General features: G+C 42.8%; 4 protein-coding genes across 6 annotated transcripts; 3 read left to right on the top strand and 1 right to left on the bottom strand.

Annotated features, from left to right (window-relative positions):
- Window positions 1-46,843: 46,843 nt before the first annotated feature.
- On the bottom strand, window positions 46,844-104,608 carry LOC311136700 (NAD(P) transhydrogenase, mitochondrial-like). Its single transcript, XM_084170938.1, has 21 exons — window positions 104,558-104,608; window positions 99,619-99,823; window positions 88,311-88,540; window positions 87,941-88,158; window positions 87,240-87,416; window positions 86,283-86,470; window positions 82,772-82,905; window positions 82,346-82,537; window positions 81,913-82,066; window positions 78,536-78,697; window positions 73,847-73,957; window positions 71,613-71,758; window positions 70,866-71,061; window positions 66,805-67,038; window positions 65,622-65,782; window positions 64,337-64,516; window positions 63,797-63,956; window positions 53,068-53,149; window positions 50,866-50,984; window positions 50,641-50,756; window positions 46,844-48,306 (listed from the first exon to the last, which is right to left on the bottom strand). Exons 2-21 carry the CDS (start codon window positions 99,776-99,778, stop codon window positions 48,160-48,162), a joined length of 3,267 nt encoding a protein of 1,088 aa, XP_084027064.1. The 5' UTR covers window positions 99,779-99,823; window positions 104,558-104,608; the 3' UTR covers window positions 46,844-48,159.
- Window positions 104,609-114,106: 9,498 nt separating this feature from the next.
- On the top strand, window positions 114,107-118,770 carry LOC311135634 (coiled-coil domain-containing protein 80-like). The gene is made up of 7 exons (XM_084169662.1): window positions 114,107-115,542; window positions 115,630-115,792; window positions 116,410-116,543; window positions 116,654-116,796; window positions 117,096-117,199; window positions 117,355-117,435; window positions 117,949-118,770. The coding sequence occupies exons 1-7, from the start codon at window positions 114,202-114,204 to the stop codon at window positions 118,260-118,262; spliced, it is 2,280 nt and encodes a 759-aa protein (XP_084025788.1). The 5' UTR covers window positions 114,107-114,201; the 3' UTR covers window positions 118,263-118,770.
- A 1,896-nt stretch (window positions 118,771-120,666) lies between these two features.
- LOC311136071 (FYN-binding protein 1-like) lies at window positions 120,667-135,034 on the top strand. Of its 3 annotated transcripts, XM_084170139.1 has the most exons (18): window positions 120,711-120,797; window positions 125,484-126,474; window positions 127,348-127,474; window positions 127,894-127,990; window positions 128,097-128,143; window positions 128,342-128,468; window positions 128,722-128,881; window positions 129,513-129,645; window positions 129,817-129,836; window positions 129,947-130,019; window positions 130,142-130,237; window positions 131,924-131,964; window positions 132,119-132,200; window positions 132,319-132,418; window positions 132,509-132,671; window positions 132,764-132,797; window positions 132,909-132,940; window positions 133,130-135,034. In XM_084170139.1, exons 1-18 carry the CDS (start codon window positions 120,795-120,797, stop codon window positions 133,150-133,152), a joined length of 2,349 nt encoding a protein of 782 aa, XP_084026265.1. In that variant the 5' UTR covers window positions 120,711-120,794; the 3' UTR covers window positions 133,153-135,034. The 3 variants fall into 3 exon arrangements, with proteins under 3 accessions (XP_084026267.1, XP_084026265.1, XP_084026266.1); XM_084170141.1 differs by lacking the exon at window positions 130,142-130,237 and having other exon boundaries at window positions 120,667-120,797; XM_084170140.1 differs by lacking the exon at window positions 130,142-130,237 and having other exon boundaries at window positions 120,743-120,797; window positions 125,481-126,474.
- Window positions 135,035-139,717: 4,683 nt separating this feature from the next.
- Window positions 139,718-141,858, top strand: LOC311135548 (ATP synthase subunit e, mitochondrial-like). Its single transcript, XM_084169558.1, has 4 exons — window positions 139,718-139,807; window positions 140,337-140,391; window positions 140,673-140,771; window positions 141,494-141,858. Exons 1-4 carry the CDS (start codon window positions 139,772-139,774, stop codon window positions 141,517-141,519), a joined length of 216 nt encoding a protein of 71 aa, XP_084025684.1. The 5' UTR covers window positions 139,718-139,771; the 3' UTR covers window positions 141,520-141,858.
- Window positions 141,859-144,179: the final 2,321 nt, after the last annotated feature.

The raw sequence follows: 144,179 nt of genomic DNA, 5'->3' as shown, positions 1-144,179 counted from the left end.
ACCAAGCACCTCAGGATGGGACAAGACTGAACATGTTCCTGCTGCTGAGACCTGTGGTGAGGTTCAGGCCCTCACGCCCCCGCACATAAGCACTAATCTATGAGCAAAATGTTAACTCAATTTGTCAGTGTTATCTTCATGTCAACAGTTCCCCTCAAATATTTATAATAGGCTCTGTGCTCAGACGACCAGTGAGAGCAGGATGAATCTGAGAATGTTCACATGTAGGGCCCAGTTTTTCCACAGGCTGCTAGACTAGTACTGGAAAATGGTACTCACGCCCAAACAACATGTTTTGTAAGACAGACGTCTTCAGGAGAGAATGAGTCATGAGTCATTTTCTAAATGACCATATCATAAATCCATTATTATAACCCTATGTAGTTGTAATAATTCATAATAACAATAATAATAATAATAATAATAATAATAATAATAATATATAATTCATACTATAGATCAGAACCACGCACAGCTGCACTGAAGTTGGGAGATAAGACAAATGCATGAATGAGATGAGTAGTGAGTTGGAGCTAGCTCTCACACAGACTGTCCCACTGTCCCACTGGGGTTGGTGACCCTGTAATCTATGGAGCACAGCAGCTATGGTCCTAATGCAGTCCTAATGCATCACAAACTTATCCCTAATCCAGAGACCTGCAGCAGTAGCAAACCCATAGAAACCACAAATCTAAACAAGCAGCACTTCCTGCTTTACACAGACACATGCACACGCACAGGCGCACGCCCACGCACACAGCACAAAGAAAGTACAGGTGCATCAAAGCTGGGAACGAGAGACTGAAGAACAGCTTCTATCTCCAGGCCATTAGACTGTTAAATAGTCACCACTAACCGGCCTCCGCCCAGTACCTTGCCCTGAACTTAGTTAATGTAACTACCCGGCTACCACCCAGTACTCTACCCTGCACCTTAGAGACTGCTGCCCTATATACATAGTCATTGAACACTGGTCACTTTAATAATGTTTACATACTGTTTTACCCACTTCATATGGACATGTACAGAGCCTTTAGAAAGTATTCACACCCCTTGACTTTTTCAACATTTTGTTGTGTTACAGCCAGAACATTAAATTGATTAAATTGAGATGTTGTGTTATTGGCCTACACACAATACCCCTATAATGTCAAAGTAGAATTATGTTTTAAGAATAATAGTCTGTGTGCAATAATAGTGTTTAACGTGATTTTGGAATGACTACCTCAACTCTGTACCCCACACATACAAATTATCTGTATGGTCCCTCAGTCGAGCAGTGAATTTCAAACACAGATTAAACCACAAAGACTAGGGAGGTTTACCAATGCCTCGCAAAGAAGGGCACCTATTGGTAGATGGGGAAAACATTTTTAAAAGCAGACATTGAATATCCTTTTGAGCATGGTGAAGTTATTAATTACACTTTGGATGGTGTATCAATACACCCACTACAAAGATACAGGCATCCGTCCTAACTCAGTTTCCGGAGAGGAAGGAAACCACTCAGGGGTTTCACCATGAGGCCAATGGTAACTTTAAAACAGTTACAGAGTTTAATGGCTGTGAAAGGAGTACACAGAGGATGGATCAACAATGCAGTAACTCCACAATACTAACCTAAATGACAGAGGGAAAAGAAGGAAGCCTGTACAGAATACAAAAATTCCAAAACATGTATCCTGTTTGCAATAAAGCACTAAAGTAAAACAGCAAAAACTAAATGGCAAAGAAATGAACGTTATGTCCTGAATACAAAGTGTTATGTTTGGGGCAAATGTTTTATTTTATTTTATTTTACCTTTATTTAACCAGGTAAGCCAGTTGAGAACAAGTTCTCATTTACAACTGCAACCTGGCCAAGATAAAGCAAAACAGTGCGATAAAAACAACAACACAGAGTTACATATGGGGTAAACAAAACATAAAGTCAAAAATACAAACAGAAAATATATATAAAGTGTGTGCGAATGTAGTAAGTTATGGAGGTAAGGCAATAAATAGGCCATAGTGCAAAATAGTTACAATTTCGTATTAACACTGGAATGATAGATGTGCAAAAGATGATGTGCAAATAGAGATACTGGGGTGCAAATTAGCAAAATAAATAACAATATGGGGATGAGGTAGTTGGGTGGGCTAATTTCAGAATGGCTGTGTACAGGTGCAGTGATCGGTAAGCTGCTCTGACAACTGACGCTTAAAGTTAGTGAGGGAGATAAGAGTCTCCAGCTTCAGAGATTTTTGCAGTTCGTTCCAGTCATTGGCAGCAGAGAACTGGAAGGAATGGCGGCCAAAGGAGGTGTTGGCTTTGGGGATGACCAGTGAGATATACCTGCTGGAGCGCAGACTACGGGTGGGTGTTGCTATGGTGACCAGTGAGCTAAGGTAAGACGGGGATTTGCCTAGCAGTGATTTATAGATGACCTGGAGCCAGTGGGTTTGGCGACGAATATGTAATGAGGGCCAGCCAACAAGAGCGTACAGGTCACAATGGTGGGTAGTATATGGGGCTTTGGTGATAAAACGGATGGCACTGTGATAGACTACATCCAATTTGCTGAGTAGAGTGTTGGAGGCTATTTTGTAAATGACATCGCCGAAGTCAAGGATCGGTAGGATAGTCAGTTTACGAGGGCATGTTTGGCAGCATGAGTGAAGGAGGCTTTGTTGCGAAATAGGAAGCCGATTATAGATCTAACTTTTGATTGGAGATGCTTAATGTGAGTCTGGAAGGAGAGTTTACAGTCTAACCAGACACCTAGGTATTTGTAGTTGTCCACATACTCTAGGTCAGACCCGCCGAGAGTAGTGATTCTAGTCGGGTGGGCGGGTGCAAGCAGCGTTCGGTTGAAGAGCATGCATTTAGATTTACTAGTGTTTAAGAGCAGTTGGAGGCTACAGAAGGAGTGTTGTATGGCGTTGAAGCTCGTTTGGAGGTTTGTTAACACAGTGTCCAATGAAGGGCCAGATGTATACAAAATGGTGTCGTCCGCATAGAGGTGGATCCAAGCTTCACAAGCAGCAAGAGCAACATCATTGATATACACAGAGAATAGAGTCGGCCCGAGAATTGAACCCTGTGGCACCCCCATAGAGACGGCCAGAGGTCCAGACAACAGGCCCTCCGATTTGACACATTGAACTCTATCTGAGAAGTAGTTGGTGAACCAGGCGAGGCAGTCATTGGAGAAACCAAAGCTATTTAGTCTGCCAATAAGAATGCGGTGGTTGACAGAGTCAAAAGCCTTGGCCAGGTCGATGAAGACGGCTGCGCAGTACTGTCTTTTATCGATCGCGGTTATAATATCGTTTAGGACCTTGAGCGTGGCTGAGGTGCACCCATGACCAGCTCGGAAACCGAATTGCATAGCGGAGAAGGTACGGTGGGATTCGAAATGGTCTATGATCTGTTTGTTAACTTGGCTTTCAAATACTTTAGAAAGGCAGGGCAGGATGGATATAGGTCTGTAACAGTTTGGATCTAGAGTGTCACCCCCTTTGAAGAGGGGGATGACCGCGGCAGCTTTCCAATCTCTGGGGATCTCAGACGTTACGAAAGAGAGGTTGAATAGGCTAGAAATAGGGGTTGCGACAATTTCGGCGGCTAATTTTAGAAAGAAAGGGTCCAGATTGTCTAGCCCAGCTGATTTGTAGGGGTCCAGATTCTTCAGCTCTTTCAGAACATCAGCTGTCTGAATTTGTGTGAAGGAGAAGAGGGGGGGGGGCATGGGCAAGTTGCAGCGGAGGGTGCAGAGCTGGTGGCCGTGGTAGTGGTAGCCAGGTGGAAAGCATGGCCAGCCGTAGCAAAATGCTTGTTGAAATTCTCGATTATTGTACATTTATCGGTGGTGACAGTGTTTCCTAGCCTCAGTGCAGTGGGCAGTTGGGAGGAGGTGCTCTTATTTTCCATGGACTTTACAGTGTCCATCATATTTTCAAGCATGGTGGTGGCTGCATCATGTTATGGGTATGCTTGTCATTGGCAAGGACTAGGGAGTTTTTTAGGATAAAAATAAATAGAATAGAGCTAAGCACAGGCAAACTCCTAGAGGAAAACCTGGTTCAGTTCGCTTTCCAACAGACACTGGGAGACAAATTCACCTTTCAGCATGACAATAACATAAAACACAGGCCAAATATACACTGGAGTTGCTTACCAAAGAGCTCTCCAAGGATGTCAGCGACAAGATTGTAGACCTACACATGGCTGGAATGTGCTACAAGACCATCGCCAAGCAGCTTGGTGAGAAGGTGACAACAGTTGGTGCGATTATTCGCAAATGGAAGAAACACAAAATAACTCTTCAATTTCCCTCGGCCTGGGGCTCCATGCAAGATCTCACCTTGTGGAGTTGCAATGATCATGAGAACGGTGAGGAATCAGCCCAGAACTACACGGGAGGATCTTGTCAATGAGCTCAAGGCAGCTGGAACCATAGTCACCAAGAAAACAATTGGTAACAAACTACGCTGTGAAGGACTGAAATCCTGCAGCGCCCGCAAGGTCCCCCTGCTCAAGAAAGCACATAGTGAAGTTTGCCAATGAACATCTGAATGATTCAGAGGAGAACTGGGTGAAAGTGATGTGGTCAGATGAGACCAAAATCGAGCTCTTTGGCATCAACTCAACTCGCCGTGTTTGGAGGAGGAGGAATGCTGCCTATGACCCCAAGAACACCATCCCCACCGTCAAACATGGAGGTGGAAACATTATGCTTTGGGGGTGTTTTTCTGCTAAGGGGACAGCTTCACCGCATCAAAGGGACGATGGACGGGGCCATGTACCGTCAAATCTTGGGTGAGAACCTCCTTCCCTCAGCCAGGGCATTGAAAATGGGTCGTGGATGGGTATTCCAGCATGACAATGACCCAAAACACACGGCCAAGACAACAAGAAGAAGAAGCACATTAAGGTCCTGGAGTGGCCTAGCCAGTCTCCAGACCTTAATCCCATAGAAAATCTGTGGAGGGTGCTGAAGGTTTGAGTTGCCAAACGTCAGCCTCGAAACTTTAATGACTTGGAGAAGATCTGCAAAAAGGAGTGGGACAAAATCCCTCCTGAGATGTGTGCAAACCTGGTGGCCAACTACAAGAAATGTCTGACCTCTGTGATTGCCAACAAGGGTTTTGCCACCAAGTACTAAGTCATGTTTTGCAGAGGGGTCAAATACTTCTTTCCCTCATTAAAATGCAAATCAATTTATAACATTTTTGACATGCGTTTTTCTGGATTTTTTTGTTTTGTTGTTATTCTGTTTCTCACTGTTCAAATAAACCTACCTAAAAAAAATATAGACTGATCATTTCTTTGTCAGTGGGCAAACGTACAAACTCAGCAGGGGATCAAATACTTTTTTCCCTCACTGTACATACATACACTACCAGTCAAAAGTTTGGACACACCTACTCATTCAAGGGTTTTTCTTTATTTTTTCTACTTTTACATTGTAGAATAATAGTGAAGACATCAAAACAATGAAATAACACATATGGAATCATGTAGTAACCAAAAAAGTGTTAAACAAATAAAAATATATGTTATATTTGAGATTCTTCAAAGTAGCCACCCTTTGCCTTGATGACAGCATTGCACACTGTTGGCATTCTCTCAACAAGCTTCATGACGTGACCTGGAATGCATTTCAATTAACAGGTGTGCCTAGTTAATTTGTGGAATATCTTTCCTTCTTAATGCGTTTGAGCCAATCAGTTGTGTTGTGACAAGGTAGGGGTGGTATACAGAAGATAGCCCTATTTGGTAAAATACCAAGTCCATAATATGGCAAGAACAACTCAAATAAGCAAGTCATGGTCAGTCAATACGGAAAATTTCAAGAACTTTTGAAAGTTTATTCAAGTGCAGTTTTTTTTTTTTTTTTTTTTTGGGGGGGGGGGGGGGGGGGGGGTAGATCAGCTTAATATTGCAGATAGATTGTAACTTCCATCAATGTAATTGTCTGCATCATTTCCAATCCCCCATGTTTAAATATATATATATATATATATATATATATATATATATATATATATATATATATATATATATATACACACACACACACATATACATACATACACATACATAAATACATACACATACATATCCTTTAAAAATATATATATATTCCCCTTTATTACTTTCCAACCCCACCACCCTTTCCCTACTTGGAGTAAACTAGTGAACAACAATGCTTAGGCCTCTACTTCCAGCTTATACCTACTATCCACATTTTATGAACACAGTCAATTTTACAATAATTATATTTTGTTTGTTTTTTCTCCAGAACTTCCTCTACTCTCAACCTCTCCGATCATTTTCATGATGTCCATCCGGTTTGCTTCTATATGCCATATCTTTCTAACTGTGCTCTTTCACAAAAGCTCCCAACCTACAACCTATATACTTATTATGGACACAGTATGCTTCCATTATTAGTTATCTTGTTATTATTTGTTGTTAGTTGTTATTAGTCCCATCCTTCAATTCCATTCAACACCTTCCATCTATCTTTTAACACCATCCATATAGGATTTCTATTTGCCATATATATTTCAACCGTACTGTGATGTTTTACAAAAGTTCTGAACCTTTCTATTCTCATTGTTTCTACAGATTGTGAATTGAAAATAAACATTTCTGCTAAAAGTATTATTATGTTATTGATCGATTGACTATGACTTTTCAGATCACACAGTAATGCTATCTGCAAGGTTAGCTCCAGGTAAATATTGCAATCCTTTAGCCATTCCTGGACCTGTGTCCAAAAACAAGCTACAAATGGACAGAACCAAAACAAATGATCTAATGATTCTGTCTCTTCGCAGCAAAATCTGCAGAGCTGGGAAGATTGTATCCCCCATTTAAATAACATTCTATTCGTAGCAGTAATTTTATATAATAGTTTAAATTGAAAAATTCTAAGTTTTGAATCTGGCGTCGTTTTGCGTATCAATTCATTAACACTATGCCATGGGATCGGTATGTCAAAAATCTCTTCCCAACTATTTTGCAATCTATATGGGACGGCTGTCAATCCTTTGGTCCTTAAATTAAACTGATATACTTTTTTATTTATCACAGTTTTCCTTAACCAATTATGTTCTTTAATGCAAGGCCGACAGACAAGTTCCTTACTTTCTCCCCCTTCCACTTTCCTCTTCCATTTTTGCGGTAAGGCTGCAATTATTTGGTTGTAATTTTGGGTAGAGTAGACATTTCCATATGTTTTTGTTAGCTGCATGTGCGACACAACTTCACCAGTCCTACCGATGATATCATTTACGAAGATTATACCTTTTTTAAACATTTTGTCAAAAAAAAATTAGTATATTTGAGTTTAACCACAATATTTGTTGCATTATTTGTTCTGTCGTTTCTGGAGGATTAAATTGAAATTGCAACCAACTTTCTATGGCTTGTTTTAGAAATAGTGATATTTGGGAGATTATTTCCTTTTCAAATAACTGAAAGTGAGTGGTTGTAATCTGAATAAAGGAAAAAAGGCCATTCTTGAACATCTTACTAATTTGCTAGAGAACCAGTTCGGATTTCAGTATAACTTTTGTATGACTGAAGCTTTTAGTGATAGGTCTAATGCTTTAATATTTAATAATTGATGTCCTCCGAATTCATATTCATTATATATATAGGCCAGTTTAATTTTGTCTGGCTTGCTGTTCCAAATAAAATTGAATATTTTTTTCTCATATAATTTAAAAAACTGTTCGCTAGGTGTAGGCAAGACCATAAGCAAATAGGTAAACTGGGATAATACTAAAGAGTTAATCAGGGTGATTTTTCCACAAATTAACAGGTATTTACCTTTCCATGGTAGCAAGATCTTATCTATTTTTTGCTAACTTTCTATTAAAATGTATTGAAGTGAGATCATTTATTTCCTTTGGGATATGTATTCCGAGTATATCCACATCAACATCAGACCATTTAATTGGTAAACTACATGGTAATGTAAAACATTTATTTTTTAGTGATCCAATACATAATATAGTACATTTGTCATAATTTGGTTGTAATCGAGAGAGGTTAGAAAATGTATCTAGATCCTCTATGAGGCTGTGGAGGGATTCTAGTTGTGTATTTAAAAGAAAACATGAATCATCAGCGTACAATGACACCTTTGTTTTTAAGCCCTGGATTTCTAATCCCCTGATATTATTGTTGGATCTGATTTTAATAGCTAACATCTCGATGGCCACAATAAATAGATATGCCGATAGTGGACAACCTTGTTTCACTCCTCTTGACAGTTTAAAACTTTCTGAGAAATAGCCATTATTTACTATTTTACACCTAGGGTTACTATACATGATTTTGACCCATTTTATAAGAGATTCTCCAAAATTGAAATGCTCCAGGCATTTATATATAAACCCCAGTCGTACTTTATCAAATGCCTTTTCGAAGTCTGCTATGAATAGCAGGCCTGGTTTCCCAGATTTTCCATATTGTTCTATTGTTTCCAATACTTGCCTTATATTATCTCCAATGTATCTTCCATGTAAAAAACCTGTCTGATTAGAATGAATAATATCCGACACTACCTTTTTAATTCTATGCGCTATACATTTTGCTAGAATTTTTGCAGCACAACACTGAAGTGTAAGGGGCCTCCAATTTTTTAAATGGACTGGATCTTTATATTTTCCACTTGTATCCTGTTTCATAATAATGAGATCAGACCTTCTTCTTGAGTGTCAGATAATCTACCATTCACATAGGAGTGGTTAAAACATTCTAATAACGGTCCTCTTAGTATATCAAAAAAGGTTTGGTATACCTCGACTGGTATGCCATCCAACCCTGGTGTTTTCCCGGACTTAAAGTGTTTAATTGCATCCAGAAGATCCTCCTCTGTAATTTCACCTTCACATGAGTCTTTCTGTATGGCTGTTAATTTTACATTATCAATGGAAAAAATATCTCTACAATTAGCTTCAGTTAGAGGAGATGGAGGCGACTGAAACGAAAACATATGCTTAAAGTACTTTGTTTCCTCCTTCAAAATATCATTTGGTGAATCATGGGTTACTCCGTCAATTGTAACCAGTTTCATAAAATTATTTTTGGTAGCATTCCTATGTTGAAGATTAAAAAAGAATTTGGTGAATTTTTCCCCATATTCCATCCAGTTTGCTTTATTTGTATAATATATTACACTTGATCTTTCTTGAATAAGTTTCTCCATTTCTTTTTGTTTTTCCTCTAATTTATTCTGAGCCTCTATGTTACAGTTTTTATTGCCATCTATCTGTTCTGTTAGACTTTCTATTTCCTTTGTTAGTATAAACTCTTGTTGACCTAAATTGCTTTTGTTTTGATGAGTACTGAATTGCATGGCCTCTAAAGGCACATTTAAAGGTGTCCCATACAATAAGGGGATTTGCTGTACCTATGTTATGTCAGAAAAAGTCAGTTATAAATTCCTTTGTCCTAGTTAAAAATAAATTATCATCCAATAGGCTTTGAATAAATTTCCAATATCCTCGCCCACGTGGAAATTCAGTAAGAGTAATGTATATGCCAATTATATGATGGTCCGACCGCATTCTGTCCCCTATCAACACTTCTTAAACTTTTGCTGCCAACGAGAATGAGATAAGAAAGAAGTCAAGACGACTAGCTTGATTGAGTCTCCGCCATATATATCTCACTAGATCAGGATATTTAAGCCTCAATATATCTACTAGTTCTAATGTATCCATGACATTCACGATTTCCTTAAGAGCATGTGGATGATTGTTTGTGGTGTGATTTCCTTTACGGTCCATTGAGCTATTTAAAAACAGTATCATAATCCCCCGCCATAATTATATTGTCTTGAATTGCTTGCAGGGTTGATCATTTATTATTCAAAGAAGTGTGGATCATCATTATTTGGTCCGTAAAGGTTAATGAGCCATATCTGTTTATGGTCAAATAACATATTTAAAATAATCCATCTACCTTGCGTATCTATTTGGACAATTTGCACATTCTGATCGAAATTACTATTAATTAATATCATCACCCCTTTTGAATTTCTTTGCCCATGGGAGAAGTATATTTTGCCCCCCCATTCCTTTTTCCACGCAACTTCATCTAGAATTGTTGAATGAGTTTCCTGTAAACAATAGATATTATATTCCTTCTCTTTGAGCCATGTAAATATTGTTCTTCTTTTGTTATTATCAGCTAAGCCATTACAATTATAACTGGCTATACTTATTTCACCATACACCATAATGAGATACAAGTTTCAAGTCTTTATCATTATATATGTTGGTAAATTTACCAATAAAAAATACCGTAATAATTGAGTGTCCATATAGCTGTACCGTGATATTTGCATTGCTACTAAGTAACCCTTCAATCGTTCTCCACTAATTCCCCCACTAAAGCCCCTCCCCATCCCAAGATGAGCCGTCATCCCAGTGATCGGCATCCCACCCACGTCCCTCCGGATCCCTAGGGCCCCGAGAGGCCAGGACCCATCCATCGACAACAGGACACAGTGCCACCCACAAAACAGAAGCAGATTAACCGCCAAAAGTACAGTGAGGGAAAAAAGTATTTGATCCCCTGCTGATTTTGTATGTTTGCCCACTGACAAAGACATGATCAGTCTATAATTTTTATGGTAGGTTTATTTGAACAGTGAGAGACAGAATAACAACAAAAAAATCCAGAAAAACGCATGTCAAAAAAGTTTAAAATTGATTTGCATTTTAATGAGGGAAATAAGTATTTGACCCCTCTGCAAAACATGACTTAGTACTTGTTGGCAATCACAGAGGTCAGACGTTTCTTGTAGTTGGCCACCAGGTTTGCACACATCTCAGGAGGGATTTTGTCCCACTCCTCTTTGCAGATCTTCTCCAAGTCATTAAGGTTTCGAGGCTGACGTTTGGCAACTCGAACCTTCAGCTCCCTCCACAGATTTTCTATGGGATTAAGGTCTGGAGACTGGCTAGGCCACTCCAGGACCTTAATGTGCTTCTTCTTGAGCCACTCCTTTGTTGCCTTGGCCGTGTGTTTTGGGTCATTGTCATGCTGGAATACCCATCCACGACCCATTTTCAATGCCCTGGCCATCGTCCCTTTGATGCGGTGAAGTTGTCCTGTCCCCTTAGCAGAAAAACACCCCCAAAGCATAATGTTTCCACCTCCATGTTTGACGGTGGGGATGGTGTTCTTGGGATCATAGGCAGCATTCCTCCTCCTCCAAACACGGCGAGTTGAGTTTTAGCCAAAGAGCTCGATTTTGGTCTCATCTGACCACAACCCTTTCACCCAGTTCTCCTCTGAATCATTCAGATGTTCATTGGCAAACTTCACTATGTGCTTTCTTGAGCAGGGGGACCTTGCGGGCGCTGCAGGATTTCAGTCCTTCACAGCGTAGTGTGTTACCAATTGTTTTCTTGGTGACTATGGTCCCAGCTGCCTTGAGATCATTGACAAGATCCTCCCGTGTAGTTCTGGGCTGATTCCTCACCGTTCTCATGATCATTGGACCTCCACGAGGTGAGATCTTGCATGGAGCCCCAGGCCGAGGGAGATTGACAGTTATTTTGTGTTTCTTCCATTTGCGAATAATCGCACCAACTGTTGTCACCTTCTCACCAAGCTGCTTGGCGATGGTCTTGTAGACCATTCCAGCCTTGTGTAGGTCTACAATCTTGTCCTTGACATCCTTGGAGAGGTCTTTGGTCTTGGCCATGGTGGAGAGTTTGGAATCCGATTGATTGATTGCTTCTGTGGACAGGTATCTTTTATACAGGTAACAAGCTGAGATTAGGAGCACTCCCTTTAAGAGTGTGCTCCTAATCTCAGCTTGTTACCTGTATAAAAGACACCTGGGAGCCAGAAATCTTTCTGATTGAGGGGTCAAATACCTATTTCCCTCATTAAAATGCAAATCAATTTATAACATTTTTGACATGCGTTTTTCTGGATTTTTTTGTTTTGTTGTTATTCTGTTTCTCACTGTTCAAATAAACCTACCATTAAAATTATAGACTGATCATTTCTTTGTCAGTGGGCAAACGTACAAAATCAGCAGGGGATCAAATACTTTATTCTCTCACTGTATATATATATATATATATATATATATAACTATTTAAAAATATATATCTATTCAAATATCCTGCATATGTTATTTTCCATCATTATCAATTAATATGCATAACAATGTCGGCAGTTCATGCGCAGGATCTCAACATACAACCCGGATTGCCATTGTATTACATTTAATTTATTGACAAGCAATTATTATCCTAGCAAACAATTACCGCGGTCCATCCCTTATATTTCCTTGTATATAATGCTCTCCCATCAGGGGGCTCTGGCTTTGTATGACCAACCCTGCCAGGCAGGCTCAGAATCCTGAGGGGGCGGTGCTGCTCAAGTAGGTCTCTGACCGCATTTATTTCTCTGTTTAGGCTGCATACTCACAGCAGATCCATAAAACAGATAGGAACTTCTCTTTGGTGTATGGGTCGCTCAGGTGGGTGTCCAGGATATAGGGTTGGGGATCTTTCCATCATGATAGGACAATAAAAAGTTAGATTAGATGTATACTATATTTAAAAATGTATATCCCTCATCTACACAAAATTGAAAGCTCTCTCTCACTACCCCTGCTCATAGACAACCGTCGGCGCTGGGATATGCAACCATTTCCCCTCTCACTCACTTAACGCAGCACCCTTCCAAACACAAAAATGCACACCACATGGTTGACTGCGGAGGAAATGGGCCAAGCGCACAAACGCACCCGCATCCCACACCTGCCGCAAGGGGAAAAAGACGCCAGGGAGAACACAGGACCAACCACAACAACCGCCCGCCAAAACAACAATTTCCCGCCAAAAAAGTAATTAGTTGTATTTGAAGATGTATTACTCTGCTTGTTATCTTTTCTTGTTATATCGTTTTATCCTTTTTTAAAATACTATACTTACTATAAAATGTTCTTTAATATTACAATCCCTATCATTGCTAGTTTTTGGTGTTCCATTATTCGACTCCTCTATTACAACTTTTAGAATAGCCATGGAGTAGTCTTTGTGTCTATGAACATTTGGTTGTCAATATATAGTTTATCGACCACCAGTGCAACACGTTTCCCTTTTAATCTATTATCCTTGAAGATTGGATTCAGAACTTTGCGCCTTTCTGCAATCTCCCTCGGGAACTGATCATTCATGCCTATTTTCGTGCCAGCAAGTCTTTTACCTAGGCTTTTAACCATTGCTTTATCCTTAAAAAATGCAAATTTGGCAACAATTGGGCGATCATATTTCTGACCTCTTTGTCCAAAACGGTGTACACGTTCGAGTTGGATTTTATCGACAGCCTCGAGTGGGATTTGAAGCGCTGTATGCAGGAAATCCTTCATAATATTCTCGGTTATTTCTCCCTCCTTTTCCTGAATACCCATAAGTACTAGATTTTCTCTTATCGATCTAGTTTGGATGTCTAGTAAGGCTTCTCTCAGAAGGTTGTTCTCCTTTTTAAATCAAATCAAATCAAATCAAATTGTATTGGTCACATGCGCCGAATACAACAGGTGCAGACATTACAGTGAAATGCTTACTTACAGCCCTTAACCAACAGTGCATTTATTTTTAACAAAAAAAGTAAAAATAAAACAACAACAAAAAAAGTGTTGAGAAAAAAAGAGCAGAAGTAAAATAAAATAACAGTAGGGAGGCTATATATACAGGGGGGTACCGGTGCAGAGTCAATGTGCGGGGGCACCGGCTAGTTGAGATAGTTGAAGTAATATGTACATGTGGGTAGAGTTAAAGTGACTATGCATAAATAATTAACAGAGTAGCAGCAGCGTAAAAAGGATGGGGTGGGGGGGCAGTGCAAATAGTCCGGGTAGCCATGATTAGCTGTTCAGGAGTCTTATGGCTTGGGGGTAGAAGCTGTTGAGAAGTCTTTTGGACCTAGACTTGGCACTCCGGTACCACTTGCCGTGCGGTAGCAGGGAGAACAGTCTATGACTAGGGTGGCTGGAGTCTTTGACAATTTTGAGGGCCTTCCTCTGACACCGCCTGGTATAGAGGTCCTGGATGGCCTTTAAGTTCCCTAACGTCCGTTTCCATCTTAGTGACTGTCACTTTTAATTTTATGGTTTCTTTCTCCATTATCGCAGCTTTTTCGTCACTCATTTCAAGACTCGCTTTCAACTCTTTTACGTCTTTACTGACCAATTCTAGTATGCCCAATTTGTCATTTATCGACTTCAACAGGTCGCTTTCCACACTTACCAGACCCAATGGTGAAAAGCATATATCATCTGTATCAGTCGACGAGTCGCGTTTTCTCTTGGAGATTGGTTCTCCTCGTTTATCTTCCGCCATCTTTGGGTGTTGCTTGTTGTTGTAATATTTGTCGCTATATTTCTCTAGCCCTATGATTTGTTTTGTGTTATTATCCAGATTGAATTTGATTTACTGCGAATATATGAAATGCTAATATTTAGTCTAACTTACTGATTTTGAATATTATGTTTTTATCTTGAGGTGGTTTGTACCGCTTTCTATTCAATACGCCATCTTGTCTAACGCACGCGCATTCTTGCTCTGGGCCAGTTGCAAAAACCATCAAGCACTATGATGAAACTGGCTCTCATGAGGACCGCCACAGGAATGGAAGACCCAGAGTTACCTCTGCTGCAGAGGATAAGTTCATTAGAGTTACCAGCCTCAGAAATTGCAGCCCAAATAAATGCAGAAGTAACAGACACATCTCAACATCAACTGTTCAGAGGGGACTGTGTGAATCAGGCCTTCATGGTCGAATTGCTGCAAAGAAACCACTACTAAAGGACACCAATAAGAAGAAGAGACCTGCTTGGGCCAAGAAACACGAGCAATGGACATTAGACCGGGTGGAAATTTGTCCTTTGGTCTGGAGTCTAAATTTGAGATTTTTGGTTCCAACCGCCGTGTCTTTGTGTGACGTTGTGTGGGTGAACGGATGATCTCAGCATGTGTAGTTCCCACCGTAAAGCATGGAGGAGGAGGTTATATGGTGTGGGGGTGCTTTGCTGGTGACACTGTCTGTGATTTATTTAGAATTCAAGGCACACTTAACCAGCATGGCTACCACAGCATTCTGCAGCAATACGCCATCCAATCTGGATTGGGCTTAGTGGGACTATCATTTATTTTTCAACAGGACAATAACCCAACACACCTCCAGGCTGTGTAAGGCCTATTTGACCAAGAAGCAGAGTGATGGAGTGCTGCATCAGATGACCTGGCCTCCACAATCCCCTGACCGCAGAGTGAAGAAAAAGCAGCCAATAAGTGCTCAGCATATGTGGGAACTCCTTCAAGACTGTTGGAAAAGCATTCCAGGTGAATCTGGTTGAGAGAATGCCAAGAGGGTGCAAAGCTGTTATCAAGTCAAAGGGTGGCTATTTAAAGAATCTCAAATATAAAATATAGACACTTTTTTGGTTACTACATGATTCCATATGTGTTATTTCATAGTTTTGATGTCTTCACTATTATTCTACAACGTAAAAAATAGTAAAAATAAAGAAAAACCCTTGAATGAGTAGGTGTGGCAAACTTTTTACTGGTAATGTACATACACTACCGTTCAAACGTTTGGGATCACTTAGAAATGTCCTTGTTTTCGAAAGAAAAGCAATTTTTTTGTCCATTAAATTAACATCAAATTGATTAGAAATACAGTGTAGACATTGTTAATGTTATAAATGGCTATTGTAGCTGGAAACTGCAGATTTTTTATGGAATATCTACATAGGCATACAGAGGCCCATTATCAGCAACCATCAGTCCTGTGTACCAATGGCACGTTGTGTTTGCTAATCCAAGTTTATCAATTTAAAAGGCTAATTGATCATTAGAAAACCCTTTTGCAATTATGTTGGCACAGCTGAAAACTGTTGTGCTGATTCTTGTTCTGAGAAATGAAGGCTATTCCATGCGAGAAATTGCCAAGAAACTGAAGATCTCGTACAACGCTGTGTACTACTATCTTCTCAACGTCAACAGTGAAGAGGCGACTCCGGGATGCTGACCTAGGCAGAGTTGCAAAGAAAAAGCAATTTCTCAGACTGGCCAATAAAAAGAAAAGATTAAGATGGGCAAAAGAACACAGACACAAAAAAGTGTTATGGACAGACGAATCGAAGTTTGAGGGGTTCGGATCACAAAGAAGAACATTTGTGAGACGCAGACCAAATGAAAAGATGCTGGAGGAGTGCTTGATGCCATCTGTCAAGCATGGTGGAGGCAATGTGATGGTCTGGGGGTGCTTTGGTGGTGGTAAAATGGGAGATTTGTACAGGGTAAAAGGGATCTTGAAGAAGGGAGGCTATCACTCCATTTTGCAACGCCATGCCATACCCTGTGATCGGTGCTTGATTGGAGCCAATTTCCTCCTACAACAGGACAATGACCCAAAGCACAGCTCCAAACTATGCAAGAACTATTTAGGGAAGAAGCAGTCAGCTGGTATTCTGTCTATAATGGAGTGGCCAGTACAGTCACCGGATCTCAACCCTATTGAGCTGTTGTGGGAGCAGCTTGACCGTATGGTATGTAAGAAGTGCCCATCAAGCCAATCCAACTTGTGGGAGGTGCTTCAGGAAGCATGGGGTGACATCTCTTCAGATTACCTCAACAAATTGACAACTAGAATGCCAAAGGTCTGCAAGGCTGTAATTGCTGCAAATGGAGGATTCTTTGACGAAAAAAAAATGTGAGGAACACAATTATTATTTCAATTAAAAATCATTATTTCTAACCTTGTCAATGACTACATTTCCTATTCATTTTTCTATATTTCCTATTCAAACTAATTTCATGTATGTTTCCATGGAAAACAAGGACATTTCTAAGTGACCCAAACTTTTGAACAGTAGTGTACATACATACATACATACAGCACAAAACATTAAGAACACCTACTCTTTCCATAACATAGACTAACCAGGTGAATCCCGGTGAAAGCTATGATCCCTTATTGATGTCATTTGTTAAATCCACTTCAATCAGTGTAGATGAAGGGGGGGAGACAGGTTAAAGAAGGATTTTCAAGCCTTGAGACAATTGAGACATGGATTGTGTATGTATGCCATTCAGAGGGTGAATGGGCAAGACAAAAGATTTAAGTGTCTTTGAACGGGCTATAGTAGTAGGTGCCAGGCGCACCGTTTTGTGTCAAGAACTGCAATGCTGCTGGGTTTTTCAGGCTCAACAGTTTCCCGTGCGTATCAAGAATGGTCCACCACCCAAAGAACATCCAGCCAACTTGACACAACTGTGGGAAACAATGGAATCAACATGGGCCAGCATCCCTGTGGAACGTTTTTGACACCTTGTGCGCAACTTAATATTAGGAAGTTGTTCCTCATGTTTGGTATTCTCAGTGTATATATATTCACGACTCTGTCATTGCTCGTTCTGATATTTACTTAATTCATTTAATTAATTTTTTGGGATTTGTGTGTATTGCTTTGTATTGCTAGGTATGCTGCACTGTTGGAGCTAGAAACATAAGCATTTTGATGCACCTGCGATAACATCTGCAAAATATGTGTACGTGACCAATAACATTTGATTTGATTTGACAGCTATTTGTCCACCGAGTCAACCCTAAACCTTGACACATAAACAATTACAGGAAAGCTTTGTTTATTTGATGAATATTTATCTCATCTCTTTTGGCAGGTCTTTAGGATAGGAACAATCTGACTTTCTATTTAATTTGGAGTTCTGGCTCTGCGGGCCAGGGTCCTTCGGGGAAACAAGTGGCCGGGGCCCTTCGGGGAAACACGTGTTACCTAATAGATGCAGGAAATGAAGCAACACAATGTTTGATAGATCACCTCTGACGTTTGTTTTAATGGTTTTTAAATAGCTGAATCATATCCTAAATTGAATCTAATTTGTATTTGAATTTATTAGGGATCCCCATTAGCTGCTGTCAAGGCATTACACATAAAACCAAAGTTAAAACAATACATCATATAACATTGTTACACCACTACATATCTACAACACAAAATGTATGAAACCACCATACAACAATATTACAATGTTCAGTGGCTTGCTAAAGTATTCACCCCCTTTGGCATTTTTCCTACTTTGTTGCCTTACAACTTGGAATTAAAAATTGATTTTTTGGGGGGGTTGTATAATTTGATTTACACAACATGCCTACCACTTTGAAGATGCAAAATATATTTTATTGTGAAACAAACAAGAAATAAGACAAAAAAACAGAAAACTTGAGGGTGCATAACTATTCACCCCCCCAAAGTCAATACTTTGTAGAGCCACCTTTTGCAGCAATTACAGCTGCAAGTCGAGCTGTAAAGTGGTTATCCCACTGGCTATAGGGTGAACTCACCAATTGGTGAGTCGCTCTGGATAAGAGCGTCTGCTAAATGACGTAAATGTGCCCTTGAGCAAGGCACTTAACCCTAATTGCTCCTGTAAGTCGCTCTGGATAAGAGCGTCTGCTAAATGACTAAAATGTAAATGTAAATGTAAATGTAAGTCTATTGGGGTATGTCTCTATAAGCTTGGCACATCTAGCCACTGGGATTTTTGCCTATTCTTCAAGGCAAAACTGCTCTAGCTCCTTCAAGTTGGATGGGTTCCGCTGGTGTACAGCAATCTTTAAGTCATACCACAGATTCTCAATTGGATTGAGGTCTGGGCTTTGACTAGGCCATTCCAAGACATTTAAATGTTTCCCCTTAAACCACTCGAGTGTTGCTTTAGCAGTATGCTTAGGGTCATTGTCCTGCTGGAAGGTGAACCTCCATCCCAGTCTCAAATCTCTGGAAGACTGAAACAGGTTTCCCTTAAGAATTTCCCTGTATTTAGCGCCATCCATTATTCCTTCAATTCTGACCAGTTTCCCAGTCCCTTCCGATGAAAAACATCCCCACAGCATGATGCTGCCACCACCATGCTTCACTGTGGGGATGGTGTTCTCAGGTGATGAGAGCTGTTGGGTTTGCGCCAGACATAGTGTTTTCCTTGATGGCCAAAAAGCTCAAATTTAGTCTCATCTGACCAGAGTACCTTCTTCCATATGTTTCGGGAGTCTCCCACATGCCTTTTGGCGAACACCAAACGTGTTTGCTTATTTTTTTCTTTAAGCAATGGCTTTTTTCTGGCCGTAAAGCCCAGCTCTGTGGAGTGTAAGGCATAAAGTGGTCCAATGGACAGATACTCCAATCTCCGCTGTGGAGCTTTGCAGCTCCTTCAGGGTTAACTTTGGTCTCTTTGTTGCCTCTGATTAATGCCCTCCTTTCCTGGTCCGTGAGTTTTGGTGGGCGGCCCTCTCTTGGCAGGTTTGTTGTGGTGCCATATTCTTTCCATTTTTTAATAATGGATTTAATGGTGCTCCGTGGGATGTTCACATTTTCTGATATTTTTTTATAACCCAACCCTGATCTGTACTTCTCCACAACTTTGTCCCTGACCTGTTTGGAGAGCTCCTTGGTCTTCCTGGTGCCGCTTGCTTGGTGGTGCCCCTTGCTTAGTGGTGTTGCAGACTCTGGGGCCTTTCAGAACAGGTGTATATATACTGAGATCATATGACAGATCACGTGACACTTAGATTGCACACAGGTGGACTTTATTTAACTAATTATGAAACTTCTGAAGGTAATTGGTTGCACCAGATCTTATTTAGGGGCTTCATAGCAAAGGGGGTGAATACATATGCATGCACCACATTTCCGTTATTAATTTTTTTTCATTTCACTTCACCAATTTGGACTATTTTGTGTATGTCCATTACATGAAATCCAAATAAAAATCAATTTAAATTACAGGTTGTAATACAACAAAATAGGAAAAACTGCTTGCATCAGTTACCTGATGAGGAATAGAGTTCCATGTAGTCATGGCTCTATGTAGTGCTGCGCACCTCCCATAGTCTGTTCTGGACTTGGGGATTGTGAAGAGACCTCTGGTGGCATGTCTTGAGGGGTATGCATGGGTGTCCGAGCTGTATGCGTATTTTACACCAAAATCAACTGTACTAGTTGTTCAGAGTATGGTCTTGTCCCATCTTGATTATTGTCCAGTAATATGGTCAAGTGCAGCAAAGAAAGACCTAGCAAAGCTGCAGCTGGGTCAAAACAGAGCAGCACGCCTTGCCCTTAACTGCACATACAGAACTAACATCAACAACATACATGCCAGTCTTTCCTGATTGAGGGTTGATGAGAGACTTACTGCTTCTCTTCTAGTTTTTATGAGAAATATTACTGTGATGAAAATTGCAGATTGTCTGCCTAATCAAATCACATTCAGCTCAGACACCCATACATGCCCCATAATACATGTCACCAGGGGTCTCTTCACAGTCCCCAAGTCCAAAAGAAATTCACGGCAAAGCACCGGATTATACAGAGCCATGATCGCATGGAACTCCCTTCCATCTCCAATTACTCAATCAAACAGCAAAATTACCATAAAAAAAACAGATTTAACAACATCTCATAGGAGGCCAGGGACTGTGTGGACACACACACACAGAGACACTTAATTTTTAGTAGTATTGTTTGTATAATTAGTTTGTTGTATTATTTGTATGAAGTTGTATTTTACATTTGTGTGACTGTCTTTAGTCTATCAGTAACCACGTTTCCATCCACAGTTTTCATGCGAGTAAAGTCATACTGTATTAAAAAAAAGATCACGACAGCTGTGTTGGAAATAGGAAGTTTCGGTCCAATTTTATAAATGCCGACAGATCATTTGTTCACTCGACATGGTGGGATCTTTTTGTGTTGGTAAAATGTATTATGCGAGAAATAACGGTGGAAACACCTATATGCGCAAATACTGATATAATAACCATCATATGGAAGCAAACTTGGAGTCACGTGATAATATGGTGTGTGGTCCTCCCATTATGACTCGGGAAACCATGCAGTTTTTTAGGCTAAAGATGAAATAAATTATTATGAACTGCACAGGGTGGTGAAAGTGCATGTGATGAGCTTGATGCGCCTTTCCAATAAATATCGAGGGTCTTATTCTGATGACATAATGATCGATGCTTGGCTGCTGTTTGAAAAATATTAATAATATTGCTCTTATCCATAATAATCTCATAATCTAGAATAGTCTACCTGCACTGTATCTGCGAGCTGTTGAGCTGTTGTCTAGAGCGCACATGCCAAGACCAGAGTGGGCACATTTGTTATATAACGCAACAGTTTTTGCGACAAAACCATCAGCAGAGTTGAAAATGCGATGGAAACCCATTTAACTTGTATTTTTCATGTGGTATATGGGAATTTAACCGCAAACGTTATTTGTATGTGCACTACGTCATCATGCACATACTTTTATCCGCAATAAATCAGTTTGATGGATACACATCTCTGGGGGAAAAAATGCGCACATTATTTAATGCCGATTTTTTAGTATTTGCATGAAAATCAGTCGCAAAATGGATGCAAACATATCTACTGTATCAGTGTTTTGTTACTTGTCATGTTTTGTGATTTTTGTGGACCCCAGAAAGAGTAGCCACTGCTTCTGCAAAAGCTAATGGGGATCCAAATAAACAAACAGACACTGGTGAGAGATGTCTTATACAATTATAGAGAATGCCTAACATAGAGCAAAACATAAAAAGCCAGGCCCTAGATATGTTTCATGTCCAAACGCATGATTTTATCCATCTTCACTCCCTGACAGAGATCTTGACCAATAAAATTTGAATTGATTTTAAACTTTGGATGAACAAACATGAACGTTACTTACTGCTACATTAAAGAGCAGTTTGAATCATAACCAGTGAGGCCTGGAGAGAGATAGCAACATGGGTTACTTAATTCTCTGCAGCATAATTACAACAACCTGGAACTAGAGTTACTCTTAGGATAATTTACCTTTCCTTGACTGCCCATGATCTGGTCACAGAGCTCTGGGAGGGGTGCAAAGGGATTACGTTTCAAAACAGACAGAGCTGAGGTCAGAGCCAGGGGATAAGGTAGCCTTATATGGACAACACGCTACATGCTAGACAGGAGGGGAAAACACACATCTTTAGTCACCTGACAAAGGATAGAATCAACATGAGAGGAAAAAGGTAATTTGCCATTAGACTGTGTAATCAGTCTTGTCCATAAAGGGGAGGAATCCCACTCTGCACAGATTGAGATTAATGCATGTATGATTGCCAATGTATGACTTAGATGTCCACTTACATTACTATTTTTGTTTGCTAAAATAAGCATTTAATAATGAGGTTCACTTCATGGGGTCCTTGTTAAATTCTGGCTCAATGGCCCATCCAATACCTCTAGATTAGACCTATCATACTCCCTGATGACAGCTGGAGTCGTTTTCAAAGTCATTGAATCATTTTACATACATATTGCAAAAATTGTCTGAGCAATACTTTATATCAAGGTAAGTCTAGGAATTATTTATAAAGGGTTTAAAACTGTTATTTGGTTCATAAATACCTACAATTGGCTACTAGGGCCTACTACAAATGCTTTGAAATTGCACGATTCTCAAAAGCAAAAAAACAAGATATAACAAAGATAATTGTACAGATGACAGATTGTTCTACACTTACATTTCTACATCAGGACAGTTTTCATTCATAAAAATCTCCAAATAATATAAATATTGTGGTAATGAAGGATACGGTCATTATGGTATATCTCGTGAGTGCATACTCTGTTTGTAACTTCTCTAGTGGGGTAATATACCACACTTAAACTGTTGCTATGTAATATATTTCAAATCTTTAAGCATTATATTGGCACCAGAAAGGCCCCAGAGTAGGTTGGTTTTTGGAGATTGCTGTGTTCATCCAATTTTCTGTGACTGTTCCATCACGGCTAGTTCCTGAGCAAACTGTTGCACTTTTGCTCTTGTTTCTTGTTGCTGTTATGGCTAACTTTGTGAGGCTGTGTGCCATTTCTATAATTGAATATACTAGAATATTCATACATTGATAAAATATATCTACCAATTATATCTAAATATATCTACCTAATACATCATGACACATTTTCTTCCCGACATAGTGAATTATGTATTGATTGATTGACTCTGCGATTTAAGGCTGATTGGTGTTCTCTCTGCAAGTTTCAACTATATTTCTGAAATGGTGACCTCTACAACAACAACCAAGACAAAACGCTGCTCTGGCTGTAATCCCTTGTAAAGTTCTCCATTGCAAATATACACCGTTCCCATTCTCCAGTAACTCCACCAAACAATGGAGTAGCATCTAGGCCTGGCTGGGAATGACAGGAACAGGACCGACTCAGGTCATGACCTGTAATTCATTAGATTTTCAATCTGGATTGGGCTCTTGGCATTGCCTGCTCTTGTGTGTGGGCTGGACATTTGATATGTTTTTCTCAAACCACTAAATTAGGTTTACACTGCAGTTCCAGCAGGGGTAAGCCATTAGACAATCACACTAATGAGGATTTCCATTTTTCTGAGCTGTCTTTTCCTGTAGATAGACAGGAGATTGTGTTTTTAGGGCTAGCTGGTCTGTTATACTAAGATGGAGAAGGATCTGTCTCTCTCTCCCTCTCTCTCGCATTTGTCCAGTACGATGTCAGGTTTTTATAATACTTTGGTGGCTTCGGGTATGCAGTCAAAATAAATTGTCTCATGCAACTCAATGTTCACAGTTGAAATGTACAGTATTTTCGTTGGAGTGCTAAACCTATCCTAAGGTCCCGGAAATGTAAATGCCTTTTGAATCCAGTGCAAGACAGAGACAAAAACATCCATCCTTATGGATTAATCTTTAAGAAAATCCAGAGATAAACCCAATGCCCAAATCAAATCAAATGTATTTATAAAGCCCTTTTTACACCAGCAGATGTCACAAAGTGCTATACAGAAACCCAGCCTAAAACCCCATACAGCAAGCAATGCAGATGTAGAAGTACGGTTTCTAGGAAAACTCCCTAGAATGGCAGGAACCTAGGAAGAAACCTAAAGAGGAACCAGGCTCTGAGGGGTGGCAGTCCTCTTCTGGCTGTGCCTTCTCTTTACCCGCAAAGGGGGGAAGATAAGTAATCAAGAGGGGGATGAGATTAGACTGGGCTGTATTTGTATCATAGGCCTCCATCACCTTGGTTGCATCAGACCATCGTCCCTTTCCCTGATACCTCAGTAGTTAGACGCTGTATTCAACAAAACCTTGTTAAGATGCTCAGATAAAGGTACAAATGTTTAACTTTTTTATGAGAGATATAACTGATAAAGCAGCTACAGAAATCAAACACAACAGAGTGTGCCTCTTCTGCAGTGTAAAAAGCTGATTTGCATTGGTGTTTTGGTTGTGGTCCGGGTCCAGGGCCGGGCGGGGGGTATTTTATTCCCCTGGTAACATGGGAAAACACATAATAAACAAACACAGTCTGTATGTGTCTCTGTCTGACTGGGAGTGTTAATCCTGTTTGCAGGAGGTGGAGAATCTGTCTCTTTGTCCCGTGTTCCTGACCCCATCGTCGCACGCTCAGGGAGTACTGTAGAACCCTACACCCTCTCCCCGTGGCACGAAAAGGTATTGTCTGTCCCCAACCTTTGAAACGCCCCGACAGATAACCTCATTGCGCACAAAGACGATGAGGGCAACACAAGACCGGCATGATTCCAAGCCGGTCTTGAGGCTTACTCCGCTGCCCACAAATCACAAAGGGAATGCTTCCATGATAAGAGGAAGACAGGTGTTGTTTTTATTTTCATTTTTACTAATCTCTCTTCATTTATTCAGCTTTGACCCCCGTGCTTCATCGAAACCCCACTTCTATGATCAAAAGCTGCTTCGCAAGAGCATCTAATCACTGAGTGAGCCATTCTAGGTGGAGAAAAGTGTTCAAAGAAAGGTACAGCAAAGGAATGCTGCTCCTGTGACTCTTCAGAAGGTAAAATTCCTTCAGCGGTGACACATTGTTGCCCACATAAGGGGCTGAGTTGTTTTTGTAACTTTCAAACACAAAGGAGAAAGAAAGTGAGTGAAATAATATGTTTTCCTTTTTATGCCCAGGCTCTGAAACCGCATCCCTCTTTCATGGTGTCAGTCGTTCTTTTGTGTATGGCAGTGGCGGGCCCCTTTGACACTGTGGTGGTTATCCTCTTGATACCCGACTCCCATTGAAGCTGTGCTCTCTCACTCCTTTGTTCGCTCGTCACCTCTGTGCTACCTACCCAGATGGAGACAGAGAGAGGAGAGAGCAAACTGGTAACACCATGCAAAGGCCCAGGCCCCCTCCACAGCAAAACAAGCTCTCAGGTAGAACTTTCTAAAAGGACATACGGCATTCTGGACAGACAGATGTGGTCATAGTGTGTGTTCTTAACTCTTAATCTCAGAATTATTTTAATGAATAGTCTCTCTCTGTGTCTCTGTCTCTCTCAAACACACACACACACACACACACACACACACACACACACACACACACACACACACACACACACACACACACACACACACACACACATACCCACACTAGACAGACAGACACACACACATACCTGAGTGGCCAACACAAAGGCCTCTCCAGGGCCTCCCCAGATATAGGATACCACTGTCAAATCATTCCTGTGGGATTTCAACTCCATTCCAAAGCTTCCTTTGAGAAAGGTCTTAGGGGATTCTCACGAAAATCTTCAGAACTCCCAGATAAGAGGCACCTCTTCTGACAACCCAAAGTGGCTGCAATGTCATGGGGAGATAACGGCTGGTGGGAGGGGCGCCGAGTTAAGCAACATTCTGGTAAGACCTAAACATATCACAGATGTTTTACACCACCACAACTTCTCACTTTTTAATGGAGTCTAATAAATGTCACTCAAATTGAACTTGCAGTGTTATGTATTGACCTGGAGTAACATTCTCTCCCTTATTCAAAAGGTCAAAGAGTCAAAGTAGTGTAAGACTTTGTAATATTATTTCAGGTTTTACGGTAATGGTTGCGGGTATTTTCCATCATTATTTTATGACTGTCTCACAAAAGATTAGACTATTAAATATAACTGTGAGCAACAATGAACAGGGTTCACAGGATGACAGAAAGGACAGAAGATCGGTTGGATAACAAAGCAAGCACTCTATCATGTAGGAACTATCTTCCTGTGTGCAATCAGTGAAAGCATTACCATGTTTATCTCTGAATACAAGGACGACACAAGTGAAGTTGTCTAGTGCTGTAGTTTGGTTATATTTGAATGCAGCAGGTAATCATTCTTAAAGTCATTACTTAATGTATTGAGTTTATATACTAATTCTGAGGTGAATTTGACTATTGATTTATGTTAAGATTTGTGAAATATTTTCAGCATTAGTATTTTTTATCCCTTTGAGCATGACCATCGTGTAGTAGTGTGAACTTGGTAAGGTTTAGAGCATTAGCGTTACATACGCAAATAATTAGTTGTTAATAGTTTCCTTGTTTTTTGAGATATCAATACCAAATTCAGTGTGGTTCATCTCAGGGACATCAATGATAGCTATGCCAAGTTTCAAGTTGATAGGCCACTGTGGAGTGGATTTACATGGACATGTAAAATATTAAAAGTATTTTTAGCCTCTTTTAGCATAATATGCATCTACTGGTATAGTATGCTATCTTTGAATACATCTATGTTATTTTCTCAAACTCTTTAGGGACTATTGTAATGAGTGCAAAGACCAAATTTAGAGTGAAACTGACATTGGGTAATTTTCGTTATGATTATTTTAAGCATTAACGTTAAATAGTCAAAAAAGTGAATTGTTAATAGTTTCCTTATTTTTATATCAATGCCAAACTTAACATGGTTAATCATGGGAATGTGTTTGATGACCCCCAAAAAGTTTCAAGTTGATAGGCCATTTTGGAGTGAATTTACCAAGGATTTAAAGGGACACATAAAATCTGATTTCCTAATTGATCAATACCTCAGCCAATCCTTAACTTTTCTCAAACTAAGTTAAGAGATGTACCATGGACCTACATACTGAATGGTGTTATTTGGACTTGTTGTTCATGAGAAGTTTTTCCAAAATGTCTAAGATGGAGGAAAATCTATGCTGACGGGTCCTTAATGCAAATGTATTCAGCATTAGGAAAGACACCTACAGTGGGGAGAACAAGTATTTGATACACTGCCGATTTTGCAGGTTTTCGTACTTACAAAGCATGTAGAGGTCTGTAACTTTTATCATAGGTACACTTCAACTGTGAGAGACGGAATCTAAAACAAAAATCCAGAAAATCACATTGTATGATTTTTAAGTAATTAATTTGCATTTTATTGCATGACATAAGTATTTGATCACCTACCAACCAGTAAGAATTCCGGCTCTCACAGACCTGTTAGTTTTTCTTTAAGAAGCCCTCCTGTTCTCCACTCATTACCTGTATTAACTGCACCTGTTTGAACTCGTTACCTGTATAAAAGACACCTGTCCACACACTCAATCAAACAGACTCCAACCTCTCCACAATGGCCAAGACCAGAGAGCTGTGTAAGGACATCAGGGATAAAATTGTAGACCTGCACAAGGCTGGGATGGGCTACAGGACAATAGGCAAGCAGCTTGGTGAGAAGGCAACAACTGTTGGCGCAATTATTAGAAAATGGAAGAAGTTAAAGATGACGGTCAATCACTCTCGGTCTGAGGCTCCATGCAAGATCTCACCTCGTGGGGCATCAACGATCATGAGGAAGGTGATGGATCAGCCCAGAACTACACGGCAGGACCTGGTCAATGACCTGAAGAGAGCTGGGACCACAGTCTCAAAGAAAACCATTAGTAACACACTACACCGTCATGGATTAAAATCCTGCAGCGCACGCAAGGTCCCCCTGCTCAAGCCAGCGCATGTCCAGGCCCGTCTGAAGTTTGCCAATGACCATCTGGATGATCCAGAGGAGGAATGGGAGAAGGTCATGTGGTCTGATGAGACAAAAATAGAGCTTTTTGGTCTAAACTCCACTCGCCGTGTTTGGAGGAAGAAGAAGGATGAGTACAACCCCAAGAACTCCATCCCAACCGTGAAGCATGGAGGTGGAAACATCATTCTTTGGGGATGCTTTTCTGCAAAGGGGACAGGACGACTGCACCGTATTGAGGGGAGGATGGATGGGGCCATGTATCGCGAGATCTTTGCCAACAACCTCATTCCCCCAGTAAGAGCATTGAAGATGGGTCGTGGCTGGGTCTTCCAGCATGACAACGACCCGAAACACACAGCCAGGGCAACTAAGTAGTGGCTTCGTAAGAAGCATCTCAAGGTCCTGGAGTGGCCTAGCCAGTCTCCAGACCTGAACCCAATAGAAAATCTTTGGAGGGAGCTGAAAGTCCGTATTGCCCAGCGACAGCCCCGAAACCTGAAGGATCTGGAGAAGGTCTGTATGGAGGAGTGGGCCAAAATCCCTGCTGCAGTGTGTGCAAACCTGGTCAAGACCTACAGGAAATGTATGATCTCTGTAATTGCAAACAAAGGTTTCTGTACCAAATATTAAGTTCTGCTTTTCTGATGTATCAAATACTTATGTCATGCAATAAAATGCAAATTAATTACTTAAAAATCATACAATGTGATTTTCTGGATTTTTGTTTTAGATTCCGTCTCTCACAGTTGAAGTGTACCTATGATAAAAATTACAGACCTCTACATGCTTTGTAAGTAGGAAAACCTGCAAAATTGGCAGTGTATCAAATACTTGTTCTCCCCACTGTACATACAAAGGTTCACGTCTCTAGGTCAAATATGAGGGTTTAAGTGAGACTGATTATAACAGTGAGACTGATTATAACAGTGCCCCCTATAGGCCAATCAGTGCCATTATCTTTGATTAAGTTACGCATGGCCTCTAGTTTCTGTGTGCCAAATTAGAACAAATTACTAATCTATGCTTGAGTTATTTGACCACGTCAGTGTCAAGCATCTGCCTCTAACCCTAGAAAGCTCTTTGCCACCTTCTCCTCCCTGCTGAATCCTCCTCCCCTCCCCCCCTCCTCCCTCTCTGTGGATGACTTCGTCAACCATTTTGAAAAGAAGGTTGACGACATCCGATCCTCGTTTGTTAAGTCAAATGACACTGATGGTCCTGCTCACACTGCCCTACCCTATGCTTTGACTTCTTTCTCCCCTCTCTCTCCAGATGAAATCTTGCAACTTGTGACGGCCGGCCGCCCAACAACCTGCCTGCTTGACCCTATCCCCTCCTCTCTTCTCCAGACCATTTCCGGTGACCTTCTCCCTTACCACACCTCGCTCATCAACTCATCCTTGACCGCTGGCTATGTCCCTTCCGTCTTAATAATAATAATAATAATAATAATATGCCATTTAGCAGACGCTTTTATCCAAAGCGACTTACAGTCATGCGTGCATACATTTTTGTGTATGGGTGGTCCCGGGGATCGAACCCACTACCTTGGCGTTACAAGCGCCGTGCTCTACCAGCTGAGCTACAGAGAGCGAGAGTTGCACCCCTTCTCAAAAAGCCTACACTCGATCCCTCTGATGTCAACAACTACAGACCAGTATCCCTTCTTTCTTTTCTCTCCAAAACTCTTGAGCGTGCCGTCTCTAGCCAACTCTCTTGCTATCTCTCTCAGAATGACCTTCTTGATCCAAACCAGTCAGGTTTCAAGACTGGTCATTCAACTGAGACTGCTCTTCTCTGTGTCACGGAGGCTCTCCGCACTGCTAAAGCTAACTCTCTCTCCTCTGCTCTTGTCCTTCTAGACCTGTCTGCTGCCTTTGATACTGTGAACCATCAGATCCTCCTCTCCACCCTCTCCGAGTTGAGCATCTCCGGCGCGACTCACTCTTGGATTGCGTCCTACCTGACCGGTCGCTCCTACCAAGTGGCGTGGCGAGAATCTGTCTCCGCACCACGTGCTCTCACCACTGGTGTCCCCCAGGGCTCAGTTCTAGGCCCTCTCCTATTCTCGCTATACACCAAGTCACTGGCTCTGTCATATCCTCACATGGCCTCTCCTATCATTGCTACGCAAACGACACACAACTAATCTTCTCCTTTCCCCCTTCTGATAACCAGGTGGCGAATCGCATCTCTGGCAGACATATCAGTGTGGATGACGGATCACCACCTCAAGTTGAACCTCAGCAAGACGGAGCTGCTCTTCCTCCCGGGGAAGGACTGCCCGTTCCAAGATCTCGCCATCACGGTTGACAACTCCGTTGTGTCCTCCTCCCAGAGTGCGAAGAACCTTGGCGTGACCCTGGACACACCCTGTCGTTCTCCGCTAACATCAATGCGGTGACCCGATCCTGTAGGTTCATGCTCTACAACATTCGGAGAGTACGACCCTGCCTTACACAGGAAGCGGCACAGGTCCTAATCCAGGCACTTGTCATCTCCCGTCTGGATTATTGCAACTCGCTGTTGGCTGGGCTACCTGCCTGTGCCATTAAACCCCTACAACTCATACAGAATGCTGCAGCCCGTCTGGTGTTCAACCTTCCCAAGTTCTCTCATGTCACCCCGCTCCTCCGCACACTCCACTGGCTTCCAGTTGAAGCTCGCATCTGCTACAAGACCATGGTGCTTGCCTACGGAGCTGTGAGGGGAACGGCACCTCCGTACCTTCAGGCTCTGATCAGTCCCTACACCCAAACGAGGGCATTGCGTTCATCCACATCTGGCCTGCTGGCCCCCCTACCTCTGCGGAAGCACAGTTCCCGCTCAGCCCAGTCAAAACTGTTCGCTGCTCTGGCACCCCAATGGTGGAACAAGCTCCCTCACGACGTTAGGACAGCAGAGTCACTCACCATCTTCCGGAGACACTTGAAACCCCACCTCTTTAAGGAATACCTGGGATAGGATAAAGTAATCCTTCTACCCCCCCTTACCCCCCCCCAAAAAAAATTAAATAAAATAAAAAACATATTGTAAAGTGGTTATCCCACTGTCTATAAGGTGAATGCACCAATTTGTAAGTCCCTCTGGATAAGAGCGTCTGCTAAATGACGTAAATGTTAATGTAAATATAGTTGTGAAGACACAGAGCAAGTGTAGAAATGCTTGTCATACAGTAGTTTCAATATTTCCCACAGGAGATAAACCCCAAAAATATATGGACGTCAACAATCCTTACATAAGTTCATTTTCTCAACTGTGTGACTAGCTGTGTAGGCAATTAATCTGATTATACTTTAGTCTTACCTACTGAATAGATAACTAAGGATGACCTCAATATGGACAACAGTGTCTCTAAATAGGCTTAGAGCATGCAAAAAAAAGCTGCAAACGATCCAGATTCAGAACAACCAGGCTTCTTGCCATGGTCCAGCAATGCAATAATACCACAGGCAGCTAAGAATGTTATCGTTCCCACCATGGAGGAGCAGAGTGACGTCAGACCATACAGCATCATTAATCTTCTAAACATGTTTTGAGATGAGGCATTTTACTCCTCCTGGAGCTCGCTCAGACTGCTGGGGGTTTGGTTCTGAGATCGACGCTAAACCCTTGACCTCCGTGGCCGTGCAATGCTCGTCAACAGCCAGGCCTAAACTCTGCCTCAGTACTGTCCAGTACAGGTCTAAATCCCTCTGATGTCTGAGGAGAAATCTCATGTCATCAGTTCCATCCACACCCAGCAGAGACACACACAGGCAGGCCAGGGGAGGGGAGAGATCTGGACATGAGCCTAGCTAGCCTATCGTTCACGGCTCATCATAACTAACACCTCACAGAGAGCTGAGCACTGTTGAGCCCTTCTTACAATTCATCAAGCCTGAGGTTTCTCCACCAAAATCCACTATCTTTTGGCTGTGAGTCAGTGTTATTTTGCAGGAAGCAAGTAAACTGTGTCCAAAAATTACCTCTGGATGTTCCCACATGTTGGTCAAATATGGGGGGTTGATGGGAAAGCTCTGGGGCCTTAATGTAGGGTTAGGATCCCACTATTGGTGTTACACTCGGTTGAGGACATCAGCCTTCAGTCGACGACAACAGACTTTAGTTGAGGACACCAGCCTTTAGTCAAGGACACCAGTCTTTTGTTGAGGACACCATTCTTTAGTCGAGGCCTTCTCACTTCCTAGAAAGCAAGTCCTCCTCCATGTGCAGACAATGAATCAGACTCAATGTACTGAACAGTCATTCATATGGTTACTACAGGGGTCTACAGCTTCAGCTGGATATCTGATGCATGACCCATAAACTGTGGCTTAGGGTTATACACCTGTGTTGCTGCCTGGGTCAACCTCAAAGAATGCAACAGCTAAGAGTGGTTGGGAATGCTTAACATGAAAAGCCAGGCCACCACTCATGGTATTACCCCCTTAACCCTCAATTATAAATGACAATAAATGATCCAGACCTTTATTTTGTTCTCTTTATTAGTTTAAATACACTCATAAAGCACTGCCATTTCTTCTTTGGTATTAAAGAAACCATTAAAGCTATACCACCTACAGTGCATTCGGAAAGTATTCAGAGCCCTTCCCTTTTTCCACATTTTGTTACGTTACAGCCTTATTCTAAAATTGATTAAATTAGTTTTTTCCCTCATCAATCTACACACAATACCCCATAATGACAAAGTGAAAACAGGTTTTACATTTATGAAAAATAAAAAACAGAAATACCTTATTTACATAATTATTCAGACCCTTTGCTATAAGACTCGAAATTGAGCTCAGGTGCAACGTATTTCCATTAATCATCCTTGAGATGTTTCTACAACTTGATTGGAGTCCACCAGTGGTAAATTCAAACGACTGGACATGATTTGGAAAGGCACACACCTGTCTATATAAGGTCCCACAGTTGACAGTGCATGACAGAGCAAAAACCAAGCCACGAGGTCGAAGGAATTGACTGTAGAGCTCCGAGACAGGATTGTGTCAAGGCACAGATCTGGGGAAGGGTGCCAAAAAATGTCTGCAGCATTGAAGGTCCCCAAGAACACAGTGGCCTCCATCATTCTTAAACGGAAGAAGTTTGGAACCACCAAGACTCTTCCTAGAGCTGGCCACACGGCGAAACTGAGCAATCCGGGGAGAAGGGCCTTGGTCAGGGAGGGGACCAAGAACCTGATGGTCACTGACAGAGCTCCAGAGTTCCTCTGTGGAGATGGGAGAACCTTCCAGAAAGACAACCATCTCTGCAGCACTCCACCAATCAGGCCTTTATGGTAGAGTGGCCAGACAGAAGCCACTCCTCAGTAAAATGCACATGACAGCCTGCTTGGAGTTTGCCAAAAGGCACCTAAAGGACTCTGACCATGAGAAACAAGATTTTTTGGTCTGATGAAACCAAGATTGAACTCTTTGGACTGAATGCCAAGCTTCACGTCTGGAGGAAACCAGGCACCGCTCATCACCTGGCCAATACCATCCCTACGGTGAAGCATGGTGGTGGCAGCATCATGCTGTGGGGATGTTTTTCAGCAACAAGGACTGGGAGACTAGTCAGGTTCGAGGGAAAGATGAACGGCGCAAATTACAGAGAGATCCTTGATGAAAACCTGCTCCAGAGCGCTCAGGACCTCAGACTGAGGCTAAGGTTCACCTTCCAACAGGACAACAACCCTAAGCACACAGCCAAGACAATGCAGGAGGGGCTTCGGGACAAGTCTCTGAATGCCCTTGAATCAAATCAAATCAAAATGTATTTGCCACATGCGCCAAATACAACAGGTATACAACAGCATTTCACCTTACAGTGAAATGCTTACTTACAAGCCCTTAACCAACAATGCAGTTTTAAGAAAAAGAAAAAAAAAAGTGTTAATTTTAATCTATTTTTTACTTAAAAATAAAAATAATTAAAGAGCAGCAGTAAAATAACAGTAGCGAGGCTATTTACAGGGGGTACCAGTTAGTCAAGGTAATTGAGGTAATATGTACATGTGGGTACAGTTAAAGTGACTATGCATAGATAATAAACAGTAGCAGCAGCGCAAAAGAGGGGGTGGGGGGGTGGGGGGGGGGGCAATGCAAATAGTCCGGGTAGCCATGATTAGCTGTTGAGGAGTCTTATGGCTTGGGGGTAGAAGCTGTTAAGAAGCCTTTTGGACCTAGACTTGGCGCTGCGGTACCGCTTTCCGTGCGGTAGCAGAGAGAACAGTCTATGACTAGGGTGGCTGGAGTATTTGACAATTTCTAGGACCTTCCTCTGACACCGCCTGGTATAGAGGTCCTGGATGGCAGGAAGATTGGCCCCAGTGATGTACTGGGCCGTACGCACTACCCTCTGTAGTGCCTTGCGGTCGGAGGCAGAGCAGTTGCCATACCAGGCGCTGATGCAACCAGTCAGGATGCTCTCGATAGTGCAACTGTATAACTTTTTGAGGATCTGAGAACCCATGTCAAATCTCTTCAGTTTCCTGAGGGGGAATAGGCTTTGTCGTGCCCTCTTCACTACTGTCTTGGTGTGTTTGGACCATGATAGTTTGTTTTATTATTATTTTCCTATATATATTTTTTTATTATTATTTTATTTTTTTTCGGGGGGAATGGATCAGCTTAATATTGCAGATAGATTGTATCTTATATCAATGTAATTGTCTGCATCACTTCCAATCCCCATGTTTTTTTTTTATATATATATATACTCCCCTTTATTACTTTTCAACCCCACCATCCTTTCCCTACTTGGAGTAAATTAGTGAACAACAATGCCCAGGCCTCTACTTCCGGTCTATACTTACTATCTACACCTTATGGACAGAGTTTATTTTACAATAATTCTATTATATATATATATATATTATTTTTTTTGCTCCTGAACTTCTTCTACTCTCAACCTCTCCGATCATTTTCATGATGTCCATCCGGTTTGCTTCTATATGCCATATCTTTCTAACTGTGCTCTTTACCAAAAGCTCCCAACATACAACCTATATACTTATTATGGACACAGTATGCTTACATTATTAGCTATCTTTGTTATTATTTGTTGTTATTTGTTATTAGTCCCATCCTTCAACTCAATACCTCCCATCTATCTCTTAACACCATCCATATAGGATTTCTATTTGCCATATATATTTCAACCGTACTGTGATGTTTTACAAAAGTACTGAACCTTTCTATTCTCATTGCTTCTACAGATTGTGAATTAAAAATATTTTTTTTGCTAAAAGTATTATTATATTATTGATTGATTGACTATGACTTTTCAGATCACCCAGTAATGCCATCTGCAAGGTTAGTTCCAGGTAAATATTGCAATCCTTTAGCCATTCCTGGACCTGTGTCCAAAAACAAGCTACAAATGGACAGAACCAAAACAAATGATCTAATGATTCTGTCTCTTCACAGCAAAATCTGCAAAGCTGGGAAGATTGTATCCCCCACATAAATAACATTCTATTGGTAGCAATAATTTTATATAATAATTTAAATTGAAAGATTCAAATTTTTGAATCCGGCGTCGTTTTGCGTGTCAGTTCATAAACACTATGCCATGGGATCGGTACGTCAAAGATCTCTTCCCAACTACTACAATCTATATGGGACGGCTGTCAATCCTTTGGTCCTTAAGTGAAACTGATATACTTTTTTATTTATCACAGTTTTCCTTAACCAATTATGTTCTTTAATGCAAGGCCGACAGACAAGTTCCTTACTTTCTCCCCCTTCCACTTTCCTCTTCCACTTTTGCGGTAAGGCTGCAATTATTTGGTTGTAATTTTGGGTAGAGCAGACATTTCAATATGTTTTTGTTAGCTGCATGTGCGACATAACTCCACCAGTCCTACCGATGATATCATTTACGAAGATTATACCTTTTTTAAACATTCTGTCAAAAAATAAAGGTTTTTTGTCAATTAGTATATTTGAATTTAACCACAATATTTGTTGCATTATTTGTTCTGTCGTTTCTGGAGGATTAAATTGAAACCATGATAGTTTGTTGGTGATGTGGACACCAAGGAACTTGAAGCTCTCAACCTGTTCCACTACAGCCCCGTCGATGAGAATAGGGGCGTGCTCAGTCCTCTTTTTTTTCCTGTAGTCCACAATCATCTCTTTTGTCTTGATCACGTTGAGGGAGAGGTTGTTATCCTGGCACCACATGGCCAGGTCTCTGACCTCCTCCCTATAGGCTGTCTCATCGTTGTCGGTGATCAGGCCTAACACTGTTGTGTCGTCGGCAAACTTAATGATGGTGTTGGAGTCGTGCCTGGCCATGCAGTCATGGGTGAACAGGGAGTACAGGAGGGGACTGAGCACGCACTCCTGAGGGTCCCCCGTGTTGAGGATTAGCATGGCAGATGTGTTGTTACCTACCATTACCACCTGGGGGCAGCCCGTCAGGAAGTCCAGGATCCAGTTGCAGAGGGAGGTGTTTAGTCCCAGGGTCCTTAGCTTAGTGATGAGTTTGAGGGCACTATAGTGTTGAACACTGAGCTGTAGTCAATGAATAGCATTCTCACGTAGGTGTTCCTCTTGTCCAGCTGGGAAAGGGCAGTGTGGAGTGCAATAGAGATTGCATCATCTGTGGATCTGTTGGGGCGGTATGCAAATTGGAGTGGGTCTAGGGTTTCTGGGATAATTGTGTTGATGTGAGCCATGACCAGCCTTTCAAAGCACTTCATGGCTACAGACGTGAGTGCTACGGGTCGGTAGTTATTTAGGCAGGTTATCTTAGTGTTCTTGGGCACAGGGACTATGGTGATCTGCTTGAAACATTTACATTTACATAATTTAGCAGACGCTCTTATCCAGAGCGACTTACAAATTGGTGCATTCAACTTATGATAGCCAGTGGGACAATCACCTTTTTTTTTTATGGGGGGTGGTGGTAGAAGGATTACTTTATACTATTCCAGGTATTCTTTAAAGAGGTAGGGTTCCAAGTGTCTCCGGAAGGTGGTCAGTGACTCCGCTGTCCTGGCGTCGTGGGGGAGCTTGTTCCACCATTGGGGTGCCAGAGCAGCGAATATCTTTGACTGGGCTGAGCGGGAACTGTGCTTCCGTAGAGGTAGGGGAGCTAGAAAGCCAGAGGTGGATGAACGTAGTGCCCTCCTTTGGGTGTAGGGTCTGATCAGAGCCTGAAGGTAAGGAGGTGCCGTTTCCCTCACAGCTCCATAGGCAAGCACCATGGTCTTGTAGTAGATGCGAGCCTCAACTGGAAGCCAGTGGAGTGTGCGGAGGAGCGGGGTGACATGAGAGAACTTGGGAAGGTGGAACACCAGATGGGCTGCAGCGTTCTGGATAAGTTGAAGGGGTTTAATGGCACAGGCAGGCATCCCAGCCAACAGCGAGTTGCAGTAATCCAGACGGGAGATGACAAGTGCCTGGATTAGGACCTGTGCCGCTTTCTGTGTAAGGTAGGGTCGTACTCTGCGAATGTTGTAGAGCATGAACCTGCAGGTTCGGGTCACCACTTTGATGTTAGCGGAGAACGACAGGGTGTTGTCCAGGGTCACGCCAAGGTTCTTTGCACTCTGGGAGGAGGACACAATGGAGTTGTCAACCGTGATGGCGAGATCATGGAGCAGGCAGTCCTTCCCCGGGAGGAAGAGCAGCTCCGTCTTGCCGAGGTTCAGCTTGAGGTGGTGATCCGACATCCACACTGATATGTCTGCCAGACATGCAGAGATGTGATTCGCCACCTGGTTATCAGAAGGGGGAAAGGAGAAAATTAATTGTGTGTCGTCTGCGTAGCAATGATAGGAGAGACCATGTGAGGATATGACAGAGCTAAGTGACTTGGTGTATAGAGAGAATAGGAGAGGGCCTAGAACTGAGCCCTGGGGGACACCAGTGGTGAGAGCACGTGGTGCGGAGACAGATTCTCGCCATGCCACTTGGTAGGAGCGACCTGTCAGGTAGGACGCAATCCAAGAGTGAGCAGCGCCGAAGATGCCCAACTCGGAGAGGGTGGAGAGGAGGATCTGATGGTTCACAGTATCAAAGGCAGCAGATAGGTCTAGAATGATAAGAGCAGAGGAGAGAGAGTTAGCTTTAGCAGTGCGGAGAGCCTCCGTGACACAGAGAAGAGCAGTCTCAGTTGAATGACCAGTCTTGAAACCTGACTGGTTTGGATCAAGAAAGTAATTCTGAGAGAGATAGCAGGAGAGTTGGCTAGAGACGGCACGCTCAAGAGTTTTGGAGAGAAAAGAAAGAAGGGATACTGGTCTGTAGTTGTTGACATCGGAGGGATCGAGTGTAGGTTTTTTGAGGAGGGGTGCAACTCTCGCTCTCTTGAAGACAGAAGGGACATGGCCAGCGGTCAAGGATGAGTTGATGAGCGAGGTGAGGTAAGGGAGAAGGTCTCCGGAAATGGTCTGGAGAAGAGAGGAGGGGATAGGGTCAAGCGGGCAGGTTGTTGGGCGGCCGGCCGTCACAAGACGCAAGATTTCATCTGGAGAGAGAGGGGAGAAAGAAGTCAAAGCATAGAGTAGGGCAGTGTGAGCAAGACCAGCGGTGTCATTTGACTTAATAAATGAGGATCGGATGTCGTCAACCTTCTTTTCAAAATGGTTGACGAAGTCATCCACAGAGAGGGATGAGGGAGGGGGAGGAGGAGGGGGATTCAGCAGGGAGGAGAAGGTGGCAAAGAGCTTCCTAGGGTTAGAGGCAGGGATTCTAGTTTTCCTCCATTTCCACTCGGCTGCCCGGAGCCCTCTTCTGTGAGCTCGCAATGAGTCGTCAAGCCACAGAGCAGGAGGGGAGGACCGAGCCGGCCGGGAGGATAGGGGACATATAGAGTCAAAAGATGCAGAAAGGGAGGAGAGGAGGGTTGAGGTGGGAGAATCAGGAGATCGGAGGGAGAAGGATTTAGCAAAGGGAAGAGATGATAGGATGGAAGAGGAGAGAGTAGCGGGAGAGAGAGAGAGAGAAGGTTGCGACGGCACATTACCATCGGAGTAGGGGCGGAGTGAGTAGTGTTGGAAGAGAGCGAGAGAGAAAAGGATACAAAGTAGTGGTCGGAGACTTGGAGGGGAGTTGCATTGAGATTAGTAGAAGAACAGCATATAGTAAAGATGAGGTCAAGTGTATTGCCTGCCTTGTGAGTAGGGGGGACGGTGAGAGGGTGAGGTCAAAAGAGGAAAGGAGTGGAAAGGAGGCAGAGAGAAATGAGTCAAAGGCAGACGTAGGGAGATTAAAGTCACCCAGAACTGTGAGGGGTGAGCCATCCTCAGGAAATGAACTTATCAAGGTGTCAAGCTCATTGATGAACTCTCCAAGGGAACCTGGAGGGCGATAAATGACAAGGATGTTAAGCTTGAATGGGCTAGTGACTGTGACAGTATGGAATTCAAATGAGGAGATAGACAGATGGGTCAGGGGAAAAAGAGAGAATGTCCACTTGGGAGAGATGAGGATTCCTGTGCCACCGCCGCGCTGACCAGATGCTATCGGGGTATGCGAGAACACATGGTCAGACAAGGAAAGAGCAGTAGGAGTAGCAGTGTTTTCTGTGGTAATCCATGTTTCCGTCAGCGCCAAGAAGTCGAGGGACTGGAGGGTAGCATAGGCTGAGATTAACTCTGCCTTGTAGGCCACAGAATGGCAGTTCCAGAGGCTGCCGGAGACCTGGAACTCCACGTGGGTCGTACGCGCAGGGACCACCAGATTAGAGTGGCAGCAGCCACGCGGTGTGAAGCGTTTGTATGGCCTGTGCAGAGAGGAGAGAACAGGGATAGACAGACACATAGTTGACAGGCTACAAAAAAAGGCTACAATAATGCAAAGGAGATCGGAATGAAATGAACTAAACATCTGGGAAAGCGAGAGAGCGGGGCCTCCCTCACTTACGTTTCACTGAAACACTCAAATATAACTCTCCCAACTTCCACTTTAGTAATTATAATTGTTGTAAACTACAGCGGTTCAATGTTTTCTAGGAATAGACTAACTTAGTTTATTCAGCTAACTTGGTACAGTATTCTTCAGTGAAAACCGTCCAGGGCACCGAATCCTATGACGCCATAGCCAACTAGCATGCCAGCCTCCAATAACACGGTTTAGCACCAATACTCGGTTAAAACAAACCAGTGTGTTAACACGCCAAACAGATCATTCGTGTCCGTGTCTAAAGTATAGGGTTAGTTTTGACAGTTTGAGTGAGTACGTCGTCAACTTATTCAGCCAGTTAGTTAGCTAGAATAGTTAGCATACTAGCTAGCCATTGCTCTCTGCCAACGAACCACCCCTCCTCCGACAGCACGAATCACACAGAGAGAGCCAAGCTAACGTTAACTAGTCACCCATGTCCCGAATTCCCTTAAACGACTCTTGTTACCAGTATGTAAAAACAAAACAAAAATAAAATGTAGGTTATAACTTACCCTTAGTAGCTACTGTTAGCCAGTTAAGTGCAAAGCTAGCCACCGAATCGATTCAGCCAGTTCGCGTCTGTCCCAACGGAGAGAAAGCGTCTCCAAATATTACAGCTAGGTCGTTCCAGCTATTGTTTAGTTAGCTATCCAGGTAGCAACAAGCTAGCTACATTTCAAGTACAGTAGCTACTAACTACCTAATGTTAACGCTTCAGATAATGAAGTTAGAAAAACAGCTGAATGGTAGGTAGCTAGCTAGCTGGTATAATTACAGGTACTCTTAAGCATGAAATAATATTGGAAACAACTATCCACAGTTGCTAATAGTTACCAGTAGCTACCCGCTAGCTAGCTTTATTGGTCCAGGTAGTGGGTTAGCTAGCCTCGTGCTTCACCGGGCTCAGCCGAATATAATACTTACCTACAATAACCTACAATAGCTACCTAGATAAACTACCTACAATACCTAACTACAATACCTACCTACAATCTAAATACATGGTTTAAGCTTTACTCGACACCATATAAGAAGCCAAGCTTACCTCCCGCTAGAGAAAACACAACCTCACCTGACCAGACATATGCAATTAAAACATTTTGGTATTACAGTTGAAAATGTCAGTGAAGACACTTGCCAGTTGGTCAGCGCAGGCTCGGAGTGGCCCATCCAGAGCCCGGACTTGAACCCGATCGAACATCTCTGGAGAGACCCGAAAATAGCTGTGCAGCGACGCTCCCCATCTAACCTGACAGAGCTTGAACGGGAGAATCTCCCCAAATACAGGTGTGCCAAGCTTGTAGTGTCATACCCAAGAAGACTCGAGACTGTAATCGCTGCCAAAGGTGCTTCAACAAAGTACTGAGTAAAGGGTCTGAATACTTACGTAAATGTGATATTTAATTTTTTATAAATTAGCAAACATTTCTAAAAACCTGTTTTTGCTTTGTCATTATGGGGTATTGTGTGTAGATTGATGATAAAAAAAATGTTCTTCATCAATTTTAGAATGAGGCCGTAACATAACAAAAAAAAGGAAAAAGTCAAGGGGTCTGAATACTTTCCAAATGCACTATATACTGAGACCTAGGGCATGGTAAGGATCGTGTGTGTGTGTGTGTGTGTGTGTGTGTCACACCGCCTTTGTGTCGTGGAGGTTTTATTGAGACTTCCTCCAGACCTTAGTCACATCACCGTTCACCCGTCTCTCTCAGCTTGAGACATTATGCCACAAGCCAACGTTCTGGCAGTCTTTTGAAGCTCATAAAAGGGAGTATCTGTTATCTCACAGGGGAAGCAGACAGGTAATTTATGGTGTGATCTATGTTTCTCAATCACTCAGCTCTGTGATCCCACTGCCTTGATTCTAACATGACTAAAGGCAGCCTATTTCCTGAGGCATCTATGCAGCCACTACAGCTCTTAAGACTCCTACAATAGAAATGTGGGATCTTAAATTTGAGCCAGTTTTCTACAGCAGGAAAATAATCCAGCAGCAACAGGAAATGTGAATTATTATGTGGATTATAATTAAATGGACATTTTTGTAGGCTGTAGTAAACTGGCTCAAATTAAGATCCTACATCTGTAGCGTGTCTTCATTTATCTTTATCTTCACAGTGAAACCACTTTGGCTGGGGCTTTTAAAGAGAGTCCCGAATACACAGATTCTTTAAACAAGCCATTTTCAGATCAGATACTGTCCAAGCTCATTATGGCTGGGCATCGAGAGGAGAAGGAAAATAAGAAAAATTATGAAAGGAATTTCTCCAGCGGTAGAGCTTTACATGCGTTGGCTCAATAATGTCCCATTAAAGTACGTCCAGGAGAGGAGGTATAGTGCAACCAATTCACAGATGAAATCCTGAAGTACAACTTGCTTTGGTAGAAGTAGCATTTGAGGCCAAATGTATACAAGTAGGCCTACCTATTTAATTTACCCTTTGGCCTAAAGGGAGGATTTTATGATATGCAATACTGAAGTAAAACTTGCTTTGAAGCAGTAGCATTTGAGGCCAAATGTATACAAATACCTATTCTATGTAGCCTTTGGACTAATAGCAGATTGTATGATCATTTTATGATTTGAGGAATAAAATGGGCCGGTGTGGGGGCCTCAATGAAAAACATGGGCCAGTATGTTAGAAATGCCAGAACATTTCTGGTCCCAGTCTGCCCCTGGTTGGTTGAGGAACGTGGTCCAACAGAGAGAAGCCACATCCTTTGTGTCCACGGAGACAAACCACAGTGCAATCTAGTCACATTTGTGGTGAGGGAACCATGTTCGCTTCGCTCCAATCACACATAGTTTCATCTGGTGTTGTCTCATTCTTTTACAAGGCACTATACAAGGCTGGGGGCTGTTACAGATGCAGGATCGTAATTTGAGCCAGTTTGTTACAGCAGCAACAGGAAATTTGAATTATGTGGATTATAATTAATGGACATTTTTGTAGGGGTTGATACATTTTGTGTAAGGGAAAATCAAGTCTGAAATGCCAAAGTGGAAATAACTAACATCAGAAGCCTTTTTAAACCTCAAATACACTACACGTTTGAAATGTCCTGCAACAGGGTGATCAAATTAAGATCCTACATATGTAGCTTCCAGTGGAATCAAATGCACATGAGAACTAATTTAGGTAGACTGCTGGCCAGAGTTACTGCAGAATGAACCAGAGAGCTACTTTGTGCTGATGAAGGAATCCTTGGCTTTGTGGAGAAGGAGAGAAATCATGCCATAACTGGAGGTAACTGGGTGTGCGCATGTTGGGGAGAAAGGGGTATCATTGAACTGGACTTAAAACTGAAGGTCCCAAATAGCAATGGACATATCCAGATAAAAATATATATATATATATATATATATATATATATATATATATATATATATATATATATATATATATATATATATATATATATATATATATATATATATATATATATATATATATATATATATATATATATATATATATATATATATATATATATATATCATTCGCTTATCATACAGTGAAAACATACTAACGCAGCAATACCCTCTCGAGAAATCGCATGCAAGGCCAAGGAAAACAAATCAATTGGCTTTCAATGAAACAGAAATGAAAGGCAATCCCAAGTGCATGGCGAGGATAAGGGTTGATTGTCACTACAGAAAATGTTCATGTTGGCTATCCTCCTATCCTCAGGCCCTGGAAAAATGCTGCTGGCCGAACAAAAGACAGCTTTAAGTAGGAGGTACAGAACTCCTGCCACCTAACCCTTATTTCAGTAACATCACCTCTCCCCAAACAAGAGGCGGTTTCCCCCTGAATGCCCTCACGTCTGTCAGGAGGATCAGCAGAGACAACAGGGTGTCTGAGTGCTACTTGTTAAATGATGAAGTGACCCTCATAGCAAACGCATGTAATCCTATTCATGTGAAATCTTCAATTACATGCCAGAAACTCCACCCCATGTATTGCTCTCACACAAAGCACAACACACACACTCTCAGCCACACACCACTGCCACCACAATTTCTCTAATTGTCTATTACAGCTTTAAGAACTTGTAACTGCATACATTAGAAACTAGCTATAAAATGTGTCAAGAAAGCTACATTTCAATCAACAACTGTGAAAATGTGGAGACTTCACTTTCCAAGTGCCCTTAAATCAAGGTTTATTTAGGGATGACGTTCCATGATAAACCAGAGAAAAGCATTCACAGTATTTCATTCATCTCCCCACCATTAGAAAATTAGAATTTTAGAAAGTTTTAGTGCAGCAAAGCCTTAACAGTTCTACAAATTGGTTCTTCTCTATACAAAAATACTTGTGGGAAAAAAATTGGCAATTTCTTCACAGCAATTAATAAAATTAAAAAAATGGTTTCCCTCAATGTGTTCTTTACTTTACCTCACCTCATGACTGAAAACTGGACAGAAAGATGGACAGAAAGATGGACAGAAAGATGGCAAATGACAATTTAACACCAACTAGGTCTGCTATGGCACCATGTGTAAGTGAATAACAACCTTTCATACGTTAACCAAAGCAAAAATACTGTATTAGTGGAAGAAGAGACTGGTTTACGAAGAAGAGAATGGAAGGCAAATTTGGTCGCGGTATGAAGCTATGCAGAGGTAGGGATGTTGTCATGGTCAGTTTCTCTATAGAGTTGCATTGTATCAGGTCCCGGTAAGGAAACATCAGACAGTGATTCTATCTAGATGAAGGCATAAGGAAAGATCTTGGCACAGACATGGCAGGACTTGCACTCTAACTAATCATTTGACAAATCAGCAATTCATAAATGTATTCATGCTAAATTAAGCCATAATCTCATAATTGATTATCAATTCTAACAGTCATATTATGATGCCCATCTTTTATTAAACTCATTTGGCTTTACTTCAAATCTACACTGTTCCTTCAAAAGCTCTGTCGTGCTAAAAGGGGAAACATAGCTGTGTTGCAGAGGGCCAACTGAAGCCACATTTCCTAAATCCTTCTTCTGGAAGGTTACAATCACATGTAACACATTACCACTACATCACAAAGCTGGTCATTACACTAAGCACAGTCCACAAAACGTGTTTAAAAAAATAAAATAAAAAATAAACATACAGTTAGTGATTAGAGTTAGAGTAACTATTACTGACAATGGCTTTACATTGAAGTTACAGTTTTTTCTGAATGCTTAAGCGCTAATCGTGATTCTTGTAGCACAATTTCTAAAACTATTAATACGTATAGCAAAACCACTCACTGAGTTTGCAAAACTAAAAGCACAAACACTGCTTTGCACTCAGTTTACAATTTTGTAACACACACTTTGCAAAACTGTAGGCACAATTCACTGCACAACACTCTTTTTGCAGAACTTTAAACACAACTCACTGCTTACACTCAATTACCAAATTTCCAACACACTCCTAGCAAAATTATACACATGTATGGCTATCATTAACACTATTTTGCCAACTGTCTGGCACACTTGCACATGTGAAAACTGTTGTAGATAATTAGTTCACTTTGCAATCAGCCTAAGCACTATAAATAAGCCACAGGTAAGCTGTCTGTGTGGAGTACAATGGAAGGAGCAGTAAGAGGGAGAAGAGGGAGAATCAGAGGAGGCCGAGGAGGCCGAGGGAGAGGACGTGGAGTTGAAGAAGTTGGAGGAAGAGGACGTGGAGTTGAAGAAGCGAGAGGGTTAGAGAAAGTTAGAGGAAGAGGACAAGGAGGAGCAAGAAGAGGACGAGGAGGGGAAAGAGGAAGGGTAAGAAGAGTAAGAAATAGAATAACTGATGACATCAGAGCTACAATAGTGGACCATGTCATCACCATGGGATGACCCTGAGGGAAGCTGGCCAACGGGTTCAGCCTAATTTGAGCCGCTACACTGTGGCAAGCATCATTAGGACATTTCGAAATGAGAATCGGTAACTACTTTGTAACACTGCCATACTCTAATGAGAAACACAACAGTACCATACATGCAAAAATATTGAAATTGTTACTTTACAGAATTGCTAGACGTCCAGATGTTGGGGGCAGAGGAAGAATGTTCACTCCAGAGCAAGAGACCCATATAGTGAACATGGTGATTGCCAATAATGCAATAAGACTGCGCGAAATACAGCAGCGCATAATTGATAATGACACCATCTTTCAAAATATACACAGTGTAAGTATTTCTGCACTAAGTCGTGTACTTGCGCGCCACAGAATAAGAATGAAGCAAATTTACAGAGTTCCTTTCGAGAGAAACACAGAACGTGTAAAGCAACTGCGATATGACTATGTGCAGGTAAGCTATAGTGTCATTGGTTCTGAATTTGGAAGTGCATACTGTAGTGCTGTGCATGGGCCTGATGTGTTGCATTTGTTTTGTCTTGTCCAGAGAGTGATGGAACTAGAAGCAGATGCCATGGGACATGAGCTACTTTTTGTAGATGAGGCCGGTTTTAACCTCAGTAAAACCAGGAGACGTGGCAGGAACATTATTGGACACCGTGCCATCATCAATGTCCCAGGACAACGTGGTGGTAACATAACCATTTGTGCAGCTATAAGCCAAAATGGTGTTGTTCACCATCATGCAACCTTAGGCCCATACAACACTGCACACATTATTGCATTCCTGGACACCTTACATGACATGCTCACTGTTCAGAGACCAGAGCATACCCGATATGTCATCATATGGGACAATGTTAGTTTCCATAGGGCTGCTTTGGTCCGCAACTGGTTTACAGACCACCCATTCTTCATGGCACTCAACCTCCCTCCATACTCTCCATTCTTAAATCCCATCGAGGAGTTCTTCTCTGCCTGGCGCTGGAAAGTGTACGACCGTCATCCTCATCAACAGGTAGCCCTTTTACAGGCAATGGAGGAGGCATGTGGAGATATTGACCAGGCATCATGTCAGGCCTGGATACGGCATTCAAGGAGATATTTTCCCCGGTGCCTTGGACTGGAGGATATCGCATGCGATGTGGACTAAATTTTGTGGCCGGACCCAGAAAGACGACATGATGTAGGCTGATTGTTTTTCTTTTTTTTGTGAAATTACTATTTTGTGTTCTGACTTTGTCTTGGTTTGATGAGTGTGAATAAACACCAATACTTGAAGTTTGGATCCTTGTATGTTTACATGACACTATGACAAAAGTATGACCTCAAATTGACATCTGTACACAGAGAAAGCAAAAGCCAGATGTGTTTTGTATTCATACCATCAGTGTGTAGTAGGCACATTGTGTGCTTAGTAGATGATGGCTTGTGTTTACTGTTTGATACGAAAACACCATTTTTAAGAAGGTGTGAAGAGTTAATCTAGCTGTGTTCGCTTTTGCAAGAGAACTACAATGTTTTGATAATTGGGTGAAAGGTTTTCTTATTTGTGTGTAGAGTTTTGCAAAAATAGCCAATAGTTACAAAAAATGTGCTTAACCAATCAGAAAAAACTATAAATCACAACAGTTGCTGCTAGGCCAAGGAGCTAAATGCAAACCAATTTGACACTTCTGGTACGATTTGGTCTGGTCAAATACAAAACATCTAACTACAGTATAAAACTGGAAAATGAATGAACATTGAAAAATCTCCAAAAAAGGTTAACACTTTTGCTTTTTTCCTTGCTTTGAAAAAGAGGGTGAGAAGAAAATGCTCATGGTGAAACAATTTGGTTACACAAATATCTAGCTAAGAAAGAAGAAAACGCCTACTCATCATCATAGCAAACAACTGTTCAGAAAAATGTCTATACTGGCTTCCTCACTTCGTCTCCTCTCCTACATCTGCAATGATAAATTAAAAACTGCGACAGGTGAAAGCAGGTTCCTCATAGGCATCTACTGCTTTCATCTGTCTTGTTTTCAGATCAGTGCAGACGAAGAAGAAGAGACGAGGAGAGGAAGACACAGTCAAGTATTGAGATGCAGCCAGGGAGAGGTAAAGGAAGGTAGCTGGTCTGGGGTTTTAAGATGAGTATCTCCCAAAGCAGGACTGGGAATGATGGAACAGGGGGCAACACTCACAACGCTACAGATAGAAATGTAATGGATAGAGCTGTGATGACATGAATCCCTATTAATTCCACATGACAGAGAATCTATTTTCTAGTATGAAAATGTATGCACTCACTAACTGTAAGTCGCTCTGGATAAGAGCGTCTGCTAAATGACTAAAATGTAAATCTAAATGTAAAAAAAGGGAGGAGGAAAACTTGTTGCCAGGAGAGGAAAGCGAAAACATTAATACATCTAACTATTAGCGTGTTTGTGGCCATTCCTCTCTCCCTCTGGACGTGTGTGTTGGGCGAGCCTTGGGCCTCTGCACGGTCTGACGGGCCCGAGTCCTACTGGACCGGCCACGGCTCACTGGCTGGCCTCGCGGACTTTAGCCTGCAGCGCGTCGCAGGTCTTCTTGGCATCTCCAAGCAACATGGCTGTGTTGGGCTTGTAGAAGATTGGGTTGTCCACGGCAGCATAGCCCACTCCCAGAGAACGCTTCATTACAACCACCTAAGAGACAGGGACACACAAGGCTTGAGCTTAGACAGTTACACAACTGAGAAAAAAACACCTGATACGTTGTTCTATCCTATGTTTACAAATAATCAAAAGCAATGCAATCACCCAGTTGTTTTTTCTCTTCTGAAACTCAAAATCATGCTATGGCAAATTACCTAGAGCTCCAAATGTCATTACTGCTGTAACACCTCTTCTTGTCTAGTTTGGTAAAGACTTCAGACATTTAACACTGATCCAAGAACAAACCTCAACAGGGGTTCAAATGTTGCACCTGCATGTTCTGTAAGTGGGAGATGGATGGGGAAGGGTTCCATTTGAAGGAAAATGGGGAGAGGAGTGTTTGTCCCACAACTAATGGGTATTTAAGTTGCGGCCATTTACAAAATTAAGCATCATTAGTATCTGAAGCTGCAGTCTAGGCAGAGAGAGAGAGAGAGCAGGTCCTGGGAAATGGATTGGAGCATCCTGTGATTGTGAGCATGTGTTTTGGAGCCTGGAGGTACAGAACGCAGCATTGTAATTGAGTAAGTAAAACCAGAGCGGTGCTCTCAGCCACTAGCCTTATACTCCCTGCTATCTGACACGCTGAACAATACTTGGAACAGAACCGCCGCATATCAAGACCCACAAATAAACAGGAGGAATGTCCGAATCCCCTCAGAGGCAGGGAAGGATCAGTAGTGGCCAGGTGACTCAAGACACAGTGAAGTGTTCCCATGCCACAGTCCCACCCACAAACACTCCTCTAAAACAAACACTCACACATTCTAAGTTACACACAAATTCTAAGTTACACACACATTCTAAGTTAAACACACATTCGTATAAAAACACAAGTAAGCATGTACTGATTGACAATCACCCACTCCCACTCTAAAACGCTCCTGTGAGAGAGGAGTGTAAATGGATCCCACTGTGGTTGTGGTTCAGGCCAGGATTACAGTAAGGACCTGGGACACCCAGGCAGGCCTACCCTAACCGGCCTCTAGGCAGGGCCTCCCAGTCCTGACTCCCAGGCCAGCGAGGGTACAGTACCAAACGAATGCCCTCTGTCTGCTCTGCCAAGCTTGGCTATTGTGGCATGGAGGAGCCCCGCCCAGTTTGTTTATATCTACAGTCTGACTACACACTGCCCAGCCCAACACACCCATCAACTCTACAGCCTGACTACACACTGCCCAGCCCAACACACCCATCAACTCGACAGTCTGACTACACACTGCCCAGCCCAACACACCCATCAACTCTAGTCTGACTACACACTTCCCAGCCCAGCACACCCATCAACTCGACAGTCTGACTACACACTGCCCAGCCCAACACACCCATCAACTCTACAGCCTGACTACACACTGCCCAGCCCAGCACACCCATCAACTCGACAGTCTGACTACACACTGCCCAGCCCAGCACACCCATCAACTCTACAGTCTGACTACACACTGCCCAGCCCAGCACACCCATCAACTCTACAGCCTGACTACACACTGCCCAGCCCAGCACACCCATCAACTCTACAGCCTGACTACACACTGCCCAGCCCAGCACACCCATCAACTCTACAGTCTGACCAACCCCACACAGCATCACATAAATATGAGGCACAAGTGGAAGGTTATTAATTCAAGTGTCTGAGTCACTGAAGAACAATGAAAATACAATTTTCAACAGGAGTGCAGTGAGTCCAGGGAATATAAACTTACATGTCACTCCAGCTCAGAGGAGTAGAGGGGTGGGGTGCTGGTAGTCTTAAAACTCTATGATTTCCCAAGAGAACCTTTGGAAATGAGGGGTTTTAAAGTGGGGTGGTGAGGCATATGAATCCCACATTTAGGAAAGGTTCCCCTCGGATGCTCCAAAAATGTCATCATTCCAGAGGGAGCGAGTCACCAGTAATGGAAGCCATGTGAGATCTGCGCCTGCTGGAGCTACACCTGGGTAGGGGCCTGTTGCCTCGGTAACAAAGAGTACAGGATGCATACGTGTGTGTGTGCACTCGCAAGTGTTTGTATGTGAAGAGGCCTGTCTCTCTCTCCAAGGGTGCATCCAAGTCTGGGACAGACTGGAACAGAAAGAAGAATAGCCTCTTTCTAAACCCATGTTAGCCGCTCCAGGAAGAAGTTAGCGAACCTCCAAAACTAACTTTCAAAACTAACCTTCACCATTGGGAGAGCCAGATTAAATCCACTCAAGCCATTCTGTAACAGTCAGCATATGATGGGGGCTGCAGTACCATTCTCTACCCCTTTGAAGTGTAAAACCAATGGACTAGTGTTGGAAATATGGTGGATCTTCCTTCTAGACCATGCAGCCCCTCCCTCTCACCTGTTTGGACTTCCACACTTCCAGGACAGGCATGCCAGCAATGATGGAGTTGGGATCCTCCAGGGCTGCAGAGTTCACTGTGTCGTTAGCACCGATCACCAGAACCAGGTCCGTTTCTGAGACACAGGAAAAGAGAATCACATTCGTTCACAGCAAACCACAGAGAAAACGTGGTAATTTGAAACATGAACACATGTGATGGGATAAAAGTGAAAGCAAACATACCAGCAAAGTCCTCGTTGATCTCCTCCATCTCCAGCACGATGTCATAGGGCACGCCCGCCTCAGCCAATAGCACGTTGAGCTGCCCAGGCATACGACCAGCCACGGGGTGGATACCAAACCTGCAAGAGAGAAGGATCACCATCTTATCATCTTATTCACCTCCACCTCTATGGCTTATGGCAATCGCAAGGACAAGAAGGGTTAGAAAACCCTTGTAGCTGAAAGTATTATAATCGTTTGGCTATTGACCAAAGTTAAAGGGATACTTCGGGATTTTGGCAATGAAGCCCTTTATCTACTTTATCTATCAGAGTCAGATAAACACATGGATACCATTTTTATGTCTCTGCATTCAGTATGAAGGAAGTTAGAGGTAGTTTTGCGAGCCATTGCTAACTACTGTTAGCGCAATGACTGGAAATCTAATGGTAACAGCTAGCGTGCTTCCAGTCACTGTGCTAACGCTAGTTAGCAATTGTGCTAACACTAGTTAGCAACTTCCTTTAAACTGCACACAGAAACATAAAAATTGTATCCACAAGTTCATCTGACTTTGGGGAAGTAGATAAATGGCTTCATTGCCAAAATCCCGAAGTACAGGATGGAGGGGCCATGATGTTAGTGGATGGGCGGTTTGGGTTTGAGTCTGAGGGCCTGTTTTAATGTCAGAGGTTGTAAAGGGCCTGAGAAGCAGGGGAAATTGGTTGAGGATGGAGGATGAGAGGGCCCTACGGATAGACACTGGAGCAGCAGGTTTATGACCAGAGAGTAAAAGCAGAGATCAGAGCAGCTGCACTCTACTCATACTGCCTGAGGTGTCTCGTTCCCCCTCTCCTGCTCTACCCAGACCCTCTGATCTCCTGCCATTATCAATCAGTCCCTGGGAGAGGAGGGAGGGGGCTTTCACAAGAGGCTAATCAGAACAACGTCACACTGTGTGAATTACATTATATTACTGATACATTAGGAACAATATCCATCTCTGGAGCTCCAAACAGTGGCAGCCCCATGCTCCGCCCTCATAGCAGCCCAACACCCCCACCCAATTATCCAGCCGAGAGGGAAGGGGAGGGGGGACGGGACTACAAAATCTGGCCACTCTCTGGCCACCCACTTCCTCCTCTAATCAATTGCAAATGCTCTAAGTAGCAGCAGCTGCTGGAACCCCAGATCAAACGAATGAAAGAAAATTACACAAGCTTCCTGTAAGCCTATTCCCTTCCCTCCTCTCCTCTCCTCTCCTCTCCTCTCTCCGGTGTGCCCATTCCTCCTTTTGCGCTGCTCTCCTTCTCTCTCCTCCCTTTCACCTTCCTCTCCTCTCTACAGTAAGCCTCAACCCTGGCCTTTCCTCTCCTGGCTTTAACTCTGCATCACCCCAGTGGTGCCATGGTAAGGCAGGGGTAATGGTATTTTGTATTTTATTAGGATCCCCATTAGCTGTTGAGAAAGAAGCAGCTACTCTTCATGGGGTCCACACAGAACATTAAACATGACATAATATAGAACATTAATAGACAAGAACAGCTCAAGGACAGAACTACATACATTTAAAAAACGGCACACATATCAATACATACACACAAAATATCTAACGAAGGGGTTAGGGCCATAGCTTTGGTTATTTGTTTACCAGGGTAATGAAGGGGTTAGGGCCATAGCTTTGGTTATTTGTTTACCAGGGTAATGAAGGGGTTAGGGCCATAGCTTTGGTTATTTGTTTACCAGGGTAATGAAGGGGTTAGGGCCATAGCTTTGGTTATTTGTTTACCAGGGTAATGAAGGGGTTAGGGCCATAGCTTTGGTTATTTGTTTACCAGGGTAATGAAGGGGTTAGGGCCATAGCTTTGGTTATTTGTTTCCCAGGGTAATGAATGGGTTAGGACCATAGGTTTGGTTATCCGTTTCCCAGGGTAATGAATGGGTTAGGGCCATAGCTTTGGTTATCTGTTTACCAGGGTAATGAATGGGTTAGGGCCGTAGCTTTGGTTATCTGTTTACCAGGGTAATGAATGGGTTAGGGCCATAGCTCATAGCTTTGGAAAATCCGTTTCCCAGGGTAATGAATGGGTTAGGGCCATAGGTTTGGTTATCCGTTTCCCAGGGTAATGAATGGGTTAGGGCCATAGGTTTGGTTATCCGTTTCCCAGGGTAATGAATGGGTTAGGGCCGTAGCTTTGGTTATCCTTTTACTAGGACCCTTACCTGACTTTCTTGCCCTGCTCCTGCAGCATCTTGACCAGTTCAGCGATGGGGTACTGGGCCTTGGCAGCACACAGACCATAACCTGAAGGACAAGAACACAGTCTGAGTGAGGGAACCCAGTCTTCCGTAAAAACTAGCAGCTTTCAAAAGAACATTTTCACATTTGCTTTGAAAACCTGTCAACTGCTGTCAGAAAAATGGAAGGAACACAATAAAACTTCAGAACACCGTCTGTCTTGACTTCGACTGGCACGTGTTAATACAAATCAAAAACTGACTTCCACCTCTGAATTGTGATAAATAATGCTTGTATAAATAGCAAACATACTCAGGCAATTCCAGAGATTCTGACCCGGACATTGATATTTTGATGCTTAAAACACACTTGCATAAATCCCTATCGAACTTGCTTCAAAATAATCAAAGAATCCGAATATAAATTGTTTGAACATTTCGGAAAATAAATGTTATTACTCTGTTTTTGGTTTTGACACAACAGGTATTTGGGCACTGTGACACTGATCAAACCTGAACAGTGACAACAAGAAAGTTATTCAAACCAACATATCCCAGCAATAGGGAATAAGGGAGTTTTTCTGTTGAGTATAATTTTAGAGGACCAGTGGATACCCAGAGGAACAGAGGATGTCTGAGGGCCCAGGCATAAACAAGTCTACTAACCTAGTTTATCTGCATGGTTGGGCTTAAATTGCAGAATATGGTTTTGATAATAATCCTGTATACAAGGGGAGCTCTTTCCTCTCATTTCAACAAGACCGGAGGTAAAATAACTGAGCCTTTTATTTTATTACACAATAAACAAACGCTGTGAAATAAATTGAAAGGACATCAAGGCTGAAAATAAAAATCAGTTGTGAAATGATTGAATTCCCTTTATCTAAAGAAGTTCAGTGGGAGCATGTGCAGGAGTCAGGAGTGCAAACAGCAATCAATCAATTATGTTACTGTTAAAGGGGCAACCTGTGATCGCTACAACCATTTTGGACTTTTAAACTGATGATATATGGCCATTGATTCTTCAAGAATATAATTTATAAATGCCACATGACCTTAATTCAGCTGTATTACTCCATCAGAACCCAAAATATAAACTGGTTTTACTCCACTGTTTGTAAACAATGTAATTGTAAACAAATCTTCAAATCATGGTTAAATCTATCATTTTGAGCTCATGGCTCAGTCTATGAATTTGAGAGTGGTTACATTTCTCCAGCTCCAACCGTTAACCAAAACAAGTGACAGAGTTTTTTTTTTCTTTTCCAACTGAGATTGTCCATTTACATTTTTTTACATTTTCGTCATTTAGTAGGTGCTCTTATCCAGAGCGACTTACAAATTGGTGCGTTCACTTTATGATAGCTAGTGGGTCAACCACTTTACAATATTATTATTATATTTTTTTGGGGGGGGGGTGGGGTAAGGGGGGGTAGAATGATTACTTTATCCTATCCCAGGTATTCCTTAAAGAGGTGGGGTTTCAAGTGTCTCCGGAAGGTGGTGAGTGACTCCGCTGTCCTGGCGTCGTGAAGGAGCTTGTTCCACCATTGAGGTGCCAGAGCAGCGAACAGTTTTGACTGGGCTGAGCGGGAACTGTGCTTCCGCAGAGGTAGGGGGGCCAGCAGGCCAGAGGTGGATGAACGCAATGCCCTCGTTTGGGTGTAGGGACTGATCAGAGCCTGAAGGTACGGAGGTGCCGTTCCCCTCACAGCTCCGTAGGCAAGCACCATGGTCTTGTAGCAGATGCGAACTTCAACTGCAAGCCATTTAAGGATGATGGTATCAAAGTACTGATGGAAAATAATTACTTATTTTGAAAAACAAAGATAGTTGGATTTTCATATATGTACAGTGCCTTCAGAAAGTATTAATACCCCTTGACTTATTCCACATTTTGTTGTGTTACAGCCTGCAGATTTAATTTTAAAAAATCTCACCCATCTACACACAATACCCCATAACGACAAAGTGAAAACATATCTCATTTACAGTCAAAACTGTAACTAGGCCACTCAGGAACATTCAATGTTGTCTTGGTAAGCAACTCCTTGTGTTTTAGGTTATTGTCTGTTGGAAAGCAGACTGAACCAGGTTTTCCTCTAGGATTCTGCCTGTTCTTAGCTCTATTCCGTTTATTTTTATCCTAATAAACTCCCTAGTTCTTGCCGATGACAAGCATACCCATAACATGATGCACCCACCACCATGCTTGAAAATATGAAAAGTGGTACTCAGTGATGTGTTGGCTTCGCCCCAAACATAACAGTTTGTATTCTGGACATTAATTAATTTAATGTCCAGAATACAGTTAATTTCTTTGCCACATTTTTTGTAGTTTTACTTTAGTGTCTTATTGCAAACAGGATGCATGTTTTGGCATATTTGTATTCTGTACAGGCTTCATTCTCTTCACGCTGTCATTTAGGTTAGTATTGTGGAATAACTACAATGTTGTTGATCCAGCCTCAGTTTTCTCCTATCACAGCTATTAAACTCTGTAATTGTTTTAAAGTCACCATTGGCCTCATGGTAAAACCCCTGAGCGGTTTCCTTCCTCTCCGGCAACTGAGTTAGGAAGGACACTTGTATCTTTGTAGTGACTGGGTGTATTGATACACCATCCAAAGTGTAATTAATATTTTACTCATCTACCAATAGGTGGCGGTCTTTGCGAGGCATTGGAAAACCTCCATGGTCTTGATGGTTGAATCTGTGTTTGAAATCCACTGCTCAACTGAGGGACCTTAAAGATGATTGTATTTGTAGGGACAGGTAGTCATTCAGAAATCATGTTAAACACTATGCAGGTAGCTTAGTGGGTAAGAGCGTTGTGCCAGTAACCGAAAGGTCGCTGGTTCTAATCCCCGAGCCGACTAGGTGAAAAATCTGTCGATGTGCCCTTGAGCAAGGCACTTAACCCTAATTGCTTTGATCTGGATAAGAGCGTCTGCTAAATGACTAAAATGTAAATGTATTATGTGACTTAAGCACATTTTTACTCTTGAACTTATTTTGGCTTGCCATAACAAAGGTGTTGAATACTTATTGTCTCAAGACACTTTAGATTTTCCTTTTTATTTAATTTGTAAAAATTTCTAAAAAAAATATTCCACTTTGACATTGAGGTATTGTGTGTAGGCCAATTTTAAATTCAGGCTGTAACACAACAAAATGTGGAAAAAGTCAAGGGGTGTGAATACTTTCTGAAGATACTGTATATTGCCAAAATGTGTACATTATAAGCTGTAAGAGCACATTAATTGCTCCAGTATGTGTGGTCGACAGGACATTTCTAACTTACCAAGTAAGTCTTTACTCACTGGTCTTCACCATTCCAAAGCTAACCTAGGCCTGTCAAACACGATACGGACCATCAACACTCATCTGTCATATGGCCCGTGCAGAGTTCAGAAACCTCTCACTGAAATTAGCACCATCCAAAAGAGAAACAATAATTCAGAGCAAATGGACAATATAAAGCCTCAATTGCTGTTTACAATGTTTGATGGGCCTGTCACAACAGCCGTCAAATACTCAGCTTTAAACACAGCATGTTGCACTGAACATGTCTACGGTCCACTCTCGCTCCTTAATTAAAAAATATATAAATAATGCAGACTAAAAACACAAGGCTCTCCTAATGAAAACAAGCCCGTCCAGACAAGACCTGTGTTTATAAAAAAAAAAAGCCTTAAACGTTTCCACAGATGTCAATCAAGAAAAGTGACTGCGACTGGTCCAATTATAGGAAATGTGAACAAGAAAACAAGCCTGCTCCAGTTCCAGCTCGGCCTGGTGTAGTGTAGTGCACTGGAGTCAGATAGAGAACCTGGGACCCACTGACAGACCACAACACAGTGAGCAACAGTGGAACAGTGCACCATAACACCAGGCCTCAGAAACTGAGGATCGCCTTTCAGTCTGGCAGGACTAGCTGACACATAAACACCAGGTAAATTGGTTAAATTAGGAGAAGATGCTTGAAAATAATGTTTGGATACAAAAGAAAGTCTGGGTTTGCAGTAGTCAGACCACTGTGTACTTTCTGAGGATTCAGAACATCCTCCACAATAGATACATCCTAACTCTCTCCCACTGTCTACAGAGGCCCATGGTTTAGATCCATGTTAGAGAGATAGGGTCTAACCGTCTAATGTCTGGGTCAGGACACCCTAGGGTTGAGCCCTGCTGGACGGCTGGAAGGCCAGGGGTGGTGTGTTTTAAATGAAGGAGCCATCTCTGTTGTGCTTGGCCCAACACGCTTGTTTACTCTGGAGCGGCCACGTTTTTATATTTTCTCCCTCTCTCTTTATTCTGAGTGGCACAGCGGGATCCTGAGTGGCGCAGCAGTCTAAGGCACTGCATCGCAGTGCTAGAGGCGTCACAACAGACCCGGGTTCGATCCCGGGCTGTATCACAACCGGCCGTGATCAGGAGTCCCATAAGGCGGTGCACAATTGGCCCAGCGTCGTCCGGGTTAGGGGAGGGTTTGGCCGGGGTAGGCAATCATTGTAAATAAGAATTTGTTCTTAACTGACTTGCCCAATTAAATAAATATGTGCACTATTTCTATGCTTCCCATTCTTAAGTTTAGTTTTTGCGTCTTTAAATCTTGGTTTTGTACACCAGCTTCAAACAGCTGTAAATACAATATTTTTGGATATTGAAAATATATTTCACAGCGGTTTAGATGGTACAATGATTCTCTACACTATACATTTTTTTGTTACATAAACTGAAATTAGGCTAACTATTATAATTTTAGCAACCAGAAAATGGCAGAGTGAGTTCTGCATATTAAGTGAGAAGTAGGCATTGGTCTGAAGCCGAAAAAGAAAGGAAATTCACGAGCACCACAATGCCTACTTCACCCATGCTCTACCAAGGTTTTCCAGCACACAGCTTTGACCTACTACAGTGGCTTTGTTGATATAGTGTACTTCAAACAATGTGTAGACAGGTTGCTTAGGATTCAAACTTTCACAAACAGCCCAATTCATATTCTTAGATGTGCTCCTGCAATAATGTAATTTGTATTGCATACACGTTAAAGTTTTAGATTCTTCACACACACACACACACACACACACACACACCAATCCCATTCCACTACCTTTTCAATATTTTTGTATTTATTATACGAAAGCAAGCAGTCTCAACGTCAACAGTGAAGAGGCGACTCCGGGATGCTGACCTTCTAGGCAGAGTTGCAAAGAAAAAGCCATATCTCAGACTGGCCAATAAAAAGAAAAGATTAAGATGGGCAGTCTGAGATATGGTTTTTTCTTTGCAACTCTGCCTAGAAGGTCAGCATCCCGGAGTCGCCTCTTCACTGTTGACGTTGAGACTGGTGTTTTGCGGGTACTATTTAATGAAGCTGCCAGTTGAGGACCTGTGAGGTGTCTGTTTCTCAAACTAAACACTAATGTATTCGTCTTCTTGCTCAGTTGTGCACCGGGGCCTCCCACTCCTCTTTCTATTCTGGTTAGAGCCAGTTTGCGCTGTTCTGTGAAGGGAGTAGTACACAGCTTTGTACGAGATCTTCAGTTTCTTGGCAATTTCTCGCATGGAATAGCCTTCATTTCTCAGAAGAATAGACTGACGAGTTTCAGAAGAAAGTTATTTTGAGCCTGTAATCGAACCCACAATTGCTGATGCTCCAGATACTCAACTAGTCTCAAGAAGGCCAGTTTTATTGATTCTTTAAATCAGCACAACAGTTTTCAGCTGTGCTAACATAATTGCAAAAGGGTTTTCTAATGATCAATTAGCCTTTTAAAATGATCAACTTGGATTAGCAAACACAACGTGCCATTGAAACACAGGACTGATGGTTGCTGATAATAGGCCTCTGTACGCCTATGTAGATATTCCATTTTTAATAACAATCAGCCATTTCCAGCTACAATAGCCATTTACAACATTAACAATGTCTACACTGTATTTCTGATAAATTTGATGTTATTTTAATGGACAAAATAATGTATTTTCTTTCGAAAACAAGGAAATTCTAAGTGACCCCAAACTTTTGAACGGTAGTGTATATATATATATATATATATATATATATATATATATATATATATATATATATATATATATATATATATATATATATACATACACACACACATACAGTGAAGGGGAAAAGTATTTGATCCCCTGCTGATTTTGTACGTTTGCCCACTGACAAAGACATGATCAGTCTATAATTTTAATGGTAGGTTTATTTGAACAGTGAGAGACAGAATAACAACAAAAAAATCCAGAAAAACGCATGTCAAAAATGTTAAAAATTGATTTGCATTTTAATGAGGGAAAGAAGTATTTGACACCTCTGCAAAACATGACTTAGTACTTGGTGGCAAAACCCTTGTTGGCAATCACAGAGGTCAGACGTTTCTTGTAGTTGGCCACCAGGTTTGCACACATCTCAGGAGGGATTTTGTCCCACTCCTCTTTGCAGATCTTCTCCAAGTCATTAAGGTTTTGAGGCTGACATTTGGCAACTCGAACCTTCAGCTCCCTCCACAGATTTTCTATGGGATTAACGTCTGGAGACTGGCTAGGCCACTCCAGGACCTTAATGTGCTTCTTCTTGAGCCACTCCTTTGTTGCCTTGGCCGTGTGTTTTGGGTCATTGTCATGCTGGAAAACCCATTCACGACCCATTTTCAATGCCCTGGATGAGGGAAGGAGGTTCTCACCCAAGATTTGACGGTACATGGCCCCATCCATCGTCCCTTCAATGCGGTGAAGTTGTCCTGTCCCCTTAGCAGAACCCCCCCCCCCCCAAAGCATAATGTTTCCACCTCCATGTTTGACGGTGGGGATGGTGTTCTTGGGGTCATAGGCAGCATTCCTCCTCCTCCAAACTTGGCGAGTTGAGTTAATGCCAAAGAGCTCGATTTTGGTCTCATCTGACCACAACACTTTCACCCAGTTCTCCTCTGAATCATTCAGATGTTCATTGGCAAACTTCAGACGGGCCTGTATACAGTGTGGGAAAAAAGTATTTAGTCAGCCACCAATTGTGCAAGTTCTCCCACTTAAAAAGATGAGAGAGGCCTGTAATTTTCATCATAGGTACACGTCAACTATGACAGATAAAATGAGGGAAAAAAATCCAGAAAATCAAATTATGGTGGAAAATAAGTATTTGGTCAATAACAAAAGTTTCTCAATACTTTGTTATATACCCTTTGTTGGCAATGACACAGGTCAAACGTTTTCTGTAAGTCTTCACAAGGTTTTCACACACTGTTGCTGGTATTTTGGCCCATTCCTCCATGCAGATCTCCTCTAGAGCAGTGATGTTTTGGGGCTGTTGCTGGGCAACACAGACTTTCAACTCCCTCCAAAGATTTTTTATGGGGTTGAGATCTGGAGACTGGCTAGGCCACTCCAGGACCTTGAAATGCTTCTTACGAAGCCACTCCTTCGTTGCCCGGGCGGTGTATTTGGGATCATTGTCATGCTGAAAGACCCAGCCACGTTTCATCTTCAATGCTCTTGCTGATGGAAGGAGGTTTTCACTCAAAATCTCATGATACATGACCCCATTCATTATTTCCTTTACACGGATCAGTCGTCCTGGTCCCTTTGCAGAAAAACAGCCCCAAAGCATGATGTTTCCACCCCCATGCTTCACAGTAGGTATGGTGTTCTTTGGATGCAACTCAGCATTCTTTGTCCTCCAAACACGACGAGTTGAGTTTTTACCAAAAAGTTATATTTTGGTTTCATCTGACCATATAACATTCTCCCAATCCTCTTCTGGATCATCCAAATGCACTCTAGCAAACTTCAGACGGGCCTGGACATGTACTGGCTTAAGCAGGGGGACACGTCTGGCAATGCAGGATTTGAGTCCCTGGCGGCGTAGTGTGTTACTGATGGTAGGCTTTGTTACTTTGGTCCCAGCTCTCTGCAAGTCATTCACTAGGTCCCCCCGTGTGGTTCTGGGATTTTTGCTCACCGTTCTTGTGATCATTTTGACCCCACGGGGTGAGATCTTGCGTGGAGCCCCAGATCGAGGGAGATTATCAGTGGTCTTGTATGTCTTCCATTTCCTCATAATTGCTCCCACAGTTGATTTCTTCAAACCAAGCTGCTTACCTATTGCAGATTCAGTCTTCCCAGCCTGGTGCATGTCTACAATTTTGTTTCTGGTGTCCTTTGACAGCTCTTTGGTCTTGGCCATAGTGGAGTTTGGAGTGTGACTGTTTGAGGTTGTGGACAGGTGTCTTTTATACTGATAACAAGTTCAAACAGGTGCCATTAATACAGGTAACGAGTGGAGGACAGAGGAGCCTCTTAATGAAGAAGTTACAGGTCTGTGAGAGCCAGAAATCTTGCTTAACCAAATACTTATTTTCCACCATAATTTGCAAATAAATTCATTCAAAATCCTACAATGTGATTTTCTGGAGAAAAAAAATCTCATTTTGTCTGTCATAGTTGACGTGTACCTATGATGAAAATTACAGGCCTCTCTCATCTTTTTAAGTGGGAGAACTTGCACAATTGGTGGCTGACTAAATACTTTTTTTCCCCACTGTATGTGCTTTCTTGAGCAGGGGGACCTTGCGGGCGCTGCAGGATTTCAGTCCTTCACGGCGTAGTGTGTTACCAATTGTTTTCTTGGTGACTATGGTCCCAGCTGCCTTGAGATCATTGACAAGATCCTCCCGTGTAGTTCTGGGCTGATTCCTCACCGTTCTCATGATCATTGCAACTCCACGAGGTGAAATCTTGCATGGAGCCCCAGGCCGAGGGAGATTGACAGTTATTTTGTGTTTCTTCCAATTGCGAATAATCGCACCAACTGTTGTCACCTTCTCACCAAGCTGCTTGGCGATGGTCTTGTAGCCCATTCCAGCCTTGTGTAGGTCTACAATCGTGTCCCTGACATCCTTGGAGAGCTCTTTGGTCTTGGCCATGGTGGAGAGTTTGGAATCTGATTGATTGATTGCTTCAGTGGACAAGTGTCTTTTATACAGGTAACAAACTGAGATTAGGAGCACTCCTTTTAAACGTACAAAATCAGCAGGGGATCAAATACTTTTTATATATATATTTGAATCCTAAGCAACCTGCCTACACATTGTTTGAAGTACAATAGACCAACATAGCTACTGTAGTAGGTCAAAAGCGGTGTGTTGGAAAACCTTGGTAGAGCATGGGTGAAGTAGGCATTTTGGTGCTCATGTGAATTTCCTTTCTTTTTCAGCTTCAGTGCAATGCCTCTTTCTCACTTAAAAACATAGTGTTTTAAAATGTTTACACCGGAAGGTGATTTTTTGTTAAAGGTGCATTATACAACATTTCCACATGCAAAGCCAGATTTTTTGGACCAACCAAATGACTGTCATTGGCAGTGCTATTGTAACCTGCAATGCAGCCTCTGACAAAAGGTCTGGACCTTAATGTCACAGGTGGTGTGCTTGCATAACTGCAAGGGTTGCTGGTTTAAACCCTGGTCTGCTTGCCTCTAAAATCAGTTTTGAAATAACTAGATTGCAACAGTCTTACATTGTAAAATATGACTTCCCATTCAAATCAAAGTTTTACCTCAAAGCAAAACTGTTTTATAACTGATTGACTTTTGAAGGTGTTAGCTCAGACTGAATTTCAGACTTTTACGGCTTGTTTCTAGCCTAAAGCGTTGCGGAGTTATGCATCTTTAAACACTGTTATTAGGGTTTGGGGAGGTTGTCCACCACTGCACCCAACAAAACAAAAAAACTAGGGGAAACAATGCAAATAGAGTTAGCTAGTACACCATGGGCTAGATGTCAAGTAGCCAGCTCAAGGAATAAGACAATTAGCTGGTGATGTAACAAGGTCAACAGAGGTTAGCTAAACAAAGAAAAAAGTTCTGTAATTTCTGAAAATGTGGATGGCAAAGGACATGTTTTCTACTTTCTGCACAAGACCTTTGGCCACAACCCACTTACTCTCTAGGTCTTAAAAACGTTTGCAAGTTGAACCCTGTGTACGTGGTTTAGTTTACATTAACCTACCCTGTCAGTGTCCTGGTGTGTGCAAGTACACTACATCGTCAAAATATCTCATTCCAAAATCATGGACATTAAAGTTGGTCCCCCCTTTGCTGCTATAACAGCCTCCACTATTCTGGGAAGGATTTCCACTAGATGTTGGAAAATTGCTGCGGGGACTTGCTTCCATTTCATAAAGCTCCCGACGAACAGTTATTGTGCTGGCGTTGCTTCCAGAGGCAGTTTGGAACTCGGTAGTGAGTGTTGCAACCGAGGACAGACAATTTTTACATGCTACGTGCTTCAGCACTCGCCGGTCCCGTTCTGTGAGCTTGTGTGGCCTACCACTTCGCGACTGAGCCGTTGTTGCCCCTAGACGTTTCCACTTCAAAACAACAGCACTTACAGTTGACCGGGGCAGCTCTAGCAGGGCAGAAGTTTGACGAATTGACTAGTTGGAAAGGTGGCATCCTATGACCGTGCCACGTTGAAAGTCACGGAGCTCTTCAGTATGGGCCATTCTACTGCCAATGTTTGTCTTTGGAGATTGCATGGCTGTGTGCTCGATTTTATACACCTGTCAGCAACAGGTGTGGCTGAAATAGCCGAATCCACTCATTTAAAGGGGTGTCCACATACTTTTGTGTATCACCGTGTTCATGCTGTGTGTGTGTGGGGGGGTGTGGGGTGGGGGGTTGGGTTTTGACTACCTGGAGTGATGATGATGTTTTGAGCGTCTTTGATCATTTCGACAGTTTGGTCCACGTTGACCTCCGTGTGTGTTCCTACGATCTCCATGGGCTTGCCTGATCCAGTGGATGATGTACCATACCCACCCAGGATCACATTGGCCAGGGAACGGTTCATGGCCTAGCCAGTGGGAGAGAGGAGAGGGGAAGGGGGGTGGAAAGGATAAAAATCTGCTCATTTCTTTTGAGTCAACTGCAGTTTCAATGAACCCAGTTTCCTTCAGGCAGTCGATGCAGCCAGGAAGGCATTTAAGTACACTTAGAGTTCCTCCTAGTGGAAAACAGTGGAAGCACAGAAAATGCCTCTTGCATATTTCAGCATCTTCAAGGTTTACCTGTACAGTCATGGCCTGATGCTGCCTATTTACCTCATACTGTCTGATGTGTGACACTTCCTACATACAGACAGAAGGAAGGATGATAGCCTCTATACTTGAATCATTCTATAGGATGTGTGACACTTCTAAAATACAGACTAACGGACAGAGGATGCTTACTTACCACACACATTATGTAGGAGAGAATGGCCCCTGAGGAGCCGATGAGGGCCCCTACGATGGTGAGCAGGTTGTTGTTGAGCAGGAAGCCCTCGGCACACAGGGCCCAGCCGGAGTAGCTGTTGAGCACCGTGATGACTACCGGCATGTCTGCACCACCGATGGCTGCTGTCAGAGTCAAGCCCTATGGCAGTGGGGTTAATAAAGCAAGACATCAACTCGTCATTTCATTAATGTGTTGCTAAATTCAATATATTGCCCATTCAAAAGAAGGTATGCAAAGATCATGTTTCACATGTGAGTAGTAGGCCTGGCCTATATAAATGTAAGCAATTTCCTGAAGCACTTTGGCATAAACAGACACCCTGTACTATTGAATGGCAAATAGAGAAATCTGATTGTGTAGTTGAAATGTTGTGTATTTAACCCCTATCAGATTGCAGTGGGCCTCAGTCCACTCATAAGGCGTTTGTCGAAACAAGGAGTTTTCATTTCAAGGGCTCTCTATGATATCATCCTAGTGTTACTCTCCAAGATACCTACCTCAGGGAACGGCTCTAACCAGAGCCAGCTACCTCACATTATGTAATGATCCACTCCATCAAACAAACTGAGGGCAAGACTTGAACAGTATCAGATTTCCTTTCAAAGACCTTCGAGCTCAGGCACAGGTGATTGTTTAGCTACACCTTAATATCAGTCAGAGCGATGCGATATTGTATACGTAAAAATGAATATCCACTGATTTATCCAACATCAAAATGTCCTTGTTACTGACAAACCACACAGAGGCCTGAGCAGCCAACATTCACAACAGTTTTAACCAGAACCACCTTCTCTCAGCGCTGCTTCAAAACCTGATCATCTTAGTTAACCTTCCATCTATCATCATATTATGGATTGATCCTGTGTGTAATGCTTCCAATGAAAACTCTCCTTCAGGGCCAACAGTTGAGCAGGCTCGTGAGGAGAGCATGTTTTATTGAAGGATTGCTGAATGAACCTAAGCCTACCTTAAATGGGCTAAAGCACAGGATCCCAATGGCACAAATAGGTAAGACTTCCATCCCATTTCTAAGGTTCAGTTCAAAGGCCTTTCTTTAGCACTGGTCAATCCAGGTTGGTGGATATTAGCCGGGCCATAGATATAGAATTAATAGAACAGGAAATGCCCTCAGACCACAATCATTTCACTGCACACTCGATTTTAAACATTCATTTGAATGGGGGATGTCCATTCCAGTCATTCTATTTCTATACTTAGGGCAGAGACGGCGTGTAGGTCGTACCATGACGGCGGAGAGTGCGGACACAGAGCCCAGGCAGGTGACGCCTGTGGTGTAGCTGGGGTCCAGCATGTAGGGGATCATCAGGCCCACACTGGAGGCCATTAGCCCAGCATTCATAGCATGGCGCCCGGGAAGATGGAGGGGGGCAGAGCTCAGCACACCTGGAGAGAGGAGGAGGAAAAACACTGTAGGCATGGACATATAGAGCTAAATGCATGTCAGGATTTCACTATGTGCTGTCCATCTCATTTATTATGGACTTCGTTTACGAGTATTCAGACACATACTGTATGGACTAAAAAGGGAGTTGCCTTTTTATCCTAGAACTGATTCAACCCTGGGCAGGCAGGTACAAATATAGCAGAGAAACAAAGTTAGCGTTTTGAAATAGATTTTGATTTCAGAGACTAAAATGTGTGTGCAGCTGAGGCTGTTTCACGCTGATTTGAAACTAAATGCATGTTGACAATCAAATTAACAAAGCTTGCACACTTCTTGTTTTGAATGCCTTCCAAAAGTATAGCATGAAATGGGCACTTTTAATATTTTATCAGAGCAGGTTTTCCAGGTTCCAGTGGGACTGTGGAGTGGGAATGCTCCCTGGGATAATGCGTTCCAGCTTTCGGGAACAAGTGGAAAATGACTGGGGGCGGAGGGGCTAATTAGTGCCAAACAGAGAGGTTCCGCCTGGCCTAGCTTTGAGCAAGGGGGCCTGGGTGGCACAGCCGGGCCAGGGGACTGAGGGGGGGGGGGGGGGGATGCAGAGTGGGTTACAGACCCTCAGGTATCAACCAGAAGGACCCAGACCGTTATTGGTCTATTACTAGTAGTACTGGATCAAACCCCAGCTGCCTGGGATAAGATGTGGTGCCCAAGAGCAGCAAATTCCTAAAAACTCAGTAAAATGTCTGTGTGTAATATATATGAATAATAACATCTATAGACAAATGAATCAAATCAATGAACCATGATGTTGAATATGTATGAGAAATATAAGTATAATTTAACTGCCTCATTTGCTGACAGGAAACTTAGGTCAAATTGGAACCTTAACTCATCGCGTGCTTGGCTTAGGCCTGCCTAAATCTTCACTAGCAGCTCCCAACAAAACACCATCCCGCTTCAACCTCTCCAATAGCATAGAATTTAAATGTAATGTATCTGCCCAATCGCCCTTCCTCACCTTGCAGTTTCCCATAAGCCACCAGTGATCCACTAAAGGTGACCCCTCCGATGAAGGTGCCCAGGTAGGCGATGATCTTGGTGAGGTTGGCAGACGGGTCGGTAGCAAAGTGAGGGTACTCGATCATGTACTCTGCCACACAGGTGAGCACTGCAGCCAGACCCACCAGGCTGTGGAAGGCAGCTACCAGCTGGGGGAGGTCGGTGATCTGGATCTTCCTAGCAATACCCAACCCTGGGGGGCAGAGAGGATGAGAACCAATCAACACACACACACAAAGATACACACACAGCAGGGTTTCCACTAGGAACATTTGGCAGCGGACAATGTGACCGAGGGGGGAGAAATTTACCGGACATCCATAATCATTGGGTGCGTAACACATTAGGGCGTCCACCCACGGTGCTCAAAATCACATTTAGATTATTGTAATTCATTTTAACAGAATAGAAATTAGCCTGTAAAGTTGTAATAAAATAAAGTAGAGATGTTCTTATACCAACATGACAGGTTTTACTGAAAAGCAAAACATTTCCCGTTGCGTCTTCATCCCTGCTATAAATCATTAATGAATATAATAAAAAAATATATAAAAAAACATTTAGCCTAGAAGAACAAGTCGTCTCCACAGTAATAAAACAACTTCAAAATATCATATTTGTATAATATAATTTGCAAACGACCTGTCCTATAGGCTATTTGTATTAATAAATAACAAAACACAGCTGTTTTCAAATACAATCTAGGCCTCTCCAATTTAATTTAGCCTAGACATTAACATTTTAATTAGGCCTAATAAATAACAAAACATGGCTGTCTACAAGCACCAGGGCTGGCCGGTCATGACTAGAAGGGATCCAGATTTTGTCAGATTTGACTTTTTGTTGTCAGGTTAGGAGAACTTACGCAGTAGGTTAGGATAATTAACGTAGCAGGTTAAGATAATTAGGTTAAGGTTAGAAAAAGGGTTAGGGTTAGCTAAAACGCAAAATGTTTTTACTTTTGACATTAATTTGACAAAAACTAGATCCCTTCTAGCCATGACCGGGCCGGCCCGCTCCACTGTCCATTCCCGTTGCGATTCAAAAGCACAGTAGTGGAAACAGGACACTAGGCGACCACAAAATGAAGAAATTAAAAAACTGATGTTGGACAATCAAATTCGATTTGTAAATAAACAAAATGAGTTAAGGCTGGTTCATTGAGCGAAAGCTTATTTTACAATGCTCCTGTGAAACGAAGCCCGCACCATGCATTTATGAAAGCACGTTTCCAAAGCTCAAAGTTTATCTCACTCTTTTTACAGTTCTACTGGATGATATTAATAAATGTTATGTTTATTTTTATTGTAATTCTAACTATAGTGGGGTCGTGGCTCGTGTCATGTCTGATATACATGGCTTATTGATAACAACTATGTTTCATACTAATAGGCAGTTGGCTGCCTAGTGATTGCAACTCTCCGATTTGAATAGTTGGCAACAATGTTTCGTTTCCAAGCACAACTGAAATGAACCAATTGCGCATGATACCAGTGGCGACCCGTCATTCAGTTTTGAGCCCCACTTGTTTAGCTAAAATAAATAAACACAAAAAATATATATGTTTTGCATGTTATTTTGACATTAATACGTGTCACATATCAGTTTGCAAACAATGTTTAAAAAAAAGTGTTGGGTTAATAAAGCCGCATACAAACTCTTTGCTTCCTTGAGTAAGGCAGCTCCAAAATGCAGGTGTTTCAGCCTAGCTCAGTGCTTTCTGTGGAGGTGGGGCAGCCAGTGGAAAATACAGAGCGTAGAGGTTGGTAACGTTCTCAAGTTGCGCCGTGATTGGCGCAGTGTTCTGTCACTCATGGGGACACTACGTCGCTGCAAAATCTACAGGGAGAGCTCGAAAATTCAAGCCCCTTGGGTGCTGCCATAGATTTACATTAGAAGTGCCCATCCAAGAAGGCTCAAGGTCATTGACCACCGATAAAATGACGTCAAATCACGTTATATCTACCGTAGCTCTGATTGGACTGAGCATGCCAACATCATACTTTCAAAATCTTAGCTAGCAATCATGAATCAAGTCGACAATCTACTGGCAAATCCTTTTCAATCCTTGTCATATAAAGAGAAATTACAGATAAAACGTATTGGTGCTCATCGGCCATTGGACATAAACATTACACAAGTTGGAAATCGCAAATTCAACAATGAGTGGTTTGGAATGAATAAGTGGCTAACTGCAAGCGTTGCAAAGCAATCACTAGCCTGCTATTCATTGGAGAGGGTGTGTGTTCCAAGTCTGGGTTTATGGCTCTCTTTTCCAAGCTTAAAAGCATAAACATTCACATGCAACACCATGGGCCAGAAAAGGTTGAATACATTGGCCATGCTGTCAATCCAGCATGACTTCAGTGAGTTCAAGACAACTGGGAACTCTGAAAAAAACTAGCTCCAACTGAGAAAATATATTTTCAACGGTCATCCAACTTGGAATTCCAAGTCGGGAACTCTGGCCTCTTTCTAGAGCTCCGACCTGAAGATCACTGACGTCATGATTCGAACTTGTTTTTTTTCCAGATTACCCAGTTGTCTTGAAAGCACCATAAATCCAGAGAAAGCCAGACTTTGATGACAAAGTTTGGTGACAAAATTTTCCCATAAGAAGGACCGTCGCGTCACCTTCCTGTTCAAGTGAGCAGAGCACAACAAGGTGAGTCCAAAAATGTATTGTATGCTGCTGCGTAAATGATGTAATATGCCAGGGAGATATGTATACTGTAGCTAAGAAAGTAATACTAAGTGTATGTTGTGTAGTCCCGTGTAGCTCAGTTGGTAGAGCATGGCGCTTGCAACGCCAGGGTTGTGGGTTCGATTCCCATGGAGGACCAGTATGAAATGTTTTTATGCACTCACTAACTGTAAGTCGCTATGGATAAGAGCGTCTGCTAAATGACTAAAATGTAAAATGTGTAGTAAGCTGTTAGTAGCCCATGTGCCTCACCCTAATAATTTGGTCCCTTTCCCCCTCATAACTTAGCCTAATGGTCTGACTTGGTGATACACATGTAGCCTCTCGCCTGTTATAAAGAAATGTAATCATCAAATATTGTAAGAGCTTTCATGGTCTGTTTATATACCCCTTTATTTATCCTACGGTTCTGACTTGGTGTACAGGGAGAACACTATAAGAACGGCCCATGTTCTGAATTCTGTCACTGTACATTTCAAAAGTGCTAAACAAATAGTTATATTGACTATGTCCGTCTTAACTCGCTCATTAATGTCTTAATCGAAATTACGGATTGCCTCTTATGCGCTCATTGTTCCTTTATGCCAAAGTTTGTACATCTCAATTGTCAGTAGAAACCACATTTGTTTAGGCAAGTCAGCCATATCAGGCAGTAAATGAGGCTGAATTAACTGTTTCGCTACCAGACAAGGCTCTGCTGATAGCCAGGTATAGCGGTGGTAAGGATTCACTCCATGGTGCTGAAAAGAAAGCTCTGCTGTTGGGACAGCTTTATGTAGGCCCTAACAGTTTGTGGGCAAAAGCCGGCATTTACCGGCTAACGGAAATCCTGGACACATGCAGACACACACACACGTGCGGACACACACTAAAGGATTGCTGGGAAATGGGCCATCCTGAGGCACGGGTGTTGCTGATGAGGGTTGTTTGGGGGAAATTCCTTGTTTGTGAGTGCACCTCCTTGTGTGTGTACATGTCCTGCAGACATGGACGGGGTTAACAGGAGCATCTGGAACAGGGCTAGGGTCTGAATCAATGGTCTAGTCTAGGTTCCAGCTTGATTCCAGGAAAAAATTACCATCAAGAAGGATGCAGAGCTCCAGAGGTCTGCTGGGTAATACTGGTGATTCAGACATAATGGTGACCATTACCTCGGCACCACCGTAGTACAGCAGTTTGAAGCAGACCCCCACATGAGGACTACAGACCGCCACCTGCTGTTCACTATGTTTAGACAATATGTTCAGACAGAACACTCAAACATACAAATGGCAGACACATTTCATTTACTGCCACACACAGACATACACACTTACCAGCAGTGCCACCCACAGCCATGGCGGCACTCATCTGTGCCAGGAGTTCAGGGGTGGGCTTCAGGAAGCCCAGGGTGGCAGCGATGCCCCCTGCCACCCCCATCATACCCAGGGCATTACCCAGACGGGCAGTGGACTGGTTAGACAGACCAGCCAGGGCTCCCACACAGCACATACCGGAGCCCAGGTACATCATCTACAGAGAGAGGGATAGACGCACAGCTGTGACTTAGACCTGTGCCATGTTCCGGAAGGCACACTATAGCAACACGTTTTGCTGTTCTAATTGGACAAGTTTAGGTAATACATGCATGTTTCACTCAAGTTTCCTGCCTACTTAAAGGTGTTCTATGCAGAAATCACTACAATTCTAATAGTTCGCTTAATTTCAGTTGATGTGACAAAACAAGCAAGTATAGTGTAGAGAATCATTGTACCATCTAAACTGCTGTGAAATATATTTTCCATAACCCAACATTTTTTATTTTCAGCTGTTTGAAGCTGGTGTACAAAACCGAAAGTAAAAGACAAAAACTAAACTTAAGAACCGGAAGATTAGAAATAGCGCACAAAGAACAGATATACTGCTTCTTAGACTTGCTTTCAATGTGAATGACAGATCTATGACACACATTTCTATGTGTATTTGGTCAGGTCGCCCAAAAAGTTACATATTGCAGCTTTAACACAACCTACTGAACACAACTACTGACCCCGCTGCCAGTTTGAGGGTTAGGTGATGCTCACCTGTTCAATGTTATAGCCAGCCTGCAAGGCGACTCCATAGCCCCCAACGAACACCCCGGTGGGCAGTAGGTAGAGGTAGTTGTATTCTGGAGGGTCAGTGGGACGCTTGAACATGTCCAACATCTTCTTGGTGACCAGGAAACCACCTGAGAGAGAAAAAGAACAAAACCCGTCAAACTCAACCTGGTAGACAACGGTCTGCACATACGCTCTTGGCAACTGCTTGGCATCCGACCGTAAGGCGCTACAGAGGGTAGTGGGTACGAGCTCCCTGCCATCCAGGACCTCTATACCACGCAGTGTCAGAGGAAGGCCCTAAAAAAGGTCAAAGACTCCAGCCACCCAAGTCATAGACTGTTCTCTCTGCTACCGCACAGCACCAAGTCTGGAACCAACAGGACACTGAATAGCTTCTACCCCCAAGCCATAAGACTGCTAAATAGTTACTTAAATAGTTAACCAAATAGCTACCCGGACTATCTGCATTGACCATTTTTGCCCTAACTTTATTGACTCATTACATACGCTGCTGCTCCTGTTTTTTATTGGTTATTATATTCCTAACTATACACTGAGTAAACAAAATATTAAGTTGTTTTGTACACTCAGTGTATGTAAATATCTACCTCAAATACCTCGTACCCCTGCACATCAACTCGTACCCCGTGTATATAACCAAGTTATCGGTACTCATTGTGTATTTATTACAACGTGTTTAACTTTTCCCGTAAGCATTTCACTGTTAGCCTACACCTGTTGTTTACGAAGCATGTGACAAATACAATTTGAATGCTTCAGGCATAACAGGGTGAAGTCGGTAATATTTCAAATATTATTTATTGCACTCTTATTTGATATTTGAGTAACTCATTAAAACTGCACACAAAAGTAGAATTTATCCCCTGATATAAACGACCAGACGGAACACTTCATTTTGCTGGGGCGGATAACGTTCCTCTGAGTTCTCTTCAACCCCACTACACCCCTACACTCAGACAGGTTATCCAGTGGCTAACATCTGTCCACTTCAGCTGTACGGGCTAATTTTAGCCCAGCCCAGACCTCAATCACTTAAACACACCAATCATTTAAAAAAAAACAATTTCAGACTGAGGCTCAAAGTCAATACATTCAGATTCAAGAATGCAAAGGGCAGGTATTTAAGGATTTTTCCGTGCTCCCGCTATAAAAACACATGGAAAAACAAAAAAGACTGTGGCTAGAGCAAGAGGATGAAAAAACTATTCCTTGACCCCTGTCGTATAAGGAGCAGGTAGTCTCTAAATTTCAGGGCTAGTTTATGGAAACTAATATTGGAGGGTAATTTTTTGTGTATTCACTTGACAATATAAAACTTGTAGAAGAAGGGCTAGGAAAACAGACGGTGGAATGTCAGTTTTTATGTTAGTGAGGGTTTATGGGTGGCGCAATAGACCACTAAGAAATGTTGCGTGTGGAATGGAAACCAACTGGACCTTTAAACTGAAATTAAACATCTGCTCTTTAAATAAAATAAAACATATGTATAAATACATATATAAATATATATATAAAGAGGTGCACTTTAAGCACGCTGGAACACATGCACAAAAGAGATCTGAGAGTCATAATAACTGGTTATTACAGCAAATGGCAAAAATCTGCCAAAATCCCTGGCATGACCTTTGACCCTGCTAGGTAATCTGACCTGTCAGAGTGCCCTCGCACAGACTGAGACCTCTGGACCTCTGCAGCGTTTGCCTCAGTGGCTGTCTAGAATCACGCACCAAAGACTTTCCTGACACTACCATTAGCGAGCGACGTTCCCTCATTTCTTCTCAGCAGAGCTAGACTAAGCCTGGTTTATAGCATGAATGGTGCCCTTTTGAAGATAACTCAGTCACTTCCAGTTCAGGTGTGGAATTCCTTATTTTCCACCTGAAGGGAGTTAGGGAAGGTCTGCTCTCACGAACAGGGTTCATGGACCAACTAACGGTCACAGGTGAGGAAGAGGTCACAGTGGAGCAATAGCCTTACTTCACCTGCCACGATGCTCTACCAGTTTTCTTAATATATAGTCAAGTGAAATAAAATGGCCCTAAAGGGTCTGATATCCTTGTCTCTTACGTATTGGAATACCTTATATAAGGGGTCCAAGGGGGTACAATGTTGAGGTAACTGAAGCTCAGTTTGTCTGCTCCATTCACTGTCTGTTTTCACAGTTACTGTCTGGTTTAGTCCAGAGAGTCACTCACCAGCGATGTTGACTGAGGAAATGAAGGCAGCAGCGACAGCCAGGGTCTCGGCAGAGGAGGAGGGGGCATAGCCACCCCCCATGAGAGACAGACCGCCCACAGCTGTCAGACCTAGAATAAAAACACAGCTTAGATCACATGTCAACCCATTCCAGACATGCATTTGGCTGAGTTTACACAGGCAGCCTAATTCTGATCTTTTGCACAATTATTGGCAAAAAAACTGATCTGATTGTTCAAAACACCAATTCAGTGGAAAAAGATCAGAATTTGTCTGCCTGTGAAAACACACCCTTACTCCCACGTGTTGAACTGATGACAAATGACAATACAAAACACTAAAAGATTATTGCTTTTATACCCAATTGCCTTGTCAGACAAACACAGCTTTAATACATTTGAAGTGCTGTGAAGACAGGTATGTTTCTTACACATTAGAGCACAGCTGTGCAGCTTACTGTGAAAATTGTCAGAGCACAGAGGGAATCCTGATAACTATCAGCCCTATAATGACTTACAAATGCTGCCTGCTGTACTCTAGTGAACAACACAACAACAGGCTGGTCAGACAGAGCCAACAGGCTCACAGTCATGTGTTTGTGTGTCTGTCTGACTGGGTGAGATTTTCCTGGCTGTCCCTTTCTGGAACTCCACAGCAACAATTAGTCACACAGACAGACCAGAGGTTGAATTAAAGGTGCACTGCACACATCAGCAGGCAATTAGGTTAGAAAAATCTACTCACACACTCAAAAAGCGAGACATGCTGCTCACTCACACTATCCTAGACATGGTCGCCCACAAGGTCAACTTTGAAACCTTAATGCCATCAGATACCCACCTGAAGATTCCCTCCCTTGAAAAGAGGGTGACTTAACTCCACCCTCAATGAGGTTACATTTGGAAAACAAGGGCGTCATAGTCAGGCCATTGAGATCACAGACATAGGCTACCTGACCAAACAGACACCAATGCCACCTACCTCCTGCTGACTTATCAAGACAGCTCTTAAATAGTCAGCCAGTGATATCTATATTATATATCTATATTGATCACACAAACCCACACACAATAGAAATGAGGTCCCATGGGAGGTGCATCACATCTCACCTAGAGCAGACTTCAGAAAGGGCAGACTTTGGCAAATTGTGAGTCAATAGTTTCAGGTAGATTAAAGACACTGTCAGGAGACTGGAGGATGGCGCCATAACTGCCATTGGGCAAAACCAAGGGTTCCCCATCAAAAGTAACCCAATGCTCCAGACAGAGATTGACACGCACTTCTCGCTCTCTCTTAAGAATACGAAAGTCCAAATTCCATTATGCTTCACTAACGTCTCGGGCTCTTACAGCTTTATTACATTTGGCACAACAATAACAAGAATTCCAATGGCTTCAAAGTTTCCACTTCTTTGCATGACCACAATAAAAGGCATCGTTTAGGTAATGCCAAATATGCGGGGAACACACCCAAGACAGAATGTGTGAGGATAGAGATTGACTAGGGTGGGGGGGTATGTGTAGTAGTGATGGGGGAAAGAAATTCAGTTACATATCGCAATTTTATTTTTGAACGATATATCGTATTTGACTCCAAGCTCTCGCTTGTCTCTCTGCAGCAGACATCAGTGTTGTGTTCGAGACCACCTAAAGCGAGACCGATTCCAGACCAAGACCGGAGCGAATCGAGTCAAGACCGACTCGAGACCGAGTCAAGACCGAGAGGGGGACGAGACGTCCGAGATTCAAGACCATGATTGTAATTGTCAAATCACCACCATAATAAGAGTTCAAAATGTCCATTATTTCTGTGTTCATATTTCAGGAGAACATATGGATTCTTTAGACATTCAGAATGGTGAAAAAAATGCATGCTGATGGCAAATAGAGCCACTTTACAAGTTGTTACTAACCCAAACACAGTGGGGAACAACGAGGGCCTTCTAGCCCTTCAGAGAAGAGCTAAGGATTTATAAAATAATAATTATATTATTTTTTCAATGATGTTCTGATTTAATCTCTTCAGTTTTTGTTGGAAAGGGTTAACACTGGGGAGATAAATCTAGCTAGCTAAATCGGCCATTGGCTAGCCTATAAGAAGCTAGATAGATGCCTTCTGTCATTCAACTGTATTCGGGACGAATTTTGGAGTGACAACGGAATCAACCAATCCCATTTTGACTTGTAATGGGTGGGACCGTTTTTACAAAACATATGGAAACTTCTTCCTTCTCCAAGGCCACCAGGTCACAGCACAATAGTGAGCAGTAGTTTTCCCACAGTCTAGCTAGCTAGCTTTTGTTTTAGGCTAGTTTGCAGTGGCTGCAATCGAAGAGGATGTTGTTGCTAATTTGTTAGCATCGCCCTTTTCAAGATTAACTTTCAACAAGAAGTTAAGTTTCAAATTATCATCATCTGGTGAGTGGAGATGTGTTTTTTATTGCACCTTGATTGCTGCTGTTAGCTATCTCTTTTAAAATAACTTGTTTGTGAAACATTGTTGCATTTAAACTTTAGATCACCGGTTACATTGTGTGCTGAAGGTGAATCATGTTTTTTTGCAATGGGAAGTAATAGTTGTACATTTTGATTGGGGAAATGCTTAGCCTAATGGTTGTATTTCGTATTCTTATGATTGGGACCTACTGGCCTTTTATGTCCGAGTGAATGACTGCTTATCCTTTAACATCATGCTGTGTTACTGCTGTCTTTCTTGCAGCCCTATGTGTTTTACAAAAAGTGCACTCTCCTACATTGAGTGCGCTGGTAATAAGGTCGCTGTCCTTTCAGCATCGCGGGCCTGTCACCCATCCTTCGACGTGTCACTGTTGTCACTTTTGGTGATAGTGAGGGTGTTAGGCTACCATAAGTTGCGTAAGACTGCTACAATTTCCCCCGGTCTCCCCTTACTAATAGTGAGCACGCAACTTTCAAACAATTCCCCCCACTCTTCCCTACCAGCGAATCAAGGAAATTCTATAGCGGTTTTAATGCGCTGACTGAATGGAAGCGGAAATTACTGTATGATTTTTTTACTCCGCTGGTCTCGGGAAGAAATGACGAGTCCTCACTGTCCGAGACCGAATCAAGACAGAGTAAAAATGTTTCCGACACAAGACCGAGACACTCAATGTGGTCTCGAGACTGGTCTCGAGTACTACAACGCTGGCAGACATCGTGAGTAATATGTTTGGAACATCAAATCGCAATAAAATTCCAGTATCGAATTGCAATACATATAGAATTGTGAGAATCGCAATACATATCGTATCGGCATCTAATTATCGTGATATTATCTTATCGTGAGGTCGCTGGCAATTCCCAGCACTAACGTGTAGAGTGTGCACTAATAAAGTAATTGACAAGAACTGTGCAGTAGGTCCAGGGAGATAATTGCTCCATTGGATGCCCCCATCATGCCTTCTCTGAAGTTAGCATCTGTGGCGACATGAAGGGGGTTTTAATGTTGGACCACCATGGGCTCATTAACAACCAAGCCTTTCCTGGTTCCTGGACCCAGACCCTGGTCGTGACCGACTGTCCTACCGCCGCAGGGAGGAACAAGGAAAAGCTTTACGAAGCACCAGATACCACAGCCAGCTTGTCACTTCCGCCCATGTCAAGAGTAATCAAAACACTGCGAGCGAACAGACACACACACACACACACACACACACACACACACACACACACACACACACACACACACACACACACACACACACACACACACACACACACACACACACACACACACACACACTCTATAACGCCTCATGTTAATGAAGTAGTCGTGGATGGTGGGAAAGAGGGCAAGGGGCAACTAATAACGCCACAGACATCAAAACTAGGAACCAGTACGCAAATTAATGTCTTCTTCATCTTTGACAGAGTAATGATCAAATGTCTTCTCGGCACTATCCAAGCATTGAGTTACCATTTTAAATCAGCCTAATAATCAGTTTCTCTTTTATTTGCAGACAAAGAAATATTAAATTACAGATTAATCTACTATAATTTGTTAGCCTATATTCAGAGTGGAACCTGAGACCTATGCTTTTAGTTGCTTGAAGCAGATCTCAACTCTGGAGTAGAAGAGTTTTAAATCATCCAGACTACAAGGATCATGAATCATTTCCTGTTCCCTCCAGGTCTTACTCATCACTGAGAAGAGAGCACCTGCAGGTGTGGAGGTGGAGGGAGATTTCACCACCAGGTCTGTAAAGGAATCTCCTCTGGACAGTTACAGGATTGCCTTTTATGGACTAGTAAATCAAATTAATAACATTTGGGTTTAAAAACGAGATTTATTCTCATTTGAAGCCAAATCCCAAGTGAAGTAATGTAGGCATATATGCATTTTCATCAGTAAGTTTACCTCCCTTCATATCTATAAATACATTACTAAATATACTAAATTACAAAATAATGACTTGCCTATGTTTAGACTTGCCTTTAGTGAACTAACACTCAAACTTGACTTTTATATTTATTACTAGCACTGACTTTACTGATAGCTACTTTGAGTAAAAATGTACTTACTACGACTGAGATATGTGGTTGTCCCACCTAGCCATCTTAAGATGAATGCACTAACTGTAAGTCGCTCTGGCTAAATGACTAAAATGTAAATGTAGTCTTCTTTGCACTGTATCCATTTCATTAAGAGGAGTCTTCATAAACACTCACCAGAGATGGCGTTGGTAACGGACATGAGTGGGGAGTGAAGGGCTGGGCTCACCCCCCACACCGTGTGGTAGCCCACAATGGTAGCCAGGCCGAAGATGGTCACCATCTGAGGGAAGGCTGTGTTCGGCGCAGCCAGGCCCAGGCCTAACATGGTGCCAAGACCTGAGAGGGGGAAAGGGTTAATAAATAACTTAACACTAGCCCACGTCGCATATCTAATGTCCATATGTAATATAGCCAAGGGCTTTCTACTCATTGAAATGCAAGCGAAAAAAACAAAAACAAATCATTGACCGTCATAAGGTGTTGAATTTAATTAGGCCATGTCATGTGAGGCACACTAGATATTGTAGAGTAGAAATGCTGACTCTTTCTAATGTCTACTAATTTTCTTAAGTGAGGACAAGAGACAGACACGTTGGGGTTAGAAATTTAGCTAGGCGCAATTACAGACAGCAACCCAAGTATGGTGGTGGTACACCACAGCCAACCTAGAATGAGCTGCTCGGGGGAACGTGTGAACGGGGTTTACAGGCCTGCCGTCTCCAGTCGCCACCACTAGAGCAAGTGTCTGTGGGAAACAGATACAACACTACTTCAGACAGACACAGCGGGGGGGGGGGGGGGGGGGGGGGCGACATCCCACATTTTATTATTCCCAGTTTCCTGGCACTAAGGGGCTGCTGGTGGTGGTTTGGGCTGGGGGTGGTTGGGTTGAGAGGGAGGGAGGGAGGGGCCATGTTAGGTTGAGCTCTAATTAGGTGACCAATCCTAATTTCAAAGGGGCTCTCATCCTTTCTGGCCTCTCACGTGGCTGATCCGGTGGTCAGGACATCACAATGCTCCAGCAGCACCTTCCTTGGCTTCAGCAGGGAAAGACAGAGATACGGAGCGAACTAACTCAAGAAAGGACAGGAAGATGAATGTGCTTGTTTGTTTATCTCAGGTGTTTATTTACGTGTGAACCCAGATTGTGGCTCGTCTGTCTGAATGTTGGGGAAGGAGGACGTGTTCTCTGGGTCTCTTTGATGTGATTCCAGAACAGAACAGAGACGACAGTTGGTGCCTGCCTCCTCTCTCTAACACAGACTAACATCTGAGCCCCCGTCTGTAACCAATATAAATAATCTGCAGGGATTTCTGTTCAGTGTAGCTTTTATGTCTGATCACGACTGGTGCTGCTCTCAGAATGGGGTCACAGCTCACCTTTCCCACATAAGTCAGATATGTGGATGGCTTGTGAGTGTTAGTAGAGAATGTAAAAATGTAATGAATGTGAATGGTAATAAAACATTAACATGTTGCTTTTAACCCCCCGCGATAGTCCTGTTAACCCAGGTCAGGGTGAGGAGAGCGAGACCACCATAGGAGCTCAGAGAGACTCATGACACGGCTCAGTTTAGGGGCCATTATCCTGACAGCCAGGGTTGCTCTGCATCCTCCGCTTTCTGCTGTGTCAGCCATTTTATTCCCCTTACATTATAATTAAGTAAACGACTGACTTAGACCGGGGTGGTGTTCATTAGGGCAGTGGTTCTCAACTGGTTTTGCCTTGGGACCCAAATTGGACTAGGTTGTCTCAGACGCGGCCCAATATTCGCATTTTAAAAAACTCCCGCGACCCTGTAGCAAGATGTTTTGCAACAGAACATAGATATGTGCCTTTCTTATTGGACCAGGTAGTTTCTCCCCGTTTTACTCAGCTTTCTTCCCTTTGTTACCTACTGAACATGACCCTGGAAGGCAAGGTAGTGCCTTCAGAAAGTATTCATACTGCTTGAATTATTCCACATTTTGTTGAGTTACAACCTGAGTTCAAAATGGATTCAATTGATTGTTTCTCACCAATCTACACATAATACCCCCTTGATGACAAAGTGAAAACATGTTTGGAATTTGTTTTTGCACATTGTTTGAAAATGAAATACAGAAATATCTAATTTACATAAGTATTCACATCCCTGAGTCAATACATGTTAGAATCACCTTTGGCAGCGATTACAGCTGAGTCTTTCTGGGTAAGTCTCTAAGAGCTTTGCACCCCTGGATTGTACAGTATTTGCCCATTATTATTTTCAAAATTCTTCAAGCTCTGTCAAATTGGTTGTTGATCATTGCTAGACAACCATTTTCATGTTTTGCCATACATTTTCAAGCAGATTTAAGTCAAATCTGTAACTCGGCCACTAAGGAACATTCACTGTCTTCTTGGTAAGCAATTCCAGTGTAGAATTGACCTTGTGTTTTAGGTTATTGTCCTGCTGAAAGGTGAATTAATCTCCCAGTGTCTGGTGGAAAGCAGACTGAATCAGGTTTTCCTCTAGGATTTTGCCTGTGCTTTGATCCATTACGTTTCTTTTTTATCCTGAAAAAGTCCTTAACGATTACAAGCAGTCCTTAACGATTACCCATTACATGATGCAGCCACCACTATGCTTGAAAATATGGAGAGTGGAACTCAGTAATGTGTTGTATTGGATTTGTCCCAAACATAACACTTTGTATTCAGGATAAAACGTTAATTGCTTTGCCACATTTTTTGCAGTTTTACTTTAGTGCCTTGATGCATGTTTTGGAATATTTTTATTCTGTACAGGCTTCCTTCTTTTCACTCTGTCAGTTAGGTTAGTATTGTAGAGTAACTACAATGTTGTTGATCCATCCTCAGTTTTGTCCTATCACTGCCATTAAACTCTAAATGGTTTTAAAGTCACCATTGCATTGGCCTCGGTGAAATCCCTGAGCGGTTTCCTTCCTCTCCGGCAACTGAGTTAGGAAGTACACCTGTATCTTTGTAGTGACACCATCCAAAGTGTAATTAATAACTTCACCATGCTCAAAGAGATTTTCAATGTCTGCTTTTTATTTTTACCCATCTACCAATAGGTGTCCTTCTTTGCGAGGCATTGGAAAATCTCCCTGGTCTTTGTGGTTGAATCTGTGTTTGAAATTCACTGCTCGACTGAGGGACCTTAAAGATAATTGTACGTGTGGGGTACAGAGAAGAGGTAGTCATTCTAAAATCATGTTAAACACTATTATTGCACACAGAGTCCATGCAACTTATTATGTGACTTAATAAGCACATTTTTACTCCTGTACTTATTTAGGCTTGCCCTAACAAATGTGTTGAATACTTATTGACTCAAGACATTTCAGCTTTTCATTTGTAAAAATTTTGAAAAACACAATTCCACTTTCACGTTATGGGGTATTGTGTGTAGGCCAGTGACAAAAACAATTCTAAATGTAATCCATTTTAAATGTAACAACAATGTGGAAAAAGTCAAGGGGTGTGAATACTTTCTGAAGGCAATGTAAGTATAAATGAATGAAGAGTCTAGGCAGTCAGTGCAGTCAGTGATGGTGTCTCTCACCTCCAGTGTACATGCCAGTGGTAGTCAGGGTAGCCTTGAAAGGGGACACGGCAGCAGCCTTCTCCTTAGCCAGCTCCTGCTTGCTCTTGGGTTTGGGAGGGGCTGCCACTGGGATGTTATCGGGCAGAGGAGCTGGGAAGAGGTTGGTTCCATTCTGCATCAGATAGAAAGGTGAAAATGATTGAGAATGCCAACCAAACAGAAGTCAACAATGCATGGATGTACATTTGAGATCAACATTTCACTTTCACCAAACACTATCAAAACACTTCATTACCATTATTACCAAACAAACCAATCAACAAAGACTATTTTCATTTTTTAACTGTAGAAGTAGAGAGTATAGATTCACCATGATCTAATTAACCAATCTTCCCTTGTGCTAAAAAACAGATAACCAAGGTAACCAAACCCATTAACCCCGATGATTCACCTGCATGACAATAGATCCTCTGATGACATGGTCCATGGTGCCGTAGTTAAATTTCTCCTTGACCTCATAGTTGAAGTTCTCAGTGGAAGGGCTGATGGCACGGATGAGTTTGGTCAGGTTGTTGGAGTACAGGGTGCTGGACTGGGTGGGCAGGCGGCTGGGCAGGTCAGTGAAGCCAATGTGGGTCACACCCTAAAAACAAAACACATAACCAGTTATTTTATTGAAAGACCAAAATTGTGCATTCTCATTTTGACCGGTTAAAATGGGATTGAATTATAATACTGTAACAAGGTGACATGGTGGTATGATTTCATTGCTAGGAAAACAAAACACAGAAGCTAACAAGATGACTGACAACAAGGAGCCGGTTCAAAAGGGAAAATAGTGATGATGAAATTGAAACTGTGGACAGGCCCATCTGACCTTGTGTACAGACAGTTCTCCAGGCACCGTGGTTTCGATGTTTCCTCCAGCCTCAGCAGCCAGGTCCACCACCACAGAGCCATCCTTCATGCTCTCCACCATGTCCTTGGTGATCAGGATGGGGGCCTTGCGACCTGGCGACAGGACACATCACCATGGTGACACAGGGGTCTTGTCTGCAGTACCAGCAGGGTGCTCAATCAGCAGCTGACCTCTTTATTCAGCCTTCTGTACAACAACGTCTTAAAATCTGGATTTAACGACAATGAATCAAACCCTGGCAAATAAACTAATTGCAGTTTGTTGTTCTCGGTTTACGCTAGGCAATGTTTTCGGGTCCCTTCTGACGTTTACACTAGCTTTAAAGTAAACAGATCTCATGAGAACACAGAAACTCTTTCAAGATCATATAATAATATAAATATAATAATAATAATAATAATAATAATAATATAATATGCCATTTAGCAGACGCTTTTATCCAAAGCGACTTACAGTCATGCGTGCATACATTTTTACGTATGGGTGGTCCCGGGGATCGAACCCACAACCTTGGCGTTACAAGCACCATGCTCTACCAGCTGAGCTACAGAGGACCACGCTGAGCTACAGAGGACCACGCTGAGCTACAGAGGACCATGTTGAACTGGTCAGAACAGGAGACATCAGTACTGATAAGGCTAGGGTAGGCTGGTGTCAACCAGACCAAAGGAGTCGGTCTCTCCACTCAACAGGACCAGTAGCATTAGTATAGCGGCCAGGACAACATGCCCTAGGGCTGGGACCATTACACAACATCAGTGACTTTGGCACCAGTTCAACCACATGACATGTCAGTGGAGAGGAGAATGTAATTCATAACTTCCTCTGAATATCTGATCACATTATTATTGTTATTCTTTAGTTTTTTTATCTTCTTATGTTTGTTGTGTAGCTAATATTATTTTCATTCATTTTTTTGCACATTGCGTTGCATTCCATGTCTGAAATGTGCTGTATAAATAAAGCTTGAGTTGATTTGAGCGTAGCAATTTCTCTATGGTGTCTCTGTGGTCTGTTATAGGCTGCTACAGGAACGGAATAATATCAACTCAGCCTTGAGGGGCAGAGTTAACCAGATGGATAGGGCTTAAACACTACCTTAACTACACTAGGTAACTAAGCTGAAGAAGCCTTAAAGCAGCTTAGAGCCTGAGAGGATTGGACAGATGAGAGCTGATGATAGCAGTACATGCATTTCAAATGGGTGAAATCAGGGGTGACAATAGCCTGGTTGCCAGATGTTCTGCTCTCAAGTCAAACTGTTTGATGACAATGACAATGGAGTGAGTAGGCCAGAACACAAACAGATCAGACTAGGAGGACTGCAGCGCAGCAGAAGACTAGGAGGACTGCAGCGCAGCAGAAGACTAGGAGGACTGCAGCGCAGCAGAAGACTAGGAGGACTGCAGCGCAGCAGAAGATGTAAAGGGATGTAAAGCAGGTAGATTAAGATGATAAAGATATAGATACGGATGTGTCTCTATGGTAGGGGATAGGGGGTAGTGAGGTGTGTCTACGGTAGGGGATAGGGGTAGTGAGGTGTGTCTCTATGGTAGGGGATAGGGGGTAGTGAGGTGTGTCTACGGTAGGGGATAGGGGTAGTGAGGTGTGTCTATGGGCGGGGATAGGGGTAGTGAGGTGTGTCTATGGTAGGGGATAGGGGTAGTGAGGTGTGTCTATGGGAGGGGATAGGGGTAGTGAGGTGTGTCTACGGTAGGGGATAGGGGGTAGTGAGGTGTGTCTATGGTAGGGGATAGGGGTAGTGAGGTGTGTCTCTACGGTAGGGGATAGGGGGTAGTGAGGTGTGTCTATGGGAGGGGATAGGGGTAGTGAGGTGTGTCTCTATGGTAGGGGATAGGGGTAGTGAGGTGTGTCTCTACGGTAGGGGATAGGGGTAGTGAGGTGTGTCTATGGGAGGGGATAGGGGTAGTGAGGTGTGTCTCTACGGTAGGGGATAGGGGTAGTGAGGTGTCTCTACGGTAGGGGATAGGGGTAGTGAGGTGTGTCTATGGGAGGGGATAGGGGTAGTGAGGTGTCTCTACGGTAGGGGATAGGGGGTAGTGAGGTGTGTCTCTACGGTAGGGGATAGGGGTAGTGAGGTGTGTCTATGGGAGGGGATAGGGGTAGTGAGGTGTGTCTATGGGAGGGGATAGGGGTAGTGAGGTGTGTCTCTATGGTAGGGGATAGGGGTAGTGAGGTGTGTCTATGGGAGGGGATAGGGGTAGTGAGGTGTGTCTCTATGGTAGGGGATAGGGGTAGTGAGGTGTGTCTATGGGAGGGGATAGGGGTAGTGAGGTGTGTCTCTATGGTAGGGGATAGGGGTAGTGAGGTGTGTCTATGGGAGGGGATAGGGGTAGTGAGGTGTGTCTCTACGGTAGGGGATAGGGGTAGTGAGGTGTGTCTATGGTAGGGGATAGGGGTAGTGAGGTGTGTCTCTATGGTAGGGGATAGGGGGTAGTGAGGTGTGTCTCTATGGTAGGGGATAGGGGGTAGTGAGGTGTGTCTATGGGAGGGGATGGGGTAGTGAGGTGTGTCTATGGGAGGGGATAGGGGTAGTGAGGTGTGTCTATGGGAGGGGATAGGGGTAGTGAGGTGTGTCTATGGGAGGGGATAGGGGTAGTGAGGTGTGTCTCTACGGTAGGGGATAGGGGTAGTGAGGTGTGTCTATGGGAGGGGATAGGGGTAGTGAGGTGTGTCTATGGGAGGGGATAGGGGTAGTGAGGTGTGTCTACGGTAGGGGATAGGGGTAGTGAGGTGTGTCTACGGTAGGGGATAGGGGTAGTGAGGTGTGTCTATGGTAGGGGATAGGGGTAGTGAGGTGTCTATACGGTAGGGGATAGGGGTAGTGAGGTGTGTCTATGGTAGGGGATAGGGGTAGTGAGGTGTCTCTACGGTAGGGGATAGGGGTAGTGAGGTGTGTCTATGGTAGGGGATAGGGGTAGTGAGGTGTGTCTCTACGGTAGGGGATAGGGGTAGTGAGGTGTGTCTATGGGAAGGGATAGGGGTAGTGAGGTGTGTCTATGGGAAGGGATAGGGGTAGTGAGGTGTGTCTATGGTAGGGGATAGGGGTAGTGAGGTGTGTCTCTACGGTAGGGGATAGGGGTAGTGAGGTGTGTCTACGGTAGGGGATAGGGGTAGTGAGGTGTGTCTCTACGGTAGGGGATAGGGGTAGTGAGGTGTGTCTATGGGAAGGGATAGGGGTAGTGAGGTGTGTCTATGGGAAGGGATAGGGGTAGTGAGGTGTGTCTCTATGGTAGGGGATAGGGGTAGTGAGGTGTGTCTCTACGGTAGGGGATAGGGGTAGTGAGGTGTGTCTCTACGGTAGGGGATAGGGGGTAGTGAGGTGTGTCTCTACGGTAGGGGATAGGGGTAGTGAGGTGTGTCTATGGGAAGGGATAGGGGTAGTGAGGTGTGTCTATGGGAAGGGATAGGGGTAGTGAGGTGTTGTTGGTTATATCACTGTGCATACCGGGGATGAGTGCCGTGCTGATGAGGATGTCTACTTCCAGACACTGCTTAGCAAACAGCTTCATTTCAGCCTCGATGAACTCCTTGGACATCTCCTTGGCGTAGCCGCCCTGGCCGTCGCCAGCCTCCTTAATGTCCACCTCCAGAGTCTCTGCTCCCAGAGACTTGAACTGCTCTAAGGCCGCCGCTCTGGGGAGGGAACACAGGGGATGTCATGGAAGGCACTGGCAGGGCGGACGGGGCACTTAATGGAAGCCCCTGATACATTCTACAGCATCACTGCAGGAGCATAGGCTATGTCTATGATTGTTGTAAAATCTGCAAGTAGTAAACAATGTGGTGAGATTCAAATCTTTGAATCTGGAGAGTAAAAATAGTAAAGAAACAGCGTTTTATCCCATTATTCCACCCTTTTAAGTAAGTGGAAGCAATCTACCGTTTTCTAAAGACAATGAGCTGCAAATTCTCATTTGTAATGCAGCTACTACCACCACCTGGAGAATTAGCAACATCACACTTTCAAATCTTTTGACTCATCACATATGCTGCTGTTACTGTTTTTTATCTATCCTGTTGCATAGTCACATTATCCCTACCTATATGTACATATCTACCTCAGTTACATCGTAGTCCTGCACATCGACTCTGTACTGGTACCCTGTGTATATAGCCAAGTTATCGTTACTCATTGTGTATTTATTCCTCGTGTTATTTTTTATTTCTCATTTTTCTCTCTCTGCATTGTTGTGAAGGACCGTCTGTAAGCATTTCACTGTTAATTTACACCTGTTGTTTACAAAGCATGTGACAAATGAAATTGGATTTGACTTGGAAAGAAATCTCAATAAAACAAATAAGGGAGCAGCTCTACAATGTGATAATGAACCAACCAATGAGTCCCAGTGATTTCATTGGTAAAGTAATGGCTGAATATCCAGGGTTGGGTGGTCCCACTCACCGAGTGTCGAAGCCCCTGACGATAGCACCCATGGCTCTGGCAGTACCAGCAGCAGCCAGACCTGCTACTCCTCCTCCAATGATCAGCACCTTAGCAGGTGGGACCTTTCCAGCAGCAGTGATCTGTCCAGTGAAGAAGCGCCCAAAGCTGTTGGCTGCCAGCACAACAGCTTTGTATCTGGAAACACAGGCACAGAAAATGGCCAATTACAAATACTGTCAGAGCACGTCTACCCAGCCTCAAAATACATCACAGCGGTTTACTCTGCCAAGTGGACCACACACACCGAGACACACACACACACACAGCAGAGCCAAGATGATACAGCTGGACAGACACAGTAGTGAGCAGACCAAGAGAAGTGCATTCAACAAGCAAATGTTTTCCATTTTAATGACACGACAACCTCCGTCATTAAAACAAACTGCCTCAGACACAGGCTCATTCATTCTAGTTGCATTTCAAAATACTTATCCTGGACATAAACTTGTACCTTTGAAGATTTAGCTTTTACTTGTCTCTCTAGTCTTCCAGCATTGTCTCACCATTTAGCCATTTGTCATTGTAAGCTACACAAATAAAGCACATTAGCAAGAAAAAGGCAAGTGACCCAGCTCTGGGAGTCCCCCCCCCCCCCAGCTCTGGGAGTCGTCCCACCCCCCTCCCTCCCTCACACCACCCATACCGTCCCATGTCCTCACCCTGCAATGTTAGCCATGGAGCTGAGAGCGTCGTAGCCCTGTGCGATGGTGACGCGGGGCACCTGGTCCATGGCCAGCACGGTGGCCTTCCTCTGGGAGAGCATGTCCATCAGCTCAGGGTTCTGGGCCGGGTAGATGAAGCTGAACAGAGTGGCTGCCTCCTTCATCAGCTCCACCTCATGGGCTCCCAGCTCAGGGTTGAAGATGGGAGCACGCACCTGAGAGAGAGACACAGACACAAACACACAGACAAGCGATAGAGACATTTGATGTAAAATCCCTTACGCGATACAATAGTTACCATGGCAGCAAATGAGGGTTAAATGACTATCCACCCTATTTTCATCACTTACATAGCCTCTTCCCTTACCTTGACCAGCACATCAGAGCCCAGGACATCTTTGACGTCTTCGATGGTGGCTCCAGCCTGGATGTATTGTTGATCGGGGAACTTGGAGGGCTCTCCTGCCCCAGACTCCACCACCACGTTGAAGCCCTGTTTGATAAGGGCCTGCACTCCGGCCGGGGACAGAGCCACACGACGCTCATTCTGGAAGATCTCCTTCGGTACACCCACCGTCAGCTGCTTATAGGGAATACCTGGAATAACAGTAACACAATTCACTGAGGTACGTTTTATTCATTCAGCAAAGGGTAATCTGCAAAGATATTTGTTGAAGAAAACTAGGTCAATCCTAAAAACATCCGCATTCGGAAAACTAGACACAGACCATATTAAGATGTTGCTATTTTGTTATGTTGACATATATTGTGATAAATATACCGACTTGCTGAAGATGATATCAAGTTGAAGCCTTGGGTTTCAAACGTATTATGTAAAACATTCAGCATTCATAAAACAGTTGACCCATTTAAAACTAAATATATGTTACTAGTGATGGGGGGAAAAAATACATAGTTACATATTGGGATATTATCTTTGACGATATATCGTATTGTATAGTGTAATGATGTCATTGCATAGCGTTGTGTGAGACGGGAGAGTTGGTAGATAAGTGGCTTGGTGCCACAGAGTCTACATTCCATTTTGTCAAAGGAGATTACTGAGGTTGATCTTAGAATAATTGATGGACAGGATATAGTGACAGGGGTAAAGGGTAATAACATTAAAGAAAGGGCGTGCCCATGGAGGTTTACCAGATGTTCGTGAAGAAACTTGTAACATAGTGTATATATAGAGAGAGTGGATCTTTGTTCTGGAGTTGGAAGATGGCAGAGGCAGGGCCATGTCCTTTGTCTGTTATAACTAACCATGGTACCATATTAAATATATTATATGAACTCCCCATCAAAAGTGTCTAAGTACATCCTTACATACGTAATCACTTGATACCCTAGAAACTCATCATAACATATAGTTTTCACAACATCGCAATATTATTTTTGCGCTAGTTGCAGACATATGGTGAGCAATGTTTGGTACATCGAATAGCAATAAAATCACAGTATCGAATCGCAATACATATAGAATTGTGAGAATCTTAATACATATCGTATCGGCACCTAAGTATTGTGATAATATCGTATCGTGAGGTCCCTGGCAATTCCCAGCCCTATTAGTTACTCTGCTCTCAACACTCATGAATGAGGTGGAATTTAGTGGGGTAGGATATATGATGCACAGTAGTTTACAACAATCGCTGCTAACCAGAGGGACATTTTACACTACTTTGGAGACCTTTGTGTGCAATAAACCACTCGACTCGGGGACAAGGGGCGTTTTCTGAATAAACACACTTTGCTAAAACGTCGCACCCTCCACCCTCTTCATTGGGCACTGGTCAAAAACACATTTTCACCTTTTTGTAGGCTACAATTTGTCAATTCTACCAAGACGTTACCACCAAGAGTGAGTTTACAGCCTGTTCAATAACACCATAAGACTGGAGTGGAGAGGTGTGAATCTGTGACTGTGTGTCTTCTGCCTTCATTGTGAGAAAGATCACATGCCCCCTATGGAAATTTCCACTCTTGGTCTATAGATAAACAGCATTGGAATGTCTGGCTGCCACCAACCTATACTGACCCAGAGCAGAGTGAACCACAAGACTGACCCCAAGAACAGAAGTTTTAGCTCTAATTGTTCTTCTGAAAGCAAATTATGATTTGCTGGCACTAGTGTGCATTCCAGTATAGATAATGTGCACATATTCATACCTTGACTTGGAGCATTGAAGTATCAGATATATCAGATATAAGCAGTGCTGCTACTGGTTAAAAACAACTTTTAAATGAAGCCGCTAATGAGACAGATACATTAGGCTGATGTGGTTCACCAATAGGTGAAAGAGACAGTTATGGAGACAGTGATGTAAAGAACAGTGTTTAGCAGACGTGTCTTCTCGATTGCTGCTACACCCTGGCCCCTTCAGTTGATACTCTGCCAGGAAAAGCATCTGCCAGCTGTCACAGCGCCAAGAATGTCAACCATGACAGGCCTGTCTCAAAAAGAATTGCATAGTCCAGCTACAACCACAGCACTATACCAACACATCAGTACATAATCACACATACATACAGAATCACACGCAGGCACACAAACTCACCCATACAGGATCACACGCAGGCACACAAACTCACCCATACAGGATCACACGCAGGCACACAAACTCACCCATACAGGATCACACGCAGGCACACAAACTCACCCATACAGGATCACACGCAGGCACACAAACTCACCCATACAGGATCACACGCAGGCACACAAATTCACCCATACAGGATCACACGCAGGCACACAAACTCACCCATACAGGATCACACGCAGGCACACAAACTCACCCATACAGGATCACACGCAGGCACACAAACTCACCCATACAGAATCACACGCAGGCACACAAACTCACCCATACAGGATCACACGCAGGCACACAAACTCACCCATACAGGATCACTAAGAAATGCACACAAGCTGGAACTAGGGCTGGGCGGTATACCATATTTTACTATATACCGCAGTGGAGGCTCCTCAGAAGAGGAAGGAGAGGACCATCCTCCTCAGTGAATTTCATATACTAAATATATTCACATCACCAAATAATTGATTAAAACACACTGTTTTGCAATGAAGGTCCCTTCCACAGACTTCCACAGTAATTATGACAACTTCCGGAGGACGTCCTCCAACATATCAGAGCTCTTACAGCATGAACTGACATCTTGTCCATCCAATCAAAGGATCAGAAAATGAATCTAGTACTGAAAGCATAAGCTACAGCTAGCTAGCACTGCAGTGCATAACAACGTGGTGAGAGAGAAAAACAATAGTTGAACAGTTTTGAACAAATTAATTTCTTCCAAAATTAAGGAGAAGCGAGCGAGAGAGAGAGCTGGCTAACTAGATTTGGTTGAATTTTTTAAAATTTAACTTTAACTTTCACTTAGCTAGCTGAATGCAGCTAACTAGTTTAGCCTATTTAAACAGAGAGGGATGCTATGTTAGCTAGCTGGCTATTGCTGTCCAACACCGGAACTCTTCCAAGTTAAGGTACGTTTTTGGTTTTATTAATTTATTGCCACCGGGGCCTGCCGGTGTAACTGCCAAACTGCTTTCTGACTACACTGTACTGCATGATTGTAGTGGGTTTACTAACGCGTTAGTTCTAGTAGTTATGTTGACGATGAGGTGTCAATGATGTAGGCTGTGTGTAGCGGTTAGCAGTCATGATATGAAGGTTTGGCTTGGAAAGGTTTTTTCGCCTGGTGTCAAGGTCGAGGTAAGGAGTAGACCAAGGCGCAGCGTGATGAACAAACATGACTTTAATTAGTTAAAGCGTCAAAATACAAAACAAAACACGACTCGTGACGTCCACGGTATCAATGACTGAACACGGAACAAAAACCCACAACCACAAAGGGAAAACATACAGTTTAAATATGGCTCCCAATCAGAGACAACCAGCCAACTGCTGACACTCGTTGCCTCTGATTGGGAGTCACTCAGGCAAACATAGAATACAACAAACTAGAATGAACACCAACATAGAAATACACACATAGAAATGAACACACCCTGGCTCAACATAATGAGTCCCAGAGCCAGGGTGTGACAGTACCCCCCCCTAAAGGCGCGGACTGCGACCGCGCCTCAACTAAACAAACCAGGGGAGGGCTGGGCGGGCATACCTCCTCGGCGGCGGTTCTGGCTCCGGCCTTGACCACCACCCTCCAATACACCCCCCATAGTACCCCTGGTCCAGTCTGGCCCCGCCGGCTGGAGCAGGACTGGACTTAACAGGAGCGATCCTTACCAGGCTGTCGACTCGCACCCCTGGCTTGGTGCGTGGAGGAGGAACGGGCCTTACCAGGCTGACGACGCGCACCCCTGGCTTGATGCGTGGAGGAGGAACGGGCCTTACCAGGCTGACGACTCGCACCCCTGGCTTGGTGCGTGGAGAAGGAACGGGCCTTACCAGGCTGACTTCTCGCACCCCTGGCTTAGTGCGAGTGGCAGGAACAGGCCGGACCGGGCTGGCGACGCGCACCGTAGGTTTGGTGCGGGTGGCAGGAACAGGCCGGGTCGGGCTGGCGACGCGCACCGTAGACTTGGTGCGGGTGGCAGGAACAGGCCGGACCGGGCTGTCGACGCACACCGTAGGCTTGGTGCGTGGAGCAGGGACAGGCCGGACTGGGCTGGCGACGCACACCGTAGGCTTGGTGCGTGGAGCAGGGACAGGCCGGACTGGGCTGGCGACGCACACCGTAGGCTTGGTGCGTGGAGCAGGGACAGGCCGGACTGGGCTGGCGACGCACACCGTAGGCTTGGTGCGTGGAAAAGGGACAGGCCGGACTGGGCTGGCGACGCACACCGTAGGCTTGGTGCGTGGAGCAGGAACAGGCCGGGCTGGGCTGTCGACGCACACCGTAGGCTTGGTGCGTGGAGCAGGGACAGGCCGGACTGGGCTGGCGACGCACACCGTAGGCTTGGTGCGTGGAGCAGGGACAGGCCGGACTGGGCTGGCGACGCACACCGTAGGCTTGGTGCGTGGAGCAGGAACAGGCCGGGCTGGGCTGTCGACGCACACCGTAGGCTTGGTGCGTGGAGCAGGGACAGGCCGGACTGGGCTGGCGACGCACACCGTAGGCTTGGTGCGTGGAGCAGGGACAGGCCGGGCTGGGCTGGCGACGCACACCGTAGGCTTGGTGCGTGGAGCAGGGACAGGCCGAACCGGGCTGTGGAGACGGATAGGAGGCCTGGAGTGAAGAGCGGCCACCACCCGTCCTGGCTGAATTCCTACCCTCACACACTCTGTGTGAGGCATCCGCACAGGACGTACAGGGCGGTGAACCCCTGGTCTGGTGGCCTTCTGGATCCGCCCCCTTTTCTCCTCCGTCAGCCCCGTCGTCCATGCCGTGTGCCCCCCCCCTAAAAAATTTCTGGGGTTGCCTCACGACCGTCCGACGACGACCCTGATCACGCCGTTGCTCCTCTCTCCGTCGCCTCTCCACTGTCTCACTCCATGGCCGGCGATCCATCCCGGCCAGGATTTCCCCCCAAGTCCAGGACCCTTTACCGTCCAATATCTCCTCCCATGTCCAGGCTGCCTGCTCCTGGACACGCTGCTCCTCTTTCGCCAGGGCCTTTCCCGGCGCTTCCTCCCATGTCCACCCCAAGGGCTGCCCCTGGACACGCTGCTTGGTCGTTGCATGGTGGGTTTTTCTGTCAAGGTCGAGGTAAGGAGTAGACCAAGGCGCAGCGTGATGAACAAACATGACTTTAATAGTTAAAGCGTCAAAATACAAAACAAAACACGACTCGTGACGTCCACGGTATCAATGACCGAACACGGAACAAAAACCCACAACCACAAAGGGAAAACATACAGTTTAAATATGGCTCCCAATCAGAGACAACCAGCCAACAGCTGACACTCGTTGCCTCTGATTGGGAGTCACTCAGGCAAACATAGAATACAACAAACTAGAATGAACACCAACATAGAAATACACACATAGAAATGAACACACCCTGGCTCAACATAATGAGTCCCAGAGCCAGGGTGTGACACCTGGTCACAGACAGCTGATGTATTGTGCACTGAAATCAACAAGCAAAGAGAAAAGCAGAGAGGAGGAGAGCGCATAGATAGTTGCTAGAAATAATTATATATACACAACGAGCAAAGTGATCATGCTGTTTTTATATGGCTGCTATGAAAGTGAAATGTGTGTGTGTGTGTGTGAGATCAGGGGTGTATTCATTCCACCGATTCTGTTGAAAAACCTTTCTTAAACAAAAGCAAACGGAACGAAATGGAATTTGTCCAACAGAAACTCTCATTTGCAACTGTTGGACTATGTCACGATCGTCATATGGAACAGACCAAGGCGCAGCGTGATGAACAAACATACTTTAATTAGTTAAAGTTTAAACACAATACAAAACAAGAAACGACTCGTGACGTCCAACGGTATCAATGACCGAACACGGAACAAAAACCCACAAACACAAAGGGAACACAGACAGTTTAAATATGGCTCCCAATCAGAGACAACCAGCCAACAGCTGACACTCGTTGCCTCTGATTGGGAGTCACTCAGGCAAACATAGAATACAACAAACTAGAATGAACACCACAGACTGAACACACCCTGGCTCAACATATAGGGTCCCAGAGCCAGGGTGTGACAGTACCCCCCCCTAAAGGCGCGGACTGCGACCGCGCCTCAACTAAAACAAAACAGGGGAGGGCTGGGCGGGCATACCTCCTCGGCGGCGGTTCTGGCTCCGGCCTTGACCCCCACCCTCCAATCAACCCCCCATAGCGCCCCTGGTCCAGTCTGGCCCCGCTGGCTGGAGCTGAACTTGACACTGGTGGAGCGGATTGCTCTAGCTCCGGCGCGAAGCATCTGACCGGTGCCGGACCAGCCACCGGTGGAACAGGCACGGCCCGTGCCGGACTGACGACGCACACCACTGGCTTGGTGTGGGGAGCAGGAGCGGGCCACGCCGGGCTGACGAAACGCACCACTGACTTGGTGCGGGGAGCAGGAGCGGGCCGGACCGGGCTGACGAAGCGCACCACTGACTTGGTGCGGGGAGCAGGAGCGGGCCGGACCGGGCTGATGAAGCGCACCACTGACTTGGTGCGGGGAGCAGGAACGGGCCGGACCGGGCTGACGAAGCGCACCACTGACTTGGTGCGGGGAGCAGGAACGGGCCGAGCTGGGCTGACGAAACGCACCACTGACTTGGTGCGGGGAGCAGGAATGGGCCGGACCGGGCTGACGAAGCGCACCACTGACTTGGTGCGGGGAGCAGGAACGGGCCGTGCCGGGCTGACGAAACGCACCACTGACTTGGTGCGAGTGGCAGGAACAGGCCGGACCGTACTGGGAACACACACCACTGGCCCTACGTGGGGATCAGGAACAGGCCGGACCGGACTGGCAACACACGCCAGTACCTCTCGCCGTGCCTCTACATCCTCCTTCCCCCTGGTGACCAGTGACTCCCGTAACCTGGCGGCCTCCTGCTGCCCCGTCGTCCACGGCGTTAGCCCCCCCCTAAAAAATTTATGGGCTTCACTCCTACCCGTGGCCAAGGCCTCCATCCCTCTTGCCAGACTCGCACTCATCTCCTCCCAAGTCCATCCTCTCTCCTCGTCACGCTGCTTGATCCAGTCGAGGTGGGTTTTTCTGTCACGATCGTCATATGGAACAGACCAAGGCGCAGCGTGATGAACAAACATACTTTAATTAGTTAAAGTTTAAACACAATACAAAACAAGAAACGACTCGTGACGTCCAACGGTATCAATGACCGAACACGGAACAAAAACCCACAAACACAAAGGGAACACAGACAGTTTAAATATGGCTCCCAATCAGAGACAACCAGCCAACAGCTGACACTCATTGCCTCTGATTGGGAGTCACTCAGGCAAACATAGAATACAACAAACTAGAATGAACACCACAGAATGAACACACCCTGGCTCAACATATAGGGTCCCAGAGCCAGGGTGTGACAGACTAATGATTACACCCTAGATCAGCTAGATGCAGGCAAGAGTGTACAAGGCGGTATTGAATGTGATTACTCAAAATTCTCTAGATTAACATTTTAGTTATAAACTTTCATTCATAGGCTAGGTTGTAGCAACCTCAAAATTTGAGTATCATGTAGTAGCCTAAACCTATCGATGTTACATTGAGCTGGGTGAATGGAATATGAATGACAGTCATCCAATATCCTGTAATAGAAACAAGGCCATGCTCATAAAAAAAGAAAGAAATCCTCCTCCCTCATCTGGTTGGCTGGGCCTGGCTCCCCAATGGGTGGGCCTGGCTCCCAAGTGGGTAGGCCTATCCCTCATCCCAGGCTGCGCCAATGCCGATTCATGTGAAATCCATAGTTTAGGGCCTAATTTATTTATTTCTATTGACTGATTTCCTTATATGAACTGTAACTCAGTAAAATCGTTGAAATTGTTGCGTTTATATTTTTGTTCAGTATTTATGCCATTGTAATCTACCATTTGATACAATAAATATGTTGAAATGACAATATCACTGGAGTCATTGCAAATCAATTTGTGCCACTTGTGTAGCCTACCTGGAGCTGGCAAACTGATTTAATAAATAGCCTATAACTTCAGTTTATGTTGTTGTAGCCTTGTGTTATTATGCAATTATTAAAGGTCACGTTTAGTTAACTAAATTGGAAGTTATCAAAGCTCTATCGCAACTGCCGATCAGTTGTTAGAACGCATTAGATCAACGTTAACAGTCAGTCAGATTAGGCTACAGGTTAAATATATTTTTAAAAACTTTGGCTGTTGTTGACAAGCATATTCAGTTCATATACAAATGATTAATATTTAATTTAGTGATTGAAATTACGACCCCATCCTCAGAAGCCCATTCCAGCAGGCTATTGGGAAACAAGCACTTCTTATCTCGAAATCACCTCACTATTCTTGTTGAATCAATTAGTCTGTCAATTTGAACTAAGCAAGCTGCTAAATCGTTCAGTTTACATCTCGCCTACATCTTGCCTAGGCTCCTGTAGGCTATCTGAAATTAAATGTAGGCCTATCATGGGCTATAGGCTACCTACACTGAACAAAAATATAAACACAACATCGTCTGAGACCAGCCACCCAGACAGCTGATGAAATGTAGGAGTATTTCTGTCTGTAATAAAGCCCTTTTGTGGGGAAAAATGTATTCTGATTGGCTGGGCCTGGCTCCCCAGTGGGTGGGCCTATGCCCTCCCAGGCCCACCCATGGCTGCGCCCCTGCCCAGTCATGTGAAATCCATAGATTAGGGCCTAATTTATTTATTTCAATTGACTGATTTCCTTATATGAACTGTAACTTGTGTTTATATTTTTGTTCAGTATAGCTAAGCAAACCATGGCAAAGTTGATTTTTTTGTCTGTAGTCTGTGCCTATAGAAATGACAAGTCAATCTTGCAAATTGACATTTATAACAGTTTGTAGTCTTAACATCTGCCACATAAAATGGCACAATTGCCAGAAAATAGCCTAACATTCGTTTTTGTTAATTCGTCCAAGTGTTTCTTGCTCAGAGATTTCGAGATCCTCTGTCCAACTTTCATCAGTCAAACGCTCCTGTCGGATTTATCTAGTTATGCACATGCACAAAAGGGAATTTTCTACAATTATAAACCGGGTACGAGCCCTGAAAGAAAGGTATGACAAAAAATTACTTTTACTGTTCAAATTACAATGGTAACCAGTTTATAATAGCAATAAGGCACCACAGGGGTTTGTGGTATATGGCCAATATACCATGTCTAACAGCTGTATCCAGGCACTCCGCTTTGCATCATGCTTAAGAACAACACTTAGCCCTGGTATATTGGCCATATACCATACGCCCTCGTGCCTTATTGCTTAAGCACAGCACTCAAATGAGTTAAATCGACATCCATTAATGGAAAATGATCTGGTGAGTTTAAAAAGGGCAAATAATATTTTATCTTGAGACATATTCAAATTCCTTTATTATGTCACATCATAACCAAATTTTGATTATAACGTCGCTAAAAGTTAGTGATATTCCTTCTTAATTGGCTCGATAACGTTATGGAAAAAGGGTTTATTGTGTAAATGTGGCAACTACTCTCTTGCTGAGGGAAAACAAAATTGTGCTAGTTTTCATGCCTTTTAGGTGGGTTTTGAGTGTTCATTGGTCTCAATATTTTTGTAAGACCTGGAAACCCTGCCTCGCCCCATGTCACTCAAGGAGCACATTGTTATTGCTTTACCAGGAGACACTTGCATTCAGTCTGCATGGTCAATGCAGCACATGCAACAATGTTGATGATAACGACGTTGTTTCCACTTTGCTTCTTAATATAAATCCACAAGCGTTCTATAATTACACTATTATTTTGTGTTTCTTACATCTGCAAAAAGTTAGTATTTTTTTAGCCGTTTTTGCTAAATCGTGTTAGCCGCTAAGGCTAATCGCTAGTTAGCGAGCTAGCTAATAAATGTACTGAGTCGGAGCAAATGTAGCTAGCTAATACAGCCTGATACCAGTGCTGGTGTAGGCCTAAATCAGCATGTTGTTTGTGCAACAGTATCTTCCAAATCAAAGAGGAATAGGTGAAGCATGAATGTGTTGGCTACATGTAGAAACATTGAATGTAGCCAAAGATTATAGGGTCCCCTAGGAAAACACTGACCATCACTTTGGTTCCTACCCTGTCACAATAACTCCTCCCTGGCATTTTCATTCGTTGTCATGTCAAACAACAGTGTATTCAAAGTCCCCACTATTATGTATATTCTAACTATAGAATTAGAATAAACAGTCTATTTCCAAGATTCCAACTGTTCACCCAAGTGTTTTGATCTAAATAGCAAGTCAAATCGCAATTGCAACATTTGGTTAAAAATAAGGCCTAGTTTTTTTGCCCATATTGTGCAGCCCTACGTGGCAGTGTGGAAATTATCTCAAATAAGTGCAGGAAATGCAGAAATTGATGGAAATGCAGGAAATTATTTTAGGTTGAAGTTGAATTGAACAGTATAAAACAATCATAATGGAGAAAGACCCATTGAAATCACTAAGAATGTATGTGTTGCCACTGTAGGGTCACACACTACTCATAAAGCAAATTTAGCAAAACTTTTATTATTCAAAAACATAAAATACTGCCCCAAATTTGTAAAATACTGTGATATGATATTTTGGCCATATCGCCCAGCCCTAGCTGGAACATGCAAACAGCCAGCTGATTCTGGCTAGACACACATACAGACACACACCTCATTAATTTCTAACTCTAGTTGCAGGTATTGGTGGCTGCACACAGCCAAGAGAGAACAGGGTGGGAAGAGGAAGACCTGTGGCTGTACACTGTAGTATCTATAATATCACGTTGGTTGGTTGCAACAAAGGCAAAAAAAGATGAGGTGGCAAAAGTTATTGAAATTGCCCCTGCCACGCGTCCTCTCCGGACAACTACCAAGACATGCATTGTCTGAGTAAGCAGGTGACTGTGGATGATAGGCTACATGTTTGTACAAAACCTATGGATAACATATTTTATCAACGAGACTAAGCATAAGACAAGGCAACCCTATGTTTTACGTTGGTGTGTATGTGCATTGTGATTGCGGTTGTGCTCAAGCTGTGTACCTGTCGGAGGGAGAGTAGTTATGCTAGTTACCTGGGCTGGCACAGCGGTTGAGAGCTTGCTGAGTCCTGAAGAAGCGCAGGCATGGCGTCTTTACTGACCGGGTACTAGCATGCAGCCGAACACAGGCCACCCCACTGAACAGTGGAGCAGAGCAGCTAGTAGCCACCACACGCAGAAGGCTCGATGCCATCGCAGACACACAAGGAGGAGCTGTGCAGCCGGATCGACCCTCCTCCTATACACACACACACGCACACCACAACACAGGAAAGAGAGAAGGGGGGGTGAGACGGTGAGAGAGGGAACTGTGAACAGTAGAGAAACTGACTGACCTATCGTGGCATGCCCAACTCTGTCCCTAAACACAAGCCCCTATACCACCGCCTCAGCTGATCTCTCATTACACACACACAACTCTGTAGTTAATGCTATAAGAATGTGCACCCGTGTGCTATACACAGACATGCCCATTTACCACCTAAAATGATGCAGCAACAGGACATCTCATTTTACTTCAAGTAAATTGCTAGCGTCACTAAAATACCTGTTTAACTGTTTTCAGCATGTGTCAGTTCAATTAGTAAATCAAATAGGCTTTCATATTGACAGAGACCCAGCTGTAAACTAAGGTGGAAAATGCAGTCTAGGACACTCCAAATATAATGTCCACAAACGTCCGGTGACCCTGTGTAGCTGTGTGTTTAGTCACTTCAGAGGCCTGATGTGTCGAGATAAGAGCTGTTACCAGAGTGAACATCTTGACTGGAAGACTGGTGTGGTTCAGGCCCTAGGGGGTTCCAGGCGGTATTGATTAAATAGTACACCACTACAGAAAACAGGGTCAGCTCAGCAGGGTTGTATGGGCATTCATAATAATGGTCCCAGATATTTAGTGCCTTTCTGTCAGATATAACATACAGTGCCTTCGGAAAGTGTTCAGACCCCTTGACTTTCTCCACTTTGTTAGGTTACAGCCTTATTCTAAAATTGATTAAATTGTATTTTTTCCTCATCAATCTACATACAATACCCCACAATGACAAAGCATAAACAGGTGTAGAATTTTTGCTAATTTATTTAAAATAATAAACGGAAATATCACATTTACATAAGTATTCAGACCAAGAGTGTGCAAAGCTGTCATTAAGGCAAATGGTGGCTAAAATCTAAAATATAGTTTGGTTACTACATGATTCCATGTGTTATTTCATAGTTTTGATGTCTTCACTATTATTCTATAATGTAGAAAATAGTAAAAATTAAGAAAAACTCTTGAGTAGGTGTGTCCAAACTTTTGACTGGTACTGTAAGTATTCAGACCCTTTACTCAGTACTTTGTTGAAGCACCTTTGGCTGCGATTGCAACCTTGAGTCTTCTTGGGTATGACACTACAAGCTTGGCACACCTGTATTTGGAGAGTTTCTCCCATTCTTCTCTGCAGATCCTCTCAAGCTCTGTCAGGTTGGATGGAGAGTGTTGCTGCACAGCTATTTTCAGGTCTCTCCAGAGATGTTCGATCGGGTTCAAGCCCGGGCTCTGGCTGGGCCACTCAAGGACATTCAGAGACTTGTCCCGAAGCCACTCCTGCGTTGTCTTGGCTGTGTGCTTAGGGTCGTTGTCCTGTAGGAAGGTGAACCTTAGCCCCAGTCAGAGGTCCTGAGTGCTCTGGAGCAGGTTTTCATCAAGGATGTCACTGTACTTTGCTCCGTTCATCTTTCCCTCGATCCTGACTAGTCTCCCAGTCCCTGCCGCTGAAAAACATCTCCACAGCCAGGTTTCCTCCAGACGTGACGCTTGGTATTCAGGCCAAAGTGTTCAATCTTGGTTTCATCAGACCAGAGAATCTTGTTTCTCATGGTCTGAGAGTCCTTTAGGTGCCTTTTGGAAAACTCCAAGCGGGCTGTCATGTGCCTTTTACAGAGGAGTGGCTTCCATTTGGCCACTCTACCATAAAGGCCTGATTGGTGGAATGTTGCAGAGATGGTTGTCCTTCTGGAAGGTTCTCCCATCTCCAGAGGAACTCTGGATCTCTGTCAGAGTGACCATCGGGTTCTTGGTCAGCTCCCTGACCAAGGCCCTTTTCGTTCAGTTTGTCCGGGTGGCCAGCTCTAGGAAGAGTCTTGTGCCTCGACACAAGCCTGTCTCAGAGCTCTATGGACAATTGCTTCGACCTCATGGCTTGGTTTTCGCTCTGACATGCACTGTCAACTGTGGGACCTTACATAGACAAGTGTGTACCTTTCCAAATCATGTCCAATCAATTTAATTTACCACAGGTGGACTCCAATCAAGTTGTAGACACATCTCAAGGAGGATCAATGGAAACAGGATGCAGCTGAGCTCAATTTCGAGACTCATAGCAAAGGGTCTGAATACTTATATATATATATATAAAAAAATATATACCTTATTTACATATACACACACATATATATATATATATATATATACACATACACACACATACATACACACACTGCTCAAAAAAATAAAGGGAACACTAAAATAACACATCCTAGATCTGAATGAATTAAATAATCTTATTAAATACTTTTTTCTTTACATAGTTGAATGTGCTGACAACAAAATCACACAAAAATTATCAATGGAAATCAAATGTATCAACCCATGGAGGTCTGGATTTGGAGTCACCCTCAAAATTAGTGGAAAACCACACTACAGGCTGATCCAACTTTGATGTAATGTCCTTAAAACAAGTCAAAATGAGGCTCAGTAGTGTGTGTGGCCTCAACGTGCCTGTATGACCTCCCTACAACGCCTGGGCATACTCCTGATGAGGTGGCGGATGGTCTCCTGAGGGATCTCCTCCCAGACCTGGACTAAAGCATGGATGGAGCGAGACATGATGTCCCAGATGTGTTCAATTGGATTCAAGTCTGGGGAACAGGCGGGCCAGTCCATAGCATCAATGACTTCCTCTTGCAGGAACTGCTGACACACTCCAGCCACATGAGGTCTAGCATTGTCTTGCATTAGGAGGAACCCAGGGCCAACCGCACCAGCATATGGTCTCACAAGGGGTCTGAGGATCTCATCTCGATGCCAAACGTCCTGCACGGTGTTGGGCTGTAAGCACAACCCCCACCTGTGGACGTCGGGCCCTCATACCACCCTCATGGAGTCTGTTTCTGACCGTTTGAGCAGACACATGCACATTTTGCAGGGCTCTGGCAGTGCTCCTCCTGCTCCTCCTTGCACAAAGGCGGAGGTAGCAGTCCTGCTGCTGGGTTGTTGCCCTCCTACGGCCTCCTCCACATCTCCTGATGTACTGGCCTGTCTCCTGGTAGCGCCTCCATGCTCTGGACACTACGCTGACAGACACAGCAAACCTTCTTGCCACAGCTCGCATTGATGTGCCATCCTGGATGAGCTGCACTACCTGAGCCACTTGTGTGGGTTGTAGACTCCGTCTCATGCTACCACTAGAGTGAAAGCACCGCCAGCATTCAAAAGTGACCAAAACATCAGCCAGGAAGCATAGGAACTGAGAAGTGGTCTGTGGTCACCACCTGCAAAACCAGTCCTTTATTGGGGGTGTCTTGCTAATTGCCTATAATTTCCACCTGTTGTCTATTCCATTTGCACAACAGCATGTGAAATGTATTGTCAATCAGTGTTGTTTCCTAAGTGGACAGTTTGATTTCACAGAAGTGTGATTGAGTTACATTGTGTTGTTTAAGTGTTCCCTTAATTTTTTTTAGCAGTATGTATATATATATATATATATATATATATATATATATATATATATATATATATATATGTATACACACACATTTGCAAACATTCCTAAAAACCTGTTTTTGCTTTGTCATTATCGGGGTATTGTGTGAAGATTGATGAGGGAAATGTTTTATTTAATCCATTTTAGAATAAGGCTGTCACGTAACAAAATGTGGAAAAAGGGAAGGGGTCTGAATACTTTCCGAATGCACTGTAAATGTCAGATATTGTGAAACCATGAACTTGTGCGTTAGTGCGTTTACTGTAAAGGTTTACAATTAATTTGGCCTATCTTCCCAACCAGTTTCTGTGCTAGTAGGAGGAATGCATTAGCTAATGCTACAAAGTATGTCCTTACACACATAGCTAGCTAGCTACTGAATGAAGGCAGACATGCTACCTGCGGATTAAACTATAATTTATTGCTCTGTATGCTGATCAAGCAGAGTTCATAGACACAATGAGTGTCCTTTCCACACTGCAAGATTCAACCTGTGTGTGACCTCAAATTTTTTCAGAATAACTAACGTGGGTCATTTAAAAACTCTAGCTAGCTACTGAAATACATACCACGTCAGCAATATGATTCGCCTGGCAGACTTAGCCAAAACCGTCTACTGACTATTGTTGTTGTTGTTGTTGTTGTCCAGTTATCTATCGAACTAGTCCAGCCAGATATCATCGGTCTAACGTTAGCTAACTAGGTCTCTTTTGATGTGATTGACAGTTTTATTACATGTACGTTACATCGGCAGTTCTTTTAGTTTATATTGCCAATATAATTATGCAAAAATCCGTGCATAGCTAGCTCACGAGCCAACAAAAGCGAATGACGAACCGAATCAAATTCATTCAATGCAGCAGCACCAATTTGCCATCTGGGTGATGATAATTAGCAAATAGTGATTATTTGCTGTGTAAAATGCATGGCATTATTTGTAGTTTTCGCCTCAAAATACTGTACATTAGCTTGACAGATAGCGAGCCATCTGTTCAGAACGGATTTAGAGCAGTTGCCGACCATCACTTCCTTTTTTTTTGTTGAATGAAAGGACTCGGCTGCAAAACTAGCAGAGCTAACGCGAATACTAACAAGAAAAACAATGCTTTTTTTGCATCAAACTGGAGGCCATCAAGTCTTTCACTTTCCCCAACACAGCTGTTTGTGTGTGAAAATAAACCAACAGGTCTAAAAGCAAACTTTCTTTAAATAACACAACTGACCTTTGCAGACTGTCTTGATTTTGTACAGCACAGCCGAACTTTCTCTCCAACCGGAAGAAATTACATGAATTGGGACAGCACAGGATACACAGCATATTACCTATGCTAGACATTTAAGCGTTTTTGAGGCAGTCACCATAATGATCAATAGAAGGATTTGCTCCATACTTATTTGTCAAAGTGATGCTCAAGAATAAAAAGTTGAATTGTGGGTTTATCTTTTTTGATCATATTGGGAACATAATCAATGTAGCAATCAAATCATGGTTGCATGAACATATAACATGAAATAAGATGTGTATTTTCTTATCTTGAGAGTGAGTAATTAAATAATGAGACAAAAATATGGATGTTTGTATTTCTGACGTCTGTGGCTGTTTGGTGTAAGATGTTAATGTCTACAGCAGATGGTACTGTTGGACACTTTTAAGTAGGCCAAGCCCTCCAAACTGGGCCAGTAATTTGCTCATGTGGAGGCTGCAAGAGTGGAAATTTACGATTTGAATGGGAGACATGAAATGCAAATGAATTTAATATGCCAAAATGTAGAAGCCTGCAGTTTCTCTCCATCTACATTGTTTTATTGCATTGGAAATATATACACTGAGCGTACAAAACATTAAGGACTCCTGCTCTTTCCATGACATAGACTGACCAAGGTGAATTCAGGTGAAAGCTATGATCCCTTATTGATGTCACTTGTTAAATCCCTTACTACAGGAATCCTGCAGGAAAACTAATGTTTTTTTGGTGTGTTTTTTTTCTCTTCATACTGGCCCCCCGTGGGAATTGAACCCACAACCCTGGCGTTGCAAACGCCATGCTCTACCAACTGAGCTACATCCCTGCCGGCCATTCCCTCCCCTACCCTGGACGACACTGGGCCAATTGTGCGCCGCCCCATGGGTCTCCCGGTCGCGGCCGGCTACGACAGAGCCTGAATATCCCAAAGGATTTTGGGGGCCACTTCCCTGTGGGACAATTTCTGCAGGACTCCTGCAGGGTCCAGCAGGAAACCTGCAGGTAGTCCTTAAGGAGAAAAATCCTGCATGAATCCTGCAGATAGTCCTAAAATAAATCCTACAGTAAAATGGCCCCAAAATCCTGTGGGATATCCTGTAGGTAGGATTCCACAAGATTTTCAGGGCCATTTTCCTGTAGGACAACCTGCAGGATCCCTTCCTCATCCTTCATAGAGAATTTACTGTAAGACAATACACGTTTTCAAAAGAATGTACAGAAAGCACAATATATCAGATTCCATGGCAATTGTATTATTCAATGCAGCAACAAAGGATGAGTTTGATTGTCCATTTCAGCTCCAGCGCTGCACAAAATATGATTCCTAGGAGAATCACCTGCATGGCTGTCCTGTTGTTCATAGGCTTGGTCTTAACTGGTGAGGAGAGAGATAAGAGGGGCAGAGTTCATAGGACGTAATGGCAGAAACTCTGTGTGTGTGAATGCGAGGCTCCGTTTTAACTGGGTAGGAAAGCGGAGAAATGAGAGGGACAGAGGACGCAGTATACAGTTGTCGTGGAAATTCACCACTAAGGACTCAAACTCAATGTAAATGAATCAGTCTTTATTATCACGGCCAGAGAGGTTCACAAACTCAATCCAAGCTTGATGAAAACTCTGAGAAGGGCGTTCCCTTTCAGTCCTTATATACTTATAGACTATGGGAGGCGCACAGTACTACTTCTAAACCATGCAAATGGCCTCATTGTGACAACAATACAAAGCTCAGGTGTTGTGTCGTGCCCTATCACTGCACATCATGTGGTTGCCTCCCTGGGGAAATGCCATGTCTTGTGAAGAGTGGATCAGTGTTCATGAAATTGTCAGTCAAAAAACAACTAGAGGAAAAGTTATCAGACCCCAAATTCTGCGAAGCATTAGAATATAAGTGTTCTAGGTCCAAAATCAGCCCAGATATAGAGTATAGATTACATTTATGATGGTGTGCGATACAAGTCAATAGACACCCTTAAAGACACTGATTTGTTAATTAATTAACCTTTCACTCTCATGGAATGTGAATGGCATTTCAATATTCAAGTCCTCTCCCTTTCACATCTGGCCCCTAGAAGTTACAGTTAATGAACTTCCCCCAATCCTAATAGAGAACCACATCATTCTTGGGGTTCTGTGGTTTGGGCCAAAGAGCCCAGAAATGAATTATTTCCTTTATGGCTGAGTGTGTTTCACTTGAGGGTGAGGGCTTGACATCCCAGTTGAGAGGGACACCCACAAATGTACAGGTGTACAGTTTACTATGTATTTGTGATTCCCCTGATCAGTGCAACGTACAGAATATCAAACAATTCAATGGTGAACATGGGTGCAACTGGTGCTATCACAAAGGAGAAGTGTTAGAAAAGGGAAATGGGTTCACTACAGTGTATCCGCTTGAGAGTCAGCGAACATTATACATCGTGTTAAGGGCCCATCTCCTTTAATGTTCCCTACCATTTTCAACATTATTGCAGGGTTTACTTGGCATATATTGGCAAATGACTACACTGTGGTTTGAGTCCAAATATCACCCTGAGTCCTGGTACATTGGAAGAGAAATAGAGCGCATTAACAAAAGATTGCTTGCCATAAAACCATCTGTAAATGTGACAAAACCAGCACGCTCAATTGATTTACTCAAATATTAGAAAACCACAGAGTTCCGACACGTCCTGCTGTTCTATAGCTTCCCCTGTTTAAATGAGATTTTACCCAGACAGTACTTACACAGTTCCCCTCGCCACTTGTTTTTACCCCGTTTTGAGTTTTTCAGAAGTCAACTATATATATATATATATATTTTTTATAGACACGGTTACCTCTCATGACATTGATGTGGCTGAGATGTTCTTTCGAGAATTTGTTATTAGGTTTGAACAATTGTATGGGAAATGTTATGTCAGCTACAATGTCCACATACTATTGCATGCACCTACATCTGTCCTAAACTGGGGTCATTTGTGGGCTCAAAGTGCATTGATCTTTGAAAGTAGTAATGGCACTCAAGCAGTGGAGGCTGCTGAGGCGAGGACAGCTCATAATAATGGCTAGAATGGAGTCAATGGAATGGTATCAAACACATGAAAGACGTGGTTTCCAAGTGGTTGATACCATTCCATTGACTTCATTTCAGCCATTATTATGAGCCGTCCTCCCTTCAGTAGCCTCCACTGCACTCAAGGTGTACCAGGACAAATAGTGGAAATGTTCACTCTCTACCAACACATCCCGAGACTACTCACTAATACATTCAGCACATAATCAAACCAAGCTTTCAAAAGGTTTGTTGAAGAAATGTTAAGGGGCTACAAACTTGCCAACAAATGTGAAAAATAGTGTATTTTAAAGCACTGATCTGCCTTCTTAACAACATTATCAACAAAGCAGGTCCTACAGGCCTTAGTTTTGTCACACCTGGACTACTGTTCAGTCGTGTGGTTAGCTTCCAAAAAGAGGGACCTCTGAAAATTACAATTGGCTCAGAACAGGGCAGCACGGCTGCCCCTTAAATGTACATTGAGAGCTAACATGAATGATATGCATGTCAATCTCTCATGGCTCAAAGTGGAGGAGAGATTGACTTCATCACTACTTGTTTAGGTAAGAAGTGTTGACAAGTTGAATGCACCGAGCTGTCTGTTTAAACTACTAGCACACAGCTCGGACACCCATGCATACCCCACAAGACATGCCAACCAGAGGTCTCTTCACAATCCCCAAGTCCAGAACAGACTATGGGAGGTGCACAGTACTACATATAGCCATGACTACATGGAACTCTATTCCACCTCAGGTAACTGATGCAAGCAGTAGAATCAGATTTTAAAAACAGATAAAAATACACCTTATGGAACAGCGGCGACTGTGAAGAGACACACACAGGTACAGACACACGCATACACACACAAACACTAGCACATGCACTCTACACACACGTACATTGTAATATTGTTGTATGGTGCTATTATACATTTTGTATTGTAGATATGTAATGGTGTAATAATGTTATTTTGTTTTATGTGTAATGTATGTGGCTTAATGTGTTTGGACCCCATGAAGAATAAATGCTGCCTTGGCAACAGCTAATGGGGATCCCTAATAAATACAAATAAATACATTGACTGAACTGTGGGCCTACTGAAATCATTATAAATTGTGTTGGTATCTATCAAATAAAAGTAGCATACACTATATGAATTGCATTTGGACATTGCCATTTGTTGAAATGTCTGATATTGCACTATATTTCAAAATTCTATTTTCTCTGTTGTCACAACATGCTGTATCTCAAATCCTGTAGTTAACTTGAAATTGCTATATCCTGCAGGAATATCAAAATCCTGCAGGTTTTGGTCCTGCAAGATTCCTGCAGGAATGTATTTGGTCCTGCAAGAATATCAAAATCCTGCAGGTTTTGGTCCTGCAGGATACCTGCAGGTATGTTATTTGTACTGCAGGAATTGCCATGTCCTGCATGAATATCAAAATTCTAAAGGTTTTGGCCCTGCAGGATTCCTGCAGGAATGTACTTGGTTGTGCAGGATTTTCAAAATTTCTGCAGGACAAGTCATACTCCTACAAGAGACACCTGCACAATTCCTTCACAAAGGGTCAAATTCCTGCAGGATTCCTGTAGGATTTTTTGTAAGCTACTTTTTATAAACTACTTCATGATAAATTATGTCATAGACTACCAATTGCAAGAACAGATCACTCTGGAGTCAGATGTTAACAGAATGTGTAATTTAGCATAGTAAACACAAAAACTGTGTTTCAAGTGAGAATTCGGCAGGTCTGATCCCAAAAAAGAAAGGAAGTTCTTGCCTACTTCCCCCATATTTCTTTTTTTTTTACAGAAAATGTAGTGTGTAGTTCCAGTAGTTAGCTACACCGCTACATGGCAAAAAAAAAAAAAGGTGCAACCACTGAAAACACTACCAAGATTTGAATTTAGTTCAACTATCACCAAGCTACTGCAAAATGTACTTAAATTACTATTATGTACTTCACTACTCCCCAACATGGTTGTTGGTCAGACATGGGTCTGGTGCCATAATATCAAATTCCCCAATAAGGTAATGACTGGAAAAATAGGTGTGTATAAATAAGTGTGTAAACAGATAATAACATATTACCTGATAGTTATTGCTTCTTTGAAGTTGAAATAGCCTATAGTCAAACTCAGCATGTCTGGGGTTGACACAAAGCTAGGAGCTCATATCAAAGATTATATGAATACTACTGTATGCGTCTTTGGTTTTTATTTATCATTACTTATAGTGGAGAGATGTTTCCTGATGTGTTTCTGTTTACCTGGCTCTTTGTTACAGTATGAATGTGTGGTGACCAGGGCTTTTAGCAATTTCAACTTTATACGGATGCTGCCTTTAATTGTCTTGGCTCTTATCATTGATTCAAATCAGGAAAAAAATTATGTGAAACATATTCTTATATATTTATTTTCTCCGTCAGTACCAGGGGCACAAGTGTTTTCATGCAAACTAAGTATACTTGAACTCCTATATTATTATCTGTCTGTCACTGTAATGAATACTCAGGGAGAAAAAGGTGTAGATTCACGCGCAGAGCGTGACAGGTGTTTATTACGCCTTCGCAGAAGGCAGGAATCGGGGTCACAGGTAGGCAATGGTCATACACAGGTAGGCAAACAGGCAGGTGAAACAAAACTAGGACTGAAGGCTAAAACTGGTTCTCACAAACAAGCTAGGAAAAGGCTTAGTAGAGTCAAAACGAACAATACCTCACAAGGCACAAACAGAAAGAACTGAACTAAATAAGGAGCTGATGAGACCAGGTGAGTAACTAACACAGGTGAAATAAATGAACAAACATGAAAGACAGGGCTACGTTCAAGAACACAAAGAAACAGGGCTATGTACAAGAACACAAAGTGAACTAAGAAATCAAATACAGAACCTTACAGTCACTATATTAATTAAATTAAATTCAAAGGGCTTTATTGACATGGGAAACGTGTTTACATTGCCAAAGCAAGTGAAATAGATAATAAACAAAAGTGAAATAAACAATAAAAATTAACCGTAAACATTACACTCACAAATGTTCCAAAGGAATAGAGACATTTCAAATGCCATATTATGGCTATATACAGTACAGTGTTGTTACGATGTGCAAATAGTTAAAGTGCTATATCCCTGTTACTGAGAGGATGCGTGCTTACTCTCATTTCACAAGATCTGACATCTTCCTCTTTTTGGCTGATTTCTATCCTCCATGTTATCATGGAGTCTTAATTTGCATGGTGCAATGTGCTGAATAAAATATCTGTGAAGACATGCTTCAGACCTGTTCCTTCCTGCACCAAGTGTCCCAAAGGAGTATACAATGCAAAGGGGAGGGATCACTGCCGCTACCACGCTTTCCAACCAAGGTGCATTAATTGAGGAGCAAACGGAGGTAGAGATGAGATTCAGCAACACTTGGTTCTACTTTATTGCTAAAAGTAGAACCAACACGTTTCGGCGTTCTTCAGGGTTTATATGGACTTTAAACTGTTTAAAAGCCTCATTCCTTATTATTTCTGTATAAACCCTGAAGAAGGCCAAAAACCTTTTTATTTAATTCCATTTGTCCTCCAAGTGTTGCTGAATCTCATCTCTACCAAGGGAGCATACAGACAGACCAACACTGATATTCTGTGTAGCTCAGTTGGTAGAGCATGGTGCTTGCAATGACAGAGTTGTGGGTTCAATTCCCATGGGTGAACCAGTATGAAACAAATATACACACTCATTACTGTAACTTGCTCTGGATAAGAGTGTCCACTAAAATGTAAAAAAAAAAAAAGAGATTGTGCTCAGATAATTGGAGGTATTTTGACATTATTGGTGTGTTGTTCAACCTCATTTGAAGTATACAGATGTAGGATCTTAATTTGATCCAGTTGGTTACCGTAGGAAAATAATCCTGCAGCAACAGGATATGTGAATCATTATGCGGATTATAATTAATGGACATTTTTGTAGAGGTGAATACATTTTTCATAAGGGAAAATCAAGACTGACATTTCTAATTACAGAGGGTTCTACAGTGGGGAAAAAAAGTATTTAGTCAGCCACCAATTGTGCAAGTTCTCCCACTTAAAAAGATGAGAGAGGCCTGTAATTTTCATCATAGGTACACGTCAACTATGACAGACAAATTGAGAATTTTTTTTCCAGAAAATCACATTGTAGGATTTTTAATGAATTTATTTGCAAATTATGGTGGAAAATAAGTATTTGGTCACCTACAAACAAGCAAGATTTCTGGCTCTCACAGACCTGTAACTTCTTCTTTAAGAGGCTCCTCTGTCCTCCACTCGTTACCTGTATTAATGGCACCTGTTTGAACTTGTTATCAGTATAAAAGACACCTGTCCACAACCTCAAACAGTCACACTCCAAACTCCACTATGGCCAAGACCAAAGAGCTGTCAAAGGACACCAGAAACAAAATTGTAGACCTGCACCAGGCTGGGAAGACTGAATCTGCAATAGGTAAGCAGCTTGGTTTGAAGAAATCAACTGTGGGAGCAATTATTAGGAAATGGAAGACATACAAGACCACTGATAATCTCCCTCGATCTGGGGCTCCACGCAAGATCTCACCCCGTGGGGTCAAAATGATCACAAGAACGGTGAGCAAAAATCCCAGAACCACACGGGGGGACCTAGTGAATGACCTGCAGAGAGCTGGGACCAAAGTAACAAAGCCTACCATCAGTAACACACTACGCCGCCAGGGACTCAAATCCTGCAGTGCCAGACGTGTCCCCCTGCTTAGGCCAGTACATGTCCAGGCCCGTCTGAAGTTTGCTAGAGTGCATTTGGATGATCCAGAAGAGGATTGGGAGAATGTCAGATGAAACCAAAATATAACTTTTTGGTAAAAACTCAACTCGTTGTGTTTGGAGGACAAAGAATGCTGAGTTGCATCCAAAGAACACCATACCTACTGTGAAGCATGGGGGTGGAAACATCATGCTTTGGGGCTGTTTTTCTGCAAAGGGACCAGGACGACTGATCCGTGTAAAGGAAAGAATGAATGGGGCCATGTATCTTGAGATTTTGAGTGAAAACCTCCTTCCATCAGCAAGGGCATTGAAGATGAAACGTGGCTGGGTCTTTCAGCATGACAATGATCCCAAACACACCGCCCGGGCAACGAAGGAGTGGCTTCGTAAGAAGCATTTCAAGGTCCTGGAGTGGCCTAGCCAGTCTCCAGATCTCAACCCCATAGAAAATCTTTGGAGGGAGTTGAAAGTCCGTGACCTGTGTCATTGCCAACAAAGGGTATATAACAAAGTATTGAGAAACTTTTGTTATTGACCAAATACTTATTTTCCACCATAATTTGCAAATAAATTCATAAAAAATCCTACAATGTGATTTTCTGGATATTTTTTTCTCATTTTGTCTGTCATAGTTGACGTGTACCTATGATGAAAATTACAGGCCTCTCTCATCTTTTTAAGTGGGAGAACTTGCACAATTGGTGGCTGACTAAATACTTTTTTCCCCCACTGTTTATGGAACTCAAAAGGGTTCTACCTGGAACCAAAAAGGGTTTTGCTGGACAAATGGACAGTCAAAGAACCCTTTTGGAACACCTTTTTTCTAAGAGTGTAAGGTCATGACTTTCATTGAGCAGATGGTCTCACTCTGTCTCTCTTCCTTTCAGTTGGAAAAAGCTGAACTTAAAACTGACGTGCAACATCTGAAAGTCCTGCCAATTTAACATCAGTCAAGTAGAAGTGATAACACCCCTTTAAAGATTGAGCATGGAAAGGATTTTATCAGCTATAGTCTGGACAACAACTACTTTGGTGTATGGTGTGAGCGTCAAACCTCAAACCTCAAAACTCATGAGTGGGATGGTGAATTTGTAAAAACAATACATTCATGAGCAAGTTTACCTTTCAAAAAATAAATCAACATGGGATTAAGCTACCTGTTACTGTTCATCACCTATAAAGTCAGCACTTGAATATCTGACAGATGCTGGGATCAAAACTGTAAAATAAAGCCATTCTCTAAATCTCAGCAATAATGTAAGTCATATTCTATTCATAGCCTTCTCTCTCCCCCAGCTTGGGTCTGCTGTGTTGGGATCTTGTCCTCTCATGGAGACCAGGCGCTGCTGGGTGTATTGTGTATTAATGGGCCCCAGATGTGGCAGCCTTTAAGGCATGGAGCACCAAATAAGCCTTGTGTCTGTCTCTCAAACGTCTCTGGATCGCAATACAAACCCAAGTATGTTTGTTCACGACCATGGAAGAAAATGTGTGTTCCTGTGCACTGCATGATGTTTACATTTACTGTTCTACTTGTCAATAAATATATCCCATGTTTAATTTAGATGTACAATACAGATGAATGCTTGTTTTGTTCCTGCACTGTTTTTATGTTGGAATCTGTAAAAGCTCAGGTTTCAGTACCCCCTCTGCTCTCACACTCTCTTCTTCTCTCCTCCACTCTGTTATTCTGTAACTCCACATCGCACACATTGAAGGCAGTCTCAGTCTGAAGAGGAGCTCCCACCAAGCATGCTGCTTAAGAGGGTATGCTTTGAAGTTGAAGAAATTCCAGGAGTTTCCTGTAACAATGTTGGAGTATAATGTGAACCAGGAGCCGTGGAGTATTCCTCCTTATCCCCAGTCAAGCCAATCTGCTTGGGAGAGACATCATCACTTCAGCTGTCTGCTGCGTCTGCTTCAAGGCATTTTCCCTGTGGATTATAAAGTGACCACCACCCCACCGAGGATGTCTAGGTTGCTCTGTGCTCTGCTTGTCCTTATGTCTCTGTGGAGTCACAGCCTAGAGGTGTCTGCCGCACGGCCAGGGAAGGGAAGACATAAGACCAGACCCCAGTATGAAGAACCTGCTGGTCTCCTGGCTCCGGAGGATGATCATGGCGGAGCGGGAGACCAGCACAGTCCTGCAACAAGCCTTGACCCAGAACAGGAATTCCTGGCTGATTTTGCAGGTAAGAAACGTTTGTGGGTAATCACGGCCCCGTCACACAGCGACAACTACCTCCGCATGATGGAGAAACAGATCCAGGACATGGAGCAGGAGGGGCTGAACTGCCGCCTGGCTGAGAGGGACACCTTCATCGTCACCATCATCCAGAACGCCATGATGGAAGGCAGGATCCAGAAGACCACCTTCCAAGGAGAGGCCACAATGGAGAGCATCGACTCAGACATGGTCACCAAGCTGCTGCATTACCTCGAGCTGGGGGATCAAGGCTTCTCCATGCTAGTCATGAAGAAGAACCTGAGAGTGAGTGAGCGGTTCCCCTACCCTGTCCGTGTGGAGGCCATCCTGGAGGTCATTGATCAGTTCCCTTTGCGCAAGCTGGAAAAACTCACCAGGAAGGGCTCCCCTCTGAAATGTAAAATCACCAAGAAGAGGCTGATGAAGAAAAAGATTCCTGTGAAAAATAAGGTGTTCAGTCCCCATATGCAGGGAAACGTTACCTCTGTCACCCAGAGGAAGACCGTGGCCAAGAAGGCTGCACTAAAGAACAAAATTCAGGACATTCTCAGCGGTCGCTCCAGGTTCGTCATTCGAAAGACGACCACTGATTCAGAAGGAACACAAGTATTCATCGCAGGGAAGGCAAACTCCAAAGCTGCAGGAAAGGACAACCAAAAGAAGAATGGAAATGTTTTTACAGAAATAAACACATATCCTTCTACTGTGGAGATAAGAGAAAAACACACTGTAGCCAACTCTAGTGTTAATAAACCAGAGAACGTTGGCGGGGGAGAAGAATCCTTAGAGAAAAACAAATCCCCCAAAAAAGGCAAGGGAAAGAAAGATGGTAAGAAGGGGAAAGGGAGAGGGAGAGGGAAGAAATCCCACAGAGAAGTGAATGAGAACGATAAGAAAGCACTGATGGACTTTGTAGAGCATTTGAAGGGGAAGAGAAGACTTATGGTAAGTGCTTTTATAGGTAACTTTTAAGTGTATCAATCAATCTGTTTGTTTGTTTGTGATAGATGTGTTCGTTCATTTGTGATCCAGGTGATAGCCACGCCCACTGTCAGCACACCTCAGTATGTCCAGCAGAGGGAGGAGAACGAGCTTCATTTCTGTGACCTCGCCCTAAGAAAAGTTACTATGGCAACCATCCTGAGCTCAGGGCCCAATACCACCCTCACCCTCACCCTGCACAACTACCAACTTGGTACTACTATGTGTGTGTCTGTGTCTACTGACTCCATCTCCCTTAGATAGATCCTACATTGATCCTAAATAATTTTATCTTCAGGATTATAGTGTCATTATAGTATTAAAGAGATTATCCGGTACTGTTGTATACTTTTTAGCCAGTAGTTCTGAAAGTAGCCCTCACGAGCCAAAAATGATCCTAGAAAATTACGTAATACATCACATATGTGCAGATATGTGCACCACATCATTGCTCTCTCTCTCTCTCGCTCTACTGTGTGTGCATTTTGCTAGCTGTCACCCAAATGGCGAGGGGCTGAAGCTCATTGCCTAGAACTTGAATTGCTAGGGGGCTGGCCCACATGGGGGAAAATGTAGGGAAAATGGTGTAGCACAGCTTCCAGATAAACAGTCGCTTTCAAACTAGGGATTTTGTAGCTAATTGAGGTAGGACAGCAATAGTGTTCATAGATTATGCATGTATGAACTACACATTGACACATCCAGCCAAAAGTGGGAGGTTAAAAAAATACATGATAGTCACCAAAGTTGCGGATCATGTCTTTAACAAAAAATCTGGTTCCTCTTTGGGCTTTCATACAGTAAAACTCTGTATTTCTATATTTATTCCAGATTCTGAGCCGCCATTCACCTCACTACCAGAGAAGTTCACTGACCCAGATCTCATCTCTCAACTGATGAAGCAGTATGGGATGTCCTCCAAGGTTTTCTCCATGACTATGACTGACTATGACCTGAAGCCCAATGTAAGCAGATCACTTTCCTCAGAAAAGTGTATTAATTATCTTGTACTTAATGTGTCAATTATACATGCAGTATATGGTATTTGTCTCCTAATTGTTTATATCCCTTTTAGAAGGTATTTGATGTACCTCCACCCTCATCTGCGCTGATGGAATATGTTGACACCTTTCCATCGCGACGATCTGAAATGGGGAGAGAGAGAAAAACTCCACTGGCCTGCTCCAAATCCCAAGAACAGGGCGGGGCACTGCTGAGGTATGTGATTAAGTCTACACAGTATCTGTAATGATGCCATAGTACTTAAATACTGTAAAGCTGCTATAAAGCATTATAATGCCTGCCAGCAGGTAGCCTAGCGGTTAAGAGCGTTGGGCCAGTAACCGAAAGGTCACTGGTTTGAATCCCTGAGCCGACTAGGTGAAAAATGTGCCCTAGAGCAAGGCACTTAACCCTAATTGCTCTGGATTCAGTTGTCTGCTAAAATGTAAATAATGTGGTTATAGTGCTTTACAATGCAGGGTACAGATAATAATAGAGCCAGTTATCTCCACCAGGTTCATGTCTAAAAGGAGACTGCTGATCATCTCTACTCCATCTGAGGACGACTACTCCTTCCAACAACAGCTCCTGGGGCTGAGAGGACAGGCCTGTCATATGGGTCAGTATTAGGCCCCCTGTTAAACATCTCCAACATTATGAATTATTGTGGGTTAACCTCAGCAACATTATGCTATTATCACAATAGTTCTCACTCATGAGTAATGGAAGAATAATGACTAAATACTTCAATTCCATTGTTTGTCTTTCCAACAGGCATCCGTCATTTTGCCTTGTTGAAGTTGATCGGAACAGGACCAACAGTCTCAGGCTCTGTGGAACTGTTTCCACTCAATGGTGAGTTTGTTTGTTTTCTCTAAGATAATACTGTGTACTGACATAATGTCAACAGATAATGTCAACATGTCACACATTCTGTGTTGATGGGCAGGAAATGGAATCCAACTCTCTTTGAATGATCTAACCATTCCTATACACAGACCTTCGCCAAGAGATATGCTACAGAAAAATAATCTGTCTATTTCCTTCTGTCATGTCCCACACTGATTCGATTCCTACTCTGACACATTATCACTCTAATATATCTACTCTGGGTTGTTAATTTGACCTGTTCTGTCGTTTCTTGATTTCTTGTTTGGATGTTTTATTATGTGTGTATTTGTATTGTATTTGATAGACATTCTACATCACTGTTGGAGCTAGTACAATAAGCATTTAGCTGCACCTGCTATAACACCTTCAAATCTTTGTACGTGACCAATCAACTTTGAGTTGATTTATTAACAGTCAAATGGTGATGGAAATAATGGGGAAATAGCATGACAAACACCTTTCCTTTATCCTTGACAGGAAAGAGCCAAACAGAGAACGAGCCTTTGTCACGGGACGTGGTCAATGGTCTCCAGGACCAGCTGAAGATCAACCGGGAGTACTTCAGTATGCTGGTGGTTGGGAAGGACGGGGACGTGAAAGCCTGGTTCCCCTCGCCCATGTGGTCTCTGGCCAATATCTATGACCTGGTGGACTCCATGGAGCTGCGGCAGCAAGAAGAGAAGCTGCAGAGGACTTTAGGTCTTCACTGCCCTGAGGACACTGGCAGTAGTTACCAAGGTTATGATGAGGAAGCAGATGAGAGCTACCTTTACCACAGGTCAGAGGAGTAAAAGAGAGAAAACAGCCAAAAGGCCTCAAAGACCCCATGGCAGCCAGCTCAAATTAATGTTAAATGGTTGTGGGGAAAAGTTTGACATAATAACAGGTAGAAGCTTAACCATTAAAGGCTTTTTATTTGAAATGTCTTCGCAAACTAGATCCATTTATCAGAGGCGTAGCATTTGTACTTTGAAATGGCCAACATTACATAAAATGATCTACAATTGAAGGGTTTCATTCCAAAACGCTGTATATCCATTTTCATAAATGTTGGCAAATTAGCTTTTATTGTTTAAAGAACTTATGAAAGAGATTGGTGTGTGTTTTCAATATCATGGGGTTGTTCAATGACAGACATAAACTTGATGGTTTCATTTCAGAGAGATAAATAATCATGTTTTTTTTTACAAAAAACGCTATATACTCGCCTTACTCTCAGAGAAATAAGTAGTACTGCTAGGTTTTACACAGTCAAATGTAACAAATAACTACATTTGTAATAAAGAACAGTACAATTGATACGTTTGTGACATCATTATTTGAAAAAATTTTGTTACAAATAATTCACCACAGTAATATGAGATCTGTATGTAAAACATTTACATTTGACATTTTAGTCATTTAGCAGATGGTCTTATCCAGAGTGACTTACAGTAAGTGTATTCATCTTAAGATAGCTAGGTGAGACAACCACATATCACAGTCAGATATACAGGACACAAACATTCCATTCCAGCTAAACAATTAATATATAGTGTTTTGCCCCAGCCCCAGCCCCAGCCCCAGCCCCAGCCCCAGCCCCAGCCCCAGCCCCAGCCCCAGCCCCAGCCCCAGCCCCAGCCCCAGCCCCAGCCCCAGCCCCTCCCCCAAAATAAATCTAAATTCTATAAATAAAAATCAGAGAACAGTAATATTTTACACATACATGAAGGTACCCATAAGCAATCATTGCTGATTAAAAAACAAGAAATTGATGGATATAGCTCTTCAATAAACTCTTCAAATACTTAACGTGTTTCTTGAAATTAAAGGTTCGTTTTTATAATTGTGACGTTGACATCTGGTTTCTTTCAGAATTGGACAGCTGTAAAAAAGAAAGTCATGAAAAACTATGCCTGAAGGTGTGCTTCAAAAACTCCCCTATTTGGCCACATCAATCACACGTCTACATTGTCATGGAAAATAACTCCAACTCTTACAGTTTGTTATAGACTTGTAGACTAATGTTAATATCCAGGTAGTAGAATATAAATTGGTTTGACAACAGAAGGTCAGGTGATTAGTTGTAGGCTAATAGTTATCTGTGTTTCATGCTAACCTACAGATGTAGGATCTTAATTTAATCACCCTGTTGCAGGTGAACTTTCCTGCAATGCAGGAAATGCACAACTTATAATGTATTCAAGGTTTTAAAAGGCTTCTGAAGTTTGTCATTTCCACTTTGAAATTTCAGACTTGATTTTCCATTGTGAAAAATGTATCAACCCCAACAAAAATGTCCATTAATTATAAACATAATAATTTCCTGTTGCTTCAGGAATATTTTCCTGCTGTAGCAAACTGGCTCAAATTAAGATCCTACATCTGTAAACATAGAATAGGAATAAGATGGGTCTAAAGAATGTGGTTGTACAGTATTTGACCTGGCTTTTGGGCTGTTGTCTTTCATGCTGGGCCTCGGAGCAATTAAAGTAGGATTTGTGGGGGGAGAAAACATATGTTCATCAGCTTTGAACTGGATGCTGATAACTAGGTGCAGCACATAGTAAAAAAGAAAGTTACAGCACACCGGGAAAATTTTGCAGTAAAAAACTGTCAAAGACAGACCTTCCTCCATCTTTCCATTATTTCAGTTTGGACTAATAAGTTGTTAATTTCAGATCAATCTATTTCACTGAAGATCTTGGATAGGTCGTATCTAAAATTTCACACAGCATTCATCCAGACACTTTTCATTTCATTCCCACAGTCTCTCTCAACAATGAACAACAACAACATTAATCCTTCAATTACATATTTGCGAGCCCTCAAGTTTGATTGCATTTGCCAGTGGACTTTCTGTCTTTGTGTCTCTAACCCCCCCCCCCCCCCCCCTAACCCCCCCCTCAAATAATAAAGTCAATTTTATTACAGGGTTTTGTATACTAGTCCATGACGTATGTCCAGAGGAGGAGAGAGGCCGTATTTCACATGACAAACATTACAGTAGACGTGTGACACTGGTGGTTCAGTGGAGATGGAAAGAGCAGTGGGGCTGCTTGGAATAGGCAAATACAGTAGATGGAGAGAGATAAGGCTGCCATACTTATGACTCAACAGGAGTCACTCTGCAGAGAGGGGAAGTAGTTAAAAGCACACAGACACTGAGGTCACAAATGCTTACACACACACACTCACTCTCACTCAATCTCTCTCACACACACATACATTCAGTACACACAGAGGAACTCATTCACATGCACAAACAAAGACTCTCCCCTACCCAAGGGGCACCAGACCACGTACAGACTAGGTAGATTCTCTGGGCGCTGACTTTTCCCACTATGGTGAGTACCTGCCTTACAATCATATCATCATGAGTTGGGACTCTGAGAAGTAAAATCTTTATTAGCTACTGTATAACTAACTTCAAGTTTCAACGTTTATTCGCCTTGTGCACAGGATACAACAGGTGTAAGACAGTACAGTTAACAGGAGGCTGTTGAGGGGAGAACGGCTCATAATAATGGCCAGAACGGAGCAAATGGAATGGCATCAAACACCTGGAAACCATATGTTTGATGTATTTGATACCATGCCACTCATTCCACTCCAGCCATTACCATGAGCCCATTCTCCCCAATTGAGGTGCCACCAACCTCCTGTGGTACAGTGAAATTCTAACCTTGAGAGATCTTTCCAACAATGAAGTGATAATAATAACATAGATAATAATAACATAGTCAAAAAAAAAAGAACTACGATGAGAGTTAAAGAAACATGAGAATGCAAGTATATACATGTCAGTGCCAGTACCCTATTCAATGTGCAGGTATACTGGAGTGGTCTAGGTGGGTTTATACATAAAACATGTAGGATATGGATATACATGTAAACAGGGCAGAAAAAGTAACTTGGGAAAGCTTTACTGGGGGTATTTTCAGTCCTTGTTGTACACCGTAGTCTAGTGGCAGGTAGGAGCAGGTGGTAGCCCGTTGATTTATTACTATAGTTTTGTAAATGTACAGTATTATATTTTCATTTTCTTCTTTGTTATACGGTGCCCTGTTTTCTTTGTAAACTTTTCTTGGAAGTTTTATGAAAGTGCTATGCGATGGAGATTAGAAAACTTGTAGATGTCTTTTTGTTTTTTTTATTATTAGAGTAGCTCTTAACCAGTTTTGCTAAACAGGGTTGTGGCAGTCTGGATTGTGTAATACAGCCTTTTCAACTTGAAGAAACCTTTGGTTCCTCTTTGCTTTTACTCAATACTTTTTTTTTTTCATCCATGGATGTTATGTAACTGCTCCAGGCCGTGTCATACCAAAATAATCCCCAGCTCACAGCCAACTAATCTCATGGATAAAAACAGTCAATGTGTTACCGTAGAATCTCTGTTATTGGCTGTAATTTACTCCTGCTAGAAATGCAGCACATGTCTGGTGAGGTGACTAGAGACAGGAGGATGCTGAAAGGACCTTCTTTAGTGTCTTTGTGAAACCAAGTGAAACCCACTGTGTCTGTAAGGTCATAAACATGAGATAGCATTGTCACACTTCTCCGCCTCTGAGTCCCTGTTTTGAATGTTGTTCAGTGGGTTGTACGTCTCACAGCCTTCAGCACACCCGTAACAGACAGACAGTGACACATTCCCCTTTAGATCTTTGTTGAATAATGATTAGCTTCCAAATAGATACATTTATAAGGGACATTAACTAATTAAGTGGATTCCATCTGAAGTGTAGCTCAGTTGATAGAGCATGGCGCTTCCAACGCCAGGGTTGTGGGTTCGTTTCCCACGGGGGGCCAGTATGAAAAAAGTATGAAAATGTATGCACTCACTAACTGTAAGTCGCTCTGTAGAAGAGCGTCTGCTAAAATGACTAAAATGTAAGTGGATTCCGTGTGGTTTCTGGGGGGAAACTACAGAGTTGAGAAATAGTAATTCATGCTCACCAATGAGGCAAAAGGTAGTGTTTAGCTAATGATTGAAAATGTCACGTGCATTGACTGCTTTAAGCAGAACCAGTGGGAATGATATTCAGATACCTAATAAGTAATCTCCCTCTATGGCTGCGTTACAAGTCATTGCTCTTTATATGACATGACACAATTTATTAGGCTATTTGTGTATTCATGAAATACAATACACTGTGAAACAAGTGTTAACATATGTTTAACTAATTGATGAGTTGATGCCACTTCCTATGGACACTTCTGCCCCCCTAGCTGTCTCCATTGTCCGTCCCCTGAAGTTCAACAACAGCACAGTTTGTTCCTCCCTGGCCAGGCGGCCATCAGCCTTGTGCAATAGGAATGTCTGTCCTCTGGACTTATCAGCACTTCCTCATGATAGGTTGCTCTGTCTCGATTCAAACAAACCTCAAGAGGAAAGCCATCCACCACCTATCCCTTGTTATCAACAACACCATGAAGCATAGTATTTTACTGCAGCTATCACTAGTGCAGCTTATAACAGATGCATGTTCAAAACCTCTCACCAGAGGAGAGTTCCCAGAACCTACAGTTCCCACAGACAAACCACAGATAAACTTTTTTGTCATTTGCATCTTGAGTAAGGAAATACAGGATGAACAAGATGCTTCAGCTACAACAACAATGTAGGTGGACACAGAAGTTAAAGAACTCTTTCATCATAGAGTGGTAATCTGATTATTTCGGCCGTCTTAGGTCATCATAATTATATTTACACAGCTATTTTAACAGCCAGCCATTCAAGATATTGTTTTTGTCAAATAGTAAGTAGCAGAATCATTATCATTAGATTGACTATATTGTCAATGAAAAACAAAGCGGAGCATGGGTTAATCAAGCAATGCGAGGACAAAACACATATGTGTCCACTTCCTGTTTAGCACCATTACTTTGTTGCATTTCCTGTGTGATCTGTCACACACTGGGTCCTGAGGGGCTTAGTGCTCTTAGCACTTCAAGACACGGAGAGGTAGGTGAATCGTTGTTGGCTAACTTTAGTGAGAGGTTAAAAATACCAATATGGTGCAAACACAATATACAGTGGGGGAAAAAAGTATTTAATCAGCCACCAATTGTGCAAGTTCTCCCACTTAAAAAGATGAGAGAGGCCTGTAATTTTCATCATAGGTACACGTCAACTATGACAGACAAATTGAGAGAAAAAAATCCAGAAAATCCCATTGTAGGATTTTTTATGAATTTATTTGCAAATTATGGTGGAAAATAAGTATTTGGTCACCTACAAACAAGCAAGATTTCTGGCTCTCACAGACCTGTAACTTCTTCTTTAAGAGGCTCCTCTGTCCTCCACTCGTTACCTGTATTAATGGCACCTGTTTGAACTTGTTATCAGTATAAAAGACACCTGTCCACAACCTCAAACAGTCACACTCCAAACTCCACTATGGCCAAGACCAAAGAGCTGTCAAAGGACACCAGAAACAAAATTGTAGACCTGCACTAGGCTGGGAAGACTGAATCTGCAATAGGTAAGCAGCTTGGTTTGAAGAAATCAACTGTGGGAGCAATTATTAGGAAATGGAAGACATACAAGACCACTGATAATCTCCCTCGATCTGGGGCTCCACGCAAGATCTCACCCTGTGGGGTCAAAAAGATCACAAGAACGGTGAGCAAAAATCCCAGAACCACACGGGGGGACCTAGTGAATGACCTGCAGAGAGCTGGGACCAAAGTAACAAAGCCTACCATCAGTAACACACTACGCCACCAGGGACTCAAATCCTGCATTGCCAAACGTGTCCCCCTGCTTAAGCCAGTACATGTCCAGGCCCGTCTGAAGTTTGCTAGAGTGCATTTGGATGATCCAGAAGAGGATTGGGAGAATGTCATATGGTCAGATGAAACCAAAATAGAACTTTTTGGTAAAAACTCAACTCGTCGTGTTTGGAGGACAAAGAATGCTGAGTTGCATCCAAAGAACAACATACCTACTGTGGAGCATGGGGGTGGAAACATCATGCTTTGGGGCTGTTTTTCTGCAAAGGGACCAGGACGACTGATCCGTGTAAAGGAAAGAATGAATGGGGCCATGTATCGTGAGATTTTGAGTGAAAACCTCCTTCCATCAGCAAGGGCATTGAAGATGAAACGTGGCTGGGTCTTTCAGCATGACAATGATCCCAAACATGGCTTCGTAAGAAGCATTTCAAGGTCCTGGAGTGGCCTAGCCAGTCTCCAGATCTCAACCCCATAGAAAATCTCTGGAGGGAGTTGAAGGTCCGTGTTGCCCAGCGACAGCCCCAAAACATCACTGCTCTAGAGGAGATCTGCATGGAGGAATGGGCCAAAATACCAGCAACAGTGTGTGAAAACCTTGTGAAGACTTACAGAAAACGTTTGACCTGTGTCATTGCCAACAAAGGGTATATAACAAAGTATTGAGAAACTTTTGTTATTGACCAAATACTTATTTTCCACCATGATTTGCAAATAAATTCATTAAAAATCCTACAATGTGATTTTCTGGATTTTTTTTTCTCATTTTGTCTGTCATAGTTGACGTGTACCTATGATGAAAATTACAGGCCTCTCTCATCTTTTTAAGTGGGAGAACTTGCACAATTGGTGGCTGACTAAATACTTTTTTTCCCCACTGTAGTTTACTCGGGGTTCGTCATAATGCTTAGGATACTTTTTAGAGTCTGTCCTTCAAAGAAACTCAATCTGAGCTGTAAAATCATGGATCAACTTTTCTCTTAGATGTTGTGAATGGTTTGGAATGAGAAGCTGTACGTGTGGAGGTTGCAGGAATTTCTAAATGTCAGTTATTGAACAACTGTTACAACCTTCTGCTTTCTTCCTCCTGTCTCTCTCGCTCTCTCTCTCTCTCCCTCTCTTCTTTCTCTAGCTCCCTCATTAGATGTGCCTGTGTTTTTCAATGGTGGTTAATGAATCGATAATGCAATATTGATGTGAATGACATTAAATGTTTCCGTCTTCCTCAAATTCATATAAAAGTGTATACATAAAGCACACTTCCTCCTCAGTAGTCTCTCTCTGTTTCCTGCCAGCAGGACAACAAGTCTGATGTGAAGTCCATCATGGCTCGCTTCAACGCGGGGGGAAATGCCACAGAGGGTATCTCTACAGAACGTCCAAAACCTGCAGTGCACCCCACCCTGTCCTCTGGACCCCCTATCCAGCCTAAGAAACCTGCCCTGGAGATCAGCCTCTCAGGCAGCGCAGCCTCCACCGCGCCCAAACCCAAATTCCTCAAGAGCACCATCTCCACCTTGAGTGCTCCAGAAGTCAGGGACTTGCACAGAATCAAAGCGATCCCTAGTAAGTTTGGAAACGCCCAAGAGGACAGCAAACCCTCCGTTGTCAAACAGTACCCCGTTAAACTCAAACCACCTGGCCCAGAGATATCCCAGGACGCTGAGGTCAAAAGCCCTCCGCCCAAACTCCCTCTCCAGAAGCCCTCTCTGAGCTTGACCCTGTCTGACGCCAAGCCTGCCTTCCCCAAACCTCCGCTGGGTGTGGCCAAACCCTCCTGGGTCAAAGACAGCAGCCCCAAACCCGACGATAGTGGGGGTACCCCGAACTCCATCCCACCCAAAATACCCCCTTCCAAAAAAAACATTAGCTCCATTGTAAAGATGCGTCCACAGACAGAGGATAATGTGGCTGGAGCAGTGGATTCTACAATCAAACCGTTCGGAGGAGCTTCTACCCTCAAACCCTCCAACTTCAGGACTGCACAGAATGTGTTCAATAGAGGAGAAACCCTATCTGAGAATGGGGTAAAGGAAATAGCCAAACTTCCCCTCACTTCCAGCGACTCTTGTCTTACTAAACCTATAGACAGTAGGAAACCCAGCTTTATTAAGAAGCCGCTGGGTCCCACCTCCCCGGTCGTGGGGGTGAGCAACAGTAGCCCGTCCACACCCAAAAGGAACCCCCTGCCCAATATCCTGGCATTGGGGACTGCCCCAGTCAAACCCAACAGGCCTCCTACGGTCAACTTGGAAAAGTTCAAGAAGGGCACAGAGGCTAGTGCCGATAGTAAGTGTTCTGTCTTTAATGTAACTAATGAGTCACATAAGGTCAAATCTATCAGCTGCTAAGATGCTTCTGCTGTGGTTTTCTAAACATGCTCCAGTTGTTCAGACTCACAGTCTTGCACACAGACCAGAGTGGTTTATGTGGTTGTATGCTCCACTGATCAGAACCCCCAGAGACAGGTAGTAGAGAGCACACACACACACACACACACACACACACACACACACACACACACACACACACAGCTTTATAGAAGCTCCATTACATAAAGAATAAGTGAAGTTAAACACGCAGCTGCACTGTAATTTAACATCAAAATGTAAAACCAAAGATGCAGGATTGCATGGTTCCTCTAATTAAGTTCCCTCTCTAGTTTCAATTTTTTCCTCCTCCTTTCTACAGCTGATGTGTGCTCCCTTACTGGGAAGTTCCTCTTTAAACAGGCACATATTCAAGTGAAAGGTTCCACATGTGAATATGGTTTTGACTAAAGATAGATTTCAGCCTGGTTTGCATGCATTACTGTTAGTCAGCAGAGAGAACAATCCAATGTGAATTCCACACTCCTCCTGGTGAGAATGTAGGCCAAAGCTGTTACAGACACTATCTATGGATTTGACTAATGATTGTTGTCTACATGCAGGATGAAATTCAACATATTCAGTCATTGGTATCCAAGGGTACAAGGGATTTTATCTCAAACTCTGCCATTCTCCCTTTCAACTACAGAATAACGTCCATAGAACAAGCTGGACTGAGGCCTTATTCAATTACTATATGCAGCTGATTTGAAAATGAAAATGTGCATGCAATTTCCTTCTTCACTGTATGTGTGAGGAGGTAATCTAAAGGCCTGTATTGTCTCCCCTGAAGGTCCTGCTGGGTTAAGGAAGGGATCTGTTCCCCCACCCCCTGCCTCTCACCCCAGTAACCATATGGCCCCACCCCTGCCCTCTCACCCCATGGCCCCTAGCCTGCCCCCGCGACCACCAGAAGCCATGTGAGTATCGGACTCTGATAATCAGAGGACTGTCGTGTGAAAAACTGCCAATATTAGAGAATACCACTACTGGCATTGAAGTACATACATAAGTAAAAACACATAGGCCTGTAGAGACACTGTACTTGCTTCAGAGCATAGAAACAGCACACTATCCCGTTCACAAAACCCAGTGTTTTGTTTATACCCTACTATTCATTATTTCCTTCAGTAACTTTCAAAGTAGAATACCACTGGGCACACACTGGTTGAATCAACGTTGTTTCCACATAATTTCAATGAAATTACATTGAACCAACATGGAATCGATGTTGAATTGACGTCTGTGCCCAGTGGGATACTTGTACACTGACCTTACTTTCATTGTGATGTGGTGGGTCATTTTGGCCAGTTGACTGACTTTGTGTCTCTGCCTCCAGAATCCAACCTGACCCAGATGAGAACTATGATGATGTGGGGTTAATGAACAACCCTCCACCCCCTCCCTCTGGAGGACATCCTAGTCAAATGACTAAGGTGAATGTTTTATAATTTTTTATTTGTCCAATTTAGGCCTATGTATTTGATAAAATACCACCGTACAGGCTTACAGTATTCTGACTGCATCTTTTTCATCCAATAGGACAGTGAAAGTGATGAAGAAATGTATGAAGATCTTGATGAAAGATGGTGAGAAAGATTGCCTCCATTTTCTATTCAACTTTTTCTATTGTACCAATCTGTGAAATGTGGAACAGGTTTTAGACATAGAGATAGAGGACTCTATAGTGCCCAAAAGCTGTTGAGATGTCTGAGACCAAGTCTACGGTTTTGATGAACACTGCCCTCTAGTGAGCATTAACACCACTGACACTTATTTCTAATCAGGGGGACAGTGGAATCAAAGGAGCAAGAGAAGAAGAGAGAGAGGGAGGAGAAAAAACGACAGGAGGTGGAAAAGAAAGAACAAAAAGAACGTGAGAGGAAAGAACAAGAGGCCAGAAAGAAATTCAAAGTAAGTGTTTGCAAAAGCCTGTTGGTCAGTAGTTCCCCTAGATCTTGCTGTATTTACATTTACATTTTACATTTTAGTCATTTAGCAGACGCTCTTATCCAGAGCGACTTACAGTTAGTGCATACATTATTTTTAAATTTATTTTTCATATTCGTATTGTAGGTATCATGGAGTCCATCCGGTATAATATTTGTGAAGTGAATGTGTTTACGCTGCATCTTCTATCATGTATTTATGTTTCCTTATGTGGCAGCTGACTGGTCCACTGGAGGTCATCCACAGGGTCCAGGCCAGAGTGGACAGTAAAGGGAGTAAGACGGACCTGGGGCTGAAGCAGGGAGAGTCTATTGAGATCATGCGTGTTTTGGACAACCCAGAGGGACGCTGGCTAGGGAGGTCACAGGACGGCTCCTGTAAGTGGCAACCCTGTCTCCTCCACCTCCTCCTCCGCCTCCTCCTGTTCCTCCTGTTCCTCCTGCTCCTCCTCCTCCTCCTCCTGCTCCTCCTCACCTGCTCCTCCTCCTCCTCCTTCTGCTCTGCCTCCTCCTCCTCCTCCTGCTCCTCCTCCACCTGCTCCACCTGCTCCTCCTCCTGCTCCTCCTCCTCCTCCTTCTGCTCTTCCTGCTCCTCCTCCTGCTCCTCCTCCTCCTCCTCCTGCTCCTGCTCCTCCTCCTGCTCCTCCTCCTCCTGCTCCACCTGCTCCTCCTCCTCCTCCTCCTCCTGCTTCTCCTCCTCCTCCTCCCCCTACTCTTCCTGCTCCTCCTCCTCCTCCTCCTCTACTACCTCCTCCTCCTGCTCCTGCTCCTGCTCCTGCTCCTGCTCCTGCTCCTGCTCCTGCTCCTGCTCCTGCTCCTGCTCCTGCTCCTGCTCCTCCTCCTCCTCCTCCTCCTCCTCCTGCTCCTCCTCCTCCTCCTGGTCCTCCTCCTCCTCCTCCTCCTCCTCCTCTACTCCATCTCGCACCTATTACAGAGTACTTTTCTCCCTCACATCCTTTTGACTGTTCTTCATGTGTAAGACTCTAACATGTGCTCCGTATATTTGCAGATGGCTATGTGAAGACTGAGTCGGTTCAGATTGACTTTGACACCCTGAAGCGTCAGGGCGTGTCTATATCCAGTCATATGGAACACGAACCGGAGGTATACGATGATGTGGACTTTCGTAATGACCTCAGCAGGTAAAATGTCTCTCGAACCCGCTGACACTTTAAAAAAAACATTTGAGACAAATAACCATTGTAAAGATATGAATACCTTATTATAATAATGCACTACATGAATATCTTCCTGTCTTTTGTTTTGATTGTGTAATTATGTGATCCAATGAAATGATGTCCTCCTCATTCCAGTGGGATCAAGGGTCCAGGAGGTAAGTTTCAAAAGACAAAAACGTAATATTGAAAACAACACAATATGGCAATGTGGTCACAAATGACTTTAGTTCAATCTAGATTACATATTTATCTTGATCATTCCTAGTGGTTCTTCCTCCACCTCCTGAGAAGGATGGGGACATATATGATGATCTTGACGATTCAAGCTTCGACGTCAGGTGAGAATATCATGCTGCACTATGATGGTGTAGATTCATTGGCGTACATTCACCTGTGAGTGTATACTTTCTATGCATGTGTCTGTGTGAGTGTAAGTATGTGAATAAGTGTGTATGTGCAGCCCTAGCCCCTCGGACTCCAGATCACCTCCTAAACCTCGCTCTTGGATGTTTAAGGGCTTCGAGGAGTGGAGGAAAAGCCCAGGCAGCAAAATTGAGTAATACTATAAGATGGATCAGGAAAATACACTGTCATTACCTCCTAACCCTATAACCCCAAATCACTAATCAGGAGGAACAGAAGGGATTCATTACTTAATTACTGAATAATTTAATGAAATCATACTTAATTCATCAGTGCTTGACTTGGACTGAAATAGGTGCTAGTACTCATGTTGGGTATCGGTACTGTTAATATTTACACTACCGTTCAAAAGTTTGTGGTCACTTAGAAATGTCCTTGTTTTCGAAAGAGACTAGTTGAGTATCTGGAGCGTCAGCAATTGTGGGTTTGATTACAGGATCAAAATGGCTAAAAACAAATAACTTTCTACTAAAACTCGTCAGTCTATTCTTGTTCTGAGAAATGAAGGCTATTCCATGCGAGAAATTGCCAAGAAACTGAAGATCTCGTACAACGCTGTATCTCAGACTGGCCAATAAAAAGAAAAGATTAAGATGGGCAAAAGAAAACAGACACTGGACTTTTTCTTTGCAACTCTACCTAGGTCAGCATCCCGGAGTCGCCTCTTCACTGTTAACGTTGAGACTGGTGTTTTGTGGGTAATATTTAATGAAGCTGCCAGTTGAGGACCTGTGAGGCGTCTGTTTCTCAAACTAGACACGCTAATGTATTTGTCCTCTTGCTCAGTTGTGCACCGGGGCCTCCCACTCCTCCCTCTATTCTGGTTAGAGCCAGTTTGCGCTGTTCTGTGAAGGGAGTAGTACACAGCGTTGTACGAGATCTTCAGTTTCTTGGCAATTTCTCGCATGGAATAGCCTTCATTTCTCAGAACAAGAATAGACTGACGAGTTTCAGAATAAAGTTATTTGTTTCTGGCCATTTTGAGCCTGTATTCGAACCCACAATTGCTGATGCTCCAGATACTCAACTAGTCTCAAGAAGGCCAGTTTTATTGCTTCTTTAATCAGCACAACAGTTTTCAGCTGTGCTAACATAATTGCAAAAAGGTTTTCTAATGATCAATTAGCCTTTTAAAATGATCAACTTGGATTAGCAAACACAACGTGCCATTGGAACACAGGACTGATGGTTGCTGATAATGGGCCTCTGTACGCCTATGTAGATATTCCATTAAAAATCAGCCATTTCCAGCTACAATAGCCATTTACAACATTAACAATGTCTACACTGTATTTCTGATCGATTTGATGTTATTTTAATGGACAAAAAATGCTTTTCTTTCGAAAACAAGGACATTTCTAAGTGACCCCAAACTTTTGAACGGTAGTGTAGGTGCAGGAGCTCCACAATACGTTTGAGCTAATATTCTATAAGAGGAACAGGAGCTCAAGCAGTAGAAAGTTTGGGGTAACTGTACTTAGCTTCGGTGAGCTCCAGCCCAAGTCAAGCACTGTAAATCATTAGATAAAATACTGTTTTTGTACATCCTTTAATGAATTAACAACCTTCTCCATTTCATTCTGTCTATACATCTACTGTAGATGCACTTACTTACAATGTTCTATGTACAGGTGTGAAAAAATCTTTCTAATCATAGTTCAATTGGTGGTGATTTGTTGACTTTTTTTGGGGGTATTATTGCTAGATTCTCTATATTGATTTGTGTCCTTTTGATTACAATGAACCCACAATCAATCAAATCAAATTATACCAGACATAACATGGACTAATATTTTAATTCAGTTTTTGTCATTTTCAGAGTACCCCCACCTTCCCAGTTTGACCAGGCAGGAAATACTGGTAACTTAATATGTTTAATATCCAGAATGACTATGTGTGCCTGTGTCGGTGGCATTACAAAAACTGAAGAATAGAAGTTTGAGAAGTACTGTTAACTTCACTTACATTTCAATGTGTTCTTGATATTCTTTCTCTGTATCTCTTGTTGTTATAGAACAATCTTCTGAGGTCAGTGATACAGAGATTTATGATGATGTTGATGCCACTAACTTTCATCCGCCTCCACCTATCAGCAGGTAATGACAGAGAGATTTTTTCTGACCCATGTTTAAACAAACTTGCTGTAATTACATAAGAATGTCCTTATCAGCCACTGGGAAACATTTAGAAAATGTCACGTTTTCCTCTCTTCAGTCTCTCACAAAGTAAAACCAAGGGTAAGGTTGAGGACAAAGATCCTAAAAAGCTAAAGAAATTTGAGAAGGAAGAGAAGGAATTCAGAAAGAAGTTCAAGGTAAGTTGGCTATTATCACAATTTACATTTATAATTTGACATTTTGTGTACATTTGTTCGACCCTCAAACCTAACCTCTCATACCTATAGTATGATGGGGAGATCCAGGTACTGTATCAGGTGACCATCGTTTCCACCTTGGCCAATAAGAAGTGGAGCAGTAAAGATCTGCCGTTGAGACCTGGGGAGACTCTGGATGTCATCGTTAAGCCTGTAGACAACAAACTAATCTGCAGGAACGAGGAGGGAAAGTGTGAGTAACAATGATACATAGGCATTCTGCAATAAAACTAATCTGCAAGGGGGCTAACTTTAATGATCTCCCCCTATCTCTCACTCCTTTAGTTGGCTACGTCTTGACCAGCCATATTGTAGTAGAGTAAGTACAACACAAATACAGATAATACAAAAACACATCCATAAATACACGTAATATACTGTATAGTATTTTATTAACAGTTCACTAAACGGAACTGTTTTGCTTTTACAGAGATGCTGATATCTATGATGACATTGGCGATGGTACGTTTCAGACTTTTGACATGCAATGGCATTTAATAATGAATATCATACAAGATGCCAAATCAGAAGCTCAAGTGATCAACGCTATCAATTTAATTCTTGCAATATGGTGCTGATATGTTTTCATGTCGGAGGAAATGTTTTCACATATTTCAGTCATTTCTATTAATAGTTGTCATTTCTTTGCAGATTGTGTCTATGACAACGACTGAACACTGTCTACAAAGTGATGCCGATATTTGTATTTTGGGGGTTTTCTTGTTTATATTAATAATCTTTATCTAATTTATTGTGGTTATTTTGAGGTGACGTGGTTTTCATTCTAGAACAATACAGTCCACAGACACTTCCTCCCTTAATGAATAATTGTGACTTTGCAATGAATAGGCCTAAATTACATACAATGTTAAGATTTTATATTGAACCATATTTGAATACTTATATTCCATATTCAACAAGAGACATTACACGCTGATTGAAAACAAAGGTTGATGATGATACATTTTCATCAAAAAAAGTATTTACCATTTGATGCCAAATATAGCATGTCAGATCAGTTGTCATATGGTTGGCTGGTTATCACTTGACAGGTTATGTCGTATTGTAGGCCTACTGAAAGTCAGAGTCCATTAGTGATGTGCAGTTCGAAAACGATTTGTTTTTTTTAACTACTCTTTTTACTGACTGAGTGACTCGTTCATTTTAGTTGTTCGCTTGACCTGCTAGTGCTGGCAGCAATGAATCCTACCACTGAGCTATAATAGAGCCCCAAGGTGGAGGTGTCATAATACCCATATAACCCAACGGTCAAACAGAGAAATGGTTCCAATCGTTTTTCCACCATTAATTTTTCAACTTAGAAACACTTAAAATAAGGGTGTGACGTTATGATAACCATGTAAATCTCTCGGACAAGGTGACTTTTATCAATATATTCGGCTCTATTTACTCTCAGATTCAAAAATGCTCATTAGCATCAAAGTAGACATCATGCAAGACTACAAATCCCTCTTGCACGTCATCGCTAACTGACACCTTTGCTAACAGGTATTGTGTCAATTTTAAATGTGCACAAGACAGTTCACAGAATTGTCAATTCAAAGAAATATAGCCAATTTATTCATTACTACATTCAGCTAACATTAGATAGTTAATCCAGAGATTCTTACCTTTGTCTCGAGTAGGCAGTCTCGTCCAGATCATCATGGCATTTGTAGTTCTTTATAATAGCTACATTAGCATCTAATTAGCATTTCATTTTGGGGGGTAAATACAGGCGAAAATATTGATAAAAGTCACCTTGTTCCTAGAGAGATTTACACGGTTATCAAAATGTCACGCCACGGTAAGCCTACACGAAACACAGCCCTTATTGGAAGTGTTTAGAAAATCCCCAATGGGAAAAATGAATGGTGGAAAAACCATTGGAACCATTTCACATTAGTAATTTTTCTAACAGGCCAGACGTCTGATTTTAACATGACATTAAAATAACCTTTTGTATTCATCAAATACTTTCAATGGAGTTAGTTATACAACACAATTTAATACAATAAATATAGTTTACCTTGATGACAGGCGAGACTACAACTGGAGGAACCATATTGCGGTTGTGAGATTGAGGAAGTGCGTAGCCAAGGGGGAGTGTTGATAGCAGATCAAATCGATTATTCGGACCAGGTCCGTCTTTGTACTTTTCGATATTTTGATTAAGACCAGAGAAAGCAGTGAAGTCTCATAAATCTCATGCAGAAAAATGAAACAATGAAAATAATGTTACTTATAAATGTGTTATTATGTGATTCAATGTTATTTCTATGGCATGGGCTTTATATAAAATCAAGACATTTGTTCCCTTGCACTCATCAAGAAAGGTCAGGGCTATGACATACAATGTAATTGTAATTCTTCTTCTTCTTCTTCTTCTTCTTCTTCTTCTTCTTCTATAATATCATGACGATCCGCAAGCAATCGTTTAAGTGCATGCCGCTACCTACTGTACTGGAATGTACAATCAATCATGATCTGACCAATTCTGTACTACCATGAAAATACAATTCAAAACAAAATAAATCCCAACTAACTTCTACCACATATAGCCTTGTTATTATTATTTTATTGTGTTACTTTTTACTATTTTTTACTTCTGTTTATTTGGCAAATATTTTCTTAACTCTTTCTTGAACTGCATTGTTGGTTAAGGGCTTGTAAGTAAGCATTTCACGGTAAGGTCTACACCTGTTGTATTCGGCGCATGTGACAAATAAAGTTTGATTTGATTTGATGTAAGCTACATCAGTCCGCACTGTAGTTCTACCAATCTGTTTTACGGCCTCTGCATATGATACATCATGACTGATCCAAATCTCTGAACCTCTATAGCCTCTCCCTGTAGCTGGCATCCACCAAATGCTGCACTGTGTTCTCCCCCACAATTACAGCACTTAACCTTCACATTGCTTCCCCATTCACCGTAATCATGTGCCCCTACACACTTGGCACATCTTTTATTTCCTTTACACTGAGCAGCTACATGTCCCATTCTTTGGCATTTAAAAACTGCAGTGCATATGGGACAAATTCTCTAACATTGAAACTAAGGAATCCTATCTGTACTTTTCCCGGCAAGACTTTCTCAAACCTCAGCATCACTGATAAGCTTTCACTTCTTTGACCCTCTTTCCTACTGATCAACCTTTTGGCCTCAATCACTCTGCCTCCCTTCACATTTTCTTTAATATCATCTGTGGACATAGATATTGGGACCCCAGTGATGACTCCCCTCAATCTAGCACCAGGGACATGGCTTTTAATCTTATTCCAATCAAGCTTTTCCATTTTCAAAATCTTCTCTTACTGAGCCTGGCTACCACACAATATTAACAATCTACCATTTCCAATTAACCGAGCTAATTTCACTTCACCTACCTCTTTCTCTACGGCATTAGTTAGTCGGATAGGGTGTAAGTGAGGCCCTGTGGTCTCATAAAACACTATCACCACTTTCCACTGCAACACATCATTACTCTTGCTTCCTACCTTGGCCCTCTTTATGCTTTCTTTACTAGACGCTCCACTGCTTTCTGTATCATGATCTCTCTTCTTCCTATGTCTTTCCACTACCGACCATTCTGGTCCTTGATCCTCATCCTCTCTCTCCATACCATCAGAACTGACACCCATATTGTTCGCATTCCAGCACAGCTATTGCTTCACCAACTCAATTTAATCTGCAGTACATTTACATTACATTTACGTCATTTAGCAGACGCTCTTATCCAGAGCGACTTATAAATTGGTGCATTCACCTTATAGCCAGTGGGATAACCACTTTACAATGTTGTTTTTTTTGGGTGGGGTGGGGTGGGGTGGGGTAAGGGGGGGGTAGAAGGATTACTTTATCCTATCCCAGGTATTCCTTAAAGAGGTGGGGTTTCAAATGTCTCCGGAAGGTGGTGAGTGACTCCGCTGTCCTGGTGTCGTGAGGGAGCTTGTTCCACCATTGGGATGCCAGAGCAGCGAACAGTTTTCACTGGGCTGAGCGGGAACTGTGCTTCCGCAGAGGTAGGGGAGCCAGCAGGCCAGAGGTGGATGAATGCAATGCCCTCGTTTGGGTGTAGGGACTGATCAGAGCCTGAAGGTACGGAGGTGCCGTTCCCCTCACAGCTCCGTAGGCAAGCACCATGGTCTTGTAGCAGATGCGAGCTTCAACTGGAAGCCAGTGGAGTGTGCAGAGGAGCTAGGTGACGTGAGAGAACTTGGGAAGGTTGAACACCAGACGGGCTGCGGCATTCTGGATGAGTTGTAGGGGTTTAATGGCACAGGCAGGGAGCCCGGCCAACAGCGAGTTGCAATAATCCAGAAGGGAAGTGCCTGGATTAGGACCTGTGCCGCTTCCTGTGTAAGGCAGGGTCATACTCTCCGAATGTTGTAGAGCATGAACCTACAGGATCGGGTCACCGCCTTGATGTTAGCGGAGAACGACAGGGTGTTGTCCAGGATCACGCCAAGGCTCTTCGCACTCTGGGAGGAGGACACAACAAAGTTGCCAACCGTGATGGCGAGATCATGGAACGGGCAGTCCTTCCCCGTGAGGCAGTCCTTCCCCAGTACTCGCCACCATTTCCCATTCTCCGAAGTATGGATCAACTCTACACGCTTCACCACTCAAGGAACCTCATGCGAACAACCTGCAGGCAGCAACCTGGTTGGAACCATTTCCTTGTTTGAATGCTAGGTTTTATGGGTATTATGACTCATACTGTGGTACTCTATAAGAATGAGGCCTACAGCAGGATAAAGACATGCTCCTCCAGCTCAGCGTCTCCAGAGATGTGCCCCGACCACCAACTAAAATAACTGTCTGTCATATGCGAGCAGGGAAATAGATCATGAGTATAGAGAAGAAAAATACATGTTTAGAACTGATATTGATTGCATGGTGCAAGAATGAACGCAATTAATTGACTATTGAATGTTATGATGGTCACAGCTTTGTAGAAACAAAACATACACAGCCTCTGCTCAACAAACTCGATCACAAATTGTTTGGGGGTCTGCAATTCGCGAACGACATTGTGCTTATCTAGTCTGGCTTACACCAGCTCTCGAAGTCCTAGTAGTCACATGGGTCATGTCAGCAAGCAATGCATTCCGCCAAGAGTAATTTACATTTACATTTTAGTCATTTAGCAGACGCTCTTATCCAGAGCGACTTACAATTAGTGAGTGCATACATTATTTATATATTTTTTCATACTGGCCCCCCGTGGGAATCGAACCCACAACCCTGGCGTTGCAAACGCCATGCTCTACCAACTGAGCTACAATTTACAATCTAGTCCGGTTGCGGCCACAACTAGACCTCGTTTCAAATATAGGTCTATCAAGAAATAATCTTATTTGTATGCCTAGCAATTAACCAAGTACATTGTGAAGAGCACACGTTTACACGTTTCAGTCACAAATTACAGCTCCAATAAGCCCCTTATGGTGAACGATATGTGAACGAGAAGCTTGTAGAATCACGAGTCTTTCGAGTTCAGTTCGCCGGTAGGGGGTCCTGCATGCTCTGGGCATTACTGACTCAAATGAACAAAATGAGTTGAAAGATTTGTTTTCTTGACTGAACAAGTCGAAAAGATCTAAGTCAGTAAAATGAGCCGAACTTCCCATCACTAGAGTCCATGACCACATTACATTGTATGGAGGTTGTGGATGGAAAAAAGATGGCGGAAGCGGATGATGAAGTGGATTCTGAATCTAATGACGGTAGAATCAAGGAGAATTGGAATATTGTCCAAAAGAATGGAAAACGGAGCAATGTAGAGTACAGTGAAGAGAAAGTCACTTTGTATATTGTAGGAGGACGGTTTGTAAATGAGGAGCAGCTGATAGAATGACCAATCTTGAGGAATCCATTTGAGATATCCAAACTGGTGGAGAGAGTGCTGGGTAGAGTGAAGGCTGTGAGAATAACGAGAGGCGAGCTGGTTTTGATTTTTTGTGCTTCTGAGGATCAGAAGAAACGTGTGTTGCGTCTCACCCGATTTGATAAGTTTGAAGTGTCGTATGTGTCTCTTAGGAACAGGGCACCCCTCAAGAGGGTTATATCTGGCGTCTCGTGGGAAGTAGATGTTGAAGAGATGAAAAATATTCCTGGAGTGATTGATGCAAGTCGGATGAATCGTGTGGTGAATGAAGAAAAAGTGAGGGAGTCTCTCCCTACTCAAGTGCAGTTAGGGTATATTAACTACAGAATCAGAGCATTTATCCCAAGACCAATGCAGTGTGATCATTGTAAAGCTTTTGGTCATGTTTCAAGTGTTTGCAGAAGGGAGAAGCTGAGATGTCCAAGTTGTGTAAAAGATCACATAATGTGTTATAAAAGTGATGAAAATGTGACATGTTACAATTGTGGTGGGAACCATGAAGCCACGTCTTTCGATTGCCTCACAAGGGTGAAAGGGAATGAGGTGGCCAAAGTCAGGGCTATCCAGAGCATATCATATGCAGCAGCTGTTAAAATGGTTGAGGGTTTGAATGATGCACTTGAAGAGTCCATGGTGGTGGATAGGCCTTCAATGCAGGCTGCAAGGGTTGCCTTTCACCAACAGGATCCTGACATTTTAAAGGTTAAGAAGGTGGACTTTGTGGCCTTTATAGCTATGGTGATAAATGGCACTGCCAAGGTGGAGAGAAGGTCCAGGAAGATAGAAATCATTGTAGAAGTGGCGGAGCGGTTCCTGGGGCTGAAAGATTTCTCAGCGAAGGAGTTACATGGAATATTGCCACAACCTGTACCACCCTCTCAGGCCCTAGATATGGAGAATTGAAAGAAGGAAGAAGTGGGAGTTTTGTTTTGTTTTGTCAATGTACTATTTTTATTTGGGTGGATTAAGTTAGTTTCCCTATCACGCATGGATTTTCTTTTTACCTTGTTTTGGTTTCAACCCGTCCAGTTGGTGGCAGCAATACACCTTTTGGGGTTGTAGTCCGCCATAAAACCCACAGAAGAAGAAGAAGAAGAAGAAGAAGAATTACATTGTATGTCATAGCCCTGAACTTCCTGGATGAAAGTGCGAGGGAACAAATGTATTGATTTTATATAAAGGCCATGCCATAGAAATAACCTTGAATCACATAATAACAAATAAATAAAAGTTGCATTATTTTAATTTTTCTGCATGAGATTTATGATACTTCAATGCTTTCTCTGGCCTTAATCAAAATAACGAAAAGTACAAAGACAGACCTGGTCCGAAAAATCGATTTGATCTTCTATCAACACTCCTCCCTGGCTACGCACTTCCTCAATCTCACAACCGCAATATGGTTCCTCCAGTTGTAGTCTCGCCTGTCATCAAGGTAAACTATATTTATTTTATTAAATTGTGTTGTATAACTAACTCCATTGAAAGTATATGATGAATACAAAAGGTTATTTTAATGTCATGTTAAAACCAGACGTCTGGACTGTTAGATTACTAACGTGAGCTTTCATCGTATAACATTGACTGGTTCAATCAATGAGGGTTAGCCAGCTAGCTTGCTAGCAAGCTAACGTTGACTAACGATATGCCTGCCATAAAACTAGCCAGCTAGCGTAACTAAATAATCCAGCCAAAATCAATGACAATAGTAGTTTAGTTCATTGACTTGTAATAATTCTGAGGGAAGGTCATAGTATTGGCTTCTTGCCGACAGCGGGCCACTTATAGACTAACATGGCTAACTGGGGGCGTTCCAAGTAATCTAAGATGAAGTCTAGTTAGCGCGTCAGAAACTAACTTTAATGAAATATTCTCCCAAAAGACGACTGAAAGTCAACCAGTTTAGATAGAGGTCAATACTTTTAAGCTGGGTAAATCAACTAGTCTGTTTTCCTTTATTTCAGACGGCAAGGTGGTCATTCTTGCTCATTGGCATGTTCTATGGCAAACAGAGATATGGTAAGTAACGTTACATTTTTATTTAGCAGACGCTCTTATCCAGAGCGATTTACAAGAGCAATTAAGGTTAAGTGCCTTGCTCAAGGGCACATCAACAGATTTTCCACCTAGTCGGCCTGGGGATTCAATCCAGTGACCTTTTGGTTACTGGCCCAACGCTCTTAACCGCTAGGCTACCTGCCTCCCTACAAGATATAAGATTGTGGTAATGTCACCCGAAGGTATTTTGAATGATCATTATTGCAATGTCACTGAATGTCATCTCTGCATTTCCCTTACAGACTATCTGAAGCCAAGAGCTGAGGAAGAGAGGCGGGTTGAGGAAGCAGAGAAGAAGATACGAGAAGAACAGGAGAAAATAGCCAAAGCGCTTGCGGAAGGTAAATAATAAACCCCTCAATGTTAGGGGAGATGAATAGCTGATGGTATCATACAGTTCTTATCATGCTGGGATAACTGTTGATCTCAGGCAGCTGTATAGGCATAGGAGATTTTTCGACCAACCTTTTCTTGGCGATACTTTCTTCGTTCACGATTAGGAGAGTTATAAACTTCGGTGTCCAGTTGCAGGTGGTACTCCAAAAACCAGAGAATATTCGGAACAATATTAATCGAGTGAGATTTTTGAATCTATTGAACCTTTATTTTAACAATGTAAATCATTGTTTTGGTCACACTGTGTGACGCGCTGTCATCTACCTCTACACTTGGCTACATCGCATATAAACGACTAGTTCCTGCAAAAATGTTGGGAAATGCGAGATGTGCAGCAGCTTCGATGGTGAGGAACCTCCTCACGCGGTGCAAAAACTGGATTGAATGTTTGTCTGAATATTCTGTTTTTTGGGGTACCACCTGCAACTGGACACATAAGTATTATAAGGCAACGGTGCCTCTCCTAATCGAGAACAAAGAAAGTGTCGCCAAGAAAAGGTTGTTGGAAAATCTCCTGCTATGCTTATACAGCTGCCTGAGATCAACGGTTATCCCAGCATAAGAACCGTATGATACCATCAGCTAGGGGATACAGTGCAGATGTAACTGAAGAAATGTTTGATTTGAACATGTGTGAAGCATGTTTTTTTTATTTTCTCCCCCACAGCCTCTGAAGACACCATCCTGAAATGAACTGTCTATGGATCTACTCTGTCATGTTAGAAGAATAATACATTAATGATAAACATAATTAGTTTAATATATTACATTATTCTTCTCTGATATATTTGTTAAGATGTTTACAATTATTAGTGTAATACTAACAACTTCCAGTACTCACAAAACACATCCAAATTCAACCAAATGTCTTCTCTTTTTTTTACCCAGATGTTTCACAAACTTCCTCTGTGAAACTTAGCTGAAACATTTGTATAATTTTAAAGAGGTGTTAAAATCTCAAATCGGAAAATATTTGTCTATACCCTTGTGTGTTCTACTGTCTAAATGGAATGGAATAAATTGTAAAGCTACCTGTCTGGTTCCCAGGTGTAAACTGTATGTCTGGGACTGTCACCCTGCCCTTCAATGACAGGAAGAAGGACTAGGTAGTAATCCTGGCCCAGTTTAGCATAAATCCCAGGATTCAGGTCATAGGCCAATCTAAGAAAGTGCTGAGTCAATGCTACTGCCACACACTCTTCTGCCCAGGTTCAACCATAGAGATAGACTGAGGAGACTAGTGCCGAAATGCAGACGCCATATTGGGACAGATACAATGATGCGATGTCTAAGTCTATGGGTTTAACACAATAATAATATGCCATTTAGCAGACGCTTTTATCCAAAGCGACTTACAGTCATGTGTGCATACATTTTTACGTATGGGTGGTCCCGGGGATCGAACCCACTACCCTGGCATTACATTGCCATGCTCTACCAATTGAGCTACAGAGGACCACAATAGACATCTACCTGCCCAATTTGTGATTACATTAATGAATATTCGACATGCACATAATTTGTCGATAATCTGAAAGCATTTTGCTGTAACATGTTCTTGCATTTCTACCTGTATGCTGCTCTGTAATCCTGACAAGCAGAACAATCTAATGTAGGATAATAACACCAACACTGTTGAATGTTAATTGTGTTTTTACCTCAATGCTGTTAGTGAGCTATATAGTGACACACAGGTGTTCTGAATAATGAAATGAAATTATTTCAGAGGAAAAAAAAATCTGCAATAGCCATATGAAAGATGGTGTGAAATGTTATCCTCTGTACAACTCAGTAGTGCAACCGTGTCAGATTAATGTGTACATGTACATGGGTCTGAAGATTGGTGGAAACTGCTGAGAGTTAGTGCTGGCTAAACAAAGAGGCTTTATTACCAGATGAGTCATGAGCTGGATACTGCCTGGAGACGACGGGAGGGAATTACAGCTGCAAGTGATACTATAGAGCTAATATCGAGACAATACATTCTTAAAATAGAAAACAGTTTCAGATTGGCCAGGGGTAATTTAGATACTTTGGCCATATCCATATACTAAGACGCACACACTCCACACGTCTACTTGCCATCAGAACATGCAGGATTCCTCCGAAGGTATTGAAACATATTGAACTTCTAAAATTTGAATTTATAAAATGTTGATTTGCCAATGCAACTAATGATAACTACCCTTCAGCTGAAGAAAGAAAATTGACTGTTGTGGCCATAATGTGCCAACATGGGTCTGTAACCAGCAGGTCCAACGGCTTTGATGCGTGACTGCTAAGTAGTCCCTCTGGCTCTTCTCCAAGGATCTGATGCTGTGAGTGCAGGCTGTCCTTCCACAGCTGCTTTGAGGTGAGGCTGGTCCTGCCCCGGCCGGCGCAAGACTGTGTGGCTGTGATGTATCCTGGAGTGATCTACCTCCAAAACGGGCCCTGTGCTCTAGCACAAACAATACATTTACGTCATTTAGCAGACGCTCTTATACAGAGCGACTTACAGTTAGTGAATGCATACAGGTTTTTTTTTTCTCATACTGGCCCCCCGTGGGAAACGAACCCACATCCCTGCCGGCCAAACCCTCCCCTACCTTGGACCAATTGTGCGCTGCCCATGGGTCTCCCGGTTGCAGCCGGCTGCGACAGAGCCTGGACTCGAACCAGTATCTCTAGTGGCACAGCTAGCACTGCGATGCAGTGGCTTAGACCACTGCGCCACTCGGGAGTCACAATACGATACAATGGAGGATATTTGACAAATGAGGTTTCCTGTTATATAAAACTAACAAGATATCATTAGACAAAATGTGTCCTTTTAAAAATTAATTTGCTTTATTTTGGTCATTGTAGATAGCACATACAGAGCTTCAGAATTCTGGTCATATCTACGTTCAAATATTTGTAACAGCAAATTGTGGAATAAAATGTTAGTTGCAATGTTTAATGGTATGATATTGGAAAGATGAAGCAAAAATAATTGCTGCTTCTAGTAAATGGGTACTTCATATTTCTTAATGTCGGCACAGAGCATAACAGTAATGTTGCACTGACGTTCATAGAGGAAAGGAAATCCATGGATTACCTATTAATCATCTGAAAAAATATACTATTTATACTATATATTTACAGCAGGAGACTATTTACAAATGATTACATCTATAAAAGCATAGATGCCCCGTTGACAGTGGGGCTGCTATAAGAACATGATTCTTTGTTCATAATGAGAACTAGGAGATTCTATGGATCCAGTGAGTCGGCTCAAGAGTATCAGAATCAAGGCCACTGGCTTAAATAACTTTGACCATTATCCTCAGTGGACCATATGGAAATCCATCCATATTGTTATATTAATCATA

The sequence above is a fragment of the Coregonus lavaretus genome, assembly GCF_964263955.1.
Source record: "Coregonus lavaretus genome assembly, chromosome: 10".
NCBI classification, from domain to species: domain Eukaryota; kingdom Metazoa; phylum Chordata; class Actinopteri; order Salmoniformes; family Salmonidae; genus Coregonus; species Coregonus lavaretus.
Note: the sequence above shows the minus strand (reverse complement) of the source record. Positions and strands in the feature narration are given on the sequence as shown.

Coding starts and splice junctions, on each gene's coding strand:
- LOC311135548 (XM_084169558.1), top strand. CDS start 139,772: ATGGTTCCTCCAGTTGTAGTCTCGCCTGTCATCAAG. Junction 140,392..140,672: donor CTATGGCAAACAGAGATATG/GTAAGTAACGTT, acceptor TTTCCCTTACAG/ACTATCTGAAGCCAAGAGCT. Junction 140,772..141,493: donor AGCCAAAGCGCTTGCGGAAG/GTAAATAATAAA, acceptor TCTCCCCCACAG/CCTCTGAAGACACCATCCTG.
- LOC311135634 (XM_084169662.1), top strand. CDS start 114,202: ATGTTGGAGTATAATGTGAACCAGGAGCCGTGGAGTATTCCTCCTTAT. Junction 115,543..115,629: donor AGGGGAAGAGAAGACTTATG/GTAAGTGCTTTT, acceptor TTTGTGATCCAG/GTGATAGCCACGCCCACTGT. Junction 116,797..117,095: donor CAGGGCGGGGCACTGCTGAG/GTATGTGATTAA, acceptor TATCTCCACCAG/GTTCATGTCTAAAAGGAGAC.
- LOC311136700 (XM_084170938.1), bottom strand. CDS start 99,778: ATGGCATCGAGCCTTCTGCGTGTGGTGGCTACTAGCTGCTCTGCTCCA. Junction 82,906..86,282: donor CAGCACGGCACTCATCCCCG/GTATGCACAGTG, acceptor TCCTGTCGCCAG/GTCGCAAGGCCCCCATCCTG. Junction 82,067..82,345: donor GAGGATCTATTGTCATGCAG/GTGAATCATCGG, acceptor TATCTGATGCAG/AATGGAACCAACCTCTTCCC.
- LOC311136071 (XM_084170139.1), top strand. Junction 126,475..127,347: donor CACAGAGGCTAGTGCCGATA/GTAAGTGTTCTG, acceptor TCTCCCCTGAAG/GTCCTGCTGGGTTAAGGAAG. Junction 132,941..133,129: donor CTATGATGACATTGGCGATG/GTACGTTTCAGA, acceptor ATTTCTTTGCAG/ATTGTGTCTATGACAACGAC.